Source organism: Phascolarctos cinereus, unplaced genomic scaffold, assembly GCF_003287225.1.
Source record: "Phascolarctos cinereus isolate Bilbo 61053 unplaced genomic scaffold, phaCin_HiC Scaffold_2;HRSCAF=192, whole genome shotgun sequence".
NCBI lineage: Eukaryota > Metazoa > Chordata > Mammalia > Diprotodontia > Phascolarctidae > Phascolarctos > Phascolarctos cinereus.
The window spans coordinates 134,264,643-134,391,427 of NW_027555625.1; the positions used below are offsets into that span (position 1 = coordinate 134,264,643).

Consider the following 126,785-nt stretch of genomic DNA (forward strand, 5'->3'; position numbering starts at 1 on the left):
ATAAAGAGATCTTTGGTAATTTTGTGAAGAGGAACTTCCATTGACTAATGAGGTCAAAAGCCAGTTTTCAAAGGGTTAAGGAGTGATGAGAAAAGAGAAATTGGGCAGCAATTCCTTTAAGGAATTTGAGAAAAGGAAGACGTGTATATTTGTAGGTAGAAATAAATACCTGACTAAAAGTTTTAGTCATTGAAATACAGACCAGAGTGGTAGAATTTGGTGACAAGTTGCTGTTAGGAGGAGGAGAACAGTGATGGATTGAAAATAATTCTGAGATAGTATGCCTGGGAGACAGGTAAGGAGATCATAAGAAACTCAGGAAGCCAGTTAGAAGGTTTTAGTGGGAAGAATTATACTAAATTTGTTTAGTTGACCACATGTTCAATTTGAGATATTAACTGTGTACTCTGAAATATTCTAAAAGAAATAACTGCAGGCAGACAAGGAAAGCCATGGATCTCCATTCTCATTAACATATTAGTAGATTAAGTCACTTAGAAATTAGTGTAAAGGGAAGAATAGAAGGTGACAAATTAAATTTTTACAAAAATTTATTGTCAAGTGAGAGAGGTGAAGCTAATTGTTTAATTTCCATTAATAGCCATGACTAGCCAGCAAACACTAATTTCTTAAAATCTGAAATAGGATGCTATGCATTAGTGATTATATATTACTCAAAAACATAGCTTTTTCATTTCTGCTCTTCCTACAGATTGACCGGCAGCAGTTTGAAGAAACAGTTCGTACTCTAAATAACCTTTATGCAGAAGCAGAAAAGCTTGGGGGCCAATCTTACCTTGAAGGCTGTTTAGCTTGTTTGACGGCATATACTATCTTTTTGTGCATGGAAACACATTATGAAAAGGTAAAGTTGTATGAGAATGTCTAAAGCATTTTACCTTTGCCTTCATTTTTAAAGTCTCTCTGGTGCCTCATCATAGTGAAACAGTAACCCTAGGTTGTTAAAGACTGTGTCAGTGGAGCACATGTTCTAGGAGGCTCTCTTAAGTTAAAAAGTTTTCAAGTATGTGCCCAGCAGTGGGATTTGTCATTTAGGGATTGGCCTTACTAGGTGTGCAGAGGTTGGTTACCAGGTGACAAATTCTTCTGACCGCTACAATTCATGAAGACCATCTGCCCAGCTATTAGATTGGCAGTCTACTGTCAGTGGAAGGAATAATCACACCAGATAATTATGGATCCTTGCGGTTTTTGAAAAAAATTTTTTTTGCTTTTAAACAACTTTCTAGGGGCACTTACAGCATAATAGTATCTGATTTTTGCTCCTAATGTTCAAAGCATTTATGAGAGTGAGTACTGTTTGCCTTTCAGAAACAGACCAAAATAGTTACTCCGAATGAAGGTACCACCATTTACACAGCCCTAGAGTTTAGCTCAGTAGTATTTGCTTACAACCTAGTTCAGCTTTCCTAAAATTCTTTTAGCTATTAAGGAGCCTACTTATCTCTAATTTTGAGTTAATCGAAGCTAATATATTACTGATTTCAAACAACTTTTAAAAAGAGATGTGGCTGTACAGCCATTATAATAGGTACCTATCTCATGGAGGCCCATAAAACAGTTACATACATTGTATTATTGGGGCACCTAGGTGGCGCAGTGGATAGAGTGCCAGATCTGGGGTCAGGAAGACTCCTCTTCCTGAATTCAAATTTGGCCTCATACACTTAATAGCTGTGTGACCCTGGGCAAGTCATTTAACCTTGTTTGCCTCAGTTTCCTCATCTATAAAAATTAGCTGGAGAAGATTTTCTATCTAAGAACTTGCAGTTTTATTTACTAGCAGAAAAGTCATTGCCTTTCATTCTTTTTTCTTTTTTTTATTTAATGCTAAGCATTGGGGTAAAGTGACTTGCCCAGGGTCACACAGCTAGTAAGTGTCAAGTGTTTGGTCCGAGGCTGGATTTGAATTCAGGGCCTGTGCTCTATCCACTGCGCCATCTAGCTGCCCTATGCTGGTAGATTTTAATCTGCTTTTATAAAAATTAAAATTTTCTGCTGCTTTGCAATTTATGTTACTAGATTTGAACCTCTTTAAGATTTATATTTTAAAAATAATCTTTTAGTTGAAATATTGATGCAGTGTTGAAGCACTTTAAAAAAAAAAGCATTATAGATTTTAATTTGAAACTTTAGAAGTAGTTCGCAATGTCAAACACAAAGGAAATTTTGATACCATAAATATTTTTCTACTTAGACTTATACTGGTAGTGCTTAGGATCTGTTCTTCTATGTTATTTGGCATACCAAGTAAATTTGATCCGTAAGTCAAACCAAGACACAGCTACATGTAGAAAAAAAGATGTGGGTAACTAAACAAAAAGAAACAGGACCAATCTACAATTTTATTATTGCATAATTTTTTTTCTTTTTAATACAAATTTATTTATTTTTAGTTTTCAACATTCCCTTCCACAAGTTTTTGAGTTCGAAATTTTCACCCTATCTCCCCCCTCTCTCCACCCCAAGATGTCATGCATTCTGAATATCCCTTCCCCTACTCTGTCCTCTCTTCTATCTCTCTCCCCTTCTCTTATCCCCTTCCCCTTCTATTTTCCTGTAGGGCAGGATAGACTTCTGTACACCATTTCCTATATTTATTTCCCAGTCCTCCCTCCCCACCCACCCTCATTGAAAAGGCAGGCAACTCAATATAAGTTGTACATGTGCAGTTATGCAAAACATGTCCATAATAGACATGTAGTGAAAAACTAACTCTATTTCCCTTAACCCTATCCTGCCCTCCCATTTATTCTATTCTTTCTTTTGACCCTGTCTCTCCTCAGAAGTATTTACTTCTGATTAACCCCTTTCCCAATCTGCCCTCCTCTCTATCATCCCCCTGCTCTCTTGTCCCCTTTCCCCCCTATTTTCCTGTAGGGTAAGACAGATTTCCATACCCAATTGAATGTGTATGTTATTCCCTCCTTAAGCCAAATCCTGTGAGAATAAGATTCACTCATTCCCTCTCACCTTCCCATTTCCCCTTCCACTGTAAGAGACTTTTCTGGTGGTTTTTTTGTGAGATAATTTACCCCATTCTACCTCTCCCTTTCTTCTTCTCCGAGTATAATCCTCTCTCATCCCTTAATTTTATTCTCCAGATATGACCCCTTAATCTTCAGCTCACCCTGTGCCCTCTTATCTATCTACATATACATACATATAATTTTTTTCCTCCAACTACCCTGATACTGACAAAGGTCTCATGAGTTATAAATATCATCTTTCCATGCAGGAATGTAAACAGTTCAATCTTAATAAGTCTCTTATGATTTCTCTTTCCTGTTTACCTCTTCATGTTCCACTTGAGTCCTGTATTTGAAAGTCAAATTTTCTATTCAGCTCTGGTCTTTTCATCAAGAATGCTTGAAAGTCCTCTATTTCACTGAATTACCATTTTTTCCCCTGAAGGATTATACTCAGTTTTGCTGGGTAGGTGATTCTTGGTTGTAATCCTATCTCCTTTGCCCTCCGGAATATTATATTCCATGCCCTGCGGTCCTTTAATGTAGAAGCTGCTAAATCTTGTGTTATCCTGATTGTGTTCCCACAGTACTTGAACTGTTTCCTTCTGGCAGCTTGTAATATTTTCTCCTTGACCTGGGAACTCTGGAATTTGGCTACAATATTCCTAGGAGTTTTCCTTTGGGGATCTCTTTCAGGAGGAGATCTGTGGATTCTTTCAATTTCTATTTTGCCCTCTGGTTCTACTATATCAGGGCAGTTTTCCTTGATAATTTCTTGAAAGATGATGTCTAGGCTCTTTTTTTGATCATGGCTTTCAGATAGTCCAATAATTTTTAAATTTTCTCTCCTGGATCTATTTTCCAGGTCAGTTGTTTTTCCAATGAGATATTTCACATTGTTTTCTAATTTTTCATTCTTTTGGATTTGTTCTACTGTGTCGTGATTTCTCATAAAGTCACTATCTTCCAATTGCTCTATTCTAATTTTTAAGGAAGTATTTTCTTCAGTAAGCTTTTGGACTTCCTTTTCCATCTGGCCAATTTTTTTTTAGGGCATTTTTCTCCTCATTGGCTTTTTGGACCTCTTTTGCCATTTGGGTTAGGCTATTTTTTAAGGTGTTATTTTCTTCAGTATTTTTTTGGGTCTCCTTTAGCATCACTCTCAGTTTTTCCTCTACTTCTCTAACTTGCTTCTCAAAATCGTTTTTGAGCTCTTCCATGGCCTGGGACCAATTCATATTTTTCTTGGAGGCTTTGGATGTAGGGGCTTTGACTTTGTTGTCTTCTTCTGGTTGTATATTTTGTCTTCTTTTTCACCAAAGTAAGATAATATAGTCTGACTCTTTTTGCTGCTTGCTCATGATCCGGCCAATTACTTGAGTTTTAAACTCTTTGTTAAGGTATGAATCTGCTTCCAATGTGGAGAATGTACTGTCCCAAGCTTCGGGGGTTTGTACAGCTGTTTTCAGAGATACTTGTAGGGACCTGTAAATTTTCAGTTCTTCCAAGGTGGTATGATAAGGGGAGGTGTTTACTCCTTTCCTGGCCTGGACTACAAGTACTCCTTTCTGTCCTGTAACTGTGATGAGGGGCTCCTCTCCACAACCACTACAAGCTCCACCAAGCCAGTGCTCCTCCTCACCCCAGCACCGCTGCCCAGAACTGTGGCCCAGATCCAAACACGGGCAAAGCAAGAGATTCCTGCCTCAGCACTGGCAAAAAGATCCCTGCAATCCCTCTCTGATCAGCCACTGGATTCCCCCTCAGTCTGTGGGCCAGAAGCTCGAGAAGCAGCTGCCCCCGTACAGGGCCATACTCTTGAGAAGTGGAGCTGAAACCCCGCCTTCCTTTCTCAGGCACCGACAGAAACAGACTTTTCCCACTGACCTAATTTGTCTTTGGCATTGGTGGATTGAGGAGTCTGGAAACCTCCACAGCTGCCCGAGATTCAGTCCTCTGAGGCCTGCTGCAGGTTTGCTGCAGCCTGCGCACCCACGCTTTGGCCTGTGCACCCACGCTGCACTGCGCTCCCAGCCCCGCACAATACACCTTTCTGATCAATCATCCAGGTTGTCTTGGGCTGGAAATTTGTTTCGCTCTGTCTTTTTGTGGGTTCTGCTGCTTCAGAATTTGTTTAGAGCCATTTTTTATGAGTATTTGGAGGGGTTTGGAGGAGAGCTCAAGCAAGTCACTGCTTTTACTCCGCCATCTTGGCTCCGCCTCTATTGCATAATTTTTTTAGGAGCCTTTATAATTATACATTTATTGAAGTAAAGAATCCACATAGAACTTTTCCTTTAGAATTATGTAGTTCATTGAAAATAACAGGGAAATAAATCATTTTAGTTTTGCATATTTTAAAAACTGAAAATCCTAGGCTACAAGGATAAATGCAGTAAAAGTTCTGAAAATGTAAATTTTAGTGCACTTATCAATCAATCCTATACATTTAACTGGAAATGTCTTTCTGCACAGTATTATTGTTTAAAAGTAAAGGAAAAATAAGAGCCTCACTGTTATTTCTCTGATGCCATTCCATTGTTTTTTTAGGAAATAGAAAAGCCTGTAGAAAGTTGTACTCTGGGCTGTCAACTCATAAAATATAAAGAAGTTATCTACTTCTATGGTGCATCCAAAAAAACTGACATAGAAAGGCAAGAACTTTTGTTACCTGTAAAAAAAAAAAAGCTGAATACCGGGAGGGAAAGGATTTGGGGAAGACAGTGTTCTTCATTTGGATAAACCTATGTTCTTTTCTCTTGAAGGTTAGTTGGTCTTACTCCAATTTAGTATTTTTAGGAAGAAGTTATCCTTTCATAAAGCTTGATGTAGTTAAGAATGCTTTATCTTTATGCACATTGTACAAATTGTGGTTAAGTTGAAGGTTTGAGGAAGGGGATAGTTTTTGTTGGATGCTGTGATTTGCCAAAAATAGAAATGGTGAATAAAATGACTGAAATTCCAGCAGATGAAGAGTTGTTGGGTTAAGAATGGTACCTAGAAAGTGCCCTTTCTAGGATGCTGAATGAATTTAGGATATAAAAGTTGTTCTGTTACTGAAGAGACCAAAAAGTTTGTTTTTTGTGTTTGTTTGTTTGTTTGGTTTTTTTTTTAACACCTTGTTTGGAATAGTGATGGCTTCTACAAAATACTTAACAAGATCTGAATTCTCACACACACAATTGTCTTCTTTCTGAGCTGGTGTCCAAGTGCACATTTTTGGTATTAAAGCTTAAATTAAAACCTTTCCCAACAAAAGTTGAATTTAATAGAACAAAATGGAGTGCTATTTCCCTGGAAGTAATCTCTACCCAAGAAAAGAGGAGGGAAGCTTTTCTGAAGGCATCCTTTCTTTGAAATCAGTCATGCAAACATTTTCTGAGAGAGTATCCTTGAGTTCTAATGGATTGGGGTGAGGGGATACTAAATCTCCAATTTCCATTTCTGGCGGCTGAACCGAGAAGGAAATTGGAGAGTTTGAGAGACTTGAGCTAGCCATCTTTATGGCTTACTTCCTTCCATTCATTATTTGAGTGTGATTGACAGGTTGTGATACAGAGATAGGAGGTAAGACTTTTTGCTTCTTAAAGATTAATTGAACTTAAACTTCCCTTGAAATTGAAAGTAGGAAAATGTTCAGTGTTACTGAAGGTAAATTTGTTGTTCTAAGAAATGAAATGAAAACTGCCTTTCTCTAAGGATAATGCCACAAATTTATTGGCTTACTACAGTAGATTTTTATAAGCTAGCTATTCTTTCAAGAATTTACCATTTAAATGCTTATCATCATCTTTAAAAAAACATACTAGTTAGTAAGTGTAGAATATTGAAATGTAAATCAGTTTATAATCACAAATCTGGATTGTCATCTTCAGTATACTAGTTTGTTTGGCCCAGTATGTTACTAACCTAAATTCAAAAAGTTAATTTCCAGCATTATTTTCACAAGTTTTTTTCTCCCTTTTTTCCAGAGATTTTAATCGCCAAACAGTAGTGTTAATTTGAAGAAATATGTAGAAATTGGAGCCTCATTTTAGAGCTTTATCAAAGTTATTTTGAAAATTAGGCCAGAAGAGGGATTACAAAAACTGTCTATAGTTGGAAGTAAACTCTATGACTTTTTCATTTCTAGTTGATAATTCAGATACTTGTGATTTCATTGGTTTGGGTACTTCCACCTATGCAGATTACATCTGCCCAAAGGCTTAATATTCATCCATTGTAAGTTACAAGGACTAACACATTGCATCACCTGGTGGCCAGCCATTTGGTGAATCTGTCAGTTCACCTAGGCTGGTCCTCAGACACAAAAGCCTTTGGTGGATCCATATTTAAAGATTTTCCATCTTGTTAGGAATTGCCAGAGTAATTATTTCACACCATCAGCATAGCCATTGAGAACCAGAATCACCCAATTCCCTTCATATTCTACTAGCTTTAAATTTCTTTCTATCCCAGAATCTCCTTATTGAATCAGAAGAATTAACAGTTAGTAGAATTTACCTTCCATCTAGATTTGCCTCCATTTTCCTTGAGTTGTATAAGCTTCAGTATTAATCTAGCAGCTCACTTGTCTAGTCACACTTAATGCTGTTGAAAGTGATCATAGTATCAGGAATTTACTTACTGGGAAACTCAAGGGAAATTAAAGGTCATGTGTATTACAAAGAAAATAACCTTGCTGGTTCTGAAATAACTGTTTTACCTTTGTCACAATCATTACCTAGAATAATTGTCCTATGTATGCTACCTAGTCAAAAGGGAAAAGAAAATAGCTAAAATTAGGTTAAAGGAGAGACTAAAGAATTGCCTTTAATAATGGAAGACATTGTATTAATAAAACTTCATTGAAAATCAGCGATATTCCTTAAGGAAAAATAGAAAAACTTTCACTGTGTGTAGTCAATTTCACTGTGTATTAAGCACCTCCTATATGTAATGCACAGTGCTAGGCAGTAGGAATCCAAAGGTGAAAAATGGCACATTTCTGCCCTCATGGAGTCTAGAATGTATGGGGAATTTATTGGACTTCCAACTCAAAATGAATCGGTATCAGGATGTAGCCAAAAAAACAAAGATCAGTGCTATTTTAATCTGTGTTAAAAGCATTATGTTAAGAACAAAGGAAACAATATATATCCCCACAGTACTATCACCTGATGATGCCACATCTTGAATATTGTGTTCACTTCTAGGCATGTCCTTCATAATCTGTCTTGACTCCGCTTACATCCATGCCAGAAAAGATTGACTGAGAAAGAGAGTGAAGAGACTTAAGGTCATGCCATAGAAAGAGATGGAGATTTTTAGCCTGAAGAATAAAAGACTTCAGGGGATACAGGATAGTTGTCATACAGCATTTGAACATGAAAGAGATTTTTTTTTTCCTGCTTGGCCCCAGGAGACAAAACAAGGAGCAATAGTTAGAAGTTGTAGAGAGTCAAGTTTTGATTCAATGTAAGGAAGAGCTTCTAACCATCAGGGCTGTCTAGGAGTGGAATTGGAGAGATTGGTTTCCCCCCACTGGACATTTTCAGGTGGTGATTGAATGACCAATATTTGTTAGTGTCGTATAAGGGATTATTAGTGAAGTATTGGCTGATCCAGACTGCCATTAGGGTTCCTTCCAACTATGAGATTCTGTAATTGTCAAATACTGCAAAAGGGTTCTGTCAGATACTGTGTGAGGACTGGGAATTGGATTTATTGATCACAAGTGACCTCAGGATGCTGTTCCAGTGAAGCAATGAGAAGGAAATCCAGATTACAAGAATTTTTATAGTGAGTGGGCCATGAGGAAGTAGAAGAAACAAGTACATATTATTCATTCTGGAAGTTCAGTTCCTTCAGTGCCTTCTTTTTATTGATAATCTCCAATAGCTTGTTTGTACTTAGATGTTTACATCTCATCTCCCCTGTTAGACTGCGATTTCTTCAACAGAAACTGTTTTTCTTTTCTTTGCATCTGCAGTGCTTTGCAAGAATGCCTAGCACATAGTAGGTGCTTAATAAATGTTTATTAACTGTGTGAAAGGCAAATATCAAAACTTTGGCAAGTCATAGAAACTTCAGTATTCCATGCTTTAAAACTAGGTTTATATAGCCGGCTGATACTTAAAAAGACTTCCACTAAAATCTAAAAGATTGGGTATTTCTTTCTGACAGGTTCTGAAGAAAATCACCAAATATATTCAGGAACAGAATGAGAAGATTTATGCTCCACAGGGCCTCCTTCTGACAGACCCAATTGAGAGAGGACTTCGTGTTGTATCTTTTTTGTTAAAGATAAGAAAACGAAAGTGACCATGTTGGCATAGGCTAGAGACAATTTAATATTGATTTTACTACCTGCCCTAGAAAATTTTTGTGTATGTTACTTGCATTTTTTCTACAAACTATTTTCTTTGGTGTCATGTGTTTTGCAAACTTTTTAGTATTCTGGATACCATCTTTCTTGGTGGTTCTGAGGGCATCTTGTAGTAATAATAGTTTTGATATGAGTAATGCTTTTCAGCTGCAGAGAACTGAACCAAAAGCCCTTTTGAAATGGATAAACTCAGTGTGTGGTGGAACTTGTCATCCAAATGAATTACAGTTCCATAGGTTCATCTGACTATTTGCCTAAATCGGTTACAGCTGCTAGATGTTTGATTTCATTACCCTTGACATATTGTGCACATTTTCAGAAGCTATAAGCTTTGAAAAGCAGTAGGTGAATTTGGTAAATAAAATTATAAGTAAATAAGGTAACTTGGTAATTAAATTAATGAATTAATAAATAAATGGAATTTTAGATTACATAATCCCAGTCCTGCCAATACAGGTTAGCAGCTATACTCAATTGATAGTTTTATAGTTTCTTGGGACATTGAAAGGTTAATGAACTTTCCAAGGTTACGTAGCCAGTATGTGTCAAAGGTAGGACTTGAATCCCTGCTACTACCTAGCATTTATATAGCACATTAAGGTTTGCAAATCACATTACAGATATTATCTCATTTCATCCTCAACTCTGGGAGGCAGATGACATTAATAGGTACATTTTACAGATGAGGAAACTTGAGGCAGACAAAGGTTAAGTGACTTACCCAGACTCACAGCTGGTGTCTGAGGTTACATTTGAATTCAGACCTTCTTGACTCAAAGTAAATCCAGCACTTTGTCCATTGTGCCATCTAGCTGCTTCTATCCATTATTCTCCCACTGCCTTTGGGAAAAAAAATTCCAACCCTTTTTTGTTAACCATTGCAGACATTTCACTATACTCTAGAGTTTAGAAAAAGACCCATAGTCTTGTATTTATTGCTGTTTTCTACATAACTATAAAACTATGATACTGAGGAAATACCACATAAAAATAAAATTATTGAGAAGAAATGAGCCAAAATCCCTTCTGATAAAATAACACATGTGAAACCACTGGAGTGGTAGTCTTTTATTTTTAATCATGATGTTTTGATACTTTATAGGAAATAAAATTTAGAGGAATAAGTCCAATTCTCAAAAGTAATCAGTAAGTGAATATTTTTTAAGTTAAGTAGAAATTATCTCAAAGAATATTTAATAAGTAAATTTTATGAAGACAAAAATATCATAGCAAAATATCATAGCAGAGTGTAGAGTTCTAGTGCATTTTTTTTTAAATCAACAATAGTGATGACACAGGTTAGCAAATTCAACTCATCTTTTATCATTTAGTCTCCAATGGTATGTTTTCTTAACAGCTACCCTATATAGATTGAAATTACCATTTATGAAGACAGAGGCATGAGCAGTGGAAGATAAACCATGGAGTCCAAGGTAAGTAACAACCTGGAGTTCCATTTTTAGGTATTTTCTGTACAGTCAGAATATGTAGGATTTTCCTTCACTACTCAAGAGGCATTTCCACTGCATGGAGACAAAACTTTTTTAAACCTTGTATGGGAGGTGGTGGATAGTTGATGCATATAGTTGAATGGTGTTTTCTTTAAATGATTAGTTATATTGGTATAATATGTAAAAGCTGGCTTAATCAACATTTAATTTGGTTAGATAGAAATCTAAATCTAATTTTGTCTATATTGTGTCAGATTATTTTTATATATTAGACTAGCCTCCTCACATGACTGCTCAGGCCCTGCCATCAATCAGTTCACATAGAAATGTGAGTACCAGCACTTCACTTCAATTCAGCAAACGTTTATTAAGGACTTACTATATGCAGGGCTTTTGGGATATAAAGAAAAAACAATCCTAAGGGCTTTGGGATATGTGTATGTTGGGGGGAACATACGCTTTGTTATTTATCTGCTGTTTATAAATAGATTTAGAGAAATCACTTGACCTGGTTGGGTAGCGATACATTGACCTAGAGAAGGGGGGCAGAGTGGATACAAGAACTGATTCTAATCAGGAAGACCTGGGTTCATATCCTGATTCTGCCACAGGCTGTGTTGGCTGTGACCCTGAGCAAGGCACCAAACCTCCCTGTGCCTGCGGCAGCTCTCAAATCACTGCAGTGAAAGGTCCTAACCTATCTTCGGAAAGAGTTCTCTTAAGTGAAGTCACAGGGCCAGTCCCTGACCTAATCTGCCGCTGACATATCACTGTTTGCCCTCCACGAATATCATTAAATAAATGGGTTAATGCTACAAAAAGATCCATAGACCCAGTTGTGTTGTGGTTTTCCTGGTGTTCTTTTTCTGAGTTCTCTGAAACACTGAGACTGCTCCAGCTGGCCACAGTGCAACAGTACTACCTTCGGAGCAGGAGATGCTGGTATTCCTTCACTTCTGCCAGTTTCTCAAAGTTATGTGAGATCTTTCAGGAGGCTAAAGTCTCATTTCTCCTGTAGATCTACTCTTGATGACTTCCTCAACTGGTTTCTGTCACAGACTATTCCCTGCACAGTGGCAGAATGTGGCAAAGATAGACAACTTCTCCCAGATGTGGGAGGAACCACATAGAAAGCAGAAACTTTCATGGAGTAAAAATGAGAACTTTTTCCTTCCTTTGCTTCAGGATCTTGTCAGCACTTTTGAGGAACAAAGCTGTTAGTGGCTTCTGTCCAGTTTATTTGAAACTCCTGACAAAGTTAGCCTCGCTATTCTTAAATGCTGTCTACTCTGGCACTGGGAAGTGTTACCTGAATTTTCCTTAAAACCCAAATAATGATGCCTGTGCCATATGTTTAGTTGTTATAAAAAGCCTCAGATAGCAGAGTACTTTGGAATATGTAGTGTTACTTGTCCATACAGTTTCTGATTTGCAGTTTCCTAACTGATTTCTAAAAATGAGCAATCAGAAACCTTGTGTGGCTTTTGTTACATGCCATTCGAATAAATTTGTTTTATCAATTGCAGCTGCGTTGACTTGGCACAATTCATTTGTCATGACTCATTTTGCAGCTATTATTGCTAAACAATGTTTTTCTGAGGTAGTGTGGGGTTTTGAGCAATTATACACAAGAGGCTAATCTATCAATGTTCAAACAACTGTGAAATTTTTGAAATGGGAAAGATTTACATTAGGAACTTCTGGATAGTTTCATGAATTGCAAATGTTTTTGTTCAGCACAATTGTGTTTTTAGAGCTGTGTGTTCATCAGGAGCAAAACCCAGAAAGGGCTGGGAGCTTGTCAAACAGCTGTATGAATGTGTGTGAGGGCATGTGAAAGTGCACTTAATGCTTCACCAATCCCCGCCACACACACACACACCACCCCAAGCTCCACACCTCAAATCTGCAAGTTGGCTGGAGATTAAAGTTAGTGTTTGGGGATTAAGTGTATATTTTAATGAAGGAATATACAAAAGGAAGATGACCTTCATGAAAAGAACTTTCAGTAAAAAGTAGCATTTTGTCACTTTTTTGTTAATCTTTTGTAAAGTACTGGAAAAGTAGAAAGCATTTTGCAAATGTGCCAATGCTCTCTCTATCCCTCACAGCCCTGTGAGGTACCTGATGTTATCTCTGTCAGGCTTCTCATGTGAAAAAGAAATGATTTGCTCAATGTCACAATAAAATAATGACTTTTTAAAATTTTGAGTTCACGATATTTGCTTTCTAGGTCATTGAGCTAGATGAAATATAAGCTCTTGCAAATCCAGAAAACCCACCAGGTAGAACTCTCTTAACAAAATAAAACCACTCTCTTATGTGTGCATGTCAGTTGATTCAGGAGAGATAAATAAAAGTACACTTTAGTATTTCTTTATAGCTTTCTAAGACCTCATGTTGGTTCCTTTTTTAGAGTCCATCTCAGAATGGGACTCTTCTGTCCACCGGCCAACTGCAGAGTGTCCCCTACCTCCTCTCCAAGCATCATTCCTTTGTATCTGCTGCCAGAGCCACGGTGCCATTCTACTCCAAGGACTAACTTTCTAAAATTCCGCTCCTGGGGTGACATCTAGTCACTTAGCATCCACTTTGTGTCTTTAAACTGTGTAGGACTCTGTAATCTTTGTAGTTATTTCTGAGAAAATATAATGAAGCATTTCGCTTTTTTAATTCAAAACAATTTAATAAAATGAGCTGTGTAAATCAGCCCAATCCAAAATCCATTTATCTGCCACCAGGACTGTTGGTTCTGCTCAGTATTTATGGTGTCCTCTCTACAGGTGGTTTTTTTTTTTATTTCAGCAAGTCATATCCAGGTTTGGTTTCATTTTCCCTGAATTGAATGTTTTTTTCTTCCGGGTATGGTTTTTGATGAGGGGTAAGCTATGCCTGTGGCCTGCTGACACATCTCCTAGACCTCAAGGAACTCAAAGGATTTCCAGAAGATGTTTCTACTATTAGTTTCTCATACTGAAGCTCATTGGAAAGATAATATATAATGCTATTTGTTTTCAATGTAGCACTTATTTACTAAGTGAACCAGTATTTCATGTGATTTCCAGTTACCTTGATTCTCCTTGGAGAATTTTATCATTACTGCATTGCCATGAACGTTGGGAGGATGTAGTATGTGTTGCTTGTTTTATTAAAACTATGTAAGCACAATAAAGTGGATGCTAAACCATCAGACCTATAGACATCCTTGCTCTGTCCCTTAATGTGTAATAAGCAAGTGTAATGAACATTTTCCTTATGGCTTTATTATAAATATAACTTATGGGGGAAATAATTTGGTAGGAATAATACTGTATGTGCTCATTTTTTTTAAACTATTTCCACTGGCAAAACTTATGAATCATAAATGTTTCTTGAATTCAGTATTCAGGATGCACATAAATCTTGTAATTAGTTCAGGTAAAATAATATGAATGTTTCCTGAGTAAAATTCCTAAAAATCTAATTTAATATTTGTTTCTCTTCTACCTACATTCTTCATGACAGTATTTTCCAAGACCTTGAAATTAAGTTAATCGTTATGGCTTGAGAGCATTGTTCTTTGGAAAGAGCTAAGGGATTTACTAGAAAAGAATTAAAGTTCTACTCCCAGTGATTGTAGGTGCTAATACTGGATCTAATCTTCCAGATTTAATTTCTGTTATGGATTTGTTAGTCATTCATCTAAACCCCAGAGGCTTGTTTAATATTTTAATTGTATAAAACCCTTTTTGTTTTTCTATGGCGTGTAATCGTATGTCTGTCTGCCTTTCACACCCATTGCAATAACTTTGCCCAAATATTAATGCGTTAGTAAAACTTTTCTTAAATAAATTGTCTCTGTTATGTTTGCTTGATAGTTTGGTAAATCTCATTTGATAATGTTGTATATCTTCCTGATTGTTAAGGTATTCTATGAGTCCTGAGTTTCCTATTTTCATTTTTTTAAAAAATAGTTCTAAATGTTTATTTAGCACTTTATACTTTTCAGAGTTCTTTCCCATAAGTCAGCGTATCAAAGCTTTCCGTCGTCCAAAAATGCTGGCAATAAAAGAGCATCTTAGTGATTTGGTTGCTTTCATTAGGGTGGACAAGGAGAGAGATCTTATAATATTTGATAGCCCCTTCTTTGATAGGTTGATAGGCAATATTATGTGTATTAATCCTCTCTTTCACTTAAGGAAGCTTATCATCCTAAGTTTCAAGTTTCCAATTCACCTGAAATACCAAGTTATTTAGACAGAAGAAATTGAAGTTACTAAGACATTAGGTAAATGCCCTTCAACATGAAGAGTTTAGAATTAGAATTTCCCTGGCTTTAAGCCCTAGTTGGAGCCATACTTTATGTCAGTGCTAACAGTGGTTTTTCAGTTATGTAAATATAGCTTCCAAAAAAGTCCTACTTTGTTACCTCATCTGGCATGAAAGCAAACCTAGATCCTTGAAGGTTATGCCAGTAGAGGTCATATCTAGCAGGTCCTAATTAATTAGAAAGGCTCTGAGTACAATACCAGAGATGAGCTCTGTTGTCCAAGGACCAGTGTAGCTGTAGTTAAGTTTTAAAGTGTCTCATCACCAGAAAGTTGGCTACCAGACAGCTTTTTTTTTTTTGGCCACGGATACTCTAGGATTGTCTGCTAATGGGTGGATAAGTTGCATTGGTTGGTGGCAAGCCCACGTTAATGAAATTGCCAGTCTTTGAAGTGTATCAGTATGGGGGGAAGTGCAATGGTGCTTGAAATAAACTTCAGGGGAGAAGAGTGTGATACCATTGTCTAGTACTGACCTGATGCTTAGGGATTAGGCCTCTCTCTAATAGTATATCTTTTGCTAGACGTAGGATCTTGATTCAGAGTTCTGAGACCCTAAATGTTTGTGCACACCCAAAAGAAATTTCTAATGCTGAGTAATATGTGAGGAGGAAATATTTCTGTGGTTTATATTCATTTTAATGAGCTTGATACCAGAGGCACTAGAGAGAACTATTCCTCAGCCTCTTTAGAGATGAAGTAACCTCAGGCTGTAGAGCAGAGGTTCCCAAACTTATTTACCCTACCACCCTCTTTTCAAAAAAAAATTACTCAGCACCCCTGCCCAAAATCTACTTTCTTTAACCCTTTAACTTTTTTTTAAATTTGTGTCATTTCTAAAATATAATTTTTTTAAATGATGCATCTTAAATTTAATTTTAAATTTGTGAGGTTTTTCCTTCATTGAAATTTTGATGACACAGTATTGTAAGTATAGTATCGTATTGTAAACAAGTCACTACATACACATATTCTGCCATTGCATGCTGGACTTCCTGACAATGCACGACTCGCCTGCCAACACCTGCTTCTTAAGACCTGTTGGTGAACTTGACCACTGAGCACTTATAACTTATGTTTTGTGTGTTTATTTGGAAAAGAATGTAATCACTACAATTTTAACTGTTACACAGCAGATGAAATATGTATGAATGGTTTTTCAAAATTTTTTTATCTTTCCTTATGCTTCCACCACCCTCTTATTTTTATTCAATATCCCCCCAGTTGCACCCAAGGCTACTACCACCCCCCTGGATCATTCCAGCAAACCCCTCCCCCCAAGGGGCAGTATCACCCACTTTGGGAACCTGTGCCTAGAGTAAGGAAAACAAGAGTACATTGGTTTTCATTTCTGGAAAGAAATTTGAAGTTATGTGAAGAGGAGCTTAAAGGGTCACTGCTAGGCATACCCCGAAATCAATAATAGGAGAGGCAGGTGTTCTATGAAACAACATGTATAGCAGGACTGATCACAAAGAATTTAAAATAAAGATACCTATCAACTGGAGAATGGCTTTGAAGTTCTGTGCTGTGTCCATGCTGGGGTTACAAAGAGAAAACCCATATAGTTCCTCACATTGTCATAGCAGGAGAAAACAGAAGGTTTCAACTGCCTGTGGGATGAATTGCAGTCTTCAATGTTTTTTCCTCCGATACAATGACATCCAACTCTAATGTTGAACCATTTGATGATGCCAGTGATCTTGATGGCAGCATTTTGCATTTCTATGGATTGATTTCCTGGATGGTGATGTCCAGGCCATTGGTCTGCAGAAGCAGTGCTATTCCCAAGGTACTTGGGTTTACAGTGCTGGATTGTCTCCAATAAGGTCTGAAAAGAGGTAATGGTTGAAGGGATGGGGGTAGTGGTTTCTTGGTACATACACATGAATATGATGAATATGTTGAAGTTTAGTGTCATACTGTCAAACTCTGTTGATGTATTGGTTAGTTTTACTGAACTCATTTTTTACCCTTTTTAACAAATTTTTGTTATAAAGGATGGCTGTCAGAGAGGAAGGTAGTGGGAAATGATGTAAAAGCAAAAGAGGAACAAAAATATATCTTTAAAATATGTAAAATACTGCTTGACCTAGAAATAAATAGTACACTGTTTTCTGGAACCCAGTCACCTAAGGTTTGAGGATTCAACTGATGTACTAAGTGAGACAAAAGGACAGGAGATGGATTGCATTCACAACTCCCTAAGTGGTAACTTTGGAAAATAATGAGCAACCCTCCAACTCACACTTTTCCCTTTTTATGACACTGTAAAATCCATTGACCTAACTAATTCATTGTGTTAATAAATCTTGGCTATGATTGAAAGTGAAAATATTTTTCAAGATGTTTATTTCTTTTTTGGATCTCAAATTGCCTTTTTGAATTTAGCTTTCTGATAGAACTCCATTTTTTTTTTAGAAAGTTTCCACTTTTCAAAATTCTCTAAGGAGCCAATAAAAGCATGACTGATATACTTTGTGCATAACTGAGGCCTGTGCTACTTCTTTCCTCTGTGTACAATTGAAATAAGGAGCAGTGTGAAAAAAGTACTGGTTACCCCTTAGAAATAGATCACATGAACAAAACAAGCTTTTAACCTAAACTCAAAAAAAAAAAGCCTAATCCATGAGAATTAATAGTGAATAAAATCGGGCAAGAAATTTTCATCCCTTAAACTTTTGCCCCATTTCCAGGCACACAGAAATTTTGTGCTCAAGTTATTAGGGAAAGAGCTCATATAGAGAAGCATGTTTTCTTTAGGGATTGTTAGATCCTTCATCCTTCATGCTTATTAGAGAAAGGATGAAATGACAACCAATTTCAATTATTCCTGACTTGGCCTTAGTTTGAGAAAATGAAGTAGATGTGAAAGGTTCCATTCTTCCCTTCTGAAGAACTCCAGTGGGTGGCTCAGATGGACATTGAAAGGACTGCTGATAACTACTTTATTACACATTTCGCTCCAGTGCCCAGAAAGTAGAAATTGCATGGGCTACTAAACATCTGACAGATACTTTATTTTCCATGAATTACTGGTAGAAGCCTTGAGTAGATAGCATGAATTTGGGAGTAACTTGTGAAATCAGTATGTTTTACCATTAAAAGTAGTAGGCTAAAGATTGATTAAGTTATAAAAATGTAAGTGCTGATTTAGTCTCCCCATGCTAATCTCATACATCTTTTTTACACAGAAAGTATGGACTACATCTGTGATTTTTTTTGGTATAGAGAACCCCTAGGTGAGGAACCTCCTTCTTTAATGCAAGTTGACACCTTCTCTGCAATTTATAATCTTAAGAGTTGTCTAGAGTACTGGGAAGTTAAGTGATGGCCCAGGGTCACATAGTCAATATGTGTCAGAGACAGAACTAGAACCCAAGCCTTCCTGACTTCCAAGCCACCCCTTAATCCACTATGCCGCACTATCTTTCTTATCTACCCCAAAAGGTGCAAGGTTTGAAACTGTAAAATTAAAATTCTGCCCAATGGATTTATTGATACAAATAAATCTCATAAACTAAAAGAACCTCCCGGCACCCCCCCCCCAAAAAGCAGATGTTTTTCAGGGGGAGGGAGTTTTACTTTTGACAGTACTGAGGAAAAATTACTACATTAGGAAGCAATGGGGCAATTTTGGATTTATTTGTGTAGTCAAGTCTCCATCCTATGAAAAGATAGACTGGACCAAGGAATTTCAGGAGCCATTACCAAACAGAACACAAGTTTATACTAGCAGGGCTTTCGTATTGATGGACTATGAATAGACTTAGCCTGCAAGTGGGAACTCATTTAACTTAGGCAGTCACTTTGTTACCCTGGTGGTAGGATCTTTAATGTTCAGGTTCATAAATCATTTTGTCTTTGAAGAATTTCTTTTCCTTTCTCCTTACAAAGCTTTTTAAAAAAAAAAAATCCAAATGCCTTAAAAATAAGAAATCTGAAGCCACAGGCCCCCAGAGCTAACTTCCTTGATCTTAATGTTTCTGTTCATGTACATGCTGCCTGACGTCGTATTTTCACAGACCAGTTTATTGCCAGGAAATGAATGTAATAATTTGTACTGAAAATGTTTTTGCAATTACACTTCTGGGGGCAACCAACTGCTGAACAACATGACTGTATAACCCCAGATCCTGTGGTATATGGGGGGCTTAGAAACATGGATGTTATTTGGCATTTTCTTTCCAATTAAAGGAATGATGTGTATAGCCTTTGCACATCTGTGTGTCTCATACAATGTGCAAGTGTTTCATTTACTCTAATGCCTGTGTTCTCAAATACTTAAAGGATTTGTGTTGGAAAAAGGTATGTGTCAAAGTAAGAAATGAGAAGTGATTAAATTACTCAGGTAGCAAAAGAAGGAAAAGGCTAGACTTGGTACATTTAAGAAATTACTATAAAAATTTCATTTTATATTCACATGTGAATGTAAATTAGAGGTAGGTCAATAACTAAGGCAAATTTCAATTTATCATGCATATTATTTACCTATAATGTACTGCATGCCCTCATTACTGTGTCTGGATATAATAGAACTCCTAGTTTGCATAATAGAAAATTGGCAACATTCTTCATGTTTCAGAGGGGGAAAAAATAGAATATTTTATCTAAATGCACTCAATTATTAACTTTCCCTTAGAATATGGTGAGATTACTCGAGTGTGTTAACAAACGAAATCTAACTTTCATAAATCTTGGCTAAGAAGCCAGTACTCCAAAAGGGGGGGGGGAGGGAAGAGGAGAAATTAAACCATTTGCCGTAGGACCATTAACAAACCTAGACTGCAAAGATTGTAGAGATGCAAATGAAAAAGACCTATGATCACTATCATATTTTCTGAGGGAAAGTTTCTATAAAAACAAGAGTGAAAAGCTTGCTAGTGTGGCATAGGCTCTGAGGTAACTATCCCAGCCCCCACTTGCACTGATAAATCTAATCCCCAGGGTCTGGCAGTCAAGGGCACTTTATCCTTTCAAGGCTCAAAGGGTAGCCCTGAGGGGATTTTTTTTTTAGTGCTGTATAGTTCATGACCCAGACTGTATCCTTCCCCCAGGGTTATCAGTAAAATAAATTATTCAGTCAGACTTAATTAGTTTTTAGAAAGGATTGTGTACTAAGGTGACTTAGTAAGAACCATTGGCACAAACCTTCCCCAAAAAAGTCTGTGACACACTCTCACAAGTATATTACAGAGTCCAGGGGAAAATGGGCCCAAGCTTAGAGCTCCTGTACTCAAGGTGTTCTCCTTTTGGTAAGGTGTAGCTTCTTTGCTGGGCTCTTTATGGAACATATAGTCTGCCCATGGGGACCCAGGGAAGACATTGCTGCAAGCCACTGTTGTTCTGGGAATGCCACTAGGACTCCAAATGAAAAGTCCAAGTCCTCCAACCTTCTGATGTTCACAAGGTCATCTTGGAGACCCAGGTAAAGCTAAGACTAAAATATTCTCCTCCCCTACAAGAAATACTTTCTCAAGGGTGGATCCTTCACCTCTCTATTGCCACATGTTCAAATTCCCTATTCCAGCTAGCTCAGTGGTTTTTTACAGTCTCCAGAGGGAATGACCAAGTTCCTCAATGAACCAGACTTTCTGTAGACTCTGGGGATGTGTCCAGGCCATGTTCATATCTAGTGAACCAATCCCAACATGTCCTCACCTAATAAATGTTTTGAAGTATAGCACCTTATCACTTACTTTAAGGTGGTGTGAGGTAATTTTCTATGCTGATCTTTCTATGCTGTAACTTTTTTGATGTCCCAAGTAATCCCAAATGTGACCCAAATGGTTTTACTTATTAGGGAAATATAGTGCTATCTTTGGGATTGTGCAGGGCATAACAATCTTGTATAAAAGCTTAAGATGTCCTTAAAACTGCAGAGATTTCAACATTCAAGGTGGGCACTTGCTCAGAACAATTGATTTAATGGGGAACTCCATCCAGTTAGGAGATCAATGAATCATTTGTGCAAATGACCAGATTCCAAGTTCTGTGTTTCTTCAGTGAAATCTTCTGTGCACAGAATTACCAAATTAGGCAATTGGAAATGATTGATTACCCAATACTCTAATTCCTACTGAATTGGGATTCCCACTTGTATCTCCCACTGTCATTACTTGATCATGGTGATGAGCCCAAAGAGAAAATACGTGTAGGCTTGTACAAGTTTATTATTAATCACAGGGAAATAACTTGTGGACTCAAACAGGTACCAGAAAAGGAGAGGAACAAATGACAATTCCTTGTTTAGAAGATGGGATGATCCTCAAATTTGCAGCCTCCAAAGCAGCCTCTAAGGGCAAAGTTGAAAATCAAGCCGCATTTTGGACAAAAGTAAATATGCTTAACAGCTAAGATAAATCCAAAGGCAGAATGACTGTGACACCTTATATTCTTGTCTCCTCAAGTATAGGTAGAAACCCAATTTCAACCCTTACTGAGCTCCAGGGTTCCTGTGCAAATTTTGCACACTGAAGCTGGTTAGCAGCTCACAAAAATGGCAGCTACACCTAGCAAGGCCATCACAGACCAACTGACTCAATGCTCTTGTTTCAAAAAATACCAACTTCAGGGGACAATTAACACAATTTCATGACCAAGATGTAAAAGCATTTTCAGCTGAAAAGCTGATCTAAAACGTAATCAGAAAAGCTAACAGTTTCCATCACTTTGGGATGCCCCTGAGGTGAAATCGTAACATCTGCCCTAAACTAACCTGAGGTTCACACAACAGTCAGATACCCATATGTGACAGAGAGTGTAATTAATCACTCCATCTTTCATATGCCTTCTGATCAGAAGAAAGGAGAATTACAGACTTCATTAATTAACTATGATCTTTAGTTTCACTGATGGAAAAGTTGTAGCTGTTCCAAAGAATTTGCAGGAGAGCTATTCAATTGTATAAAATTGAACCAAGTGCCGGGAAGTTTTCAAGATTTCATTCATGCTTGAAATGGAAAAACTATCCCATGTCAACTCAGGTCATCCACATCTCATTAGAGTTTTTTTTTTTAAATATTTGAGAAGATATATATTCCCTAGAAGTTCCCTGTAGGAAAGAAAATGTTCATGTTTGTAGATTATAGTATAGGTATCCATCCCATAGCACTGGCTCTAACTAGAATCTTTGGAGCAACAACATTTTGTAGAATGAAGTTTATTGTGTCTTATGAAGTTGAACTATTGGATGCCAGAGAAGGAAACCACTGATTAAGCCAAAATGTACCTGAATTCAGTTCAATGTATTTCTTCTAAGAGGAGAAAAAATTTATGATTTCCAGCAAAAAGGAAGAGGCATTGTACCTGTCTACCTCTATATTTTCCAATTCAGCAAACATTTATTAGGGCATATAGGGCACTAGGACAACAAAATAAGAATAAAACAATCTCTGCCCTCATCAAACTTATATGCAATTTATCCTGTGTATAGCTTAGTTTTACATTGTTGTTTGTATGCTGTCTTCTGCCATTAGAATATGAGCTTCTTGAGAGTAGGGACTATCTTTTGCCTTTTATTGTATCAAGCATTTAGCACATTCCCTTAATAAATGTTTATTGACTGACATGTATACTGATAATAAACAATAATCAGAGGAGGGAGGAAGTCTTAACAACTGGGGGATAGGAAAAGCTTCCACAGGAGGAAGCGCCTGAGCTGAACCTTGAAGAAAGAGAGACATCAAGGCGTGCCTACCAAGCACGGAAGATGGTTTTGACATATGCATGAAGGGGGAAACGGAATGTCAAGTTCAGACAATAGTTGGTAGTTCAGTTTGGCTGAAGCATAGGACATGGAGAAATAAATAATATGAAATGAGACTGGAAAGGTAGATTGGAGCCAGATTGAGGAGGGCCTTAAATGCCAGATTGAGTTTATTTTTTGGAAGCAATACTGAAGTTGGGGGATTTTGTTTGTTTTTGGTTTTGTTTTTAGCAAGAGAATGACATGGGCCAGACCTGTGACCAAGGAAGACTATTTTGATAGTCACATGAAGGTTAGATTAAGGATTCAGAAAGATCAGAAGTAAGGAAATCAGTTGGGAGCTTATTACAGCATTGCACATGAAAAGCGATGAGGCCCTGAACTAAGACTGGGAGCCATAAGACTTAGTGCAACTTTGCCATTTTGCAAATGAGGAAACTGAGAAATGTTAATTAAATTGCCTAAGTTATAGAAGCAATAAGTTGTAACTGCAGATAGGAATTGAACCCAGAGCTTCTGATTTCAGATCAGGGAGGGGAGTGCGGTTAGAAAGAATCAGATGGGGGCAGCTAAGTGGCACAGTTGATTGAGCACCAGCCCTGGATTCAGGAGGACCTGAGTTCAAATTCAGCCTCAGGCACATAACACTTACTAGCTGGGTGACTCTGGACAAGTCACTTAACCCCAATTGCCTAGCCAAAATAATAATAATAATAAAAAGAAAGAATCAGATGCAAGAAATGTTGTAGCAATAAAATTAACAAGACTTGGTAGTATATTAGATGGAGGGGGAGACAAAAAGACCTAGGATGGTTCTGAGGTTATGAGCTTGAATGATTGGGAAAATGGTGTACCCTCAACAGAAACAGGGAAGCTTCATGAAGGTGGTTGAGTTTGGGAGAGATCCATTCCATTTTAGAAATGTTAAGTATATGATGCAAAGTGAAATAGTAGAATCAGAACATTGTACATAGCAACAGCAATATTGTGTGATGATCATCTATGATTGACTTAGCTCTTCTCAGCATTACAATGATCTAAGACAATTCCAAAGACTCATGATGGAAAATGCTATCCACATGCAGAGAAAGAGCTGATGGAGTCTGAATGCAGATTGAAGCGTACTATTTTCACTTTATTTTTTTCATGGTTTTTCCCTTTTGCAAACTATAATTGTTTTGTAAACTATTTCTTCTTTCACAACATAACGAACAGAAAAATAGGTTTTACCTGACTGCACATATATAACATATATAAAATTGCTTACTGTCTTAGGAAGGGAGGGAGAAAATTTGGAACTCAAAATTTTATAAAAAATGAATGTTAAAAATTGTCTCTACATGTAATTGGAAAAATAAAATACCATAAAAAGAAATGTTAAGTTTAAAATGCCAGAGGGACATCCAGGTCTAAATGTCCTTCGGACAGTTGGAAAGGCAAGACTGGTGTTCAAGTGATATAATACAGCTAGATATATAGAGATGAAAGTTGATACATGGACATTGTAATTGAACTCATTGGAGCTGATGAAATCACTAAGGAAGAGTGACCCATGACAGAGTTTTGCTTAGGAAGTGGAAGAAGAATTATGAATGAGGGAAAGGCGACAAGGGAGGTGTGTTCATATAGGTAGGAGAGGAAAAAATGGAGATAGCAACGAGATGAGAGAACCTAGGAACTGTGCAGAGGTCAAAAAAGATGAAGAATGAGAAAAGTTGGTTGATTTTAGCAATTAAGACTTTCTTGGTAACCTTGGAAATAATAGTTTCACTACAGTGATGGGGTCTAAAAATAGATTGCAAGGAGTTGAGAAGTGAGGTATGGGGAGAGGGAAGGAAGTAGAGGTAATCAAAGTAGATTTCTCTTTCTAAAAGCTTGACGTGGAAAAGAAGTATAGATTTTGGATACTAGCTTGATGGGACAGTAGAGTTAAGTGGAGGTTTCTAAAGATGTAAGAGACCCAGGTATGTTTTTAGGCAGTGGGAAATGGGGAGAAATTAAAGATGAGAGGGAATTATTAATGGGCCAAAAGCCCGAAGGAGCTAGGCAGGAATAGAATCCTGGATACAAGCAGAAAGGTTGGCCTTATACTGGTAAAGTACCACCTCCTCCTCAGAGACTGAGATAGAGGGAGATTCATATAGGTGAAGATGAAGAGAGGCCTTCAGGTACAAAGTAGGAGAGATGAAAGCTTTTGGATCACCTCCATTTTCTCAGGAAAATACAAGATGACTATCTGCTGAAAGAGAGGGATAACAGAATGGAATTGGAGACCTTTGGAGAGAGGAGAAAGTTTAGAATTCACACCTTGCTGCAAGATGTGATAGAGTCCATGGGGAGAATGAGAGGCTTGCCATACAGCGGAGAGAAACTAATTGAGATCAGACAAAGAGAATCCACAATGGACCAGTTAGCAGGCTTGTGGGATTCACTCCAGAGTCACTCAGCAGCTCTAGAAAAGGACTAAAGAAGGAGGATGGTGGGTGTGACTCAGGATTAATGACTGGCGGGATGTGAATGACAAAAAGACAAGCAGAAAGGGATTCAGTGGTGAAGGGTAATGTTTAGATGAAGTGATCAACTATAGCTTCAAGACTGTGAGGTAAGCAAAGTGAGACTAGAGCAGAGATGATGGATTTAGGGAACAGGGAAAGATTAGAGTCACTGAGGGTCATGGTGATTATGAAAGGTAGATAGACAGATAATTTATTAAGCCCTTGCTATATGTCAGAAGAGGGCAGCTAGGTGGCACAGTGGATAGAGCCCCAGGCCTAGTCAGGAAAGCCTGAGTTCAAATCCAACCTTGGATACTAGCTATGTGACCCTGGGCAAGTCACGTAACCCTGTTTCCCTCAGTTTCCTCATCTGTAAAATGAGCTGGAGAAGGAAATGGCAAACCAATATCTTTGCCAAGAAAACCCCAGATGGGGTCATGAAGAGTCTGACATGACTGAAAGGACTGAACAACAAAAATATGCCAGACCCTGTTCCAAGGGGATACAAATACAAAGCAAGCCGGTGCCTACCCTCAAGGAGCATACATTTTAAGAGGGGAAGACAGCACAATGGAAGGGTGGAGGAGGAGGTTAACCAAGGAAGGAAAAATGCAGCAGGTGAGGAGAAGGGGGAGAATTCCAAAGAGAGTTCAGTTATGAGTGAGGTGAAGCATGGCTGGGATACTTCCTAAAGTGGTGATTCCAAGGAAGGAGTCAACAGTGAAGACTAAAAGGCTTCTTATGTGGCAATGGGACACGTGGGGAAGAGGTAGAGATTATATACATACATATACACACATATATACATGTGTCATATGTGTACATACATAGACATGTGTGTGTACATATATATATATATATATATTCAAGAGCTTCCCAGGGAAGATGCTCTCTAGGGCTTATCTCCAGGAGTTAAAGAGTATTTATTTCCCATAATGATGAAATCACAGATCTTTCCTGTATTATTATAATAGTTACTATTTATTATTATTACTATTATTATTATTAATGTATACTTCTCTATAAGGAACTTTGAAATTACAACTCGTTAAGTAGAATAGACAGGTATGACTGCATCTGATGAGTCTCCTCATCAAAAAACTGGTACTACAGAAAGGAAGTGACTTCCCCAGTGATACACAGAAAGTGACTGTCAGAGTTCAGAAGTAAAACCAACTTTTCTGGTTCTCAGTAATCATTGTTCTAGGTAGAAGATCCTGAACTCTATCTCTGTAGAATGTAGAATGCTTTTCTCAGGTTAATACTAGACAAAAAAAAATGCCACTTTTATGCTATGTGGTGGTAATGTAAAACAGCAGTTATAGAAAGGATTATATATGTTATAAGTTATAGATATTGTAAGAGTGCAGATATAACGATTGTAACAAAGCTTTAAGTAAATGTCCTGCAGTCTCTTAAGTGCTTTCCACAGAAGAAATAGGATTTAGTAGGACGGAGCTGTGATTTCCTCTTTATTTGAATAATGTAGTACTAAGTTGAAGCTATATCACCATCAATGAGATGAAAATCCATAAAAACATTGACATACTAAGAATCCATTCCTCTTTGACCACTAAAAATACTGAGCTCTAAAACAAAAATCAGAGGTTTGAAAAGTGTATATACCCCTGATGGGGATGTCCATGATCCAAACGAGAAAGTGGCCAAGTTCAAGAAGAGAGGATTAAGGGCTAAAGAGGAAACATTAAAGGGGAAACTAATTAAGGGATTGAGAATACCACAAACCAACCAGGTTTGACATTTATCCTGGAGATTGGGGTCTGCCCCAATGTGTGCCCCATAACCCTTAACCCCATGAACTCTCCAGGCATCTCTGCAGATCTGATGAAGGAAAAATGTTTAATGTTTGGCAGAGGAATGTTGAGATAGCTCACCTTTGAATAGTCTTCTTTTGGGGGGGGGGATGAAGTGAAATGTTATAAAGAAGACTTTTCTTTGTTTGTTTGTTTCCCTCCCTTGTTATGTAGTTCCCTTCACATAATTTTTTATTCACTCAGAAATACTAGGGAATTCACTTAGCTCACATCCTCACCAGCACCTACTGCTTTGACTCTTTTAGGATGTCATGTGAAACTTGGCTTTAACTCACAACAAATTAGGTCCAGTGTATGCTGGTGCCTTTCAGAAGAAGAAGCCGATGAGAAACAGCTGCTGACCACACCTTGCAAAGCAGTATAGGAGACTATATAGTACCTTCCACTCATGTGGCTTTATAAAATAACAGGTCTTTCATCCTGCCAGATATAAAACTAGTCGAAGTTAATTATGCAGGTAGATTTCCTTCTTGCAAAAGTTAACATTCATTTCCTTAGATATCCACAGAAATTTTGGCTCTTTCAACTTATGATGTCTATACTGCTAACTTATTCATTTATCTTCATTCATCAAGATTTTAACCTAAAACATTAAATGATATCTGGAAACTGCATTAAATCAGTGACTTGCCTTAGCTCCAGGGAGCTCTGGTTTACTTTTGACCTCTCCTCGGTACAGTAGCTTTCTTTTTTTTTCTTTGCTATGTTTGTGACTTCATATTTTATTTTCTCTGAAAATAATTTTGGCATGTTCACCTTGTTCTTACAATCTTTACTGCTGTGGTTATCTCTTTTAAAATCTTCTTTGGCTTTGAAAATTACATGTTGAATTTATTATATGCTTAAAAGGAAAAGCAAACTGCATATAATGGAAATTCTCAATTTCATGTACAATCTTCTTTTTCTACTCTACTTTGTATTTGGAAATGCTCCTTTTACTTGGTGTTTGTTAAGTTTGAAATAGATAAAATTTTTAAAAATCTGCTTCATTGCATTTATGAATCTCAAAATTTATTGTCTTGTGTACAGACCCTGTACAGTTTTTCATATGACAAGTTGTTGATGAATGTCATTTACATTTTTGACTATCTAATTGTTTTGTTTCTAAGAGTTTGTTACTAATGGTCTCTCATCAACCAAGATGTTCCTTTCTCTCCATTCCCCACCAGTTAACCTCAATGTGTCTTTTTTCCCACTTTTCTCAACTTCTCATCACCTTATCACCACCAATTACCCATTCTGGACCATCAGAACTTTGTCTCTACACATCCTAGGTGTAATAGTAATTTTAATGTGATAGTAGTTAATAATTTAATGTAGTTTTAATTTCTCGCTATTTCCTTAATCTTTTTTTCCTTGTATCTTATGGCATCTAATTGTGAGCTGATTTTCCCTTCAAATGATCTTTGTATGGTGACTTTTGGTTAGAGTTTTAAATCATCTTAGATTTGGACAGGACCTTAAGACAGCTCCAGCTGTCTGCCTTCTGACCTTATTATCCTTCTTATTATCCTTTTTTTGTAGGTGAGACAGCTGAGGCTAAGGTAGATTGTATGACTTGCCTGCATACAATCTAATAACCACTTGTTAGTGGTCTGAAGTATTAATTTAGCCACATCTTCTTAATACCTCCCTCTATTGAGGTTAAATAGAAAAAAATGAACACATGAAAGTCCATGGATAGCATGAAACTGAAAGCCTGTCTAAGCATTTCCCAAGCGCTGCTATCTGACCTGATCACACCCCTTTGCTATGGTGTCCAAAGGGCTGTGGTCATGATTCAATTGATTGATTGTTTCTGATGAAGGAGAAGTATGGAATAGTGGCAAGAGCTATGACCTTGACATCAAATAAATCCTCAGTTTTAGTCCTGATTATTCCACTGACTTTTTATATGTGACTTTCAATATTCCTTTGGGCCTTAATGTTTTCCTCTGTAAATTTAGATGATCAGACTAGATAAATTTTAGGTTCCTATCAGCTCTAACATTCTATGGTTTTCAATTCCACCTCCTTATTTGTTTTTTTAATAAATATGTTGTCATTTTATGAAGGTAGTTTTACTATTCCAAACTATAATAAAGAATCATTTCTATAAGAAATTGAATTCTGTTGATTATAGTACTATTTAACAAGGGGGGAAAGGACTGAAAGCAAAGAAGATGCCATCTCTTATGGAACAGCATCTAGATCTTATACATTTCCATTTCTTTTCTTATAGTTTCTGGAGAGATAGTGTTGTATGATGGATACAGTTCTGAACCTGGAGTCATGGAGACGAGGGCACAAATCCTGCCTCAGACATTCCCTGTATGAAACTGGGCACATCAGTTAGCTTTCCTGAGCCTCAGTTTCCTCATCTGTAAAATGGGGATAATAATAGTATCTACCTCACAGAGTAACTATGAGAATCAAATATATACCATATATGTGCCATCATCTTAATCTTCTAACTTACTTTCCAATTTCATTATATTCATTTTTTCTCTCAGAATCTTCCAAGAAACTTCTTCAGTCCTCCTATTTTAATTTTTACCACAGAAAAAAGATTTGGATAAAGGATTTTAGACCTTTGAAGAAACTTAGAACTCTAGAATTCCATGGTTTTATGATCAATTTTTCATTCAACAAGACTTTATTAAGTGCCTGGTTTATCTATCTATCCACCTCAGCAGCTAGGCAGTGCAGTAGATAAATTGATGAATATTGAGTTGGGAAGACCTAAATTCAAATCTCACCTCAGATACTTAAGACATAACTGTGTGAATCTGAGCAAGTCACTTAACCCTCTTTGCCTCAGTTTCCTCATCTGTAAAATGAGCTAGAGAAGGAAATGGCAAACCACTTCAGTATCTTTGTCAAGAAAACTCCAAATGGGGTCGCAAAGAGTCAGCTAGGACTGAAACCACTGGAAAACAGCATTATTCAACTAGCTATTATTATTCATATTCAGGTATTCAAATACTTGAATACCTATTTTGTGCAATGCGTTGTAAAACTAAGGTGAGTAAGACTCATTCTTGTTCTTAAGGAAATAATGAGTTAATAAGGAAGATGAGGCAAATAACTAATATAAGGCAGTATATGAAATTTACAAAGTGCTGTAGAAGTTCAGAAGAGAACTCGGCTAACCAGGAAAGATTTCATTTGTTCATTCAAGAAGCATAAATTGAGCATAGGTTTATGAATTTCATAATGTCAGTCACTATGTGGGGAAAAGAAAGGTGAATAACACACAGGCTCTGCTCTCATGGAGATTAAAATTTTGTAGGTGTCGTGGAGGAGGTAGCTTTTGAGAGAGCTCTTGAAAGATGGCTAGGATTTTAATGGGTGGAGAAGTAATAAACAGTATGATTGAAGAAATGGGTATGAATATGAGAAGGTGATTGGGGAAAACCAAACACAGAGGTACCTTTATTTCACTGGGCTGAAGAATATGCTTACAGAAATTATGGGAAATATACTGTATTAGAAAGGTAGGTTGGAACTCTACCAGGTGTTAAGAGGATTGCAGGAATTCACATCTGTAGTATTTTTACCAAGTACATTTTGATGAGCTAGGACCTTGGGTTGAGGAGTCTACATAATCTGACTGCAATTGCCTTTTCGGGGCTTTTTGCATCATATTCTACTTCACAAACCAAGGTCCTGCCACAAAAGACTATTAATTGTTTTTTACTCCTGTTCTGTTCTCTCCTACCTGTCTGTATTTGGGTTTGCTTAAAATGTATTCTCTCCTCAAACACTTGCTGAATGATTGATTTTATGGGAGATATCCAGTACAAAGATGTGGGGATGGGATCTAGAATTGTGCGTGTGAGAAAAAGCAAGGCCAGTTTGGCTGAACCCTAGTGTGTGGAAAGGAAAGTATAACAAGGCTAGAAAGCCTGGGTCCAGTTTGTGAAGCACTTTAAATGCCAGGGGAGTTTATACATTAAACTAGAGGCAACAGAGACTTGGACTTATTGAACAGGGGAGTGACATGGTCAGTCCCGCACTATAGGAAAATCATTTTGGTACTGGTATAAAGGATAAATTAGAGAGGGGGGAAATGAGCTAGGAGACTAATTATAAAGCTATTACTAGAGCCCAAGCAAGAGATGAAGAAGCCCCAAGCTAAAGTAATGCCCCTATAAATAGAGAGAAGGGGTCAGATGTGAGAGACGCTGGGGTGTTAGAAACTTCAAAATATGAAAACTGTGATTTATTGCTCTTTAGAACTGGACCTTTCCTACCCATCAGTCTATTTCCTTCCAAACAGTCTATGATTCAGTCATATTAATACTTGCTGCTTCTTGCATATAACAGTCAGTCTCCTACTTCTGTGGCTTTGTACTGACCGTTCCCCCAAGATTGAAAGGTTTTTCCTCCCAACTTTAAACTTTTAGAACACCTGGTTTCCTTTAACACTCACCTCAAGAGCTACTTTCCCCAGGAGGCTTTTACTAGTACCCCCCTTTCCCTCAATGCTAGTCCCAGCCCTTATAAGGTTGTCTTCCAGGTACTCTGTCACACACAAGTGAAGACATTATGCTCCCGATGTCATTGATTCTCTTCAAGAATGAAGGACAAATTAGGGGCAGCTAGGTGGTGCAGTAGATGGAGCACCAGCTCTGGAGTCAGGAGAATCTGAGTTCAAATCCAGCCTCAGACACATAACACTCATAGCTGTGTGACCCTGGGCAAGTCACTTAGCCCCAGTTGGCTCACCAAAAAAAGAAAAAAAAACTCAATCAAAAACTCAATCAAGAATAAAGGACAAACAATGACACTAATAATTTATATTGTAATGTAATGGTTTATACATGTTTTCTCCCCCATTAGAATCTAAATGCCTGGAGGTCAGGGACAGTTTTTCCATTTCTTTTGTAACACATACTGGCCAATAAATGGTCTAGCCCTTTGAGTGTGAGTATTAGGCTCTGCCTAATGCCAGCACACCTGAGGGCTTGGAGAGGCTGTATCTGGAAATGTATGATGGTATGTAAGGGAAAACTCTGCCTTCCCCTTCAGAACACAAACCAGTATTTTGTGACTAATATTGTGTGACAGTGAAAAGCCTTTTAACAGGCTGCTAAGCCAGAACTGACTGTGCGTACAAAAGGCATGAATAGATGAATTTTCTGTCGTTCTTCCTGGTGGCGTTCAACTGAGAAGGAAGAAATTTTGCAAACCTCTGATTGGGGCCGGGAATGACAGTGCAGAAAGAAATTATAAGAATTGGCAACTAGTTGGATATGGGATGATCCTAAGATTGTAGATATGACAGACAGGAAAGAGGGTGGTGCCCTCAACAGGAAGAAGGAAATGTAGAAGTTAATGTTTTGTTGATACTCACGCAATACTCAGGCTAGCTCTCTGCTATTCCTCACTGTCACTACATGACCAGTCCATCCCCCTTTCTTTTCTTCTTTTTCATAGGGTCCCGTTAGGCTCTAGTGTTCTTTGTTCTATGTGGCATTTATCATGCGTTGCCTAATATTGTAGATATTTTTTCATGTGCCATCTTCCTTGGTAATATGTAAGCTCCGTAAGGGCAATAGTGGCATCTCTTATTCTCCATAAGTGAAATTGTACAATGTCTTAGAATTAGTTGGTGCTTCATAAATATCTGTTGAATGAATGATATAGTTGATATTCAGAACTATTCGTAAGCTTATAAATTTAGAGTTAGAAAGTACCTTGGAAGCCATCTCATCTAACCCCTCATTTTACAGATAAGGAAACTCAGGTACATACTGATGACTTGTCAGGGTCACAGAGGCAGTAAATGAAATCTGGGATGGAAACCCATGTCCTGTGGCTGCAATAAAACTCTTTCCATTCTACCCCCAATATGTCCATCTTAGGCCACCAAATGACTGTACCAACAAAAATAAAATCTACCCATTTGCTAATGAATTTTGTCTGCTATTACTGCCTCTGTTGAGCCATTGGCAATCACATAAAATAAATTGTACATCCCACCTCATTTTCCGGTCATCTCTTTCACTCTACTTCTAACTGGGCAAGTTATTGCTGTCAATTACAGCTGGTGGCACAGTAGAGTGTCGGACCTGGAGTCAGGGAGACCCGAGTTCAAATTTGACCTGAGATATTTAACCTCTGGTTGCCTCAGTTTTCTCAATTGTGAAATGGGGATAATAGTAGCACCTGTGTTCCAGGGTTGTTGTGAGGATCAAAGGAGCCAAATACAGTAAAGTGCTTAGCATAGTGCCTGCTACATAGTGAGTCCTATATAAATGTTAATTATTATCACAGTCAACTTCTTCTCATCACCTACTTCTCCTTTGTCCTATCTCTCTTCCATTCTGCTCCAATCTTCAGTCCTAATTCAGAATATTATCTCAGTATTCTTGTTTTCCTTTGAGGCTTGGCTCAGATGCTACCTCCTCTGGGAAGCTTTCCCTTAATCCTTCCTCTCCTACCTTCCTCAGATAAGGATAACAGATGATAACAAATAGAGGAGGTTAAGTAAGTGGAAAGGCCCCATGGTCCTTCGAGTGCAACAGCCAAGCAGATCTTAATGCATCTTCAATGTTATTTCCACTGAGAAAACCATATCCATTTCCAATGCTGAACGTTTGACAGCACCAAGGACTTCAGTGGTGGGAATTTTCTTTTCTGGATCTATACAAGCTGTGGCTGCTGAGAAGGAGGGAGCTGCACCAGCTATAAAAGCAGCTTCTGGGTTGTACCTCTACAAGGGCTCTGAGGCCTGGGTCTGGAGGACTCTGTGAGGGCAAGGAAACAGAGTGACCAAGAAGGAAGCCTGACTTATGAGCCAAGACATCTGGATTCTATTCCCTGTGATTCTATTCCCTGTGGCTTTGTCTGAGGTACATCACCTTTCTGGCTATCTGGGTTTCCAACCCAAACTTCATCTACTGCCTCTGTGACCCTGACAAGTCATCAGTATGTGCCTCAGTTCCCTTATCTGTAAAATGAGAGGCTAGATGAGATGGCTTCCAAGGTCCTTGATAGCTCTAAATCTACGAGCATATGAATAATTCTGAATATCAACTATATTATTCATTCAACAGATATCCTGTAAAATAAATGGACTGGATATAATTCAATTCAACTCAATTCAACACATATTTATTCAGCATCTACTCTGTGCAAAGCACTAGTGCTAAGCCCTGGCGATGCAGGAACAAAAATGGAAACTAAGTCTTGTTCTCCAAGAGCAAGCCATCACAGAGGATAGCCACAGAGCCTCCCTTCCTGCTTCTAGCGGGCCACCTGCACTAGCTTGGGCATTTAGGAGATGATGAAACCCTGGCCGGTTTTGGCTGGCTATGTGCCTGTTCCATACATGATTTATGCTACACATTGAGTACCTTTCTACTTCCCCCTTTTGGGAAGATTTTAGACATGAGGCAAAACCTAAGCTTTAAATAAATTGTCTCCAGGGCACTGGGGTGGAAGCATAATGAGCCAAAGAATGTGAGAAAAGGGAGCCTAATCCCTCTCATTAGAGGCCAAGATCCCCCAGGACTGAACCTGGTTAAGATCATGTGCCCAGGTCCAGCACAGAGGGGCCCCTTAGTGGAGCTGGGAAGGGAAAATTGCACCAGCTTCTGAGGGCTTGGGGGGTGCGGTAGGGGGGCAGTGTTTGTAGAATCATAAGGTGTCTTTAAGATCTAACATTCCATAAATCTAGGAGGTAAAATTTTGCAATGGGGTGATTAGGGAAGGGTTTATGAAGTAAGTGACTGGAACTGGCAAATATGATGAAATTAAAGGAACCAGTACAATTCTGATCTCTCATAGAACTACTCCAGAAAATACCAAGGAAGAGCACAAAACCTTTTTTCCAGCCAAGGTCAGCTCAGAAAAATAAGCCAAAAGCCTGAGGGACCCAGAGGAGTTTAGCCTGGAAAGCCTAGGCAAAAGCATTCTGACTATTGACTGAGGCTAGGGCCTGCTCTAGTGTATCCAAGATAGAGAGCACAAATCAGAAGTGAGCCTGCAGTTACTGTGTAACTGTGTCGCTATGACCCTGAACCAGAGGCTAGGGCCAGCACTTGTCTACTTTATCCTCAACTAGGCCTGAGATTGTAGCTATGTTGCCCAGGCCCTGAACTGGGGTCAGAAGCCTTTAAAGCTAAGACCAGGAGGGCAGAAATCAGACAATAGCCTAGATCAGATCACTGAGGATATTGAAAATTTTCATCTCACTGACCTGAGCCACGTCTGAGGTCTTTGAAGGGCATAGAATTCAATATACAGGATAAGCAATAAAGAATTCTAGGTAATATCGACTCTATCGGGACGAAACAAGACCTCACCATTCCCTCCAGAAGTACGCTGAGCCTGGCCCTAATGCAGTCCCAATTTAGGACACAAGGCTAGGAAAAATGAGTAAACAAAAGAAATATTATGGATCTAGGGACTCTCAAGGCACAAACCTAGGAGCAGAAAATAACTACAGCATTGCAAGCAAAGAATCAAATAAAAAGCTAAGCTTGGCCGTAAGGTCATGAGGTTTCTTAAAAAATTATATTAAAAAATAATTGAGAGCTCTAAAAGAAATAATTGGAAAAGAAATGAGACTTCTAGTGAAAAGACTTGAGAGGGATATTGTAATACCGAAAGTACAAGACCTCACCAAAGTAAGACTCCCCCCAAATTAGAATTAAGTGAACAGAAATAGATGATGCTATGAGATAAAAACAAATCTCAAAACAAAGTCCAAAGATGGAAAAAAAAATCCAGAAAGGATAAGGTTTGTCGTTATTCAGTTGGTCAGTCGTCTGACTGTTCATGGCCCCATTTGGGGTTTTCTTGGCAAAGACACTGGAGCGGTTTGCCATTCCCTTCTCCAGCTCGTTTTGTAGATAAGGAATCTGAGGCAAATAGAATTAAGTGACTTGCCCAGGGTCACACAGCTAGTAAGCGTCTGAGGCCAGATCTGAACTCAGGAAGAGGAGTTTTTCTGACTCTGTACACTATGGCACCACGTAGCGGCCCACTGAAATAGTTACCAAAATGTCTATATTTTTAAGTTCATCCCTTCTCTCTCACCACTTATTTCTTTGGAAAAAGGGGGCAAGAGATAAAGAGAGGGAAAAGTATAAAAGGATATGATGGAGGGAAATACACAATTAACAATCATAACCACAAAGGAGGTGGCTTTGAAGAATGTATAGTATTGGGGGCAGCTAGGTGGTGCAGTGGATAGAGCAGTGGCCTTGGAGTCAGGAGGACCTGAATTCAAATCCAGCCTCAGACACTTGCTACTTAACTAGCTGTGTGACCCTAGGCAAGTCACTTAACCCCTTTGCCTAGCCAAAAAAAAAAATTTAAGAAAGAAAAGAATGTATAGTATTTTTTGTGTGTGTGTATGTGGTGAGGCAATAGGGGTTAAGTGACTTGCCCAAGGTCACACAGCAAGCAGGTGTTAAGTGTCTGAGGCCGGATTTGAACTCAGGTCCTCCTGACGCCAAGGCCAGAGCTCTGTCCACTGCACCACCTAGCCGCCCCCAAGAATGTATAGTATCTAAAAAGACAAAAATGAGGAAAAGGGAAGAAGGAGACATCTTAAACACAGGGAATGAAATGGGCAAAGTGACAGATGGAGGGAAATGAGAGATATTTAGATAACAATGGGTAATTTGGTTTGGCTAGAGTGCATGCCAGGGAGTAATGGGCGATGAAGCTAGACATATAGAATGCAGTCTGACTGTAGAGGACCTTAAATGCTAAACTAAGCAATTTGGGTGTATACAATGAGTAATGGGGAATCTTCGGAGGTTTTTGAGCAAGAGTGATGTCATCAGACCTATATATTATGTAGATTGGCCTAACAAGAGTGTGTAGAACAGAATGGAAGGAGACATAAATGGAGACAAGGACACTACTCTTGTAGCACAATTTCGATAGTTCTAAGATATGAGCAGGGACTGAACTAAGGTGGGAACAGAAGAAATCAAAAGGATGAATTGATTCAAAAGGCATTTGGAAGACTTGATAAATGATGGGATCTGTTGAGGAGTGAGGGAGAAAAAAAATCACTTTTAGAGGGTTTGATGGAAGGTGGAGAGATGAGACTGAGGAATGGGCATATGTGGGAATCTGTACAGAGGGGTGGTCAGGGGAGGGAGCATTTGCCTAGGCAGTCTACAGCTCAGAATCAAAGGGATTTGGAAGCCCCAGGGTAATAGATTGCCCCACCTTTCATAGCAGAAAAGGTAATGCTGATTTGTCAGTCTCTGAGAAAGAGGTGAAAAGAAGCGTGTGGTGTGGGGTGTGTGCACAGGGGTGCGGGGTGCTGGGGTGGACAGGACCAAGAGGAGGAGTAAAGTCCTTGGTCTTGTCTGATAATAATAGGTAACATTTATTTAGTGCCTACTTATGTGCCAGGCACTATGCTAAGCACCCTACCAGTATTATCTCATTCAATTCTTGCAACAACCCTGGGAGGGTTTTGACCGTGAAGAAGTTAAGAGGAACAACAGGTTTGGCAGAAAGTTGATGTTTTAAACATACTGTGTCTGATGTATGGCAAGTAGGCATTTGCAAATTTGAGTCTGGAGCTGGGAAGAGAAGTAGGGGATGGAGAATCAATCATCTACACAAATGGGGCCATTGAGGTCATGGGAGTGGGAAAGGTTACCTTAGGAGAGAATATCAAGAGAGAAGAAAAGCCAGGGAAGGTGACAGAAAAGAACTGATCAGCAAAGCAAGAGGAAAACCAAAATGGCGCCCTGTCATGAGAGCCAAAGAAAATATGAGTGTCAAGAAGAAGGGATCGTCAGTCGACAGAGAAGCTAAAGAGGATGAGGACTGAGGACAAGCCTTTGGATTTGTTGAGTAAGTCACTAGTGACTTAAAAGAACAATTTTTATAGAGTGGTTGGAATAGAAACCAGATTGTGAAGGATTAAAAAATTAGTAGAGAGATGAGGTATAGTGGAAATGGCACAGGATTTGGGCTCAAGTCCCAGCCTCTTCATTTGTTAGGCAGGTTACCAGTCATATACCCTCTTTGGGCCTGTTTCCTCGTCTATAAAGTGGATTGTTGTAACTAAAGCAATTCATAAACCTTAAAGTCCTACATAAAAATGATTGTTGGGGAAGTGGAGGGTAATGAGGGTCTGGCGCACGTGCAGACCCCATCAGTTTGTTCAGCTGTTGTAATCTCTCCTATAGAGATGGCCTCAGAGAAGAAAAGCCCACAAGTCACACTCTCATTAAAGGAATGTAAATTACTTTTACTGGGAATTTGGTGGCGAAAGGGGAGATGGGCTTGTAACTTGAAGAGTGTGCAGGTGGAAGGAAAGGTTGTTTAGGTTTGAGAGGACCTGAATATAGGATTATAGATATAGGCAGCTAGATGGTGCAGTGGATAGAGCACTGGACAGTCAGGAAGACCTGAGTTCAAATACTGTCTGAGACACTGACTTGCTGTGTGACTCTCAACAAGTCATTTAACTTCTTTCAGCCTCAGTTTCCTCATCTGTATAATGGGAATAATAATATTACGTGCCTCCCAGGGTTGTTGTGAGGATCAAATGAAATAATATTTGTGGAGCATTTTTCAGACCTCAAAGTGCTATATAAATGCTAGCTGCTATTATATTCCAATGCCCTAATTTCATATACAAAGAAACAGAGACCCAAGAAAATTATGTGACTTACCCAGAGTCACAGAGACAGGTAGCATTAGATACAGAATCTGAACCCATGCCCTCTGAGTCCAGAGTCAATGCTCTTTCCACTACACCTTGTGTTTGTGAGCAGAGGAGGGAAGGTGTCAATAGAGTAAGATTGAAAATGCAGGGAGATTGTAGTGAATCAGAGGGTCCTGGGTAACTAGATGAAAGATAAAAGCACAGCAATCACATGCTGACTTCCCTCCTATGATGGAACCGCATGCCCACCCCTGCTCCGAAGAGAGAATCCATGCCTATTCATGGCCACACATGAGAAAAAGTCAACCTTGGTAGATGATATGGATGGCATGTGGGACTTGGGGAAAAGTCAGAAGCCTACCTCAGGTGCTTACTTACTTCAAGAAGAGCAAGTTACTTTCCTCTAATAGGAAGGACCTTTTGTTAATAATAGAACAGGACTTTCAGAGGGCACAATGGAAGGGTAAGGAAAAGCAAGGTAGGGGCACTGGAGAGATGAGTCTGAGGAATGGGCATATGTGGGACCCTGTACAGAGGGGTAGTCAGGGGAGGGAACATTTGCCCAGGTGAAGTTTTCTGGGACCCAGAGTCAAAGGGATTTTGGAGCCACAGGGCAGTAGATTGCCCCACCTTTCACAATAGGAAAGGTAGTTTCATCAGAGACATGGGAATACTAATAATGATACTTGTATGCCCACTTCACAGTATTATTGTGAAAAGACTTCTTGGCAAACTTTAGAGAACTATAGAAATGGGAGTTGTTATGACCCCAACAAAATAGAAATGCAGAATACTACTGCAGAATAGTCACGATTTTTATGTCTCATGTATCTCTTAATGAAGTAAGCTGGGGGAAGGATCATCTTTTTTTTTTAAATTGGATCCTTGAAGTATTGAAACTCCACTAAAGTACAGCTCTGGAAGGTCCTACAGAAATATAAAGGACAAATGGACTGTATCATCTGAAGGCCAGCTTATCTAAGTGAGGGGAGGGAAGAAGAAGAGACTAAGCATTTATATAGTGCCAACAATATGCCAGGAACCCTGAGAGATAGGTGTTATCATTCCCACTTTATAGCTGAGGAAACTGAGACAAACAGGGGTTAAATGACTTGCCCAAGGTCACACAGCTAAGGAAGTCTCTGAGGCTGGATCTGAACTCAGCTCTTCCTTATTTTAGCCCAGCACTTTATCTACTACACTCCACTACTACCTTGCTAAGTAAGGAAAGGCTCATCACCAGAATAACCAGGTAGAATGTAAATGCTTTGAGGGCGGTAAATGCTTGTGTTTTTTTTTTTATCTCAGTATTCCCCTATGCCCAGGGCGCTACCATCAGGCATTACCTACTTCCCAGGGTCGTTGAGAGGATCAAGTGCTTAGCAAAATGCCTGGCACATAGTAGGCACTAAATGAATGTTAGTTATTATTCTCAGAGAAGACCAAGGATTGGACTCCTACCTTTGGTGTTGCCCACCTCAGTACCCCCTGCACCAGCACCCCACTCCCCTGTACACACTCCACCACCACACACCTCTTTCCACCTCTTTCTCAGAGACTGATAAATCAGTCCTATTGTGAAAGGTAGGGAATCTACTACCCTGTGGCTCCCAAATCCCTTTGATTCTGAGCTGTAGAGTGCCTAGGCAAGTGCTCCCTCCCCTGACCACCCCTCTGTAAAGGGTCCCTCATATACCCATTCTTCAGTCCCATCTCTCCAGTGTCCCAACCCTACTTTTTCTTACCTTTCTGGAAATCCTGTTCTATTATTAACAAAAAGTCCTTCCCGTCACATCTGCACAGCCCCTTTCCAAATATATATATATATATATATATATATATATATACATGTATATATATATACATGTATATATATGTACATATATATGTGTATATATGTATGTATATATGTATGTATATATATGTATATATGTATATATACGTATATGTGTGTGTACACATGTATGCATATACACAATACATGTGTGCCTATATCCATATATGTATACATGCATACAATTGTTTTTAACCATATTTGTAAAATGACGTCGTGGTTGCCACTTGGTGCCATGATGAGAATTACTAGACTAGTTGACTTGGTTTCTTTTAGAAATTTTTACTAAATAATTTAATCTTTGTGAATATTTATTGACATAGGCATTGGTACAATGAGTTGGCCATTGACCCCAAATTATTTTGATGTAAATACGTGTCATTATGTAATTGTAATGTTTCAGTGCAATATGTTTAGGACTTTATATGTATTAATTTTCCCTGTAGTTGTGATAAAAGTTAATGATAGTGAAGCAACCAAAAAAACCAAAAGATCCCCCCTCCCCTTCCTGTATGCTCCTTGAAGGCAATAATTGTTTCCTTTGTCTTTGAACCCATAGTTTGCCTGGAACATAGTAGGACTTAATGTGTGTTGCACTGCATTGCTAGGGCTTGCCATAGAGGTGGCAAATTAATTTTGGGCACATGGTCCCAGGTTATCATCTTCAGTGGAGGCCTTTTCCCCCAGCCCCACCCCCATGAGAAAAGAGACCTTGGTAGATTTTGTTTGCTGTTCAGTGTGTCAGACTCTTCGTGATCCCATGTGGGGTTTCTTTTGTCAAAGATACTGGAGCAAACTGAGCCAATGAGGGTTAAGTGACTTGCCCAGGGTCACACAATGTCTGAGACCACATTCGAACTCAGGAAGATGAGTCCTCCTGACTCCAAGCCCAGCGCTCTGTGCATTATGGCGCCACCTAGATGCACCTGGTAACTTTTACACACTGTCCAAGCCAGGGACAAATTGTTAAATGATGACTGCGAATAAAAACAAGGGAGGGGAGGCGTTTTGTAGACCTTAATTCAAATGCTATAGAAATGACAAGAAGCCGTCTTCCTGAGAGAAAATTATGTGCTATAAACCTGGAGCTCACTTCGGATTTCAAAGCATTCCTGTCCTAACAGGATATAGTCCCATAGAAAAAGCCCAGGCTCTCCGCTTCCCAGTCGCGGTGCAGGGGCGCCACCTCCAGGCCAGCCGAAGGGCTGCCTACCTAGGCCCCCCCCCCACAGCCCTCACCCCCTACCCCATCCTGTGCGCGCCGCTTATTGGCCAGGGAAGAGAGGAGTGAGGGGAGGGTGGGCTACGGAGAGGGCGGGGCTTAACGTCCATGGACCGTGCGCCGCGCTCGTAGCGGCTCCCCTCCTTCCCAGCCGAAGAACGCAGAGGGGGGCGGCCCGAGTGAAGTCTGTGTTCGAGCTGTGATTGGTCCACGCCCCGCTTCACGTTGGCGTTGTGACGTAAGCTGCCGGGAGGGAAGTTTTGGAGGGAAAGGCGGGAAACGGAGTTGTCGGGAGAAGAGCCGGTAATGTAAGAGCCGCTACGCCGCCCTTCCTCCCCACCTTCTCACCATCTCATCCGCTCCCCTCTACCCCATCATCGACTTCCCCGCCGCTTCTTTTTCTTCTCCCCTGGTCTCGGAATCGGGACCGAGGCCCTGAATGAAGCCCGGAGCCGGGGTCAGGGGGGTGTGGGGGATGGGGCGGGGGCGGGGCCGGAGGGCGGAGGGAGAAGCGATCGGGGATTCCCCTCCCCCCACCCCCACCCCCAAGCCATCCCGGGCTGACCCCTGGGGACAGGACCCTTGATCCAGGTGCTGTTGATCCAGGTGTTCCCCCGCCGGGCCCCTCACGGGAAAATAAGAGCAGCTGACGCTTCCTTAGCGCCTCCAAACTTTGCAAAGCGCTTTCGCCGTGGGATCTCCCTGGAGCTTCGCCGAGACCCCGAGAGGTAGGTAACGCGTGACCCCATTTTTCTGATGGGGACCCGGGCTCGGAGGGGCGAAGTGGAGGTGTCCGCGTGATCGCACAGCTCACGAGGGTCCGAGCCGGGCTTGGAGCCGGAGGCCCCACACTTAGGCCCAAAGACCCTAAAACCTGCCTCCCCGAATGCACTTCGCTGAGCGGTGTGCGTCAGGAGGGAGGCCGTCTGGTGTAGGGGCGCCGGAGCTGGGGTCCCCGGACTCTGTGACACCTTGAAGGTGGGCGGGGAAAGGTCGCCTCTTCATTTCAGTGGGGTTGGTTTGCGTTGTGACCACATGCATTTTACTTAATGCATTTAAAACCCTTCTTCTGAAAAGGGGCCGTAGCCTTCGCCAGACTGCCAAAGAGATCTGAGACACAAAAAAGGTTGGTTTAGGGGAAAGAGCACGGACCGTGCAGGCAGATGTTCCGAATGTGGATTAAGTGGGCCAGCTGTGCCTGTTCTGCAGGGAAGGACCAGGGTTCCACCCCGCATCCCCCCACCGCCACCACCCTGCGGAACCACCCAGTGTTCCTAAGGAAGTAGCTTAAGCGCTCTGAGCCGGAGTTTCCTCATTTATTAAAGGTTTAACAATATTGGAACTACTTACTTCGTATTTATTGGGAAGACCAAACGAAACCGTTTGACTTATAAAGACATATGAATGCAAGCTATCAAAATATTAAAAGCATGGCATATCGGGAAAAGTACTGGGTATTTGTAGAAGAATGCAAATTAAAGGCACTCTGAGGTTACACCTCACATCCATCAGACTAGCGAAGATGATTTTTTTTTAAGTAGAAAGCAAATAGACACATTAGTGTTCTGTTGTTGGAGCTGTGAATTGTGCTGGATGTTCTGGAAAGCAGTTTGGAACTTCACATTATAAAGTAAACTATGCATAAGTAGGCAGCTAGATGGAGCTGTGAATAGAGCACTGGGCTTGAAATCTGGAAGACCCGAGTTCGGTTTGGTCTCAGACACTTTACTATGTGACCCTGGAGATGTCAGTTTCTTCAGCTGTAAAATGAGGATAATAATAGCACCTACCTCTCAAGGTTGGTGAGGTTCAAATGAGATGATAATTGTAAAGTGCTTGGCACATAGGAAGCACTATATAAATGCTAGCTGTTATTGTTACTCTTTGGTCAAGCAATACCACTACTAGGTCTGTACCCCAAATTTCTTTATGGCTAAACAAATCATAGTATATGAATATTATTATACTATAATGAAATAGAAAGTTTCAGAGAAAACTGGGAAGACCTTTCTGGTCTGATCAAGAGTGAAGTGAGCAGAACTAGGAGAGCAATTTATACAATAACAAAAATATTGTAAAGAAAAATAATTTTGGGGGGGCAGGTAGGTAGTGCAGTAGATAGAGCACCGGCCCAGGAATTCAGGAGGACCTGAGTTCAAATGTGATCTCAGACCAGACACTTGACGCTAGCTGTGTGACCCTGGGCAAGTCACTTAACCCCAATTGCCTTGCCAAAGAAAAAAAGAAAAACAACTTTGAAAGACTTTAGAACTCTGATCAACTATACACCATGAGTTCAATGGACTGAAGATGAAAACACACCCCTACCTCGTGCCAGAAAGGTGATGGACTTAAAATGCAGAATGAAACATTTTTGGACATGGGCAATATTGAAATTTCTGTGCTGGACTAGATATATTTTTAAAAATTGTACAGTAGGGCAAGTAGAGTGGTAGAGAAAGATAATAAGTGATTTTTTAAAAATAATTGGGAGGGGAAGATCCCACAGGATTGGGATCAGAGAATATGTGTTGAATTCCTTTTGTTATTTAATATCTATGTGATCTTAGGAAAGTTTTACCTCCAAACCTCAGTTTGCTTATCTGTAAAGTGATGGGGTTCGGTGAAATTATCTCTGAGGTCTTTTTTAAATCTCCATACCCAATTATGCTAAGTCATTTCACCTTCTTGCTGTTCAATTTTCTCATCTGGGTAAGACCTCAAGGAGTAATAAGTGAGGATAGTGCTTTGTAAACTGCCTATGTAAATATGAGCCATCATTCTTATTATTATATGATGAAATGCATACTTTAATGTGTTCATTGGGTTTCAGATTTCAGAGAATGACGGAAGAGACAGATTTCACTGAGCAAGACTCTGATGGGGGTAGTGAGGAGGTGGTATTAACTCCTGCACAGCTTATTGGAAAACTGGAGCAGGTAAGCATCTCAAAGGGAACTCTGCATTAAACCTTAGTTTTATTACATATACATACTCTATTTGTGGAACCTACATATAACAGGAAGGCTAATCTCAAGAGTACAAGGACAGTCTAACCCAAGGAGTGTTCTAACATTTAACAAAATCTTTCAACTCCCCATTGCCCCACTAAAGGAATTCTTACTCCCTACCAAAGGCAATAGTGAGGAACACCTTTGGATGTATTTAATGAAACCTTTAAAGAGAAACAAAAACCCAGAGTGTTTTGTTATTTGTGATAAGTACAGAGTTAGGGCCGTAGAGGCCTTAAGAGTTCCCACGTCTTAACCTTTAATCATCCAGCTTGCAGGTCTGTGGGCTAAATTTGTTCAGCTCACTAGAGTTTTTTAGCAAAAACTTTTACCTGATTACCTAGCATATGTAAACTAAAAGGCTAGTAGGGTCTAACGATTCAGTTACTATTCATCTGACTGCTGTCAAGCATTAGCTACCAGGCTTGTATTGATTAGTAATTGTAAAGCTCTTATGAAGTCTATGCACATGGATTTCTGATTATATGGCCTACTGTTGGAAAAACTTGGTCATCTTTTAACATCTGTTGTCCTATTTTAACGTCCTTTGTGGCTCGCTAGAGAGAACTGGGGATAGGAAAACAGTGCCAAATTGTATTTTTTTTCTTTAAAAGAACATTGGCAGTTATATTCTTGGTTACTCTTGTTTCATGTTTTTCCCATAAGCTCTTTTCCCCACTGTTCATCTTCTGGAACTATTTCTGTGCCTCTTCCTCTTAACTTTTTAAAAATTTCATCCTACTGCCTTCTTCTTTATCACATGTCCCTTTCCTGAACACTCATTCTTTTCCTCTTCAGTGTCCTTTATCACTTCCTAATCTTTTTCTTGCTATGAACCTAATCATAACTAGCAGATCACCACTTCTGTAATTTTATCTTTTATGATACTGTTTGGTTCTCATACCTCTATCTTTAGCTCTAGCTTCTCTCCTAAGTTCTAGATCTGTACTTTTATCTGCCTAGTACACACAGGGATCTTAAAGTTAGCATGTCCAATTAGTCTTGGCTCCTTCCCCCAAAATGTACAGTTCCTGCTATCCTGAGTTCTATTAATGATACCATTATCTGAAATCTGTCTTTGATGCCTTTTCCTTTGACATCTACATCAAATTAGTCAGGGAGTCCTGTTAATTCTGCCTGAGAAATGTCTCTAGCATTTTGTCATTACCGTAATTCAGACCCTCATTCTTTCTTGTCTTAATATTTCAAAGCAACACAGTACAATGAAAAGAGCACTTGCACTGGAATCAGAGAGCTTGGGTTCAAATCCACCTTCAACATCTATTACATACCTGTGACCTTAGACAAGTCATTCAATCTTCCTGGGCCCTAGTTCTCTTAATGTGTATGAGATTGCCTCTGAGGTTCCTTCCGGCTCCTGAGCTATGATCCTATGAACCAGTATCCTCACTTCCAGTCCATTCTTCAACTGCTGCCACATTATCTTAATGTGGAGGTCTAATTATGTTATTCCCTTGATCAAAGGATTCCAGTAGCTCTCCATTGCCTTCCAACTAAAATTCATTCCCTTTAGCTTGGTATTCAAGCCTTTCAATAATCTGGCTCTCTTTCCAATCCTGTCTTACCATTATTTCCCTTCACAATCAGTCCTTACCATTCCCAACATGCATGACATGCATTCCATGCTTTACTAACTCTGTGACTTTATCTGTACTGTTCCCTAAGCCCAGAATAATAACATTCTTCTACACCATTTTGGAGAGCAATTTGAAACTATGTCCAAAGGGCAATAAAAATATGCATACCCTTTGACCCAGCAATAGCACTTCTAGGGCTGTATCCCAGAGAGATCATACGAATGGGAAAAGGACCCACATGTACAAAACTATTTATAGCAGCTCTTGACTGTGGTGGCAAAGAATTAGAAATTCAGGGGATGCCCATCAATTGGGGAATGGCTGAACAAGTTGTGGTATATGAATGTAGTGGAATACAATTGTGCTGTAAGAAATGATGAGTAAGCAGACTTCAGAAAAACCTGGAAAGACTTGGATGGACTGATGCTGAGTTAAGTGAACAGAACCAGGAGGAATTGTACACAGTAACAGCTATGTTGTGTGATGACTGACTTTGGTAGACTTAGATCTTCTCAGCAATGCAAAGATCTAAGACTTCTCCAAAAGTCTCATGCTGGAAAATGCTATCTATATCCAGAGAAAGAACTGTGGAGTTTAAATGTAGATCAAAGCATACTATTTGCTCTTTTTTTTCCCTTGTTTTGTTTTGTTTCTTCTTTCTTGTGGTTCTTCCTATTCATTTTAATTCTTCCTTACAACATCACTAATGTGAAAATGTCTTTAATAGGAATGTATATGTAGAGCCTATATCAGATTGTGTGCCATCTTAGGGAGGCAGGGAAGGAGGGGGAGAAATTTTAAAACTCAAAAACTATGGAAGTGATTGTTGAAAACTAAAAATAAATTAATATTAAAAAAAGAAAAACAGAAAACAATAACATTCTTCTATTTCCCTCATCCTATTTCTCTAGTTGAAAGCCTTCTATCCTTAAAGGCTTAGCTCAAATGCCATCTGTTTCATATAACTTTCTCTAATTCCTACTCCCCAAACCCCAAGCAGAAGTGATCCTTTCTTAGTATTTTTTATATTCCTCATATAATTGCATACTCCATTGGCTGAGACGTAAGTCTTATTTAGCTTTGTTTATCCCTCCATGTCTTATCATATACTGCCTTGATATTCAGATATCTGATTTTATCAATGTGACTGCCACCTCCATTAAATCAGATTGTAACTTTTACCCTCTTACAAGTTATATTAGCCAAAATATTAATTCATCATTGCCTGATAAAGTTTTCTGGTAATGAGCCTCATTCACCCACACATTGGGTACACATTGGGCCTATCATTAAAATTTATGAAGCTTGGTCCAAGGCCTTCCAGATCTTGGGCTTGGTGGCATAGTTTTCAAGAACCCAGGGTCATTTCTAGCCATGGTGAAGCAGAGAAGGGGTACCTTAGTTGAAGTCGCATGTAGTAGAGCCTTCAGTAGATGTTTGTTGAATTGAATTAAAAAAAACTCTTATAGAAACAAGTTTTAAAATTATTTGATAAAAATCACTTTTCTTTTTACTCTATCTTTGAGCGTATCTTCCTAGATTATAACCTATTTGTGGATAAATTTCATCTTTTTGCTTAATTTGATAAATTTGTAGTACTATTCTAGACCACCACAAGTACTTGATAAATTCTTGGAGAATGTTGATAAGCATTTACGTACTTAGTGTTTGTTAGTGGTATTGATTGGAAGACTAGGAATTTGGTTAAGAAAACGGGAAGAAATTAGGTCTAGTCTTCATATAATCCATAAGCTAAAATAAAATTTTAATCATTCTTTGTAATAGAAAAATCTGTCTAGATATTCATAGTCAACTATGGATGGTCAAGTATATAAATGTAGACCAACCATGCTAAATGACCCTTAGGACAGAATTAGGGCTTCTGTCTTAATGAATGAATGAGCATATTTAGGGGATGAAGTTTCCAGTGTGGTCCCTGTCACATTCTTAGGCTTTTAAAAAATTGTTTAACCTTTCATTCTGTTTTCTTACAAGTAAAACCTGCTAGTAATAGCCATTTCCTATTCACATTGTGAGGGTGTTGAGGAAGATGAATGAAAAAGTGTTTCTAAAATTCTTTGAGCTCTGTGGGTGAAAAGATATGTAAATGTACAAACTGTTATTTCAACTATGATAACAAGAGTAGTGCCACTTCATGATGGGATATTCCAGCTTATCAGGAAATGGGCCTAGTGCATAAATATCTAGAGGTAGAAGTTTTGTCACTGCTACTTGGTGAGAGGTATTATTTGGACACAGGTGGCATTACTACATAACTACATTAGTCAGAGTAAAAGGTAATGTATTTTTGAAATAAATTGTCGTTTTTGTGTATGCCAGATGTGAGATCTATGAATGCAGCTTTCAAACCAAAACCAGGAGAAAAAGGAAAATCCATCCAAGGATTCCTAAATATAGTTTTGTCTTTATAGTGTATCCAATACTTTCAACTGCTAGGAAAATAAGTTTTCTTGTGTAAGGACTCTATGATTTTCATGGTGTGGGGGCAGACACATAGCTTCAAAGTTGCCTCTACTCCTATGTGACTGTCACTCTCTCATGTCATGCTCTCATGAGTACTCATGTTATTGTGCTTTCTTCCTTAGGCCTGGCTAAACGAAAAATTTTCCCCTGAGCTACTGGAGAACAAGTGTGAAATTGTAGAATGTGTCATAGAGCAGCTGGATCATATGGTAAGAGCTTCCAGTTTCAGTTTGGTTAGTATAGGTAACCTTGGCCAGGTTTGCTTTCAGAATATCATTGGCAAAAGAGCAGGATGACATCAAAGATCTGATATTTAGCTGTTTCCAAACTAATGTTTACATCCTTCCAGTACTGCCCCTGTTTCCTCTGTCATCATCTTTAAGATTATTTGTTTGGGAATATCTGTGGCTAGCCATTGTTAATTATTAGAAGCGTGACTCATTTCTTTCTGATGATTCTTGGGTTTCAGAATTTGTACAAATAAATTCAATCCCAAAGCAAATACAAACTTGGGCATTCTGATTCTGTGCCTGAAAAAAGCTTCCTATATCCTAGAATGCAGAGGTGTTTTAAAATCATTACTGCTTTTCTTTGTAGACTACAAGTAGCCAAAAATATCTTTACACTTAGTAGCCAGGATGTTTTAATTAGAATTTGTTGTTCAATAGGAAAAGAATCTCAGACGAGCGAAGAAGGGTGATTTGAAGGTTAGCATCCACCATATGGAGGTAGAAAGAATCCGCTACGTCCTCAGCAGTTACTTGAGGTGTCGACTGATGAAGGTTAGACATTAAGATATCTTTATTAGGTCAATTTTGTATATAGCAAAAGTCCCTCAGAAGTGCATTGTAATCTGAAAGTCCTCAGGAGCAGAAAGTGCTGCTGATAGAAAAAAATCAGGTTTTCCAGGAAATAAGGAATCACACGTGAAGATTTTATGAACAAAGTAGAATAGGAGGTCATAGTTATTTGCACTAAAGGAAGGGGGAGTGATTTGATTTATTTGAGTAGAGGAGAAGCAGACTTGAAAAATTAAGTGGGATTTACCATGCAATGGAGATCAAGTAGATCATGAGACAGTTCTGACTAGAGAATTCGACATTTCAGATAGAAAAAAAAATGTCTCATAGCATAGTCAATCTTCTGAGCCCTGTGGTCATTTAGATTATATTGATGCCAATAAAAATAAGTAAAACACTTTAAGAAGATTCTGATGTTACCAGTTATCCCTCTCAGTGACCAAAGGGGGTTTCAGTTTGTGTAAGTATGTGTATCGCTTATTGAAGGTTAATGTTGGACATTTCATTTCTAATAGACATGATAAATTGAGGTGTACCTATCTTTGAAAAGAGATTTTTGATAGTGGAAGCTTGGTGAATAATAGCTTTTCTTCTCCATGACAGATAGAGAAGTTTTTCCCTCATGTCCTTGAAAAGGAAAAGACACGTTCTAAAGGAGAACCTTCCATTCTCTCCCCAGAAGAGTTTGCCTTTGCCAAAGAGTGAGTGACCAGTAAGTCATATGATCTCAGAATTGGAAGGAATTTTGGAAGTCATCTAGTCCAACCCTTACCCAGTGTGGGTCCTGACAAAAACGTTACAGACAGATGGTCTTCCAGATTCTACTTGAAGAGACACCTTTGTTGACAAGAAAATACATAGCAGTCTAGTAGACTCATTACTTTCACAAGTCAACCCATTCTATTTTTGGAAGTTTTTTTCTTCTGTTGAATTGAACTTTAACTTTTACCCATTTGGTTCTAGTAACTCACCCTGTAAACTGAGCAGAACAAGTTCAATTCCTCTTTCCCATGATAACCTTTCAAATTTTTGAATATAATCATCATGTTCCCAACTAAGTTATCTCTTCTCCAGGTTAAAAATCCTCATGCTTCAGCTCATCCCTCAGTGATATGAGTTGAGTCAAAAAATGAGAGTTCTCCTGTTATCCTACTACTCTTATCTATTTTTTTGCTGCTTCAGTAGATTCTGTGTCCTTATGGTACTCCCCCTACTGTATAGAATCTGAAGGTTGGAAAGGACCTCAGAGTCCACCTAGTTGGACCCATCCATACCTGGAAAATATCCCCTTCACAGTGTACTTGACAGGTGACCTCCACTGAAGGGCACTCACTACTTCCCAAGGTAGCCCATTCCATGTTTGGGTAGATATAGTAGTTGGGAAGTTTCTCCTTACATTAAGCCTGAATTGGTGTCTGAAAATTGTTAGCTTTTAATTTTGCCTGCTATAGCCAAGCAGATTAAGACTAATTTTCTTGCCATTTGACAGCTCTTTAAGTAATTGAAGGCAGTTCTCACGTCTACCCTGTTTTCTTCAGGCTAATAGTATTAACTTAAAAAACTAACAATATGAGGGGCAGCTAGACGGCACAGTGGATAGAGCTCTGGCCTTGGAGTCAGGAGAACCTGAGTTCAAATCTGACCTCAGACACTTGACACTAGCTGTGTGACCTTGGGCAGGTCACTTGACCCTGATTGTCTTACACACACACAAAAACCTGACAATAGAATTTAGCTTTGTAGAGGCAGTTGATGGTTCAGTGGATAGAAGAATAGGCCTACATTCAGAAAGACCTGAGTGCAGATCTGGCCTCAGACACTTAACTAGCTGTGTGACTCTGGGTAAGTCACTTAACTTCTGTCTGTCTCTGTTTCTTCATCTGTAAAATGGAGATAACAATAGCACTTACCTCTTATGGTGGTTGTGGAGATCAAATGAGATAACATTTGTAAAAGCACTTAGCACAGTGCTTAGTAGGCTTTCTATAAATGTTTATTCTCTTTGCCCTTCCCTATAGTCTAAAAACTTTTCCTAAAAACTTTGTCCTACTTGTCTGTCACTGTTACTATAGAAACAGGAGGCTGTACAGGGTGGAGTAACATTTTCTCTTTTTTATGTTTCATGAGTTGCTGTGGCACCTGAAACTTTTTCATTTGAGTAGAAATTGTCAAAGCTTGACTGTTCTGGCATAGCCTTTGAGAGCCTAGTGTCCCCTCCACCTTTTTTTTTTTTTTTTGAGACTGGCTCTCCCAGGCTCCATGGCTACTTATAGATTCACGTGGAAGGTTGACCTCAGTTTCCAACCTGGGAACCTGGGTTGGTTTGCCCCTCCTTAGGTAGACAGGAGGCCTCTTGCTCCCAGGGGCTTCACACATTGTTGCCAGACTTAGTGCAGACATCTAATTGGCAGCTCGGAACTCCTAGCACAGGTGATCCATCAGCCTCAGTCTCCTCAGGAGCATATACTACCACATCCAGTTCTCATACACATCATGAAGGATTTGTGGAGTATTTTGTGCTTTATCTCTCCTGAAATTTGGTGCTCATAGCTATGTACAATATTTCAGGTGTAATCTGAACAACAGAGATTAGGCTGAGCCTATCACCTCCCTTGTTCTGGAAACTATGATAATTCATATACCTGGTGAGATTTACTCCCAGCAATCTTGTGAAATAAGTGCTATTAAAGCAGCCTAAGATCAAGTCAGTCACTTTTTCAGTCATCCCATAATACATTTGAGCTTGAAGTCTATTAAAACCCAGACTCGGCAGGGAGGGATTTAAAAAATGAACTACTGGGGGCATATGGGTAGTGCAGTGGATAGAGCACCAGCCCTGGAGTCAGGAGGATCTGAGTTCCAATTTGGCCTCAGACATGTGACACTCACTAGCTGTATGACTCTGGGCAAGTCACTTACAACTAAATTGACTCACCAAAAATAAAACAAAAAAATGAACTGCCAGCTCTCCTCCATCTTATACTGTTGATATTTTGAGCCCCAGTGCTAGACTTTATGTTTATTGCATATTATTAGTTTGATTCTCTATTCTAACCTACCAAGATATTTTTGGACCTCACATCTGTCATCCATCATATTACATATCTCCCTCAGATTCATGTTACTTAAGACATTTAATAAACATGCCATCTATGTTCCATACAAATTGCTGGTCAGAATATTGAACAGAACCAGACTGAAGACATAGGTTCTCATTACCCCTTTGGTCATCTATACTCTTGAGGTGAAATCTGTTAACCTGTTCCAAGTTCACCTAACTGTTTTATAAGCTAGTTTAACTCTCTATGCATAAAGATATTGTGAGCATCTGTTAAATGCTTTGTTGAAATTCAGATACAGTGAGTATAGTATTTCTCTGATCTCCCAGTCCAGTGATGAAGCCAGAAAAGAAAATGAGTTTGTTTTAGGATGGCTTGTTTTTGAGTCAGTTAGCAAACACACACACACACACACACACACACACACACACACACACACACACACACACACACACAGTGATAGGCATGATGCTGAATCTGGGGGACACAAAGAAAGGCAAAAACACATTCCCTGCCTTCAAGGAGTGCGTGTTTTAGTGGGGGAGACAACATGCCAACAAGCTTATACGTTACGGATATATATAGTGTAAATACTGAGGAGTCCACACTGATTGGTAGTGATCACTATTCCCTAAGTCCTCATAACTCACTCCTCTACTGCTGGAATTTCACCAGATATGAATTCTAGCTCACAGTTCCATAGTTTGAAATAATCACTTTCCATTTTTTGCAATACCTCTTTTGTTTTCCACATATTCTCGGATGTCATTGACAAGACTTTAGCAATTATATATGCACAAGTTCTTTGGATATTCTAGGATATATTGCAGTTTATCTTGGCCAGCCAAATGACTTGAACTTGCTAAAGGTAGATGCTCTCATCGTCTTCCTCAGTCTTAAGATTCATTTTCTCATTGACCTTTTAAATTTTGTCTTTCCTGTTCTGAGGATCATTCTTCTTATTACTGAAAATGAACAAAATAGGTGTTTAGTTCTACCTTATGTCCAAAATCGTCATCTTACCAACTCTAAGAAATAATCCATTTCCTTTTACCTTCTTGTTCTCTATATAGCTAAAAACCCCTTCTTGTTCTTAACAATCATTGTTTGATTTGACTGGATTTTATCCCTCCCTAAAGCTATCTTTTTAGAATGGTGTCACACTATTATATTATGTTCTTCAATTACCAGGCCTTCCAACCCTTATGCTAGATATGTCAGAAGATAACCTGGCTAATCAGACCAAAGTTTTGTGGAACTCTGAAGCTCTGTTAAGTACCTAAGGAGTACATTGCTTATAAATTTGATAAACGGCAGTTCTTTCCTATTACCTACATCATAAGAGCCAAATTTGCATATTTCAGGTACATGGCCAACATGGAAACCTTTCTAAAAAATGTGGCCTTAAGGCACATGCCTCCTAACCTGCAGAAGGTGGATCTCCTAAGGTCAGGTAAGTGAAACCTCTCTTTTCAAGAATAAATAGTGAAAAATACTTGCTTCTCAGATCTTTTTTTTTTTAACTTCACAGCAAAAGCAAAAAAAAAAACCAAGGAAATTATTAGAAACTTTTGTCTAACTATATTTCCATAAAACTGAAAACTTAAATAGATGCAGTTAGAAAAATACATAAAATACCCAGATTAGTGGAACAAGAAATAGAGAATTTAAATAACCTAATTGCAGAAACTGAGTAAATCACAAATGAACTTCCAAATAAAAAAATCCTCTCCCTATTCCCTCCTGTTTCTCTGTTGAGTTTAATATATTTATGTACCAAAGCCTGTGTTTGTGTTCTACCTTCCTTTGACCAGTTCAGATGAAAGTGAGGTTCAAGTGATGCCTCCGCCTCCACCCCTCATTAAAGATCCATTTTTTCCCTCCTTTTTCTGATCAAGTCTTTCTTGCTTAAATTCCTCTTTTGCCTTTTGTAATGTTATATTCCAAGTCCTCTTCTCGTTTATGGTGGTAACTGCCAGATTGTATGTGAATCCTGACTGTGTCTTTGTACTTGAACTCTTGCTTTCTGGCTACTTGTAGTGTTTTGTTTTGTTTTGTTTTTCTTTAACCAGGTTTTACTTATGATATTCCTGGGAGTTTTCATTGTTGGGTTCCTTTCAAGAGGTATCCAATGGATTTGAAATATGATATCCATGTTCCTTTTTTCTCATGGTTTTTAGGGAGTATATCTCCTCAACCTATTTTCCAGGTTGTTTTAGTAGGCAGGGAAGGGGAAGGAGCCAGGCATTTATTAAGCACTGAGAGTGTGCTGTGCATTTTACAGATATCCTATTTGATGCTCACAGCAACCCTGGGAGGTAGGTGCTATTATTATCCCCCATTTTACAGCTGAGAAAACTGAAGCATGAAGATTAAGCAATTACCCATTGTCACACAGCTAGTGAATGTCTGAAGATTTAAACTCTGGTCTTCTTAATTCTAGGCAACATGCTCCTATACTGCTTTGCTGCTGCCCCCAACCCATAGCTGGAAGGCTATGCAGGTTCCCAGGGACAGAATTGTAGGCTTGTCCTTGGTTGACTCTCGGCCCGCATTATTTAGCTAATATGCCTGCCTAAGTCTATGGGCTGAGTCCATGATCTTGCCCCAAGGCTACAGTGTCAGAACTGTAAGCCCAGCCCAGGTACTTATTATCTTTCCAAAAAAAGCCTGGTAATCCTAATTTTCTCTCTCTTGCCTATCATCAAGATTTGAATAGGCAGAGAGGAATAGAATAGAACAGAGAGGGAATTCTAGGCAGAGGAATGATGCAGAGGCAAGAACACACATGGTACATGGGGCTTTTCTAGGCTCCATTTGCATTCCTTAGGATTGATTGGTAATTCTCGTGGTTAATTATGAGATAAGGTAACGCTCACTTCTATCTGCCTAGTCATGTTTTAAAAATAACAATTTTATACATTTTTGGCATAATTTTATAATTTTAAAGTCATTGGACTAATTCTCACTTGTACCAGCTCTTTTCCCAAATCTGGCAAAACTGAGTATTTTCATATTTTACCATCATTGCCAGTTTGGATGTGAAATGCTATCATGAGTGTTTTAATTTGGACTGCTATGATTATTAGTGATTTTGAGCATAATTCTGGGCTGTCTCTGACTCAGGCTCTTTAATAATGTGTGTGGGGGTGTACACACACAAACACACATACACACATATGTACATATATACATGTTTATATGCACACGTGTGTGTATACACCCTTGTACTGTTCTTAAGAACACCCAATGTTTCATGGATATTTTTGTTATCAAATTTCTACAAAGTTGCTTTTCATATATATTTTTTCCTGAATTCTTTATTCAGCCATCTTTTCTAGGGCAGATCTTCCTGTAGTCATTCTGAACCATTCTGAAGATTCTTTGGGAATGTCCATGTTTTGTTTTAGAGGTGTAGTTATTGTAGTCTTATTTCCTTCTGGATATTTCTCCTGTTTTTACCCTATATCATTTTCTTCATTGTATTTAGGACATTTTTGCTTATTCATTATTTTAATTTTTTTTCTCTTATTTTTCTTGGAAATTGTTTCCTGAGAGGGTTTCTTTTCCCTTCTAATTTTTTATTTGGCATTGCTTTTAGGGTAGTGCAGAGGGACTAGAGTCTCAACCATTTGCACATATCTTTTACAGAACCTAGTGCCATTAGTGCTCAGTAAATATTTTTTTGTTTTGGGGGGTTAATAGTAGTATTTTTTCCCCAATTATATGTCAGAACAATTTTGAGTGTTCATTTTTACAAGATTTTGAGTTCCTGATTTTTCTCCTTCCCTCTCCTCCCCCTCTTCCTAAAATGGTAGGCAATTTGATATAGGTTATATATATTCAATTATGTAAAACATTTCCATATTAGTCACAGTTGTGAAAGAAGAAACGGATCAAAAGGGGGAAAAAACATGCAAAAAATAAAGTGAGAAAAGTACACTTTGATCTTTCAGAGTCCATCCATTCTTTATCTGGATGTGGATAGCATTTTCCTATGTGAGTCCTTTGTACTTGTCTTGGATCATTGTATTGCTGAGAAGAGTTAAGTCATATATGGTTGTTCATCACACAGTGTTGCTGATACTGTGTACAATGTTTTCATGATTCTGCTCATTTCACTTTGCATCAGTTCATACAAGTCTTTCCAGGTCTTTCTGAAATCTGCCTGCTCATCATTTCTTATTGCACAATAGTATTTTGTTACATTCATATACCACAGCTTGTTCGGCCATTCCCTAGTTGATGGGTAGGTACCCTTTCAGTTTCCAATATTTTGCCACCGCAAAAAGAGCTGCTGTAAATATTTTTGCATATGTAGGTTCTTTTCCCTTTTTTGTTTTTTGGGGGTCTTTTTGGTTAGGCAGTGGGGTTAAGTGACTTGCCCAGGGTCATACAGCTAGTGTTATGTGTCTGAGGCCGGATTTGAACTCAGGTCTTCCTGGATCCAGGGCCGGTGCTCTATCTACTGCACCACCTAGTTGCCCCTCTTCCCCTTTTTATGATCTCTTTGGGATATAGACCTAGTAGTGATATTGCTTGGGCATAGTTCTAGATTGCCCTTCAGAATGGTTGGATTAGTTCACAACTCCACCAGTGCATTAGTGTCCCAATTTTCCCACATCCTCTCCAACATTTATCATTTTCTTTTTCTCCCATATTAGCCAATCTGATAGGTGTGAGGTGGTACCTCAGAGTTGTTTTAACTTGCGTTTCTCTAATCAGAAGTGATTTAGAGTACTTCTTCATATGACTGTAACCAGCTTTAATTTCTTCATCTGAAAATTGCCTGTTCATATCCTTTGACTTTTTATCAACTAGGGAGTAGCTTGTATTCTTATAAATTTGACTCAGTTCTCTAAATATTTGAGAAATGAGGCCTTTATCAGAGACACTTGCTATAAAAATTGTTTCCCAGCTTTCTGCTTTCCTTCTAATCTTGATTGCATTGGTTTTGTTTGTGCAAAAACTTTTTAATTTAACGTAATCAAAATTACTTGTTTTACATTTTGTAATGCTCTCTATCTCTTTTTTGGTCACAAATTCTTCCCTTTTCCATAGATCTGACAGGTAGACTATTCCTGGCTTTTCTAATTTGCTTACAGCGTCACCATTTTGACCTTATCTTGGTATACAGTCTGAGAAGTTGGTCTATACCTAGTGTGTGCCCTGTTGTTTTCCAGTTTTCCCAGCAGTTTTTGTCAAATACTTCTTATCCCAGAAACCATGGTTTTGGGTTTATTAAACACTAGGTTACTGTGGTTGTTTACTTCAGTAAATACTTGTTGAATGAGTGTGTGAGATGTATATGGAATATGGGAAGGATATTTTTTCATATTGTCTTCATAGGCTTTGTCTCCCCTTTTCATACCATTAATCATTCATTGTTTTTCCGGCAGTTCCCAAACCTGATTTAGATTCATATGTGTTTCTGAGAGTGAAGGAAAGGCAAGAAAACATTTTGGTAGAGCCAGAGACAGATGAACAAAGGTAGGTAACTTAGTTATGACAGTAACAAAAAGTCATTTTCTTAAGAAAAACAGCCATGTTCTAGTCTTCCTACAAATCTGTATTGTTTTTGTTTTTGTTTTTTTCAGTGAATATGTGATTGACTTGGAGGAAGGCTCTCAACACTTGATCAGATACAAAACCATTGCACCTTTAGTAGCTTCTGGAGCTGTACAACTGATTTAAAACTAAAAAGAACTGGTAACAAAGCTATGTGGTCAATGAAGAGATCACTGGCATATGTTAGAGAATCCTGATCTGTTTTTGCTAATGATAATTGTGACATTTATGCAGATATCTCAAACTTTTTTCAATAGGGCTAATGGACTCTATGGGACTGAAAAAAGGAAGGTAGAAATTCTAATATTATAAATCTCCTCCTGCTGTTTTATCCCTTTGTCAGCAGATGGGGCCATTGCTCTCTTGTGGACCATCAGGGACTGTTTACCAAATGTGTGTCAGGTGATAGTGTTTACACCTGTACAAAGGAACCGTTACTAGTAGGTAGGAAGAATAAGTGTATTATGAGGCTAGTAGGATTGTTTTGTTTTGTATTACTTACTGGACCAGCACAATATAACTAGATGTATGTAGGCATTGTGGCACTTATTTTAGAATATAAGACCCTTTTGGGAACAAGCCCATTCTTTTGCGAAGCTCTCTTTTGTAAACTACAATAATGCATCCACATTCAAAAATATTTCTAACATGCTCAACTAAGAACCTTAGCAAAACAAAAAATATTAGCAAAAAAAAAGAGTATTGTATGTTTCATTTTTGTAAAAAAAAAAAAAGTCCCTTGAGTCTTAAAAGGCATAATTATTTTGTTGCAAGACTAAAGCCCTCAGTCTTGAGCTACTTTGGCTGTGCTCTAATTTAGAGAGTCATGGGAATATCAATTCACTGACATCACATAGCCACTTTCCAAGCCGGTTCTGCTCTTGCCTTTATTCCCATGGGAAATAGCTCAAGATGAACCTAATGTTGGTCGGGAAGGAATAGAGAGTGCCGCATCACCAGCTTCACATAAATATATATGTCTGACAGTTTTAAAAGTATATTTATTAGCTAACCCTTGAAGTTTTTATAGAAGTGTATATTTTCCAAAGTGCTATGACACTTAATTTGGCCTTCACAGCCACCTTCTGAGGTAGCTAGGGTCGGCACCCCCATATTAGAGATGAGTTAACCAGAGAGGTTGACATGCCTATTACAGCTAGTCAGTAATAGACTTGTGTCTACAGTCCGTGTCTCTTGACTCTTAACTAGCCAAGTCAGGACTTTCAGATCTAAATGTCGTCAATTTCTATCATGCTCCTGACAGACTGCACGTAGCTATGGTTTCCCCTAAAGCGGATTGCCTCATTCCCTGGGGTAGTTCTGAAGATGATGATTTAGAAGCACAAATTAAAAGTAAAAAGGAAGTTGCATTTCAAAATGAAGTTGGATAGGAAATGATGTGGCATAGCTGAGTTGGTGCTTTGATGTGCAATGGAAGGGAGGAAGAGTTGGTGGATTTTTCAATCACTCTGTTATAACCAGTGGGGGTACGATAAAGTTCACTGCATCATTTTCTCAACAGTTGTTGAGCACAAATTTCTTCCTGGAAAGAGTGCATTTGATATGATTGAGAACCAGAAGCTTTGGCAACCTCATATACACATAGTCCCTCATAAGGGAAGGAGGGGTTTTCTTTTCTGCCCTTCTGACAGGGGTTTTCAGGGAAGGCATTTTAGTCATTTCCTAAGTGCTGGGTAACTTGTAATGAAACTCAGACTGCTTTTTACCTGCCATTTTCTTGGCTGCCAGCCATGACTTACTGTTGAACCTTTGTAAAGTACTGTGATATATGAAAATGTGTTGATGAAGTAATGAGTGATTTTTTAAAAAAGAAATATACCAAGGCTCACACATGCACATGAGTGTTTTCATTCGAAGTAGTCACCGTAAAAGGCTGTCTATTTTAATGTTGATGTTGTTTGGTCATTTCAGTCTTGTCCAACTCTTTGTGACCCCATTTGGGGTTTTCTTGGAAAAAATACTGGAGTGGTTTGCCATTTCCTCCAGCTCATTTTACAGATGAGGAAACTGAGGCAAACAGGGGTAAATGACTTGCCCAGAGTCACGCAACTAGTAAGTATCTGAAATCATATTTGAATTCAGGAAGACAAATCTTCCTGATTTCAAGCCCAGTACTACTAGCTGCCTCTTTTTTTTTTAAGGCAGTTGGGATTAAGTGACTTGCCCAGGGTCACACAGCTAGTAAGTGTCAAGTGTTTGTTCTGAGGTCACATTTGAAATCAGATCCTTCTGACTTCAGGGCCAGTGCTGTGTCCACTGCACCACCTAGCTGCATCTTACTGTTGCTGCCGTTAGACAAAACATTTTTGGAATTGTCTCCATTGACAGTTTATGAGCTACATTTAGCATCCCATTTATAGCCATTTCTCATAAGCTTTACAGCTAGAAGCAACCTTTGGGGTCTTCTAGTCAAGTTCATTTTACTAAGACCAAATAAATTAAATCACTTGCTCAGAGTAACACAGGTAGTTTGAAACTCAGGTTTTTCTGACTTAAAATACCATGTTCTTTCTGATATGCAGACTACTACCCCCTCATCATGTCATTTATCAGAAACCTGTATTTTACAACTAAGTCATCATTCAACTAGCATTTCCCTCTACAAAGTTACCAGCGATCTCTTAACTGCCACATCTAATGGCCTCGTTTCCATCTTGGTCTTCCTTGGCCTCTTGTCAGCATTTGACACTATCATTCACCTTCTAACTACTTCTGTGAGTTTTTGTGACACTGCCTTCTTCTGTTTCTCCTGTGGAGCTAACCACTCTTCAGTTTCCTTTGTTAGTTCATTAATGCCATGCCCACTATCCATGGGTGTTCACAAAGGTTCTGCCCTGGGTCCTCTTCCTTTCTCTTTATATCTGGTTCTTAATCTGTAGTCCATGGACCCTTCAAGGTAGACAAGATAGATTTCAAGACATTTATGAACTTGGGTGGGAAAATTATTTCTGTATTTTCACCAGCCTCTAACTGAAGTTTAGCATTTCCTTCATTTATTTAAAAACATTCTAAGAGGTGGTCCATGACACACAAAAGGATAAGAACCTCTGCTTTATAGAATCTTACTATTACCTCATCAGCTCCCGTTGGCTCAGTTATCATTTCTGTGCAGATAATTAGCAGCTTTATATAGCTATCCCTGGTCTCTATGCTAAGCCACAGTCACATATCTCTAAATACCGCTTGGATATCTTGAACTAAATATCTCATAATACTCTGGACCTCAGAAATGTCCAGAGTAGAGCTTACCTTTTCCTCCCTCCCTTCTGAACTTCCCTATTACTGTCAAAGGCACCACCTCCCATTCAGCCAGGCCTGTTGACCTCAGTGTCATCCTTGACTCCCCACTGACCCCACATATGCAATCCATTGCCAAATCTTGTAGTTTCTACTTTCATAGCATCTCATGTTCATCCCCCTTCTTTCCACTCACAAAGCCACCATGCTGATGCAGGCTTTCATCACCTCATGCCTAGACTATTGCCATGGTCTCAATTGGTCTTCCTCAAGTCTCCCCACACCAATCCATCTTCCGCTCAACTGTCAGAATATAGCTCTGGCCATTTAACTCTGCTTCCTGCACAGTGCCCACCTCCCCCCTTCCGTGTTGATTTCCAGTGGTTCGCTATTACCACTCAGGATCAAATGTGAAGTCCCTTGGCATTAAGAGTTCTTTATAATGTACTCCTTTCTACCTTTCCAGTCTTCTTACGTTTTATTCCATTACCCCTTCAATCCAGCTACACTTGTCTACTTGCAGTTCCTCAAATTTGACGCTCATCTCCCATCTCTGTGCTTTAACACTGATGGTCCCCAGAACTTGGAATGCTCTGCCCCCTCACTTCCACCTCTTAGTTTCACTGGCTTCCTTTAGGATGACTCAGATCCAAACCTCTCCCCCTTCATCCTCCAGATGCTAATGCCGTCTGTGTATCTAGTGATTTACATGCCACCTCCCCTACCGGAATGTATGCCCCTTGAAGACAGATGTGTTGTTTTTAACTTTGTATCCCTAGTGCCTGGCTCATAGTAAGTGTTAGTAAATGCTCGTTGAGTAACTTAATCACCCTAAGAAGATAAGCTGTTGCTGTCATTGAAGTTATTCAGTAGAGAACTGAAGCCAAGAGGAGTTTTTTAAAATGCCAGTGGTCACAGAATTCACAAAAGCTGAAAGGTCATCTAAGCTGACCCCTGACTTGAACTGGAATCCTCACTGCAACATACCCCATGTTAGTATCTAGTCTCCACTTGAAGACGTGTTCTTCAAGTGGCTATGTAGCCTCTACCTGAAGATGTCCAGTGATGAGGAGCTCACTGCCTTTGTGAAGCCTGCTGTTCTACTCTCAGGTAGTTAGGATGATTAGCAAAATTTTTCTTATTAAGTTGAAATCTGCCTCTGCAACCTCTATCCTTTGCTCCTACCTTTGTATGTTCTAATGCCCCTTAGAATATATCTAGGGGGCAGCTAGGTGGTGCAGTGGATAGAGCTCCAGTCTTGGAGTCAGGAGGACCTGAGTTCAAATCTGGACTCAGACACTTACTAGCTGTGTGACCCTGGGCAAGTCACTTAACACCAATTGCCTAAAAAAAAAAAAGCAATTTCCATTTGGGGGCAGCTAGATGGCGCAGTGGATAAAGCACTGGCCTTGGAGTCAGGAGCACCTGAGTTCAAATCCAGCATCAGACACATAACATGCACTAGCTGTGTGACTCTGGGCAAGTCACTTAACCCCATTGCCTAGCCAAAAAATAAATTAAAAAATAAAAAAGAACACATCTTGTCCATCTGTCTTACATATGACAAGCCTTACTATATTTGATAATAGCTGTCATGTAGGGATCATAATACCTTATGCTGCAACTTACCTTGCACCGTTAAAGAAAGAACTTAGTAAACCAATATTAGCTTCAACCATTTTGAGCCTATTTCTTTAGATGACCCCACCCACCCAGAGAGTCATGAGAGAGGTTTTTTTTTCCTTAGATCTGCATATATTCTGCAAAAGATAAGGGCTAAACTAACAGCAGAACTGACGTCAGTGAACAACTGATAAATCTGATGAAGCTTCCTTGCATTTACCACTTCATGCTATGCTTGCATAACTGCTTCTTCAAACAGGAATATGTTAACCACTAGGTTTCCTTAAATGACTTTGCTTCTCATTCAGGAAACCTGCAATTAGAGGCCACCTGGCTTTGCTGTTGATGGTAATCAAGAGAGCATTTATTAAGGAACTACTGTGTGCCAGGCACTGCGTTAGGCACTGGGTACATGAAGACAAGAAAAGTCCTTTTCCTCAAGCTTATGTCCTGGTGAGGGAAACAAGATGGGTGTTCCAAGGGCAGCTAGGTGGCACAGTGGATAGAGCACTGGCCCTGAGGTCAGGAGTACCTGAGTTCAAACCCGGCCTCAGACCAAAACACTTGACACTTACTAGCTGTGTGACCCTGGGCAAGTCACTTAAGCCCAATTGCCTAAAAAAAAAAAAAGATGGTGTTCCATTCTTTAAATTGGAAGGTGTGGACTTCTTAGCAATATATGCATTGGCAGCTAAGGACAAGCTAAACTCACTGAAAAGAAGGCAGTTTCATGGCTACGAGTTGTCCAGCAAAAATGTCCACATCCACCATGCCTTAGAGGAAGGGAAGAAAAGGATTTTCAGCAGTTATGGTTACCCCCTTTGCCATATCATATACTCAAAGCTTGAGCCTACTTTCTCCTGGATTCTGTATGTACTTGTGGAGAAGTGTGCTTCAAGGTTTGGAGTGGGGGAAGTAATGTCTTATCCTGTTCTTACAAGTAAATACCTGGATTTTTTAAATATATTTTGTAAACTTTTTATTCATTTTTAACTTAAACACAAAACAAGGGGGGAAAAGTTCCCATGTACACAGCACAACGTAAAGGATTCAATTAAAACCATAAATTTCCATTTCAAACTATTTACTTCTTTTTGAAAAACTATGGAATAAATACTACATATTGTTTTCAAAGCTACATAGCTTTTCTGTTCTTCCTTCTAAGTTTTCTTTTGTTCTTTGCTGTGCACTACTTTTCCTCCCTCCTACCCTGCCCTAGAGAAGGCTACAATTAAACATGAATATATGTACACATGTATACATATATTTGTGTGTGTATATATTACAATTAAATACAAATACATATGTGTGTATAAACATATACATGTATGTATATACATGCATATGTATGTGTGTGTATGAACATATATATACTTCTGTTTATCACTTCTTTCTCTGGATTTTCCTTCATAAGTCCAAGTCTTTGCATGTTTGGTTTTTTTGTTTTGTTTTGTTTTTTAGTGAGGCAATTGGGGTTGTGACTTGCCTAGGGTCATGCAGCTAGTGAGTATTATGTGTCTGAGGCTGGATTTGAACTTGGGTCCTCCTGACTCCAAGCCCGAAGCTCTATCCACTTCGCCACCTAGCTGCCCCTTCCATGCTTTTCTAATCAACCAGCTCATCATTTCTTATAGCAGAGTAGTATTCCATCACAATCATATACCACAATTTGTTTAGCCATTCCCCAATTGAAGGGCATTCATCATTTTAGCCAATCTGATAGGTGTATGATGATATCTCAAAGTTGATTTAATTTGCATTGCTCATATCAATAATGATTTTAGAGCATTTTTAATATGACTATATGGTTTTGATTTCTTCATTGAAAAACTACCTGTTCATATCCTTTGACCATTTTTCAGTTGGGGAATGGCATGTATTCTTATAAATTTGACAGTTCTTTATATATTTGAGAAATGAGATCTTTATCTGAAAGACTGTCTAATATTGGCTTCATTGGGTTTTATTTGTACATGAACTTTTTAATTTAGTATGATCAAAATTATTCATTTTTAAGATTTTACTTTATTTTTAGTTTTCAACATTCACTTCCACAGGATTTTGAGTTCCAGATTTTCTCCCCATATCTCCCCTCCCCCACCCCATGACAGCATGCATTCTGATTACCCCTTCCCCCAATCTGCCCTCCCTGCTATCACCCCACCTCTTCTCTTTTCCTCTTCCCCTTCTATTTCCTTGTAGGGTGAGCTAGATTTCTATACCCCATTGCTTGTGTATCTCATTTTCCAGTTGCATGTAAAAACAACTTTTAACATTCATTTTTAAAACTTGGAGTTCCAAATTCTCTCCCTTCTTCTCTCCCTACCCTGCCTCATTGAGAAGGCAAGCAATTCAATATAGGTTATACATGTGTAGTCATGCAAAACACTTCCATAATAGTCATGTTGTGAAAGACGAACTATATTTCCCTCTATCCTATCCCACCTCATATGTTCTATTCTCTTCTTTGACCCTGTCCCTCCTCAAAAGTGTTTACTATCACCCCCCCCCTTATCCCCTTCCCCTTACTTTCTTATAGGGTAAGATAGATTTTCAAAACCAATTGAGTGTGTATGTTATTCCCTCCTTAAGCCAAATTTGATGAGAGTAAGATTCACTTACTCCCTCTCACTTTCCCCTTCTTCCCCTCCACTGTAAAAGTTTTTTCTTGCCTATTTTATGTGAGATAATTTATTCCATTCTACATCTTTCTTTCTCCTTCTCCCAATACATTCCTCTCTCGTGCCTTATTTTTATTTTTTAGATATCATCCCTTCATCCAATTCATCCTGTCCCTCTGTCTATATATGTTATATATATTATGCCCTCCAACTACCCTAATAATGAGAAAGATCTCAAGTTACAAATATCTTTACATGTAGGAATGTAAACAGTTAAACTTTAATAAGTCCCTTATGATTTCTCTCTCCTGTTTGCCTTTTCATGCTTCTCTTGAGTCTTATTTGAAAGTCAGTTTTTCTATTTAGCTCTGGCTTCTCAAGTACACTTTAAATTCCTCTATGTCATTGAATATCAATTTTTCCCCCTCATTGATTACACTCAGTTTTGCTGGATAGGTGATTCTTGGTTTTAATCCTAGCTCCTTTGACCTCCAGATTATCATATTCCAAGCCCTCTGATCCCTTAATGTAGAAGCTGCTAGATCTTGTGTTATCTTGATTGTGTTTCCAGCTGCTTACGATATTTTCTCCTTGACCTGGGAACTCTGGAATTTGGCTATAATGTTCCTGGGAGTTTTCCTTTTAGGATCTCTTTCAGGAGGAGATTGGTGGATTCTTTCAATTTCTGTTTTATGCTCTGGTTCTAGAATATCAGGGCAGTTTTCTTTGATAATTTCTTGAAAGATGATGTTTAGGCTCTTTTTTTGATCATGGCTTTCAGATAGTCCAATAATTTTTAAATTACCTCTCCTGGATCTATTTTCCATGTCAGTTATTTTTTTTTTCTTTCTTTCTTTTTTAAATTGATTTTTTTATTAATTTATTTTTAGTTTTCAACAATCACTTCCATAAGCTTTTGAGTTTTAAATTTCTTTCCCTCCTTTCCCACCTTCCTCCCCAAGATGGCATACAATCTGATATAGACTCTATATATACATTCATATTAAATTTTCATATTAGTCGTATTATAAAGAAGAATTAGAACCAATAGGAGGAACCACAAGAAAGAAAAAACAAAACAAAACAAAATAGAAGGAAAAAAGGAGCAAATAGTATGCTTCAATCTGCATTCAAACTCCATAGTTCTTTCTCTGGATTTGGATGACATTTTCCATCATGAGATTTTTGGAGATGTCTTAGATCTTTGCATTGCTGAGAAGGGCTAAGTCTATCAAAGTTAGTCATTGCACAACATGGCTGTTACTATGTACAATATTCTCCTGGTTCTGCTCACTTCACTCAGCATCAGTCTATACAAGTCTTTCCAGGTTTTTCTGAAGTCTGCTTGCTCATTATTTCTTATAGCACAATAGTATTCCATTACATTCATATGCCACAACTTGCTCAGCCATTCCCCAATTGATGGGCATTACCTCAATTTCCAATTCTTGCCCACCACAGAAAGAGCTGCTATAAATATTTTTGTACATGTGGGTCCTTTTCCCATTTGTATGATCTCTTTGGGATACAGCCCTAGAAGTGCTATTGTTGGGTCAAAGGGTATGCACATTTTTATAGCCCTTTGGGCATAGTTCCAAATTGCTCTCCAGAATGGTTGGATCAGTTCACAACTCCACCAACAATGCATTAGTGTTCCAATTTTCCCACATCTTCTCCAACATTTATCATTTTCCTGTTTTGTCATGTTAGCCTGTCTGATAGGTGTGATGTGGTACCTGAGTCGTTTTGATTTGCATTTCTCTAATAGTGATTTAGAGCATTTTTTCATATGACTAGAGAGAGCTTTAATTTCTTCATCTGAAAACTTCCTGTTCATAACCTTCAGGTCAGTTATTTTTCCAATGAGATATTTCACATTGTCTTCTATTTTTTCAGTCTTTTGGTTTTGTTTTATAATTTCTTGATTTCTCATAAAGTCTTTAGCTTCCATTTGCTCTCTTCCAATTTTTAAGGAATTATTTTCTTCAGTGACCTTTTCCATTTGGTCAGTTCTGCTTTTTAAAGCATTCTTGTCCTCATTGGCTTTTTGGACCTTTTTGCCTTAGTCTAGTCTATTTTAAAAAAAATTTCATTAATTTATTATGATTTATCAACAATCACTTCTATAAGCTTTTGAGTTTTAAATTTTTCTCCCCCTCTCTTCCCCCTCCAAGATGGCGTACAATCTGATAGAGGCTATACATATATATTCCTATTAAACATATTTTCACTTTAGTCATGTGGTAAGGAAGAATTAATACCAATAGGAGGAACCCCAAGAAAGAGAAAACAAAACAAAACAGAAGGGAAAAAATAGCAAATAGTGTGCTTCAATCTCCATTCAAACTCTATAGTACTTTCTTTGGATGTGGATAGCATTTTCCATCATGAGACTTTTGGAGATCTAAATCTGAAGCAGCTCTTTTTGTGGTGGTAAAGAATTGGAAACTGAGGGGATGCCCATTAATTGGGGAATGGCTGAACAAGTTGTGGTATATGAATATAATGGAGTACTATTGTACTATAAGAAATGATGAGCGGGCAGACTTTAGAAAAACCTGAAAAGACTTGAATGGGCTGATGCTGAGTGAAGTGAGCAGAACCAGGAGAATGTTGTACATAGTAACAGCCACGTTGTGCAATGATTAACTTTGGGAGTCTATTTTTTAAGGTCTTATTTTCTTCAGTATTTTTTTGGGTCTGGTGCTGCTGAGCCTCCTTCCTTTACATTTTTTTATTAGTTTCTTTAAAATTCTTGACCTTTTGTTCTTCCAAATGAATTTTGTTATTATTTTTTCTAACTCAGTAAAATAATTTTTGGTAATTTAATTGGAATGGTATTGAATAAATAGATTAGGTAAAATTGTCATTTTTATTATATTGGCTTTGCCTACCCAAGAATAATTAATATTTCTCTAACTATTTAAATCTGATTTTATTTGTATAAAGAATGTTTTATAGTTACATTCATGTAGTTCCTGGGTCTGTTTTGGCAGGTGTGCTCTCAGGTATTTTATACTGTCTACAGATATTTTAAATGGGATATCTCTTGCTATCTCTTCTTGCAGGATTTTGTTGGTGATATATAAAAATGTCGATGATTTATGTGGGTTTATTTCACCTCCTACTACTTTGCTAAAATTATTGTTTCAACTTGTTAAAAATAGTTGAATCTTTAGGATTTTCCAAACATATCATCATATTGTCTGCAAAAAGAAATAGTTTATTACCTCATTCCCATCCTGATTCCTTTAATTTCTTTTTCTTCTCATTACTATTGTTAGCATTTCTAAAACAATATTGAATAATATTCGTGACACATACTGTAGTTTCTCTGTTTATCTTGTTAACAAAATACTCCGGGACCTAACAAAGGGGCCTTAAATGAAAACAGAGTTTAGTCCCAGATTACAAAAGTGTTTACTGTCTGAGAAGAAGCTTGAAGAGGAGAAAACACCTTCGAGGGAGAAAGAGTGCTCAGCTGCTCAAAGAGGAGTGGGAAAAGGGGGAGATAATATGGTATCTAGAGGCTTTCAGGTGGGAAGGGGGGAGGGAAAGTGTGGGGGAGGAGTGTTTGAGGGAGAAGACATCTGTAGACACAATAAACCAGTCAGCAGGATGTTTAGAAGATCCCCAGCAAGGTCTTGAGTCTGCAGCTTCTGCTCAAGGTTGCCCTCGTGATGGTCAAAGCTAGCGCTATGGTTTCCAGCAGCTGCAGTCAATTTGGCTAGCATTCACTTGCAAAGGATCACTGGTATGTCAAGCAGCTCTGAGCCTCAGAAATCCTTCTAATTGGCTAATTGATGTGTAACTCTTGTCTAGCCCTCCTGTGAAGAATGGAAATTCTAACCTGTAGTATAGTCATTACAGAGTCCATGTTAACAATTTCTTTTAATTAAATCTGCTTTAGCTTTAACTTTGTCTGAGATCATGATTGCTACCCCTGCTTTTTTTTTTACATCAGCGTAATAAATTCTACTCCAGCTCTTTATTTTAACTGTGTGTATCTCTCATTTTTAATTGTGTTTCTTGTAAACAACATATAGTCAGATTCTGATTTTTAATCCATTCTGCAATTCTCCTTTTATGGGTAAATTCATCCTGTTCACATTCAAAGTTGTAATTATAAGTTGCGTATTTCCCTCCATCCTATTTTTCTTCACTATTTATCCTTCTCACACTGTTGACCTTATCCCTCCTGAGGAACTGAATTTACTTCTAACCACTACCTTGCCCTCTTATTGCTTAATCTACCCATCCTTCTAAAAGTCCCTTCCTTATCCTCTCCCCCACCCTCCTAATTCTTAATCTATACAGTCTTCTAAAAGTCCCTTCCTTATCCTATCCCCTCATACTCTCATTTATAAATTTAGAAAACTTATATACCCTTCTAGATGCATATGTTGTTTCCTCTTTAACCCAGTTCCAATGAGAGTAAGTTCCAACACTACCAGCCCTCCACCCCCACTTTCTTCTTCTGTATATCAAACCTTTCTTTTATACCCCATTTATATGAGATAATTTCTCCTTTTTACCTCTCCCTACCCAGCTTTATTTTTTAAGAATTAACCCATCATACTCAGCTCAGCCTAAGCCTTTCTTTCAAACTACCCAAGTAATGATAACAGTCTTAAGAGTACTTATAATATTTTCACATATAAGAATTAGACAGTTTGACCTTATTGGGTCCCTTATAATTGGTCTTTAATGTTTACCTTATGTTTCTTCTGAATTTATATGTCGAATTTTCCATTGAGTTCTGGTCTTTTTGTTACAAATACCTGAAAGTCTTTCAGTTCAATGAATGTCCTTTTTTTAAAAAAAAAAAATTCAGGATTATACTCAACCTTGCTGGGTAAGTTATTTTTGGTCACAATCCTGGCTCTTTTCCTCTTCAAAATATTATGTTCCAGCACCTATGGTCTTATAATGTAGAAGCTGCTATATCTTGTGTTAGACCATATTTCACAACACAATCCAAATGGATACATGACCTTAATATTAAAGATCGTATTATAAAATATTTTGAAGAGAAGCAGATCACATATACCTCTCATAGCTATGAGAAGGAAATATATTCTTAACAGACAAGAGAAAGAAGAAATTACACAATAGAATATAAATAGCTTTGATTACAAGAAACTGAAAACCTTCTGTACAAACAAAACTCATGCCCCTGTAAGAAGAGAAACAGTTGAATTAGGGGGAAAAACTTTGTATAAAATTTCTCTGATAAGGATTTGGTATATTCAGGATATATAAACAGTTAACATTTATATAGAACTAAAAGCCATTCCTCAACAGATAAGTAGTCAAAGGATATGGGGCAGCTAGGTGGTACTATCAATAAAGTCCCAGGCCAGAAGTCAGGAAAACTCATCTTCCTGAGCTCAAATCTGGCCTCAGATACTTCTTACCTGGGTATAGTCAGTCTACTTGGTTGACTGTTGTCCTTCATTCCTGAAGAGGACCAAAATGACATCACTATGCTAGAGTCAAGTTTCAGTACGTCCAACTGTGGCTAATCGAATCAATACAAGCTCAGAATATTCTACCACAGGTCAGGCACAAATAGTCTGTGTGAACATATGGGGTGGATTCTCTGCATTTGTGCATCCTACATTTCCTTTGAGCTGTTTTAATTCTGCTTTGCGCACAGAGCACAGCACCTTCGCTGATATGGGCACGCCATGCTGGACAGTCCTGTGCCAGTGTCTCCCATGTCACACAATCAATTCCAAAGTTCGTAAGAGAGACCATCCTTGTATCACCTCTTCTAACCACCATGTGAACGCTTGCCCTGTGTGAGTTCTCCATAAAACAGTCTTTGGCAAGCATACATTTTGCATTTGAAAAACATGGCCAGCCCATTGGAGTTGTGCTCTCTGAAGCACAGTTTGAATGTTTGGTTCAAGAAAAGACCTCAGTGTCTGGTATCTTATCCTGCCAGGTGATCTTCAGAATCTTCCTAAGACAATTCAAATGGAAGCAATTCAGTTTCCTGGCATGGCGTTGGTATACTGTCCAGGTTTCACAGGAATATGACAATGAGATCAGCACAATGGCTCTGTAGACCTTCAGCCTGGTCAGTCTAATACCACTTCTCTCCCACAGTTTCTTTTAGAGCCTCCCAAATGCTGAGCTAGCTCTGGCAATGTCTGAATCAACCTTATTATCAATGTGTACGTTCCTGGAAGGTACATTGCCAAGGTAAGTAAACTTATCCACAGCATTCAGAACTTCTCCATTTATCGTAACCAATGGTTACATGTATGCATGGTGTGGTGCTGGCTGATGGAGCACCTGTGTTTTCTTGGTGTTGATTGTTAGGCCAAAATTAGCACAAGCAGCAGAGAATCCATCCATACTTTGTTGCATCTCAGCTTCAGAGGCTACATTGAGCCCACAATCATCTATAAACAGAAAATCATGCACCAACACTCCCTTCGCTTTGGTCATGGCTTGTAGTCTTTTCGAGTTGAAGAATTTACTGTTAGTGTGGTAGCTGACCTTGATGCCGTTTTCATCCTTATTGAAAGCATTTGACAACATGGCTGAAAACATCACGCTAAATGACATGGGAGCAAGCACACAGCCTTGGTTTTTTCTTTTTCTTTTTCTTTTTTGGCTAGGCAGTGGGGTTAAGTGACTTGCCCAGGGTCACACGGCTAGTAACTGTTATGTGTCTGAGGCCAGATTTGAACGCAGGTCCTCCTGAATCCAGGGCCCGTGCTCTATCTGCTGTGCGCTACCTAGCTGCCCTACACACAGCCTTGTTTCACTCTATTGGTGACTAGTCAATTTAGTAGCTCCATTTGAAACATCATGGGTTGGTACAGAGAAAATATACTGAGTTAGCTCAGGACAAAGAAAATTGTCCCAGCTTTTATAAAACGCCTAGCCCCCCAAACCTATAATAGCTTACCCAAAAAAGTGATCAAATATATTCTTACGGACAAAGCACCCCTGTGTAGTAACAGAATGAGCCCTATGTAGAGAGAGAGGCCCACATGTGGTGAAAAGCCTGTCACTATATTGCTTGATGGGAAGCAGAATAGACATCTCTAGCTTCTTCTCATCCCACCCTTCCTTAAGAGAGGTTTTCATTCTTGTTGGGGGCCATCCTCAGTCACCCTGATCCATATCTTGCCACTGGACCCAGATGACTCTGGAGGAGAAAGTGAAGCTGGTGACTTTGCACAGCCCTCCCTCACTTGCACGTCATGGCATCACCTCCCTGATGTCATGGTCCTCTTGGAGAATGAAAAACAACATTCCTGTCAGGAGAGGAAGCAGGAAGTTGGTGCTGGAGGCCACCACTCTGCTTTTCTCAGAAAGAGTGAGTGCCAGGTTAGAAGTCTATCTGTCTTCTCCCTTAAATAGTTTTAATCTAAAGGATGTGATCAGGTTTGAGCTAACTTTTGATTGTCATTTCTGGGGGGCAAGGAGACCCCAAGCTCTAACAATGAACACACACAGCAAATAGCAAAGAAGTCCATTTATCTCAGTTGTAGCAAAGCAGAAATCAGAGAAGGTATACATAGGAGCGTATATACTAGACAAACAGAGTGAAGGAAGGTGTTTTCCCATTGGGAGTAATAATAACTCAGCTCAAGCCAGAGAGAGGGCCCTGGATCTCACCCAAGGGGAAATCTGCCAAAGTCTGAAGTAGCAAGCTGAAAATTGGGACACGATGGAGACTGCCTACTCTTATGTTTTCCCAAGAGTCTCTTCCTTCAGCAATCTGAAATAGGGTTGGACTCTTCCATCTTTTATCTCAAAGCCCAAAGAGACTCACTTAGCAAGTCCTGAAGAGAAACTTCTATTTGAAGGGTCACCAAAGGGGGCACTGGCTGGGTACTGAAGCTCTTGCTTCTCACCAACTCCTCTGCCCCCTTTACAAAAGACAGGGCATTCATCTCCACCAATAAGGAGAGAGTTCCATACCAATGGCCTTTGGGACAGGGGTTACCCACAGGTTAGGTGACTTGCTCAGGGTCATACAGATAAGAAGTGTCTGAGGCCAAATGTAAACTCAGATCTTCCTGACTCCAAGCCCAGCTCTGTATCCACTGCACTACCTAAAAGAATTTATGTTAGGTAATATGAGTTACTGGAAAGATTCATTCTTTTGAAAGAAATTGGCTGCTAAAATTAACTAATTTGCTTTCTCTGTAATTCCATGATCACCAAATAATCTTTTGCTTGGTCAGTTATCTGGCTTTTCCAGATAAGCTCTTTGATGCTGGAAAAGCAGATGATCTGGCTAGAGAACTTGAGTATTTAGAAAATGAAAAGATAATACTATCCACCTTCTTGTCCTTTTTATTAATTAATAAATTGGCATTCCTGTTTACAAATCAATTTCTTGTGGGTTTGGTTATCGTGAATCAATGACAAGTCCTGATCTCCACTGGGTGAAATAATAAAATCAAGGTCTTAACCCTCTAAAGCGGCCCATTGTGCCAGAAAAGTCAAAAGACCCAGGTTCTAATTTCACTTGTGACGTTAACTCTCTCTGTGACTTTAGGCAAGTCACTTTGCCTGAATGGACCTCAATTTTCTCCTCAATAAAACAGAATTTTTAACAAAGTTTGGTTGAAAGTTCCCTTTCAGTTCTAACAGGCAGTGAAACCCTAAACTTTATGGGCCCATATCAAACAGTAACTTTGGAGTTCATATTAAACTGACACAGCACAATACCAAATGGTACTGACTTGTAGAAATAAACTAAAAGCAGAACTAGTTAAATTCAACAAAGGGCCTTACATTTTTTGTGGCACTTTTAAAAGTAACCATCTTCACAAGTCCATGTTTGGCCCTTGCTCTCTTGCTCAGTAGAGAGACTCCGGTAGTCTGAATACCAGAAGCAGCAGGAAAAGAAAATCCTAAGGGCAAGTTTATCTGGCAGTTAAACCCGGAAATTAGACCGCAGGGTCAAGGTTAGAGTCAGCCTAAAGTTATCAGAACTAGCAGAAGCATAAGGAGACACTTGGTTCACTTTTCTCCTTTAACTATTGGCTAATTACAGCAGTGGAGATTTTTGATTGGCTGAATCTAAAAGAGTCTGTACTGACTGGGTCATGACCAGTAAGCTTTGGGGACGAGACAGTTCCAGAGTATTTACACCTAGGTTTTTGACTATAACTCCGCTTTCTCCTTAGAGAGCACCGAACTTGCCGATCTTACCTGAGTCTGCGTTGCGCTAAGTGAGTCCTTGCTGGCCCGGTTTCCTCCTAAGGCTTGTGTATGAGCTTCAGATTTCTTTCTTTCCCTGTGAGATTCCAGTCTCAACCCACTCTCACCTCCTGTCTCGGTTCTCTTCTAATCCTTTCTCTGAGCTTCCTTCCTCAGTCTCCACCTCAAAGATGCGGAGATTTGGGTGCAATCGCCCAAAGGGACTGCGAGGGAGAGGCGCTTGTAAAGCTAAAGACATCTCCCCACGCCACCTCCCAGTTCCTCTAACTTCTACCCTTCTTCCCCCTTCAATCTCTTACAGGATTCCGCCCCTGGACCTTTTCCCTTCTAGAGATGCCTGGGATAGATCTCACATCGCGCTTCTCCCTGAGTCAAAACTCACTCCTTCACGGATTCCTGAGCTCCTACGGAGCGGAGCTACGGCCTCACCTGCCCCTCCGCCCCTGCTGGGTTCGGCAGCCCAAACGCCAGCACCCGAAGAAACAGGTGGTATTCGCTGACAGGAAGGGGCTGCCTCTGATCATCGTGCACAATTTTTCTTGTGATGTTACAAATCCTAAAGAAGAACTGCCGCCCCTGAGCAGAATGCTGCAACCGGTGCCAGCCTGCCCCAAGGAGGTGTCCAGCTATGCCCTTGGTTTCTCTCAGCCCTGGGATGACTACGATCGCTTCTGCAGGTGTCTGAAGACCCAGAAGGTGTGCCTGGAGCAGTGTGCCATCCAGGGGCGCTTCTTGCAAGGTACGGTTCAGGTGCACAACCTGGGATATGAGAAGATTGTGCAAATGCGCATCACTTTCGATGCCTGGACTTCGTACCTTGATGTGCCCTGTGTTTATGTGCCTTATCATTTCAGAGGTGAAGTAGACACCTTCACTTTCCAGGTGGCATTGCCCAGTGGTCTCCCAGGCCCTGCTGGCACCATCCAGTTCTGCTTCTCTTTTCAGTGTGCTCAGCAGATTTACTGGGACAATAACCAGGGTTATAACTACCACCTGAAGCCCTCAGACTTTCTTCTTGCACCCTGTTAGTAAGCATAGTTCTGAATCTCCCCTTTGAGCCTCCACAGATGGGCTGCCTATTTTCTTTGCCGACATCTAGAGGTTTTTCCTGTGACTAGCAGGGCTTTTACCTAGTCTGGGCATGAAGGCATGTTTTCTTTCCAATGGTTTCAAACTTTTCTGCTGCTAGAGTTACAGAAAGACTAATAAATACCTGAACTAAGTTACTAACTGGGCATAGAATTCAAGCGCTTTTCATCCTCCTCATACAAAACTGGAATCACCTTCCTGGCTTTTGTGTGAAGTTATGGGTGTTGTTTTAAGAAGTGAAGCTTCCTTTAGGAAGACACTGGCAGCACTGTTCTTTTGCAGAATTTTAGGGTTGATTTTAAACTGGGGGAGGGGGAACTTCAGTTAATGTTTTAATTACCTATATACTTTTATAGAGACAACTATGTGGCTTGGTGGATAGAGCACTAGGCCTGGAGTCAGGAAGACCTGAGTTCAGATGTGATCTCAACACTTACTAGCTGTGTGACCCTTGGTAAGTCACTTAACCTCCATTTGCCTTCATCCATGGAGAAGGAAATGGTAAACTACTCCAGTTTTTTCGCTGAGAAGAATGACTATTAAATAACCAATTGTTAGAGATCCAGGGTTTTTTTCCCCCTTCCTATTTAGTCATTCTCTACTAGGTCAAGCCAGCATCTGAAAGACTTTGCTGATAATAACATTGAATTAACTTCCTCCTCAGTCTTGTTCAGGGGAGTAGACCCTTTGTCTAGATTGCCCAAAGCTGGAGTGGTCTGGGAGTAAGAGGGACATAATCAGTTACTTCTCCCAGCCCCTCATTAGAACAGGCCCACCTAACATTATAATATCCATTCTCTCATTAATTGTTAACCAATCAGAGTTAATTGACCCATGTTTGGGAATACCCCCCCCATCTTCCAAGGGCAGATGGGAACTGCAAGAAGCCTCCAGGATCTGTCTTTGGTTCATGAGAGATGGCCAAATGACTAAGCCTTTTAATTATCCATTAGCACTAATTAATAAAATGATTAATTACCCAGAAACTATGTCTCTTGGACTTTGTATAAGTCATATTGCCAAGAAAAAACCCATGACAGTGTTGGTGTGCTATGGTCCACAGAGTCAGGAAGAGTTGGACAAAACTGAATAACGATAATCACATACTCTAGTAGAAAGTGCCTGTAGGAAAAAGGGTGCTTTTCTGGTCTTCATACTAATGACATGCTGAGTCCTTTTCTATTCCTTATGCTTTTACATTTGTGTTTTAATTTAAAATATTTTTCTAGCCCCTAAGCATTCTTCTACCTACAGAAGGATTTATTTTTTTTTAAATTTAACTGTTTGTGAGAGTAATTTAAATCTGCCTCTTACTTTCACATCTCAACTTTGTCTTTCTCTTGATTAAAAGATGTTATTCAAAATGGAAAATATATATTTAATAATTTATTCTATTAAAAAATAATTTATGTAGAGCTGCAATTCATGTAATATGTTGACATACTTGGCACCACTGTGACTCTAGTAAAATATCTTGGGCTATTTGAACTCTGGAAAAACTTTTCTAAGTTGAACTGATGATGAAAGAGCTTTAATAAAAGTTATTTTCTTATTCCTTGTTTGATTACTTTACTTGTCCTACAATTGCTTGCAGAAGTTAAATGCTTCATGAATGCAGTTATTTGCAATTGTTGGGAGTGAAAGTTATGGCGATGATGAGCAAGTTGCAATGGTTTTATTTCTCTGACTAAACTGCCCCCAGGAGGTTCACTTGTAGGGTGCAACAAGATCCATGCTCTGTCTGTATCCCTAGGAACAGTTATTCCTGCCCCTCATTCCCTCATCTCTGCCTATGTCTTTCAATTTTGACTCCACTGAAAGAAACTGGGGGAAATTTTGTGTCTAACTGCGTCTGAAGCAATGTAACCATAAGCTGGTAGCCGGGTTTGGACAGTAAATTTGCATGGCTCTCTATAGTTCTTCAAAGCACTGAGACTTCCTTATGGCTAAAGTCCTACTTTCCATAAATTACTTATATGTTGAGAAACCACAGTGTACACATAGTAAAAAGAAGACATAATCCTTGACCTCTTGGAGCTTTTTTTTTTCTATTGGTTTTATTATTTATTTTTTTTCAAAATGTTTTATTGATTTATTTTGAATTATCAACAATCGCTTCCATAAGCTTTTGAGTTTTAAATTTTTCTCCCCTTCCCTCCCCACCACACTCCCCAAGACGGCTTAATATAGGCTATACATATACATTCCTATTAAACATATTTTCACATCAGTGATGTTGTAAGTAAGAATTAGAACTAATATGAGGAACCACCAGAAAGTGGAAACAAAACAACAGAAGAAAAAAAATAGCAAATAGTATGCTTCGATCTGCATTTAAACTCCGTAGTTCTTTCTTTGGATGTGGATAGCATTTTCCATCCTGCGGCTTTTAGAGATGTCTTAGATCCTTGCATTGCTGAGAAGGGTTAAGTCTATCAAAGTCAGTCATCACTCAGTGTGACTGTTACTGTGTACAACATTCTCCTGGTTCTGCTCACTTCACTCAGCATCAAACCATACAAGTCTTTGCAGGTTTATCTGATGTCTGCTTGTTCATCATTTCTTATAGCACAATAGTATTCCATTACATTCATTTATCACATTCACAATTATGATTGCTATCTGTGTCTTTCTCTCTATCCTTTCCCCACACCCTGTGTATGCTTTTCTTTCTCCTTTCTCCTTTTCCCTCCTCACTAATGTTTTGCTTTTGACCACCGCCTCCCTCAGTCCCACCTCCCTTCTATTAGCCCCCTCCCTTTTCTTTCCTTTTTTCCCTCTGCCTATAGGGCATGTTAGATTTCTATACCTAATTATGTTATTCCCTTCTTAAGCCAAATCTGATGAGAGTAAAGGTTCAAACAATGCTCATCTCCCTCCCTTCTTTCCCTCTGTTGTAATAGGTTTTTGTGCCTTTTCCTACCCTTGTCTGACTCCTCCTTTCCTTTTCTCTCTGTACATTTTCTTATTTAGATCAGATTAATTCACTTACTTGGATCCATTTAACCTACTTGATAAGATTTTTTTGATCATTACATCAAAGTCAATTTATACCCACCTCCTTTATATATACCCCTTTAACATGGTGTAACGCAGAGAAAATGAGCATGATTTTTCAGGGGAGGAGACAGATATTCAATGAAATAGGGGACTTCCATGCCTTCCTGATAAAAAGACCAGAGCTCAACAGAAAATTTGATCTTCTAATACAAGACTCAAGAGAGACATAAAAAGGTAAATGGGACAGAAAGAAACAACATGTTATTAATAAGGGCAAACTGTTTACATCCCTACAAGATGACACTTGTAACTCTTGGTTTTATTTTTTAAATTAAATCTTTTTTCAATTAACAAGTATTTATTTTTTCTCCCACCTCCCTTCCAGTGAGGGAATATATTTATTTAAATAAATATAGTCAAGCAAAACAAATACCCACATTGGTTGTATCTAAAAATGTGCATCTTTAGTCTATCACCTCCTTGCCAGAAAGCGCATTCTCCATGATCAATAGGAGCTTAAATTCTGAGAGAAGACAAAGCCAACAGAACATATTTTGTTTTGCCTTAAAAAATATCCTGGGACGATAAATCATCTTTCAGAATATAAAATAAATAAAGGAACATAAATCACCAGCATTTTGTGCTTTGCCTACCAAAGTCAGCAGGAAGTGATAAAAAGAGGCCCAGTAGAGAAGAGAGGTGAGAAAAGTTCAGCAGGGTTAATGGCAGACATATGTAATACCCAGCAGGGAGTAAGGCTCAGCACAAAAGAATAATGTAATGGTACTGCCAGAAAATATGGGTATCTTTGCAGTCATAAATTGCCCCTCCATGAATGTTCTGTAGCAGTTTTATGCAACCCTCACATATACATTCCAGTAACTGGTGTCTCTTGGATACATAATACTTTCCCCATATGTCCTGACACACTCTTAAGGTTGGCTATTAGCTGAATATACCTGGTTCTTCCATGGTTACCTCTTCACTTCTGGATTGTGGAGGGATTATTAGTTTTGTGAGCAAGGGAATGATGACTCATTAGGAATAATTATTTAGGAAAGAGTGATTCTTTAGGAAGATTAATCTGGGAGCAGAATGAGAGGAGAGATTTGAGGCAAAGAGGCCGTGTACCAGGCTGTTGCAGAAATCTAGTGAATAGTTCAAATATGTTAACAGTCTGAGGTAGGGTGATGACTGTAACACTGGAAAAAAGGAAATTGTGAGAGGAAGTTGGGATGGTTTGGTGATGATAGTGACAGGAAAAGAGAAGTAAACAATGATTAAGATTTTGAGGTAAGTTTTTAAAGTGGTGGTCACAAAATAGAGAAGTCAGAAAGATCAAATTGTTTATATGTGATTGGGGGAAGATGATACTTTCAATGTAAGAAATGTTGAGTTTGAGGTGAAAATGTATCATCCAAGTAGATAACAATTCAATAGAGATCTATTTGACCATGTTACCTTTTTGTTCAAAAACCTTCAAGTGACTATCAGTACCTCTAAGACAGGTTCTTAGCATTTGTTTGTGTCACGGACCCCTTTTGGCAGTCAGATTAAACGTGTGACACTTCAGAATGTTTTTAAATGCATAAAATCCATAAGATTACATAAGAAACCAATTATGTTGAAACACAGTTGCCAAAATATATTTTATTTAAAGTTAATGAACACCAGGTTAAGAACCCTTGCCCTAAGATCAAATACAAACTCCTCAGCCCAGCAACTAAGGCCTTTCTAAATCTGGCTCCACCCTCCCTTTCCTGCCTCTACATTATTCCTTTTAATGAAGCCTTTGCCATAGCCAAGAACCATAACTATGGGGTGTGGCGATGAGCTTTTCCCAGCACTGAAATTTAAAGCATGTCAACATTCAGAATCCCTTGATTTCAAAGTTGTAAGAGACCTCAGCAGGCAGATCTGAACCCAAATCTGAAGAATCTTCTGTGCAACATACCCAACAAAGTCATTCATCCTTTGCTTGAAGACATCTGTTTTGGCCAGAAACCTGGAGGGTCTTTCCCTCCCAAACTGATTTTGGTTTTGTATTTTGCTTTACCTCATTTTTATTAAGCCTTACTCACTGAATGGGAATTGCCTCAAACTGAGACCTGTTAAAGACTTTACTTTAAGCTTGAAAAGACCAAAGTTCCCCCACAACATCCTGGGCCATCTCCAGTCATCCTGATCAACATTTTGCCACTGGATCTAGATGACTCTGGAGGAGAAAGTGTGGGTGGTGACTTTGCACAGCACTCCCTCACATAAATCCAATTCACTTGCAAGTCATGGCCTCTCCTTCCTGACCATTATGGTCCTCTTCTATAATGAAAGACAAATAAGAAACATCCAATGAAGACATCAAATGAATTTACTACCTCTCTTTTTTGTTTGTTAGTCAGTGAGCATTTGTTAAGCACCTACTGTATGCCTGGCACAGTGTTAAGGCCTGAGGATACAAAGAAAAGCAATAAACAAAACAAAACAGTCTCTGGCCTCAAGGAGATTACAATCTAATGAGGGAGACAAAAATGTACAAGCAAGTTATATACAAGATAAATAGGAAATAATCAACAGAGGGAAGGCACTAGAATTAAGGGGGATTGGGAAAGGCTTCCTGCGCAGAAGGTGGGATTTTAGCTGGGACTTGAAGGAAGCCCAGGAAGGTTGCAGTCAGAGATGAAGAGGGAGAGCATTCAGACATTCAGGGCATGAGGGAGCTGAGACATTCAGTGTTTTACTGTAGCGAAAGCCAGGAGACCAGGGTCTGGATTGAAGAGTAATGAGGGGATGGGGTAGGAGAATATAAGGGGTAAAAAGACTGGAAAGGTAGGGAGGGGGCTAGGTTACAAAGGGCTTTGAATGTCAAAGGATTTTCTAGTTCATCCTGGAGGTGATAACGAGCCAGTTTACCGAACAGGGGGTGACATAGCTACACCTATGCTTTAGGAAAATCATTTTGGTAGCTGAATGGAAGATGGACAGGAGTGGGGAGAGACTTGTGGCAGGTAAAGCAAGCAGTAGGCTAATGCAATAACAATCCAAGCCCGAGAAGATGAAGGCCTGAACCAGAGTGTAAAAGGACACTAGGAGGTGTTTTGAGACGTGCTGCAAAGATGAACCTTGGGCACAGATTGAACTGGGAGAGAGAAAGGCAGAAGAGGGTGCCTGTGTGGGTACTGGGAGGACGATCCTAAACACTAACACCGGGTCTGACCGCAAGGATAATGATTTCCGTTTGAGACAGACTGAGTTTAAGACGTGGGGACGTCCAGAGGCAGCGGAAGATGGGAGGCAGGTCAGCATCTCGGATCAGGTTAGGAGCGGGCTGGATAAACCGACCGAGAGTCGTCAGTATAGAAATGATCGATCCAAAAGCAGATGAGACTACCAAGTGAAACATTACAGAGAGAGGGGGCCTGGGCCCACTAAATGCAAAGCAGGCTGCGCACAGACTCAATAGGGATGGTTAGGAGACGGAAGGCACTGGGATGAGGAGAGCTGAGGGAAGGTTTCCTGAGAGGACCCGATATTGGTTGGGACTCCATTCTTTTCGGGAGAAAGCTGAGGAGTCAAGGTGACCCGGCCGGCCCGGCTGCTGGGCCTCTACGAGCTGTGCGGGGGGTGATCTGAAGGGAGTGTAGGCAGAAAGGGAGAGGGCCCAAAACTGATCGGAAGGGGGCTGCTGGGGACGCCGGGCCTCGGCTCCCAACCACCGCCGCCACGCCGGGCCTGGATTGAAGCAAGCGCGCGCCTCCCCATCGATCACCGCCCTTCAGCCAATTGTTGCCCCACTAGGGGGCGCCTCCGGCTCTAGCCTTGCGCTACTGGAAGACCGCTCGAAAGATGCACCCGCCCGCTGGCGGCGTTAGTGACGTCGGCACCGCCCTCCCTCCCTCCCTCCCTCTGCGCGGGCCACCGCGGGAAAGAAAGGGGGCGGGGGGCGGGGCGTCACGTCAAAGCGGCGTAGACAAAGGGCGGGCGGGCGCGTGCGCACACACTCGCCACCTCGTCTCTGGCTGGCGGTGGGGGAGGGACTGTGAACGGAGGGATCCTCAGGACCAGGACCTGGACCGGGTGCTGCACAGCCGGTGAGTATAACCTGGCCCGACCCTTGCCCTCCCAATATCGGTAACCGCCCAAGGAACAGAGAACAAGGTTGGGGAGAGGGAGGGTCAGGGGTCCGGCGTGGGTTAAGGGCTGGGGCTAGATTCTCGGGGGCCTCCCCTGCCGGCTGTGGAGCTCGGAGACACCATCGTGATCCCCCTGGGGTCCCCGGCGTGGAACATTCCGAGCTCCCCTTTCCTTCCTGGAGTGGAATCTTCCTCTCCCTAGCCGAGCTGCCAGTGCAGTCGGAGCCGGGGCTCCGGCATCCACGCTGGACAGGGAGGCGCCCGCAGCCGAGGCGTCCAATGGGGAAAGGCTTTCCCTTCCCCCCGCCCACCTCTCCTCTTCCCACCCTTCCTCCTCCTCCTAATGGACTCGCCTGCTGTTTCCTCCCCATCTCCCTCGGAAATCCTGCGCTGCATTGTTCCATTCTACGTGTCCTCGCCCTTCCTCCCAGCGTGCATTTTCTTTTTCCCTGTTCTGTGGTTGTACTAGGGGGGAGAGGTGAGGAAGGAAGGGAAAAGAGACAAAGTGTTCCTTTCCTTTGCTCTGGACCCTAAAGAACGGTTCACTGCTTTCCACTCTGGCACCGGGGAAGTTGAGAGGCCCAGTCCAAGACTTAGGGAATCCTCCCGCCTGAGGGTCTTAAGTGTGGCCTCAGATATTATGGCCTGCAGGGCTTCTGCTCTTGGAGATAGGCTTTTACAGTTTCGACTTTTGCTACGAGGGCATATACAGGCCGGGAACTTACTGTCAGATGCTTCACTGCATTTTTTTTTTGTGGTACATGTCTTGTAATTGACTGCGTGTCTTAGAGTTATTTCTTCTAGCTTGGCATAGTCATATTTCATCTGAAGAATTTGTTTTTCACTGATAGCTTAGACTAAACACACGTGTGCACACACATGTATGTATATACACACACATACATACCTATGTCTGTGTATATAGACACATATATCGGTATATTCTCTGCTGCATATCTTATAGTGACTGAATGTTCCTTTTCCTTATTTGGCACATCGTGTTGTTTTGCCCGAAGAATTTCTTTCACTGTTAAGTTTGCCAAAATTTGGAAGTCCTATGGGTAGCTACCCACCTGTGCTTAATCAGTTTCATGACCCATGTGAGGCTTGTTTTAATCTGCCTATATAAACTTGGTAACAAGTCTTATAATAATGCTAGTCCAGTCTTGTTTTCACCCTACCCATGACCTATTTCTAATTTTGCAATTCATGGTGAACTCTTTCTTGTGAAAAGTGTTATGGGGGAGGGGAGAGAGAGAGAGAGAGAAAACCTAATTCTATCCTTGTATGGTGTGTAACTTTATCTGTGTCTTAAACACAGTTTCCAGATATGATCCTTATGGAGAAACTCCAAAGGGGAGTAACCAAATCAGAGTGATAGAAGACACACTAAAAAGTTAAGGGCTTTTCATTCTGGAAAGACAGAGGCATAGAGAGATGATCATCGTCTCTAAAATTATGGAAAATGTGAAAAGCAGCTTCTAGTCTCTGGAAGCCGGCCTTCTTGAAGTCTTTCACCTTCCACGTACTGGCTCTGTGACTCTCGGTGTTATTGAATCTCTCCGTGTCCCAGACAATTCACTAAGACTATAAATTGGAGAGAAAGTGCCAACCTACACTGGTAGCAGCAGTTTCTCACCTAGAATCCTATACTGATGAAATCACAAATCTGGTAAAAAACAAAACAAAATAGAAACTTTAAAGATATATTTTGTTGTTGTTGAGTTATCTTTTTTTTTTCCAGTCGTATCTGAGTCTTTGTGACACCTTTTGTGGTTTTCTTGGCAAAGATACTGGAGTACTTTTCCATTTCCCTCTCCGACTCATTTTATAGATGAGGAAACTAAGGCAAACAAGGTTAAGTGACTTGCCCAGGGTCACACAGCTAGTAACTCTCTAAGGCCAAATTTGAACTCAAGTCTTCCTGACTCCATTCCTGGGGCTCTGTCCACTGTGCCACCTAGTTGCCCTAAGAGGTATATAGATGAAATTCACCATAAATCCCATAATACTAGAACTAGGGAGCATCTCTGGATGTTTTAAAGCACAATATCTAGAAAGAGAAATCTCTAGGATCAATGAAAAGTACAACCTTATATGCCTTAGCATAAAGATTTAGAACTCATGAAGACTTGTCTGGGGCAGCATAGTCACGTGAGTATCAATCAGCAGGTATTTATTAATTGTCAGCAGGTATTAAATCTATTGGGGAAACAGAAGTAGAATACAATATTTGTACAAAGGCGATGTCAGCAGGGGCCATAGGGAAGTACTGGCCAATTTGGGGATTAGGAAAGGGCTTATGTGGGAGGTGTGAGCTGATCTTGGAAAGGGTTAGGGATTCTGAGAAGCAGAAGTGAGGAGGGAGTACATTCAGTGGCATGAGGAACAGACAGCCTGTGCAAAACCACTGGAACAGGAGGTGAAATGGTGGAGTGTGAGGGACAGCTGGGAGGCCAATTTGACTGAAGCACACATGAAAGGGAAGGCTGTGTGATGAGTCTAGAAAAGTAGGCTGGAGCCATGTGATAAGCATGCTTTAAAATGCCAAATAGAGGAATTTGTATTTGATTGAAGGGGCAATAAGGAATCATTGGAGCTTTTTGAGCAGAGGATTGAGAGGCTTGTGCTTTAGGAACATCTCTGACAATTGTGTGGTGTATAGATTAGAGGAAGGAGAGACTTAGAACAGAAAGACCAATTAGGAAGCTATTGATAGAGCCCAATGAAGAGGTGATGAGGGCCTGTGATAAATGAGGGTGGTCTTATGATCGGAGAGGGGGGGATGGCTGCAAGAGGTGTCATGTAAGTCGAGTCATCAAGACTTGGCAGCTAATTGGATGTGTGATGTCAAGGGGAGTGAGGAGTCAAGGAGCACTCCCAGGTTGTAGTTTACAGACCTGGGTGACTATAAGGATGGTGCTACCTGTCAACAAGCATTTATTAAACATCATAGGCCAGACCACTGTGCTAATAACTGGGAAAAAAAGAAAGGGGGGGAAAAAAAACCAAACCAAACCAGTTCTTGCCCTCAAGGAGTATACTTTCTTATGAGGTGTGGGGGAGACAGGGCAGCAACATGTAAATAAATAGGTACATACAAGATAAATACAGAGTAGATAGATCTTACAGTAAGTAAAAATGTGGAGAAGGTACTAGAAGCTGGGGAAGAAAGTACAGGAAAGGCCCCATGCAGAAAATGGGATTTGAGCTGATTTCTGGAAGGCAGCCAAGGAAACTTAAGGTGGAGGTGAAGAGGGCAGAGCCTTCTGGGTATGAGAGATAGAGTGTCCTGTTTGAGAAACTGCTGTAAGTATGTATGCCAGTGTAGGAAGGGGCCAGGTAATGATAAACTTTAAATGCCAGAGGACTTTATATCTGATTCTGGAGGTAGTAATGGGGAGCCAGTAGAGCTCATTGGGGCTCTAGTAGTAGGGAGTAGTGGGTGACATGGTCAGACCTGTGCTTTAGAAAAATTACCTTGGCTTCTGCATTGATTGATTGGAATGGGGAAAGACTTAAAGCAGAAGACCTTACTATTATAGTAGTCCAGGCAAGAGGTGATAGGGCCCAAATCAGAGCTGTAGCTTTGTGAGTGGAGAGAATGAGATGTATGAGAGATGTTGTGAAAGTAGAAACAAGATTAGTAATGGATAGGATATATCTGGGCTGAGAGATAGTGAGGAGTTAAGGATTATACTGAAATTACAAGCCTAAATGACTAGGAGGATGACTGTGCTTTAAATAGCAATAGGAAAATTCAGAAGAAGGGAGAGTTTTGGGGAAAAGGTAATGAAAGCCGTTTTGGACATGTTGAGTTTGAGAGGTCCAAGAGGTTAATTGGTGATACTTCTTGTGATATAGTGGATAGAGCCCTGGACTGGGAATCAGGAAGACTCATCTTCCTATGTTCAAATCTGGCCTCAGACACTTACTAGCTGTGTGACCCTGGACTAGTCACTTAACCCTGTTGACCACAGTTTCCTTATCTGTAAAATGAGCTGGAGAAGAAAATGGAAAGCCACTCTATTAAAGAAAAGCCCAAATGGGGTGACAGAGTTGGACACAACTTGAGCTTCCAAACAACAGTAGCCACTTGTAGCTCAGGAGAGAGACTAGGGCTTGATCTGGCATCTGCAGTAGAGATCATTGAACCCCCTTGGAACCTGTTTGAGATCACCAAGTGAAATAATATAGAACAAAAAGAAAAGGGAACTCAGGGCAGAGCCTTGGGGAACAATCACAGTTAGTGGACAATTACATGGATCAAGAACCAGCGAAGGAGAATGAGAAGATCAAATCAGATTGGTGGGATAAGAACTAGGAGAGAATGTCCGGAAGGAGAAGGTAAATAATAGCATCGTACTTCAGAGAGGTCAAGAAGGATGAGGACTGAGAAAAGGCCATTTTGTTTGGCAGTTTAGAGATCATTACTAACTTTGGAGAGAACATTTTCAATTAAATGATAAGGTTGGAACCAGATTGCTTTGGGTTTAAAAGGGTGAAAGGAAGAGAAGTGAAGGCACGGATTGTATGTGGCTTTCTCAGGACTTTAGCTGGGAGAAGAGATGTAGGACAGTAGCTAGTGGAATGTCGAGGTCAAGCGAGGTGGGTTTTTTTTGTGAATGAGGAAGACGTAAGCATGTTTTGTAGACAGCTGGGGAAGGATCCAGGAGATGAGGAGAAAATGAAGTTAGAGAATGAAGATAATAGTGGGGGTAGTTTGCTAGAGAAGTCAGGAGGGGATAAGAATAAGGGTTCATGTAAATACCTTGGCTTTGGCAAGGAGAAAGTTACCTCCTCATCCGAGACTGGAGCAAAGGAGGAGATGGTGGGAGAAGACTGTCTGAATTATAAGAGATGAAACGGAGGGGAGAAGGGAAGGCTGTTTGAGAGATCTCAATATTTTTAGTAACGTTCTAGGTCCTCATCTGTTGAGGGGATTGGGAAAAGGGGTACCATAGGAAGTTTGAGATGAGGCTTGAATATTCTCTTTGGAGAGTAGGATAGGAAATCAATTAGAAATAGAATGTTTGACAGAAATAGGGAAATTCAGAAGGAGGCATGGTATGGGGGAAAGATAGAGTTCTATTTCAGACATGTTGAATTTGAGATACTTCCTCAGAGGACCTGCCTGGGACCCACTATGCAGGGACTGACTTAGCTCAGCGGTGCCTGTGGGAAGAGTCAGAGGACCTACGTTCAAATCTAGGTTCTATCACTTTGGAGTAAATGAGTCTCTCTTTTGACCTCTTTGTGTCTCAGCTTCTTTATCTATAGGATCCTGTAGAGTTTCTTCATCTGTATAATTATGAACTAGAACTAGATGACCTGACATGTTGAATTTGAAATGCCTATAGGAAATCCGGTTGGAAATGTCTTAAAGGCTTGGTGATTTGAGACTGAAACTCAGAAGAGAGACTAAAATTGGATGTATTTAATTCAGTAATTCAGTGAACAGTTATTAAGTGCCTACTGTTTGCCTTAAGTACCGGGGATACAAATAAAAAAGACAGTTCCTGCCCTCAAGGGGTTTACAGTTTGAGGGAAGACAACACACAAAAAGAAGCTGAAAAGTAGAGATGTGGGGGGACTCAGGGAGTGTGATGGTGTGATGTTCACTCAAGTCAAAGTCAAAGAGAGCAGTTGATGGCAGAAAATGGAGAGTTACCTGGGAAGTTCAGATGTGATCCCCTTCTATAAAGGAAGGCTTTGGAAGGAATTTATTGCTCCACCCTCCAGCCCTGCAGTTAGAGGAAGGAAGACAACTAACTAAGGGAATTGAAAAGGTGTTGAGTATCAAAAACAAAGTCAATGACAAGCTTTATGGGTGAGATATGATGTTCCAAGGAGTTGAAACACAACAGAGCTACTGATGGAAAATGGAGAGTTGTTGTATACAGATATCTGGGAATCATTTGTGTAGATTGATGCCAATTGAATCAATGGGAATTTATGCAACCACTAAAAGAGAGAATGTAGAGAGAGAAGAGGGTTCAGCACAGACTTTAGGAGTATACCAGCAAATTAAGGAGCAGGACATGTGTGATGTCCCCAGTAAAGGAAACTGAGGCACAGACAGGTAGGAGGAGAGAACCGAAGGAGAACCTGTGTATTGAAGAAAAATATATTAATACTAATATTGTACTCTTTATTATTAAATGGCAAAGTGACTTTTATGAGAGGCCTAGTTAAAGGGCTGGCCTAGGAGTCAGGAAGACCTATAGTGAAGTCCTGCCTCTGTCACATACTTGCTATGTAACTTTAACCTCAGTACTTCCAGGGTGTTAATTCTCCAGGACTACAAATTACATATACATTGTGATCTGTATCATACAGGCACTTTGCACAAGAGTTTTTCCTTTCATTCATTAAATCACAAGTGCTAACCAAAAGGGAGTTATTGATCATAGGATCATAGATTTAGAGCCAGAAAGGACCTTAGAAGCCATTGAGTGCAGTTCCCTCATTTTACTAAGGAGGAAACTGAAACAGATTAAGTGACTGTCTAGGATCACACAATTAAGGATGGTATTACTGACTCAAGTCCAATGCCCTATCTGTTATGCTACACACTGTCTCTCATAATGATTGTTTTAATGATCTAATATTCATTAACATATGCAAATCTTTGTCCAGTTTATCATTTCATTCTGATCCTTAATGTATATTTCTTATTGAATCCTTAGTGATTGTCCTGTATTGATCCTTAACATGATTCTCGTTGAAAATTAAATCATTAATGATTTAATAAAAATCATGATTAATTCTTCCACTGAACATCATACTGAGATGATGTAAGTGACCTATGCTTTTGAAATCCTTTCCAACAAAGTACCAGCTCAAATATGTCCTAACCTGGAAGGTAGCAATGAACTATATCATGTAAGCTGGCAGCTGGTGGTGCAGTGGATAGTGCACTGGGCCTGGCATCAGAAAGGCCTGACTTCGAATCCAGCTTCAGACACTTACTAGCTGTGTAACTCAGGACAAATCACTTAATCTCTCTCTGCCTCAGTTTCCTCAAATGTAAAAAGGACATAATAAAAGTACCTACTACCTCTCAGGGTTATTGTGAGGATCAAATGAGATAATATTAGTGATAAGTTTTTAGAACAGAGGAAGTATAAATTTCTGGGAACACAAAAAATGAGATCATTCCTGCCCTCAAGGGAGTTTACTTTCTACTAAGGAAATGCAACATGTCCATGGATGAGTAAATACAAGGTCATTTGAGACATCATCCTTGACTCCTCACTTTCATTCCTAAGTCATCTTTCTTTCCAAACCAAGAGGGTAGTAGTAACCTTCCCTATTGTTAGCTAGTGGTGGGACTTGTTTTCAACACAATTGAACAGCCCCTTCATCTATTATCGTCCAGCTCTACCTTTTCTTGCTTTGGGTATCCCATGGCTTTGCAGGCCCCAAAGCTCCCCTTTTGCTCTGGGTGTTGGCACCTCACAGTGGTAATAACCTAACTACTACATACAAGGGCATTCATACCAGTAGCAGTGCAGGCAAAATTTTCCCTCAAAATACTCACACCCTGCTCCCTGTAACACCTTGTGGCTGTAGCAGTTACCCCTTTGTGGACTCTGTACTCCCCCACCCTTTTAATTTTTAGTGAAGGATAAGCAGGATGGGTTGCAGTATGTATCACAAATCTTATTATGTATGTTTTTCCTCAGTCCCCCACCACCCTTTCAAACTTCCCTATTTTTGTCAAGGGTACTGTCATCTTTACAGTTACCCAGGTTCACAACCTCAGTGTCATCTTCAATGTGCATAGCACAGTGCCCAACATCCTACTGTGTGCCAGGCACTGTGTTAAGCAAATTAGTGATCCTTAATAAATGCCAGTTGGCTGATTCTGCTTCATTCCACATATCCAATCAGTTGCCAAGTCTTGTCCATTTTGTCATTATGACAGTGCTCACATCCATCCCCATCTCTTCACTAGCACATCTACCATCCTCATTGCTCTCATCTCTTGTTATATTGCTTTAGCAATATACTCTTGTGTTAGTTTTTTTGTTTGTTTGTTTGTTTTGTTTTTTGGCTAGGCAGTGGGGTTAAGTGACTTGCCCAGGATCACACAACTAGTAAGTGTTGTGTGTCTGAGGCCAGATTTTGAACTCAGGTCCTCCGAATCCAAGGCCTGTACTCTATCTACTGCTCCACCTAGCTGCCTCTGCAATATGCTCTTAATTGGTCTCCCTTACTAAAGAGACTCCTTTCTTCTTTTCATCTTTTAGTAATTCAGTCACTTTATAAAGCACTTACTCATGCTAACTGCTAAGAGCTGGAGATGCAAAAGTAAAACTAAATTAATCCTTGTCTTCAGAAAGCTTATATTTCTTTTTTAAAATTATTTTTTAAAATTAATAAACATCTATTTCTTCTCTCTTCTGTATCTCTTCCATCCTCCTGATTTTTTTTTAAAGAAAAGAAAAACGAAAATATTGTAACAAATATGCATAGTCAAGTAAAACTGATTTCTGCATCGGCCATGTCCCTAAATAGATGTCTCAGTCAGCACCATAAGTCTATCCCCTTTCTGTCAAGGTGTGGATAGCATACTTCGTTATAGATTTTTGAAAGTCAAGGTTAGCCATGGCATTGATCAGAGATCTTAAATCTTGAAAAATTGTTTGCCTTTACAGTTTTGTTATTGGATATGTTGTTCTCCAGTTGCATCAATTTGAACAACTCTTCCCAGGTTTATCAAACCCATCTTTTTCATCATTTTTTAGGGCATAGTAGTATTCTAGTACATTCATGTGCCATGATTTCTTTAGCCATCCCAGTTGATGGGTATGCCTTTTGTTTATAGTTCTTTGTCAACACAAAAAGAGCTGCTCTTAATATTTTTGTATGCATGGATCTTTTCTTTGATCTCTTTGGTGGGGTATAGGACTAGTTACTAGGTATAATACTAGGTATCATTGCTGGATCAAAGGATTTGCACAGTTTAGTGACTTTTTGATTTTGCTTTCGAGAATGGCTGGACCAAGTAACAACTCTACCAATAATGCATTAATGTCCCTGTTTTTCCCACAACTCTCCAACATCTGTAATTTTCCTTTTTTGTCAACTTTGCAAATCTGATAGGGGTGAGAGTAGAACCTCAGAGTTACCTTAATTTGCGTTTCTTTAATTATTAATGCTTTGTTGTTAATAGCCTGGCTTTCTTTCTTGGAAAACTGCCTATTCATAAAGAAGCTTATCTTCTAGTGGGAGAAACAGTATATGTACATATACGAATTCGTATTTGCACAATGTATAAAAGACTAAGGGTACATACTGTCTTTTGCTTCTCTTTATATACCCTAATAAATGTTTATTGACTGACAAAAAATTAATTTTGAGCCGGGAAATCAGAAAAGACTTCATGAAGAAGGTAGTCTTGAATTGCCCTGAAGGAAATGAGGGATTCCCAGAGTTGAGGATGTAGTGCATGGAAGACAGAAGGTGTAAAGGGGTATAAAGACAGTAGATGGAGTAGCACAGCTACCAAATTAATATTCTTAATACTATGATATTCTTAATACTTAAGTCTGTGTTGCTTCCCTATTCAAGAAGCTCTGTTGTCTTATGACTGTAAGGTCAGATACTTCATCTTTAGCTCATCCTTTTAAAACTTCTGGTTTTTGTGTAAATTTCATGATGCATATAATTATTACAGTAGTGCATATGTGTAATTTACAAATGAAACATACATCAGGAGGGTACATCCTTGAATTTTTTACTGATGGGGTATGCTGTCAAAAAAATTGGAGACCGCTAGACTAGACATTATTCATGCAGCATCTTCTGGGAAGGCAAATATTTTCCCATATAAATTACGTATTTGTTTCTCTCTGAGTAATGTGGGGTTGTCTGTTTCTGACAGGACTGATGATGTTCTTTTGAATACTTCCAACAGGAATGTAACTGACTGGTTTCTGTTCTTAAGTATAACTACTTTTCCCAGGCTTGTGCTCTTTCAGGAAGTAGTGCTTTACTTTAAATTTCTATTGGCTTCCAGTGACTAAAGCTGAAGAATATTTGATTTTGGTTGCCCTTGAACAATATTACATATTTAGTGCTTCAAGTAGAGTTCCATTATGGTGTTTGTTTGGTAACTTATTTTGTAGCAATGCAATATTTATTTTATGGGATATATTGATATAGTCTGCAACATAATGAATCTGTGGTACAACAAGATCTACTTAAAATGTTTTTCTTCTTTCGTGCTGCAGAAGGATGGGGAAAGAGAAAGGATTGTGTAATTTTTCTCAGGAGATAGTTGTGCATATAATTGCTTACAATTTAGATGCCTAGAAAGAAGGATACAGTCACTTTTACTTAGCTGACAGGGAAAAGCAACATTTTCTTTTGCCTGCTGAATTGTCATTGTGTTTTCCTAGTACTGACTGAGTTTGTAGTTGTGGCATACAGCCTTTCTGGCATTTTAGGATCCTCTTTCTGCAGGATTAAGATTTTTGCAAATTTGGGACCTGGAACAAGAAGAAAAGCATTATCTTTTTGGTAAGAATGTTGTAGAGGTTCATCTAGTAGATCTTGCTTGGATGATTTAACAGTTTTCTTTTAAAAAGCTCATTTTGTCACTTTGTAGACTTGTTTAAATAACCTATCAAATTTTCTATGAATAAATTTTGTTTTGACAAATAATTGCAACGTACTTACAGTTGAATCCTAATCCCCATAAAACAATGAAGTAAAACAGCATAAAAGTGATTGTACCCCATATTACATGGAGCCTTATGTGTTAGTGGTTTTATTAAAGAAAAAAAATGGTAGCAGCATTGTCCAATGTTTTAAATATGAATCATGTTTAAAAGTTATCTTTTTTATATGGTTATTGCATTTTAATTGTTTTGTTTATTCATGGCATTACTTCATATAGTTTTTCCCTTATTTCTTTGAATTCTTCATATACATCCCTTATAACACTGTAATAGTCCATTATGTTCGTATTTCCAGTTTTTTCAGCCTTTTCCATTTGTTGGGAAACATGGTTAATTTCCTTTTTTTCCCCCAATATAGTTTTGCTATGAATTTCATACAGGTAAGTCTTTTGTAAAATATTTTGCAAAATTCCAAATTGTTTTCTACCAGCTATAAATTAATATGCCTGTTTTCCCACTTCTCCACCAACATAGCATTTTCCCATTGTTTACTGTTTTCATCAATTGGATGAGTGTGAGATAATACTTAAGAATTTATTTAATTTGTATTTGTATGAGAGATTGCACTGATAGAGTGGATGGAGAGCTGATCTTGGATCCAGGAAGACCAGAGTTTCAGTTGCCCCTTTGACGAATACTAAGATTATGAGTTGCAAAAAAGATGTCTACTTGCATTGATAGAAGGATATTTTTTTTCTGAGAGTTCTCTATATACATGAAATCATAGGTCCATTTAAAATTCTATGATTATCTATTTTGAGTACCTTTTAGATTGTTGTTTATATTTTGTATCTTTTCTGCTAAATTGTTTATTCTTTGAAATGTGATAAAAATATGTGTTTGACTTTTTGACTGTACATATATTGGGGATTGGCTTTTCTGGTATAAATCCAATTTAGCTGTAATGAAAAAAAATTTGGATATATTGCTTTGCTAGAATTATAGTATGTCTGTATCAGTGTTCATTAGAAGTATTGATCTGATGTTTGCTTTATTTCTTCTTGGTTTGGTAGCAAGTTTATGTCAGAATTCGATAGAATACCTTTCCCCCTATTTTTGAAAACAGTTTAGACCACATAATTATTATTTGTCCTTTAAATATTTCATAGAAGCCATTTGTTTATACTTGGAAGTTGTTGCAGGTTTTTTAAATGGGATTTTATTTATGGCTTTCTCAATTTATTTTTCCAAGATTGAGCTATTTAAGTTATCTTTTTCCTCTTTTGTTAATTTTGTCATCTTATTTTTTTAATGATATTTTTTTTATAATTTCATTTTCATTTTTTAAAAATTTATTATTATTATTTTTTTGTGTGTGAGTCAGTTGGGGTTAAATGACTTGCCCAGAGTCACACAGCTAGTTAGTGTTACATGTCTGAGGCCAGATTTGAACTCAGGTCCTCCTGATTCCAAGGCTGGTATGCTATCCACTGTGCCACCTAGCTGCCCCCATCTTATTTTTTAATAAGAGGTAGTGTGGTATGAGCATAGTCATGACCACTGTATCATCTAGCTGGAACTGAATTTTTTTTTTCCATTTAGGCGTATCAAATACTTCAGTATATAAGGATCATAGATCTCTTAGAGCTGGAATGAACCACAGAAGCCATCTCTTCCAACCCCCTCAACTTTACAGATTAGGAATCCTAGGCTTGAGAGGGTGAATAACTTGCCCAGTGTCACACAGATAAGTAGCAGACATAGGATTCAAACTCAGGTGTACTGATTCCAAATCCATCAAAAATGACATTTAATTTGAACTGTCAAGAAGCAGCTTTTAAGTTGGACATTGGGGTGGCTTCAATTAATCTTTAGCTACATGAAATTTAACATTTCAGAAGTTCTATAGTAGAATTGTTCTGTGAAGGCAGAGGATAGGTGGAAATTGTTATGGAATTGAAGTTAGAGAAAATGAGTTCTGATCTAGCACTGCCCGTTGTCTGACCTTGGGTAGTCAGTCAGTCAACAAACACTTGTTAAATACCTACTGTGTGCTAGCCACTGTGCTTAACCCTCAGCAAGGCACTTAATCTCTCTTCCCCAGTATTCATATCTGTAAAATGAGAAGGTTTTAAAAAAATATTTAAAATATCTACAAGCAGAACCTCAAAGAAAAACACAATTTTGGCGCAAGAGATGAAGCAAAAGTTAAAAAATGTAAATGTTTTTATAAATAAAATAAGAGTGCCAGAAGAAAAAAATAGAAAAGAATTAAGAGCTATGGAAGAAAGAATTGGAAAGGGAATTAACAACTTTGCACAAGAGGTATAAAACTTCTCCTAAGCAACAAACTCCTGAAAATTAGAATGAACCAAAGAGAAGCCATTGTCTCCATAAGACAAAAAATATTAAGGGAAAAAAAGAAAGAGAAATTATTTCATAGCAAAAACAACTGACAGGAAGACAAATCTGGGAGAAAACATTTAAGAATCATGGGACTACCTGAAAGGGATGACCTCCCCCCCCCCAAAAAAAAAGGAAAGGACCTTAGATCTCTTAGAACCAGGGGACAAAGAAAAAGAAGGAATCCATGAGTCACCTCTTGACAGCAGTCTCAAAATGAAAACTCTGAGGAACATTATAGCTAAAATCTAGGTTGAAGAATTCAAATACTGAGGAGTTGCAGTATGGAGAACTTGGAATATGATATTCCAGAAGATGAAGAATATAGGCTTACAGCCAAGAACAATTTACTAGCAAATCTAAGTATAATCCTACAGGGGAATAAAATAAAATAGGGGACTTCCAAGCATTCTGATGAAAAGACCTGAGATGTGTAACAACTTTGAACTTCAAACATAGGAATTAAGAGAAAAAATACACAAAACAATAAGAGGTTAAACAAGGATAAACTGCTTACATCTGACATGGGGAGATAATATATATGTGCCCTCTGAATCTTATCATACACCTGGGGTCATAGAGGGTGTCTAATGAGACAGAAGGACTGTTATAAGGTAATGATCTTAAAAAGAATGAAAAGAGAGACAATGGGGAATACTCGGGAGGAAAAGGAAAGTTAGGGAAAATTATCTCATAAGTAGAAGCCTATTCAAACAAGGAGGTTGAGGAGTGGGGGGAATGTTTGACATTTGAACCTCATTCTCCTCTGAACTATTTGAAGGAAGGAAGGAAGAAAAAAGACAAGAGTTGGGTACAGAACTATGTTTCACTCAACAAGGAAATAGGAAAGAAAAGGGAAGGGGAATTACCGGAAGGATAGATTAAAGGAGGGATTAGTCCTAAAGAAAACAAAGTAAGGATTTACAAAAATATTTATAGCTCTTTTTCAGGTAGCAAAGAATTAGAATTTGAAGGGGTGCCCATCAGTTGGGGAATGGATGAACGAGATAGAATATAGAAGTGTGACAGCATAACTATTGTGCTACATAAGAAATGATGAACGGGATGATTTCAGAAAAACCTGGGGAAAATTCTATGAACTTAAGCAGAGTGATTGAAGAGAACTAGAACAATTTGTACCATGACAATATTGTAAAGATAAAGAACTTTGAAAGACTTAGTAACTCCAATAATAATGACAAGCTACAATTCTAGACAACTAATGATGAAAACATGCTGCCCACCTCTGGATGGAGAGGTGAGAGACTGTGCAGAATGAGACATATAAGACCTAAATGGCTGTGTATTCTTTTTTTCTTTTAGACATAGCCAATGCAGAAATTTGTTTTGCTTGATATACATGTTTTTAATGGGTTTTATTTTTCTTTTGTTCTCACATGGGAGTGGGGAAGGGGGAAGAGGAGGAGGAAATAAGTGTGAAGGATTTTTGCAATTTGATAAAAAAATATGATTTTAAGTTTAAACACCAATAGAGTGGTGTGCTGCTTTCCAGGAGCAAGGGGAAAGAATGGGGTTCTTGAGTTTGGGAAAACCAGGAAAGGCAGGTAAAATCATTTCTGCTTAAGGGCACCAGTAGTAGCCTTTGTCCATGAGTGAGTGACGCCATGAGGCCAGGTGACCAAAGTTTTGGCTTAATGGTATTATACCCATGTATTTAGAACAGGCGTGCTTTTGTTTAGTTAATGACTCTTATCATAGAACCAGGTATCTTAGATTTGGTACTTACTTGAAGAAAAATATCCCTTTCTCAGTGAAATGAGTAGTTGATTTAGGCAGGAATTATTTTTGGGAGAAGAGACTGCTGAAGTCAGAAGGAAGAAGAAAGTGTCCTGGTATCTACAAGTTTTCAAGACTTAACTGAGCTATCAGAATTTGCCTTGGATGATCATTCTGATACCAGTTTTGGTTTTTAGTGAGTGAATGTGTTTCCAGTAGAATAAGATATTTAAGTCAGGGATTTAATTAATTTATATGACTGATATTTTTCCTTCTTTCTGAAATGGTTGGATTATTAATCTTGACTAGTTCAGTTGTTTTGTATTCTAGAGTCTGGGACACATAAACCTGGGTTGAAGAATTAGAGGAAAGAGGATTCACTGTCTTCAGGAAAGTGAAAGCAAAGCATATTTAGAAAAATAAATATCTTGGCAAATTTGTTTTCTTTGGGTTGAGGAGGGGCCAGGGACAGTTAGGCCTGTCATAACTTCAAGGGCTCTGGACTTAATGAAATGAGACCAATAGGGAGTGACTCAAGACCTGGAATGGGGGCCATAGCCAATCTGGTCTTTTTCTGATTCCTAACTCGTGTGAACCTTCTTGTGTTTTTGACTCTTCTTCCCTGTCACTTCCCCATTTCCCACTTCTTCACGCATCTGTCCCCCACACCTGGTGTGGGTGCTGCTGTAAACACTTTTTTTAAAACTTGGCTGGAACTACGTAAGTGACTGTTGGAGGAACACAGTGAGTCAAACAGCTTTTTGACTTGCTGAATTTGGCTCACTGAAACATAGATCTGATTTTCTGAGGAGCTGATTGGATGCAGCTAGAAATCTAGATTGTATAGTTGGGCTTTTCTCAGTTGTGATATGCAGACACAGAAATGTGCTCAGATTTGCATTGTTTTAGGCTCTTCTTTACCCAGGAAGTCCTGTAAAGTTATCCCTAGCATAAAGAGTATGTTTATTCAAGATCAAAGCCTTGTTTAGCAAGGATATAGGAGGGCGGAAACAGAAGTTGTTATTTGTGTCACTTACGTAGGGCACTAATTCAGGCTTGGTGATTACATATTGCCCTTTGGACACAGTAATTTGTTTCTTATTTCAGCTTCGCAGACTATGAATTCTATTTGGATATTTCAAACTGTGAAATTAAAAGCCAGTGCTTTAGAGTTAGAAAATCACTTAAAACATCTGTGTTCTCGTCCACTCAGTCTGTCTTTTTTGCTATGCCAGATCCTCAGGCTTTGGTAAACAGAATTACTAAACCTGGCTCAGGACCACTGGAATATTTCTCTGGCCTCCCTAAAAAAAAGAAATTGATGTTTCTTGATTTGATAGACTGACTTTTGTTTTCATTTTCTCTTCCAGCTCTGACAGCATGTGAGCAGTTTTTTACCAAGAACATAAGTCATCGAAAGGGGGCCCTAGAAGGAAGATTATTCAGTGGAGATCAGTGGAGACCAATGCCAGAAGAGTCTGGAATTTCATTCTTTGGGGGCAGCATGAGAAGTTTTTTGCAGCTATCTGTGGCCCGCCAGCAAGGACTGTAGCTCTGTAGGAGGGTCCTGGAAGCAGAGAGCCCCAGGAACCTCTCTTGAAGAAGAATGGAGCCAGACATGAACTCACCCTTGTGAAGACTTTCTTTTCATCCTGTGAAGGGATTTTAAGTAAAAATTATTTAATTTCCCCATTTTTAACATGAACAGTCTTCTATATAAAGTACCAGTATAACCTGCTCAGGAATTAGTTGAATGTTTCTGGCACAAAGTTGATATTTTTTCTCGTGCCATTCTAGCAATGACATAACAGCTTGGTGTGTATTACCAAGACAGATTCATCTGTCAAGTGCATTTGGGTGAGAGAGGATCTCTGAAATCAGTGTAAGGACAGCAGAAGCAGAGATATCTCTGCTCACTCTCCTAGAACTGAGTCTGGACTCTTGAATGATTTTGTCCCTTCTTAATCATCTCCGAAATAGATCTTTCCTGGGTGATCTTGAGTCTACCATTTGTGAACCATTCCTAGTAGTTTTTTTCCTTCCACACACAGATGGTGAAAGGATGTGAACTTTGGAATGGAGTTGGTTAAACTTTGGGAACTTAGTTCCTTTCACAGACGATTACTCTCAAAGAGGACAGTTTAAAAGTTTCAGGGCCTTATAGGGTTTCTGTTTGGTTGAAGGGCGTTGGCCTTGTCTGCATCCACCACCATGTTCCTGCTGCTGCCCTTTAACAGCCTGATTGTCAACTTGCTTGGCATCTCCCTGACAGTCCTCTTCACTCTCCTTCTGGTTTTCATCATTGTCCCGGCCATTTTTGGTGTCTCCTTTGGTATCCGAAAACTCTACATGAAAACTTTATTGAAAATCTTCGCGGTGAGTTGTGCTATATTACAAATGGTTGACACATGATGAAGGGAGGAATACAGCTAACAGTTATTGACATCTGGCTCTTGCCTGACACATGGAGAAAGCTATAGGGGAAGGAGTGGTGTTCAGAGCAAAACAGTATTGCCACCTTTATACTAGCTGTGAAAACCTTCAGGAGTCTTTGATTGAACCTGAGGGTCTTGCTAATGTTTGATTTATCCTAAATAAAGGGGGCTCTATACATTATACCAGATCAAGTATATTCCACAGAAAATGGAGCTAAGAATTCTGTTTGCTTTTTAATTTAAAAGGCCAAGGGTCAGACATTTAACAATGTAGAATATTTATTTTCCCCGTATCTTTGCTTAGTAGAAGTAAGATCATAGAGCTGCCACTGACCTTTGTCTCCTTCTCAGATGAGAATAAGATCTTCTATCCCAACATGTATCTTAAAGACATTTGCTGAATTGTATTCTTCTAGAACACTTGACTTTTTCATGATGTGACTGGGTTTTCTTTGTGAGGGTCATAAATTATCTATATTTCAAAAGACTTGATTGTGGCAGTTATTCAGTATGCTCTGTTGTGGTCAGACTCTCTCTATTTTTGCTTTATCTCCAGAATTTAATAGCAAACTAATTAGGTATGAGGGATGAGAGTATGTAGTTGAGGATAGTGTTGAAGTTTGAATCTGAGTGACTGGGAAGATAGTGCCTTTAACAAAAACGGAAGTTTAGAGGAGGGGCAGGTTGAGGGGAAGATAATGCACTCCATTTGGAACACGCCGTGTTTGGGATGTCTGTGGGACATCCAGGAGAAGCCCGATCTAGCCAGCAAGGGAAATGGGTTTTGCAATCCTTTTGTAAGGTGATGCTAGTGCTACTTTCTGTTAACTAAGAAGCAAGGATGGGGGACTATGGGGGAGATACTTTTTGCAAGGGATGTGGTACTTTTTATTGCAATGTTATTTAATATGTCAAAGCACAGAGGAGGGAAGGAAAAGAAGGAAGAAAGGAAGGAAAGATTTCTTAAGCACCTGCTACATGCTAGGAACTATGCTAAGCACTTAACAAATATCAATCAGTAAACATTTAAGCTCTCTGCTAAATGCTTAACAAATATCAATCAGTAAACATTTAAGCTTTTTGCTAAATGCTTAACAAATATCAATCAGTAAACATTTATTAAGTGCCTAGAATGTGTCGGGCACTATGCTAAGCACTGGGGCTACAAAAAGAGGCAAAAAACAGTTCCTGTCCTCAAAGAGCTTACAGTCTAATTGGGGAAACATGAATGTGTGTGAGCAAATGTGCACTCGCACACACGTGTATAAAGCAAGCTATATACAGAATAAAAAGAGAATAGTTAACAGGGAGGGCACTAGGATTAAGAGGGATTGGGGGGAAGGTTGAAATTTGAAACCTAGGAGGTCAATAGTTTAGTAATAGAGAGCATTCCAGGCACAGGACAACTGGAGAAAATGCTGGGAGTCGAGATCTGAGTGTCTTATTCATGAAACAGCCAAGTGACCAGTTTCACTGGATTCAAGACTGTGTTGGGGAGTAAGGTATAAGAAAACTGAAAAGGTAGGAGAGGGTTAGGTTATGAAGGGCTTTGAATGCCAAATAACATTTTGTATTTGATGTTGGAGGTGATAGGGAGCCACTAGAGTTTATAATGTCAGACCTGTGCTTTAGAAAAATCACTTTAGTGGCTGGATGGAGGATAGATTAGAGTGGAGAGTAACCTGAGGCAAGCTATTGGTATTGCAATAGTCCAGGCATGAGGCCTGTACCAGAGTAGTGGCAGAGTCATAGGAGAAAAGGGGTATATATAAGAGATTGACTCCTAGGTTGGGAGCCTGAGGAACTGGCTTTGAGGAACTGTTGTTGTTGGTCCTTCTTCTCCAAGAGGACCATGGCATCATGAAGGTGATGCCATGACTTGCAAGTGAATTGGATTTAAGTGAGCGAGGGCTGTGCAAAGTCACCAGCCTCACTTTCTCCTCAGGAACTATCTGGGTCCAGTGGCAAGATGTAAATCAAGAAGACTGGAGATGGCCCCAGATGCAGTGGGAGACCTTGGCCTTTTTTTGTTTGTTTGTTTGTTTGTGCCTGTCCATCTTTCAATTTTTTTTTTTGGTATGCATTTATGTTTTTATTTTATTAATTTGTTTTGGTTTATCAACATTCGCTTCCAAGACCTCGGCCTTTTTAAGCTAAGGTCTGCCCCAGGTCTCAGTTTGACTGAGGCAACACCCAATCAGTGATTAAGGATGGGTAAGAAATGAGACAAAGATAGGTAAGAAATGAGACAAAGAATGGCCTCTTTTACCTAGTCCAAAAAAAAAATCAGTAATCTGGGAGGGGAAGACCCTCAGAGTTTCTGGCCAAAACAGAAACAATTGCTGTTTACATTTACTCTGAGTCAATCACAGTGATAAGGGAAGGTAGGATGAGGGGAGGGTTTAGGGGGGTAAGATAATGAGTTCTTTTTGGGGTGTGTTGAATTTAAGATGTCTACTGGGTAATCCAGTTTGAGGTGTCTGAAAGTCAGTTGGAGATGCTAGATTAGAGGTTAGAAGAGAGGTTGGGCAGGATAGGTAGATTTGAGAATCATCAGGGTAGAGAATGGTAATTAAACCCGTGGGAGCTGATGTTGATCCTTGCAACCACACTGAGAAGTAGGTACTGTTATCATCCCGATTTTACAGTCAAGGAAATTGAGGCAAACAGAAGTTAAGTGATTTGCCTAGGGTCACATAGCTAATGTCTAAGGCTGGATTTGACCTCTGATATTCAGATTCTAGTCTAAGCACTTCATCTACTGTATCACCTTTAGATGCCTGTTAAGGGAAGTTTCTAACCAGAGGTTTGGGAATTTGTCTGTGGCATTAATTTGTGACATATTTCTTTTCTTTTTGGTGAGGCAGTCAGGGTTAAGTGACTTGCCTAAGGTCACACAGCTAGTGAGTATCAGTTGTCTGAGGTCGGATTTGAACTCAGGTCCTCCTGACTCCAGGGCCGGTACTCTATCCACTGCGCCAGAAATCCCCTGATTCTGATATTTTTGTATTCAAAAAGTAATTCTCTTTCCTGTGATTCCTAGACCACTGTTAATTTGAGAATATCATTCAGAATACTACCTTACATTTTTGTCCTAGTACTTTACAGTTTTCAAAGTGATGTCATATGTTTTCTATCATTTGATCCTCCAAACAACTCTGAAATAGGGGAGGTATTATTACTCTATTTTTCCACATATGAGGACAGTGAAGATTAGAGAAAGTGAATTGCCTTGGTTCACACAGCATGTGAGTGGTGAAGAAAGGAGATCATGCCGAAGAGGTTGCAGATACCCATTTTGGAATAAATTTAGTGTAGAAGGCAGTTGTTGCCATGCAGTGATTCCATGGGCACAATAGAAAGAAGAGGTGTTTTATTTTGGAATTTGTATTGTCTTTTTCCTATCTTTCTTCTTTTGTGGAAAAACAAGCACTAGAATTAGTTGGAATAATTGACATTTTTATGAGACAGCAGTGAGAGAGGATCATTCTCGATTTTTATTAAGTACAAGAAATCAATGATTAATTCATGACACTACATAGGATCTTGTTATGAAAGACACTAATACTAAGAGGTACCAGCCTATGACCTTTTTTGTGACTGGCATGTTAAGCTTTTTTTAGTTCATGGACCACTTTGGGAGAGGTGTGTGTTAGGTAAAGAACTGGATCTGCAGTAGGATTGCTAGTGTTGTTTTATGCTAGGCGGGTCACTCTCTGATCTTTGATTTCCTCATCTGTGAATTAGGTATAATAATAGTTGGACTATTTGTCTTATAGGGTTGTGAGGAAAGCAGTTTAGAAACTTCAGAGTACTATGTATAAGTCATCATTGGAGGCCAAAGGACCCAGAGATTTTGTAGTTTTTGACAAGTGGTTGTATTCTTAGGAAACCTAGTTCAGTAAGCATTATTATAATGGGCTACATTTTTTAGATGTTCTTTATAATAAGATTAAAATCTGTAGTGGAGAATGGTGTGTGGTGGTTTTTTAGATAACATACTGTTGCACTGGCCTATTGACCTACAAAATTAGATTGGTGTAACAGATGCAGTTCCCTCATTTGTGAAAATAAGGTACTTAAAATGAATGATTTCTTATAGACTCTTACAGTCTGTGATTATAGGTGAGCTGAGATTTTCTAGAAAAATTACCAGATCACACTTTTAGAATCACTGACCCTCGGACACGGTAATTAGAAGTAGAGGTTGAAGGGGCAACTAGGTGGGATAGTGGATAGAGAATGGGCCCTGGAGTCTGGAGGATCTGAGTTCAAATCTGGCCTCAGACACTTACTAGCTGTGTGATCCTGGGCAAGTCACTTAGTCCTGATTGCCTCCAAAAAAAAGAAGCAGTGTAAATATCACCTACTATCTCACTATCTCATGACCTAGGATTTCAGAAACAAGAGTGAACCAGACATATTTGTCAGTCACTCAAAGGGTATTAGTATTTTTGCTGATTAAAAATTGATGAATCGAACATGTATTAAGCATTTGTTTTTTAATAATTACAAGGCCAGGTCCTATGCTAGGTGCCAGAGATACAGTGACAAAAAAGCATTGCCCCAAAGGAGCTTATATATGTTAGATATATATCAAAGCATGTAGATAATTTTGCGGGAGAGACACTAAGCTGAACTTTGAAGGAAACTAGGGATTCTAAGGTTTGTAGAATGAGGAAGATGTGCATTCCAGGTAATGGTGGACATTATTGTGAAGGCAGAGATAGAAGGTGGGATGGCATTTGTGATGATTATAGAAAGTAGGCTAATTTGGCTGGACTGAAGAGTGAATGAAGGCCAGCTAAATAATGTAAAACAAGGCCAGTCACAGCTTTCGGTATTCTAAAGCAATATAACCTCACGTTACAGAAAGTAGTTAGATTCAATTTTTTTTTAAATTTTATTAATTTATTTTGATTTATCAACAGTCACTTCCATATGCTTTTGAGTTTAAAATTTTTCTCCCCCTTCCACCTCCCCACCCTCCCCAAGATGGCGCACAATCTGATATAGGCTTTACATTTACACTCCTGTTAAACATATTTTCACATTAGTGAAGTTGTACGTAAAAATTAAAACCAATAGGAGGAACCATCAGAAAGATGAAACAAAACTCAACAGAAGGTAAAAATAACTGATAGCGATTCGACTTCCATAGTTCTTTCTTTGGATGTGGACAGCATTTTCCATCCCAAGGCCTCTGGAAATGTCTTAGATCCTTGTAATGCTGAGAAGGGTTCAGTTTAACAATATTAGTCATCGCATAACATGGCTGTTATTGTGTACAATGTCCTCTTGGTTCTGCTCACTTCACTCAGCATCAGACCATACAAATCTAGGAAGATTCAATTTAACAAACATTTATGAGATGCCTACTGTATCCAATGCACAATGGGGGAGGGGTGATAGGAACTAGAGGAAGATAAACTTATAAGACAAAGTGCTTGTCCTTTTATCTAACTTAGATTTCAAGGAGGAGCTCTAAAGGAGACAAAGATAAAACTTCATTATGTCCAAGCTTACATCCAGTGGGTGGGTACTTCCATGACCTGCACTCCTTAATCTGTTGCAAATAGGAACCATTTCTTAAGATACATTGTCCAAAGAGAATCTGGATTTGTTGAAAAGTTCTTTTAACTCATGTTTCATTTTTGATTGTTGTATGCCTGAGGGGATTTCAGGAAGAGATACCATTTATAAAGTATTTTGTAATACTGTTAAAAAGAAGAGAATACTGTGGCAAAAATTGCCTGCTTGTAGGCCTAGTAAAGTTTCTGTAGCATCTGAATTTCTAAGGGCTTGCATTTTGTCGATGGCCCTTGTGTTAAGTTTAGCGAGGTATATGTGTGTAGATTGGAGGCACTGTGTAGACAGAGCCAGCTTTTCAATCTGGAAGTCTTTGACTTCAAGTTTGACATACACATACTTGTCCTGATGCCTCAGGCAACTCTAAAGCTCCAAGTTGGCCAGTAGGTAATAATCTGCATTATCTGCATTGAGGAGAGTGATAGTTCCCTACACCAAAGAAAATGGCATGGTCATGAATGTTCTTAAAATGTGCTCGTCTCTTCCCTGTAGATGGAAGCAGAGACAGTATGAAGTGATGCTGAATAGACTAGAAAATGGTTTCTCAATTTGTGGGAGCAGAGAGGATGTTCATACTCAGAAAAAGAATCCTGGTTTATGATGACTTTTCTTGGATATGTGACTACCATGCCCTTCTGAAATAACAACTGAAAGAAAGTTTTGTTTAATATTAGAAGATTTGAGTCCTTAGAAAATTTGGGCCAAAGCTCCCAAATGATTCTTAACAGTTATTTAGTTACCAGAAGTTTACCTTTGGACATTAGGGGCCCAGAACCTCTTAGTTCAGAAAAGGAACTTTGCTAGGGTAAAGGGCAAGCTAATAATAACTATCATGTTATGCCTATTCAATGTTTGCAAATTTCTCTACATACATTTTCTCAATTGATTTTCATAGTAAACCTTTAAAGGTGTAAGGGCTATTACAAATAAGAAAACTTAAACTAAGAAGTGTTATTAACTTGTTTGAGGTCAGACCACTAGTAAATTCCCTTTTTTCCCCTACTGGTATATTTCTGAGGAAATATTGGAACCTTGGTCTTCCTACCTTCCATCTGATATCCTATACATTATGTCATATTGCCTCTATTTACTGAACGTTTTTTTAGGCATTTGGGGTTAAGTGACTTGCCCAGGGTCACACAGCTAGTAAGTGTCAAGTGTTTGGTCTGAGGCTGGATTTGAACTCAGGTCCTCTTGACTTCAGGGCCAGTGCTCTATCCACTGTGCCACTTAGCTGCCTCTACCTTTTTTTTTTTTAATGAGTCTTTCTCAGTCTGTAGCTGGATTATTCTAGTTTTGCCTTTAACGTTCTTTATATGTTCACATGTATTTATATGTGTATGTCCCTGTATGCTCACAGTACATTTAGATCACAGAAGAAACTTTTGCTATTCCCAGGATTAGGGAAAAGAAATCAGAGGAAATGGCTAAGTTGGTGCTGACTTCAGTTATGGGAATTTGTGTGTAGGTGCTTTTTCTGTTTTAAAATAAATTACTATACTGTAGTTCTTTTTTGTAAAATTGAAGCAAGCATTTTTCACTAGTATTTCCTGCGCATTTAGTCTGGTAGAAGTACCAAAGTTTTCTGCATAGACTTTTGTGGATCTGCCTAGCTTCATTTGTTCTCTGAAATCTCTTTAGAAGGGCAATTCCTTAACTGAAAAGTAAAATAAGGAATCAAACTGCAGTGGTGTATATCTTATATCTTGTACATATCATAAGAGTTTCCTCTGGTTTCAGGAAACCAGACTCTATCTTAGGGCAGTTATTTAAATTTTCTTTCTCCTGTAAGATTTCTTAAGCCAAAAGAAGTCACTGAAGACATGTCAGGTGCAGAAAGCAAAGTGAGTTAAAGTTTTTGTAACTGAAATTTTGTTGCTGTGTGTTTGCCTCTGTTAGGTGCCCAGTTTCTCTAGACTGTCTGACTCAAAGGCTTTAACCAGACAAGGGCAGATCATTGACCAGATCTTTTACACTATAACAATCCTCTTCTTTCCCCACCCCCCCCCACATTCCCCCGAGTTTTTTAGTCCGTAGTCTATTGTCCTTTTAGGATTTAAATTTCTTTCAGTCATTTAGGTGGTGATAAAAGAAAAGGAGAGCTGTTTGGATGGAAGCTATGGGCCTTCTTTTAGGATTTCTGAGATGACTTGATCACCATCTAGCTTCAGGGAACTTAGAAGTAAAACTTACACATACGTTTTAATAGGGGAGAATGAGTATCATTCTTTCCTCATTTGATACTTTCTTCCAGTGGGCCACTCTAAGAATGGAAAGAGGAGCCAAGGAGAAAAACCATCAACTTTACAAGCCGTACACCAATGGTAAGAACTACCTGAGGGCTTTTAAGGTGCTTGAATTTACCCTAATAGGTCCCCTTGAGCTTGCAGCTTTTAACTGCACACCTACTTCTCACCCCCATTGGGCATTGTGAGTGCTTTCATTATAATTTATCCTACTATGCTGCTTGACAGGAAGGATCTCTTTGTTTCAGGAATAATTGCAAAAGATCCCACTTCACTAGAAGAAGAGATCAAAGAGATACGTAAAAGTGGGAGCAATAAGGCCTTGGATACTCCAGAATTTGAACTTTCTGACATTTTCTACTTCTGCCGAAAAGGAATGGAGACCATTATGGATGATGAAGTAACAAAGAGGTTCTCAGCGGAAGAGCTGGAGTCCTGGAACCTGCTGAGCAGAACCAATTATAACTTCCAATATATCAGCCTTCGACTCACTGTCTTGTGGGGGTTGGGGGTGCTGATTCGCTATTGCTTCCTTCTGCCACTCAGGTGAGGGCAGGCACTGATAGAGGAAAAACACTTAAATTAGTCCTGCCCATTTTCAGTGCATAAACATGTCTTACACCTGAGCCTTTTTTTTTTAAGAAGGAGAGAGAGGTAGTATTTAGTCTATTAGTTAGTTTGTTTTCTAAGAATTCATCTGTTACTTAGAAGAGGTGATTGACTGTCCCTAGAATCTCTTAGAATCCCTGCATTCTATCATCTTCTCTGAGATGATTGAACATCATGTTCTTCATATCACCCTTCTCTGGTCATGGCTTTCTTTGCTTTTTACTTGTAGCTTATAGTCTCTTAATGTAGACATTTAAAGAAAAAAAATTGTCACTGGTGCAATGTTGTTATCCTGACTAGATCTTGAGCCCAGAGGATAATTAGAGACTATCCCTAGGCTCTGGCTTCTATTACTGAAAACAGATGAATTGTTTTCCTGCCTGGGTTTAAAGCCAGAAGGAAGGGTCAGACAGATGCCTAAGGGAAGGAGAACAGTTGATAAGTTTGCCCTTGGAGGTATTATCCCCTGAGATCTGAATCCACAATACATGGACTAGTGCCTAGATGTCCTCTGACCCTAACAAGTAGTTGAAATTCTTTATTCAGGCTTTGGGTGATCAGATCTTGGTGGTGGTTTTCATGAAATCCAGTAGTATTCTCATGTACCAAATTCATCTTTTTCAGGTCCCAGTGATTGGCTTGCTTCCCTCTAACCTGTTTTCCTCTTACAGGATAGCTCTTGCCTTCACGGGGGTCAGCCTTTTGGTGGTGGGCACAACCATGGTGGGATATTTGCCAAATGGAAGGTGAGCAGATTTTTGATGTCTGTTTATAAAGGGAATGGGGACCCTGGGTAAGGCAGTGCAGTTACTAACACTCAGGCTATTTCTATTGACAAATCCAAGTCTCTAGACACTTACTGGAAGGCTGATAAGTTAAAGATTAGTATCATTGAAAATAGTTTCCTTCTTAACTCATGAGCTCAGATCTTTATAGTGTTCTTAATTTCCCCTGTATGAAATGGACTCCATACACCCTCCATTTTAGAGGTATGAGGTGACAGAATGTAGTTGTATAAGAAAATGCAGAATGTGAAACTCAGATCGATGTTAAGTGATTGTCTGCTCTAGTGATAGATTATGAGGAGTTAAAGGAATTTAGTCTTTGAAGGAAAGTGGGGTTCCCTTTGGGAAAGTTCAGAGTTCTGGGAAGTCCCAGGGCTAGTAGACCTCTTTTTCTTCTGGCCAGGCTGGTGAGAGGGTTTGACTCTCTGGTTCTTGCCCTGCTTTGGAGAGTCTCCTCTGGCAAACATGTGGCTCTTTGGGGCAGGGATTGATTGGGGAGGAAGAGGATCTGGGAGACAGCATGGTTCACCGAGACTGCAAACTCTGGGGCTGTGAGTTTTAATACACATTAACTTGCTGTGTGACTTTAAGTCACGTCTTCTCTTTCTGTGCCTCAGTTTTCCCATGTGTAAAATGGAGATACTAATACAATAATACTAAGACCTTTCACAGGGTTTTTTAGGAATAACTAATAAAAAGTCATGTGTATATAATATGTGTTATATATATAGCATATGTGTGTGTATATATATATATATATATGTATATTTTTAAAACCCCTTTGCAGACATAAAGGCTAGTAAGTAGTAATAGTTGAATAGCTAGAGTCATTGACTTTTCCCAACTCCCTCTTACATATCATATGCCTTTGTCTTGGTTGCTGCAGGTTTAAGGAATTCATGAGTAAGCACGTACACTTGATGTGTTATCGGATCTGCGTCCGTGCCCTAACAGCCATCATTACTTACCATGACAGGTGAGACAGTTAAAGAATTTAGGGATGAAACTAGATTAGTGATCAGAAACACAGGTAACAGTCCTGACAGAAGGTAGCGCTTCTTAGTGACTAGCAAAAAGGACATTTTCCTGGCCTTTTAGCCAGAATCACTATAGCTCTTGTAAGGAGAGGGGGGATTAGCATTGAGCTCATCATTTCAATCTAGTTGAATAAGCTATTATCAAGTTCCCATTGTCTCTCTGCAGTAAATGTATGGGGCTGAAGATACAAAGATGAGCAAGACAGTTCAAGTCAGTCAATAAGTATGTGAAGCACTTGCTCTGTGCTAGATAGTAGGGATATATACAATGACCGAAACAATCCCTACTAGCATGGAATTTACATTCAAGTTAGAGACAACAAGGACATATATAAGTGTAGATGGTATAAATATAAAGAGAATAAATCCAAATAAATATAAATATAAAGTAAGTAATGGCATTTTGAGAAGATCACTAACGGTTGAAGGGATCAGGAGGGGCTTCATGTGGTACTTGGGCAGCATCTTGAAGGAAGAAAGTTCCTTGAGGCACAGGTGAAGGGAGTGTGCTCCAGCTATGAACTAACTGTAGTTTGAGGCCTCAAGTCAAATGTAAAAAGTGCACAGGAGTAGCACCAGGTGTCATGAGAGTGCTGTTTTGTATATTTATAATTTTGTATTTTTCAAACCAGGGAAAATCGACCCAGGAATGGTGGCATCTGTGTAGCCAATCATACCTCTCCCATTGATGTTATCATTCTGGCCAGTGATGGCTACTATGCCATGGTAAGAGGTCCTCTCTCCATTGCTTTATTTATGGCTTAATTACTTTAATACAGGCCAGAGCTGGGGAAATGCTAGACCCTAAGGTAGTTTTTGCAGAGTGTCTTTTCAAAAGCACATGCACACCTATATACCCACATGCCAGTTTGGATTACCTCCTTCCAAGATGCTTTCTTTGTCCCTAGGGCTTTATTGACCACTTTGCAACCTTGTTGGTGACATTCTGAGCAGAAACTGCCCCAGGTTGCTGAGGGTGTGGTTAGAGGTTTCACTTCATACCTCCAGGTAGATCATGGAAAGGGGTAAAGGGTAGGGAACGGGATATTTGAAAGGGATCTGGATTCAAGGGCAGATGGGATTATACTTTCCAGGGTGGGGGTGGGTTTCACTCAAGATAACACATCATTCTAGTTCTGTGGGTTACAGCTATGTTTGTAGCTATCCTTCACTGGTACCACTGATTAAAAGAAGACATTTAATGCTCATGGGTCAAGGACAAACCTGATGTGGAATAAAATGTAAAGAGGGTGAGTGGTTGGGACACTGACCTTATCTTTAGAACTAGAACTTTCTTAGTATTAAAGAGCCATATCCTGGGACTCCAGCATTTGTGTGAGGACAGCTTTACTAATAAATCTTCCTTGGTCTGAGATTAGGTGGGCCAGATTCATGGGGGACTGATGGGTGTGATTCAGAAAGCTATGGTGAAGGCCTGCCCTCATGTGTGGTTTGAACGCTCTGAAGTGAAAGATCGCCACCTGGTGGCTGAAAGGTAAGCATTGCTATAGCTATTAAGTTTCCTGGGAGAAGGGCCCTACTACAAACGTAATTTAGTAAACATTAAAGTACCTGCTATATACAAAATGCTGACTGTGTTGGTTAGTATTTGATACTGGTGAAGAATCAATGTGGGTGGGACTATCTCTCATTGGGAGGACAGTCATACTTTTCCACATGTTACTTGATACCATTATCAAAGACGTGATGGGACTAAGTAGATTGTAGATCTGATCCATCATATTGATTCTTTTTTGAAAAATACCATTTTCTTAATATCTTTTATTTTTACATTGTCTAAATTTCCTTCAGTGTCTCTCCATATTGATTCTTATACCATCAATTGATTAACCAACAAATATGAATTGTATATGCACTATGTATGAGGTGCTATGCTCACTAATTATCCTACTGTTGAGAGTTACCCTTGGTATGCAAAAAAAAAATGTTAGTGTAGCATTGAATAGCATATAAATTGAGTATTTAATTTGTATCTTTCTTGCCTTTGTCAGTATTGTTTGTCTTAGATTGAGCCCTCACAAATCAGAAACCATATGTTTATTAAATCATCTAACATTGTATCAGATGCATATAGGTCCTTTAATGCATGTATTTCAGTAATATGATGATAATGATAGAGACAGAGATGGTCTTTATTAAACTTCAGGTTTTCTTTTTTTCTTTATCCGAAGACTGACTGAGCATGTACAGGATAAGAGCAAGCTACCTATCCTCATTTTCCCAGAAGGTGAGTTAATGGGGCTAAAGGGATAGGGAATGGAAGGGAAGAAAGTGCAACCAGGTGAGAGTGATGAATAAAACAAATTATTTTTGTGTGGCCGTAGGAGAATTCATATATCATGATACCTTAGGATAAAAGGCGCTTTTCTTTGTTGACCTTGGTGGTAGTATATATGGTATCTCTTCTTGGCCTTTGTTGTCCTCTCCTATCCAAGGTGTTTAATGGGGCCTGAATCTCATAGAATTTTACTGGAAGAGATCTTAATCATTTAGCCCAACCCACTTTTTGATGCAGAATCCCTTTTCTAGTCTTCTTGACAAATGGTCATTCCAGTCTCTACAACATTTCTAGTTGAACTGTTTGGAAGTCCCTGTGAACTTTCTAAGCCTTTTGACCTTACAGTTGCTAGTGTTGACGTGTGCTGATTGGGAAAAAAATAACCTCCCTATGAAAAGCGTGTAGGAGGTAGGACAGTGTATTTATTTCTGTGTTGTCTTTCATCTGTCAGTTGAGAGGATGGTAAAAGTATGTAGTCTTTTCAGGAATTTTTCTCATTTGAAGAGCTCTTTAAAGTAGTTCTACTAATTGTGTATTCCTTCTGGACCCATGATCTCTAGGGTACAATTTATATGTGTGAGGTTAAGAAGAGAGGAAATAGCATTTTTCTCTTTTTTTCAGGAACTTGCATCAATAACACATCGGTGATGATGTTCAAGAAAGGCAGTTTTGAAATTGGAGCTACAGTTTATCCTGTTGCTATCAAGGTATAAAACCTGCCACCTGTGAGAGAGCAGTTCTTTACCTCAGAGCCTGGTACATAGTAGGAGAAGATGGAGTTAAGGAACAAAGGTCTAATGACTGGGTTGGCCATTTTCCAGTAGCGTGGCTTGTTGGGTTGGGCTGAACTCATCGTTCCTAGAGTATTAGAGAAGGAGAATGCTTAATTGTCCATAGTGCAGACAGAAGAAAGAAGTTCTTCAACTCTAAGCTGTATAATTTTTTCTTCTCCAGACCTGGAGAAAATGGTTAAATCATTTAGCATTAGTAAATTTTCATCTCACTTCCTATTGTGCACCTTCCCCAAACCTCTTCCAGAGAGCCATCCCTTATAATAACAAATTTAAAAGGGAGGAAGAGGAAAAAAGTTCAGCAAAAATAATCAATATGTTAAAAAAAAAAGTCTGTTTCTATACTCATAGAGAGATATCTTTTCATAGCTCTTCTCTGGGACCAAGCTTGGTCGTTATAGTTTCTCAGTATTCTGTTTTGATTTTTTTGTTGTTGTTGCTTCATTCCATTAACATTGTTGTAGCCGTTCATTATTGTATATTGTGGACATCTATTTTGTTTCCAGTTCTTTGATACCACTAAAAATGCTACTATAAATGTTTTGGTATATATGAGTTTTTTCTTGTCATTGACCTTTTTGGAGTATATGCCTAGTAATGGGATCTCTGCACTTTGCAAAGGATATGGACATTTTAGTCACCTTATTTGCATAATTCCAAATTGCTTTCCAGAATAGTTAAACCAGTTGATAATTGAACAACAGTGAATTAATGTGCCCATCTTTCCACCACTCCTCCAATATTACCTGTTACCATCTTTTGTCGTCTTTGCCAATTTGTTGGATATGTAAAGCAAAACCACAGGATTACTTTGATTTACATTTCTCTTAATAGTTATTTGGAACATTTGGTTATAATAGCTTGTAATTCTTTTGAGAACTATTATTTATATCCTTTACTTATCTATTGAAAAATGGCTTTTGGTCATATATATTTTTGTCAGTTATCCACATTGAATTTCAGACCCTTCTCAAGGATTTTGATACAAAGATTTATCCTAAGTCTTATAACACTTCTTTTCCTAATTGCGTTAATTTTGTTCATGCACATAGTTTTTTTTTTCCAGGTTATTATCTCTTTCTTCATAGATAGTTTAAATGTAATATAGTATGGTGTCCAACTAAAAATATGAAAAGATGGACCATCTGCAATGGTTGATGCAGCTACCATAATTGGGCCTGTAAAAGGAAGGTATAGATAGATTAGTGAAAACCCATCCTTACTACTAGAAAAACAAATCTAAATCCAGTCCCCAATGATAACGGTTTAGTACCATTGTCTTAATGGTCTAAGAACTTCACTTGAAGCTAGAAGGGTTCTCAAGAATCATCTAATCTAGCCTTAACTAAACCCCTAAACAGATGAACCTCTAACTGCCCAAAACTTACTTATGTGGAGATGAATGTGTATACTCATCCATCTCCACAGAGGGTGTGTGTGTGTGTGTGTGTGTGTGTGTGTGTGTGTGTGTGTGTGTGTGTTAGGGTTTAAGGAGTCATGCTAATGTCCCCAGAACAAGTAAGTTACAGTTCTATGCTGAAAGCCCTTTAATAAAGCTGTCCATATTTGTTGTAGTTAAGTCATTTTTTAGTCATGTCCAACTCTTTGTGACCCCATGTGGATTTTTTTTCGGGAGGGGGCAGAAATACTGGAGTGGTTTGCCATTTCCTTCTCCAGATAATTTTACAGATGAAGAAACTGAGTCAAACAGGATGAAATGACTTGCACAGGGTCACACAGCTGGTGAGTGTCTGCAGCCAGATTTGAACTCAGGAAGATGAGTCTTTCTGACTTCAGGTTCAGTGCTTTTTCTAGTACGTGTTCTAGCTGTCCACATTAATAGCACCTTATTTTGATGTAATCTAGTACGTAGCCATACCAAGGCCATATGCCTTTTGAGGGTTCACATTTAGCACTAAAATATTGGAGTCAGATTTTTTTGTGGTTTATTAAAAGCACTTCCCTGGTATTCTGGACACAATTCGACATTTTTAGTAGATTAGTAGCATCATCTTTGATTATCAGTGTTAACCAAGTAGCTGCTGGTTCTGGTCATGTTGATTTGCAAGCAGGGGTAGAGGAATCTAAGCCTGATACTACATTTCCACCTATGATTTAGTGTTATTCTCGCAACCCATTGGTGAGAAATTCTTGGCTATTTTGGATTTTTGTTCTTTCTCTCTGGTTGCCTGCCCTTCCTGATAGAGAAGGTGAGTTCTGAATATAAGACACTGTTTTAAACAAATATATTGTCTGCATAAAGAGACATTGTGGCATAGTAGGACAGTAACCTTGGAGTCAGGAAGCCCTCTCTGGCACATCCTGGCTGTGTGAACACTTAGCTTCTCAGTGCCCAAGGCAAGTCTAAGCCATCATTGACAGATTATTGATCTGCATCAGGGGAGATGGTTTCCACACCAGGAGCCTGTTTTCCAAACTGATGAAATCCTGAGTCAGGACCAAATAAATAATATGCATATTTATTGAGTTAGTATCATTACAATATGATAACACTTTAGTTTTAACCACATTAACTACTCTTTAAGATCTTTCTTTATCTGACTTTATTATCTTCTGTGGATAAAACAAAATGTACTCATTTCTAAAGCTAAGCAAACATCAGAAACTCATTTAACAAAGGTTGCTCTATTCATCCTGACAAGTGTCACTTGTGAACTAAACTTATTTTTTCAGTTGATGAGTGAACATGAATTACCTAAGTACAGCCATAATACCCACAAAAATCTAATGGTTCTTTTAAATATTTTTCCTTTATTGGAGCTGTTGAAAAATGGAAGGATTTAGGCTAGGCTAGCTCCATTGTTGGAAAGTTCAAGACTAATTCAGACATACCTATAGAAATACAAGCACTTTAGTTATTTGTGACTGCTAATGACGTGATGATAATGCAGACAAAAGAACAAATGAAATTGTATGTGTGTGTGAGAGAGAGAGAAAGAGATGTTTATATAAAATTTTCTGCTTACTCTTAATTTAGGGGTGAGATGCTTATATAAAGGATGATAATAAGATGCACATATAATTTTATAAATGAGTGTATAGATGAGTTAAGTCAGCAAGGATTTATTAAGCACCAGTTGTATGTCAGGTGCTATGTGAAGTGCTGGGGATTCAAAAAAGCAAAAAATGGTACCTGCACTCAAGAAGTTCAGTTTAATAGGAGAGACAACCTGCAGACAGCCATGTGCAAAAGAAATAGCATTAAAGGGATATTGGGAAAGTTTGCTGAAGGTGAGATATTAGAGGTGACCCAAAGGAAGTTGTTAGGAAGCCAGGAGGCAGAGAGATAAGACAAATGAGAATTGAGAAGGATTGTGACAATTTTTACAGAGAGGAAATTGAGAATAGTAGTGGGGAAAGGATCAGTTCAAGAAAAGTCCTGGTTGAGATAAAAACTGACTCAAAAGTGATCTTCCAAAGTCACATTGAGGCAGAATGAGCAAAAAACAGGCTAATAATGTTGCTGAGGGCACAGAACTACCCAATCCCAACTTCACAATTTACACTTTTAAGAGGCTCCAGAACCTCCATCATAACATATTTTTTATATTAAACATTTATTGATTTATTTATTGTTTTCAATATTCACTTCCACAAGATTTTGAGTTCCAAATTTTCTCCCCATCTCACCCCTCCCCCCACCCCAAGATGACATACATTCTGAATACCACCTCCCCTAATCTGCCCTCCCTTCTATCACCACCACCCCTTCTCTTATCCCCTTCCCCTTCTCTTTTCCTGTACGGCAGAATAGATTTCTATACCCCATTGCCTGTATATCTTATTTCCCAGTTACATGTGAAAACAATTTTTAACATTTGTTTTTAAAACTTTGAGTTCCAAATTTTCTCCCTTCCTCCCTCCCCACCCACTGTGATCGAGAAGGCAAGCAACTCGATACAGGTTATACATGTGTAGTCATGCAAAACATTTCCATAGTAGTCATGTTGTGAAAAATGACCTATATTTCCTTTTATCCTATCCCACACCCCCATTTATTCTATTCTCTCTTTTAGCCTGGTCCTTCCACAGAAGTGTTTGCTTCTGATTACCCCCTCCCCCAATCTGCCCTCCCCTCTATCATCCTCCTGCTGTCTTGTCTCCTTTCCCCCCTATTTTCCTGTAGGGTAAGATAGATTTCCATACCCAATTGAGTGTGTATGTTATTCCCTCCTTAAGCCAAATCCAATGAGAATAAGATTCACTCATTCCCTCTCACCTTCCCCTGTTTCCCCTCCACGGTAAAAGCTTTTTCTCATCTGTTTTATATGAGATAATTTATTCCATTCTACCTTTCCCTTTCTCCTTCTCCCGGTATAATCCTCTCTCACCACTTAATTTTATTTTTTAGATATCATCCCTTCATATTCAACTCACCCTGTGCCCTCTATCTATATATATCCATATATACATGTAATTCTTTTCCCCCTCCAATTCCCCTAAAACTGACAAAAGTCTCACATCAAAGCATATTAAAAAGGCAAATGGACACTACTGATACCTAACAGCTGATGGGGATCTTCATATCACCTGGTTTTCATTTGACTTTCAGTATGACCCTCAATTTGGAGATGCTTTCTGGAACAGCAGCAAATATGGGATGGTGACTTATCTTCTGAGAATGATGACCAGCTGGGCAATTGTCTGCAGTGTTTGGTATCTTCCCCCCATGACCAGAGAGGTGAGTACCTAGATAGAGAGTTTGTTTTTTATTTGCTGACCATGAACAGGTTTTGATTGGTAGTAATTACTTTTTTTTTTCACAGGCCAATGAAGACGCTGTCCACTTTGCCAATAGGGTAAAGTCAGCTATCGCCAGACAGGGAGGACTGGTCGACCTGTTGTGGTGAGTGAAGCAACCAGACGTCCTTTGTCCCTTTTATGGGAGCCTGGGCTCCTAAAATGAGATCACTAAACCTAGCTATGGAGAAATGGAGGTGTAGCTGAATGGAGTAAGTTGAGTAGTTTGACTCTTGTGCATTCCTAAGGCTGATGCAATTCCAGGCAAAAAACTTACCATCCTATGTGTAGGAGAATTGTTTTGGCCTTCACATAGCAGTCTATGGAGAGACTCTCTGGTCCAGCTCTGTTAGCCTTCTTGCTGTTACTCATCCAGGAGGTTCCCTCTTGTCTCTGGGCTTTTTCATCAACTGTCTCCTGTGCCTAGAACACTCTTCTTCCTCACCTTCACCCCTTAGAAGTCCTGACTTCCTTTAAGAAGCAGGTCAGGTGTTGCCTTCTTGTGGGAGGCCTTTCTCAGTCCTCTCAGCTGCATATTCTCTCCCTCTAAAAGGATGGAGATGGGGGGGGGACCTTCCGCCTACTCTGTGTGTGTATGTTGATATATATTGATTTTTGTATGTTATCTCATCCTTTGGAATGTAAGTTCTTTGAGGGCAAGGACTGTTTTTGGTTGTTTGTATGAGCACTTAGTACAGTGTGTTGCACTCGATAAGTATTTTATCAGTGCTTATTGATTTGCTCATAATCACCCATCTGGTCAATGACCATCAGGATTCAAACTCAGGTTTCCTGCTTCCAAGTCCAATGTGCTTCCCAGAGGAGTTTGGACTTGGAATAGGAAATCATTATAGGTTCTTGAGCAGGATAATAAATTTGTTCCTGTTTCCAAGTATTTCAAGGTCTGAAAGTCACTTAACATCAACACATGAGCCCAGCTCCTTCTCTCTAAAATGAGGTTGGCATGACTTGTGTTTTTTTCATAAGATTTGGGATGAATATGAGAGAATGGGAGTATAAAAGAATTCTTAATTCCTTCAAAGCATTATTATAGGTGCTTTGAGGATAAAAAGTACAGTGCTGCTACTGTAAACCTGAAACAAGAATAAGTACCCACATTGAAAGGAGTGGAAGAGCTAATCCTCACCTACTTTCTGTGGTCATCCTTAATGAGAGTCACTTTTGGTCCTGACTGGCCTTTTTTCCTCGATTATGAGCTGCTTGTTGCATATACCTCCTAAGCAAGAGTGACTATCTCAGTTGGACTCCTTCCTTACTCTTCTGTCCACTCCCCTTTCTTCTCAGGGATGGAGGCCTAAAGAGGGAGAAAGTGAAGGATACTTTCAAGGAGGAGCAACAGAAACTGTATAGCAAGATGATTGTTGGGAACCATGAGGACCGGAGCCGTTCCTGAGCCCTTGCCTCAGACTTGTTGGAGCCACTACTCCCCACTCTATGATCTATGAGCCAGCCGGAGTCCCTGCTGCCGCCACTGCTGCATCCTCCTAGGCTCCGGAGCTCGTCAGAGCTGCTCCTGAATTCTTGGACTCGAGCTTCTTCAGAGCCACACCTGGATCCTTCAGGCCATGGTGTCGCTTGCCCCTTGGTTGCCTGGAGTGAATGCCACTAGGTTTTGTTGCCCAGGAAGAAATGCCTTCTTATTTCTGTTACAATTAAATCCATTGGAGGAATAACATTAAAGTGAACTCTATACCTGTGCACCTTGTATGGAGCTGTGTGTTTAGAAGAAATTGGCCACGTTCTTTTGTTAGGTAGAAGTCTGTTACCAATAGCCATGTGCCAGGGTCACTTTTGTGGGTTCTGTCCTGCTCTTCAAAGAAGGATGACTGAAGCACAATATTGTTTCAGCATAAAAACAGTCCCTAGTCCTCATATCTCTGCAGGAATTTATAGTAAAGGTAATGGTCTTCAGGTTGTTCTCCACCACCCCTCTCCCCCCCACTCCCCAATGAAGTTTTTAATTCCTGTGACAAATGCACAGGACTTCACCAAATGAGACTGAAGAGGCAGCATAGACCTATCATCATTCTGTGGTAGGAGCCAAGGGTCATTTTAAGTTCAAAGGCTAGTTCTGATCCTCAACTCTGCTGCAGCTGTCAATCTGTGCCTCAGTTTCCCCATATGTAACTTGGGGGTGATGATACCTACCTCACAGGGGTGTTGTGAGGATTAAAGTGCTAATGTGAGACGTATGAGAGTTGCTCAGTGTTCTAAGTCAAGGTTCCTTGATTGTGGCAAGATGTGGCTGAGCTCAGAGCTACTGCCCAGGGCTTTGAATTTGTTTTTGTGAGTAAATAAAGTTGTCTTGGCTGGTGAATGAATTGATGGATTTTCCCTCTTCCTTGTCCTTTTTGGCTCTGAGTTATAGCCTTGAATGTATTATAAACATGCTTCTCCCTCTTCCTTTTAAAAACCCCAACAAAACACAATTCTTTTATTTGTGGGATAACCTTGGGGCCTAAAGGGATCTTGATTGTCTCATAAGAGGGTGAAGAAGCAGTATTGCCAAGAAAAAGTCAAATTGGAGCTGTCTTTGTTCACGTAAATAAGTACACGACTGTGTAAATTTTCCAACTTTGTCTCAGAACATTGGGAATGGGTGGAAGCCACTCGTATTTGAGAAATGGCAGTTAAGTTCCGTGAGTGGACAGTGTAGGGGATTTAGGTAGATGCATGGGTTCACTAAAGTTTGTGAACTTGGTGTTTTTGAAACGTGTTGGTAACCATATTTCAATCTAACTGGTTTCCTTTGTGGTTTTCTGTATTTTATGTCTTTGAAAACATTATTCTGAGAAAGCATCTGTAGTCTTCATCAGACTGCCAGAGAGGTCCATGACCTGACCCGTAGGGTAGAGAGAGAAGATTCTTGGTGGCAAGAACCAATCAAAAAGTTGGTTTGGACCTGATGGAATTCAAGAGAAGGTTTGGGGGTAAAGGAATGTTTTTAGAACATGGTGGATTCAGCAAGATAGGATTAAGAAATCTGGTAGGATCTAAAAGGTCATAATGAGCATTGTGTTTGTTAAACTTCCTCTTCAAGCAAGAAGAGCTAGTTTCTGATTTTCTTAGCTTACTCGTTTGCCGTGAGATGAGATCCAAAGTGAAACTATTCCTGTTGCTACTGAGTTGGTCCTAGAGCTGGCTAGGGTCATCCCTTCCTCAAATTCATAGCACTTTCAAGTCAAGAATTGGCCCTGTGGCCTCCTCTCCACCTGAATGGTACAGTGTCATCCACAGCCATCCAGAGGCCATGCGAAGTATGTAATTTCTGGATTAGGCTTTTTGGAGATGGTAGGAATATGGCTTCTTAAATAGATGCTGTCACGTCAGTCTTCATTTTATATCCAGAGGGTCTCTGCTTCTTTGCCCCTATGGCCTGGGCCTCTCAATCTTCTGAATAGTCTTTCAGATATTCTCAGGGAAAACCTACTTTACTACCAATCTACTAATAATTCCCTTTGCCCCATTTCTGCTAATAAACCTATGCTGGTTGTGATGGCAACTTCTTTTGGACCCTATTTTAGGAAATGTTCTAATGGGAAAGGATTCATTCTCTGTCTATAAATGTGACTTTCAAATTTTTTTAGTTCCTTGGAAATCCTATTTAAAACTGATACCCTAATATTTTTCAAATTGGTCTTAAAGGCTTTTGAGATCTTTTCTTCTTTTAAGAGCAAAAAAAGTAAATTTTTGAAGCACCTTTGTATGTATTTTTTGGTTTGTTTTATTATATACTGGTTTTAGATGCAGGGTTTTTTTTGGGGGGGTTATTCCTTTTCGAATAAAGAACAAGATTAAGCCTGTGGCTTTTGAAACACAAGGAAGCTGTTAACAGTCTGGATCATCACTCATAATTTGTACTGGAGACAAATCAGTGATTTCAAATCCCATCTTGTTCTTGGACATTGAACGATGATTCTTGGTATGTGAGAGCAAGGTGATGTGTGGCCTTGCTTTGCAACATAAGGATATAAAGTGATTTTCTCATGGCTTGGAGGAAAGTTCCCAAAAGAAAGCAGAAAAGGTAGGACATTTTCCTCGGAAAAAAGTACAGGTAGGGGCAGAGCCGAGTGGGTGGGAAAAAGCCAAAATAATTTCTATGTGGTATTGTAATGCACTTGAATAAACTCATCTGCCCAGTTCCCTGTTGTTGGCTCCTGAAGGTCCTAGGATAATCCAGTTTGTTTCCTTGGGTTCCAGGTGCTTACAGGTGAAAAGTGATATAGTCCTTGCCCTCAAGGAATTTGCAGTCTACTAAAGTGCATACGATATACCCACAAATAAATAGCACAGTGCAGATTGTGATGTGAGGGTGAAGGAGGAATCCAGACAAAATCTGGGAGTAGGTAGGGATCATTTTTATAAAACTGGGTAGTTAGGGTGGAGGAGAGTAGAAAAGATTATATGAAGGAGGTGATAACATTTACTGCGGCACGTAATGCCACAGAATGCTGGCAAAAAGTTTGAACAAAAGAAAATGCATCATCCCTGTGACCCCTGTGTCTCTACTCAAACTCAGAAATGTGGATTAATTCACAACACTGGTTCTTAGCTCTTGAGCCTAGATACCAGCCATGTGTCTTCCCACTAGGGGATTTCTTATCCCCATGTGAAAGAGGATATGTTAATTGTTTGGTTCAAGTGTTTAAAGAACATCCATGAATTCTAAGATTGGTAAGGGGTACTACTGTCCTTCTTGGACTGATTCCTATAGTGGATCCTGAAAAGTTGTTTTTAAATTTTATTTCATTAGCTAACAGCTGGTAAAAGCACTTAAGATTCAGTAGAGAACTATGCCATCCTCATCAACCAACACTGAATTCATTGCTCCTGCCCCATAGCTTCATCCAGGTGACATGCCCTATTTCTGCCTTCAGATGATTAAAAGGAAAAAAAATTGATAGGATGATTAGTGAAAGACCAGCCTACAAAACTTTAGATACTGAGCCAGGTGAAGGTTGAAGGACCTATCCCCTTCAAGTCCTTGGTACAGAATCCCTGCCAACATTGGGCACTAACCTTAGTATCTTTGGAGTCTGCCCTGCCCATAAATCCTGCATCCTGTTCTGAGAATTGACCACAAAACCAAGGCCCATTAGAACTTGAAGAATGCTGCTCTCTGCTGTCTCCTGAAGGATCTTGCTCAGGCAGCATCTGTCTGCTTTCACCTTTGGGTGGTTAGACTTGTTTCTCCATTCAGTGTCATCCCAAATGGCTTCCGATGTCAATGCGAGAAGGGCAGTTGGACATACACTGACTCTTGGACAGGTTAAGAGCTGACCATCCAACCATCCATCTTCTGTTGCACTAACACCACCCTCCCACCCCACCCCCCACGAGTCAATATGTCTCTCTCCGATGGGAAAGTTAATAAATTTTGCTCTAGATTAAAAGTATCGATCATTTCATTTGTAAACGATAAATAAAAAGGGAGAACTTTTCATTGCACCAGGGGTGGCGTCTGGTGAATTTTGCTGGTGAAATTGCGCTGGCTAGGGGGGTGGGCTTCTCATATGCATTCTGGGTGGCTGGCTGCATTGATTTCCTATTAGTCTCCCTGCACCACCCAGTAACACATCATTTCAGTACCTGCTATTAATGGCCTTTTGATAAATAATCACTTGTAAGTCAATAAATTTTTATTAAACAGTGTGGCTCTTTGATTTATTAAAATCCGACCATGTTTGTCTGGGAGAAAAGGGATGCCGAATTGAAGTAGGGCTTTCCATACATCTTCCTGACGCCGAGCAGTCACGGCACACTCTGGAGAAAAACAATTGCATTTTAACAGAAACAAAACAGCCAAGTTTGGAACTTGGGTCCAGGGAAACTTTATCTCCGTCAGCCAGAGTCACACTCTGTGGGGAACTGCTATGGGCCTGAGGGTGGTACAGTCAGAACTTTGTTTCTGAAGGTGGTGAAGGATTTGGGCTGGGCATTCTTTTGCAGTTGCCCTCTGGGATCCCATGGATCCCTCTTTGCCCAGATGAATCCCCATCAGGTCTGATTCAGGTTGAAAGGTGGAGCCCGAAGCAGGTGTTCTTTGCAAACTAATGTTTGGGACTGAGGAGAAAAGTTGGCCTATGGGGCCTGTTTGCTCTCTTGTTGGCTTCACGTCTGTACAAAGATCACCTCAGTACGGCAAGCTCCAAAAGACTGTCCCAATTCTTTGCTGGGATTTGGTTCTATTGAATGTTGTTTGGACTAAGGAGACGAGTGGCAGGGACTTAGAGGTCTTTTGTTTGTCATTTGGGGATTTGATTTGTATTGGAGGGGAGGAGGGGGAGACCCATTATTTTATGGGTATACGAAACGCTAGTGAGGAAGCGTCCTCTTCCAATACTGATCAATGCCTGTTCTGCAAAGTTCAGTTTTAGAGAGTTGCTTGAGACACTGATAGATGACTTGACTGTAGTCTCAGAGGCAGTATCTGAACCAAGGTCTTCCTGACTCTGAGGCCAGCTCTCTACTCTTCTACACTGCAAGTCTCTATTCTGACCAATTCATTCCTGAAGAGCATCTAGCTCATTTCCTAGATCCTAAAGGAAAGTTGCTGGGGTGTCAGCTAAATCTGATGGCAGACAACTGCTTCAAAACTCCAAAGATCCAAAATGTTGTTAAGCGTTTCCACTCTCTCCACTGATGTCCCTCTTTGTTGGAGAGTTGCTGTAGCCAAGAAGTTAATCTCCTTGCAGCCAGCTTGGTGACGACTAAATAACTTCAATTTATAATTTGAAGGTATGCTACCTTGTTACTAATATTGCATGTCTATGCATTTCATACTGTCTGCTTCTCAGTGTCTGACAGTAGTAAGCATGAGAGGAGCTGGTGAAGGCTTTGTCTGCCAGGAGAAATTTGGACTGATTTTGACTTTGAACATAGCTCCCTGGTTGCTGTATGACTTCGTAGATCTGAATCTCTATCACTTAGCAAAACTGGCTAGAAACAAGTTATCTGAAAAGTGAAAAATTTCCACCCAGGTCCCAGTCGTACTATTGCAGAAGTGCACGTGGTACTTTGTGAGAAAGCATCATATCTGTTGCCACTCCATGCTCCGTGTTCAAGGTGAGTGTTGTAATTGAGCTGATGTGTGAAGGGTCCTTGTGCTCAGTGAAAACCAGTCGATTGTCTTTCAGGGAAGTGGATTCAGATGAATGCAACAAAAGTCACAGTGGACTTATGTCTGAATCCTGACTTTGCCACTTACTGCCTGGGTGACCTCAGTCAACATCCTTCATCTCTCTGGGTCTCAATTTCCTCATCTGTAAAATAAAAGTGTAGAATTACCTCTCAGGTCCCCTCTCAGCTCACAGATTATATGGTGCTTGGAGAGGTGGCCAGGTAGGTAGGGCCATTGCTGTCTCCATTCTGTGAAGCAAATGGACAAACACCTCCTATCAAGGTTTCAGGTTGTGAAAGTGCTGCTCTGATTGCAGACGCCACACAAGGATCTATCTTTACAGAAACATTTGGGGTGTCGTCCTAGCCCGTCACCTGCCAGCTGGTCACATTCTTACCACCTGTTGTGCAGCAATGCAATGAAAAGCTGACTGATGGGGTGATTTGTTATAATCCTATGATTCCTCATAAAGAGACAGGCAGGCTCTTGCTTTGGGTTCTAAAGGCTTGTCCAAGTTCTTTTGTCCTGAGATTTGGTTGGTATTTTTTTTTAAACTAAGAATGCCTGTAGCTGGGGCACCAAAGTATTTGCTGTGCCAAGCTTCCCCTGTAGGCTAGAGGAGGAGGGGTGAACCTTTCTGGATGGGGAGTGGTATTTTTAGAAATGGAGTGATGCAGACACTTTTTTCCTCCCTATGAATGACCTGATGCAGTTTAAATGCATCTAGATTACATGAGATTTTGGCTCTTCAAGGGTTGGAACAATAGTAGAAGCTTGACTGGTCTCTTGGCATTTCAGATTCTTCTAAGCTATAAGAAAATATATTTAAGCAACCCCTTCACCCTACTTTTTGCTTTGATTTTTTTTTGTCTTGAATATATGGGCTCCCTCAAAGTAAGGAATAAGATAAGAGACTCTTGAAACTGGAGCCAAGAAGTTGCTCCCAAGACATGCACCAATGCAGAGAAAGCCTGGGGAGATGCCAAGCCTCTTCCTTGAGGTCCCCAGGCTTCTGTTAGCAGCAATGGGGTTAGG

The 126,785-nt window shown here is 39.4% G+C and overlaps 4 protein-coding genes across 12 annotated transcripts in view; all 4 read left to right on the forward strand.

Moving 5' to 3' along the window:
• Nucleotides 1–14,639, forward strand: part of GOLGA7 (golgin A7) — a 21,381-nt gene extending 6,742 nt beyond the window's left edge. For 3 of the 6 annotated variants that reach the window (XM_020969604.2, XM_020969606.2, XM_020969605.2), the window contains exons 3-6: nucleotides 713–865; nucleotides 9,156–9,257; nucleotides 10,728–10,790; nucleotides 13,225–14,639. In XM_020969604.2, the coding sequence (XP_020825263.1) occupies nucleotides 713–865; nucleotides 9,156–9,257; nucleotides 10,728–10,775 (303 nt within the window). In that variant the 3' untranslated portion in view covers nucleotides 10,776–10,790; nucleotides 13,225–14,639. Of the gene's footprint in view, nucleotides 1–712; nucleotides 866–9,155; nucleotides 9,258–10,727; nucleotides 10,791–11,062; nucleotides 11,137–13,041; nucleotides 13,094–13,224 lie in introns of all 6 variants that reach the window. The other 3 variants (XR_002321194.2, XR_002321192.2, XR_013484597.1) reach the window with 3 other exon arrangements.
• A 27,357-nt stretch (nucleotides 14,640–41,996) lies between these two features.
• On the forward strand, nucleotides 41,997–60,224 carry GINS4 (GINS complex subunit 4). Of its 3 annotated transcripts, none has more exons than XM_020969642.2 (9): nucleotides 41,997–42,155; nucleotides 42,454–42,575; nucleotides 44,681–44,786; nucleotides 49,063–49,149; nucleotides 49,609–49,722; nucleotides 50,344–50,441; nucleotides 54,164–54,252; nucleotides 58,199–58,289; nucleotides 58,397–60,224. In XM_020969642.2, exons 3-9 carry the CDS (start codon nucleotides 44,691–44,693, stop codon nucleotides 58,491–58,493), a joined length of 672 nt encoding a protein of 223 aa, XP_020825301.1. In that variant the 5' UTR covers nucleotides 41,997–42,155; nucleotides 42,454–42,575; nucleotides 44,681–44,690; the 3' UTR covers nucleotides 58,494–60,224. The 3 variants fall into 3 exon arrangements, with proteins under 3 accessions (XP_020825301.1, XP_020825302.1, XP_078005724.1); XM_020969643.2 differs by having other exon boundaries at nucleotides 41,997–42,150; XM_078149598.1 differs by lacking the exon at nucleotides 41,997–42,155 and having other exon boundaries at nucleotides 42,384–42,575.
• Nucleotides 60,225–74,667: 14,443 nt separating this feature from the next.
• LOC110196430 (protein phosphatase 1 regulatory subunit 3C-like) lies at nucleotides 74,668–77,708 on the forward strand. Its single transcript, XM_020969662.2, has 2 exons — nucleotides 74,668–75,078; nucleotides 75,369–77,708. Exon 2 carries the CDS (start codon nucleotides 75,401–75,403, stop codon nucleotides 76,094–76,096), a length of 696 nt encoding a protein of 231 aa, XP_020825321.1. The 5' UTR covers nucleotides 74,668–75,078; nucleotides 75,369–75,400; the 3' UTR covers nucleotides 76,097–77,708.
• Nucleotides 77,709–83,134: 5,426 nt separating this feature from the next.
• On the forward strand, nucleotides 83,135–120,951 carry GPAT4 (glycerol-3-phosphate acyltransferase 4). 2 transcript variants are annotated; one of them, XM_020969591.2, is made up of 13 exons: nucleotides 83,135–83,244; nucleotides 99,428–100,433; nucleotides 108,336–108,405; nucleotides 108,576–108,873; nucleotides 109,608–109,682; nucleotides 110,608–110,697; nucleotides 111,391–111,484; nucleotides 112,138–112,253; nucleotides 112,951–113,006; nucleotides 113,679–113,764; nucleotides 118,422–118,550; nucleotides 118,636–118,715; nucleotides 119,915–120,951. In XM_020969591.2, exons 2-13 carry the CDS (start codon nucleotides 100,269–100,271, stop codon nucleotides 120,021–120,023), a joined length of 1,368 nt encoding a protein of 455 aa, XP_020825250.1. In that variant the 5' UTR covers nucleotides 83,135–83,244; nucleotides 99,428–100,268; the 3' UTR covers nucleotides 120,024–120,951. The 2 variants fall into 2 exon arrangements, with proteins under 2 accessions (XP_020825250.1, XP_078005725.1); XM_078149599.1 differs by lacking the exons at nucleotides 83,135–83,244; nucleotides 99,428–100,433; nucleotides 108,336–108,405; nucleotides 108,576–108,873 and adding an exon at nucleotides 110,125–110,272 and having other exon boundaries at nucleotides 109,615–109,682.
• Nucleotides 120,952–126,785: the final 5,834 nt, after the last annotated feature.

Coding starts and splice junctions, on each gene's coding strand:
- GINS4 (XM_020969642.2), top strand. CDS start 44,691: ATGACGGAAGAGACAGATTTCACTGAGCAAGACTCTGATGGGGGTAGT. Junction 44,787..49,062: donor TTATTGGAAAACTGGAGCAG/GTAAGCATCTCA, acceptor TTTCTTCCTTAG/GCCTGGCTAAACGAAAAATT. Junction 49,723..50,343: donor TGAGGTGTCGACTGATGAAG/GTTAGACATTAA, acceptor TCTCCATGACAG/ATAGAGAAGTTTTTCCCTCA.
- LOC110196430 (XM_020969662.2), top strand. CDS start 75,401: ATGCCTGGGATAGATCTCACATCGCGCTTCTCCCTGAGTCAAAACTCA.
- GPAT4 (XM_020969591.2), top strand. CDS start 100,269: ATGTTCCTGCTGCTGCCCTTTAACAGCCTGATTGTCAACTTGCTTGGC. Junction 113,765..118,421: donor TTTATCCTGTTGCTATCAAG/GTATAAAACCTG, acceptor TTTGACTTTCAG/TATGACCCTCAATTTGGAGA. Junction 118,716..119,914: donor GGACTGGTCGACCTGTTGTG/GTGAGTGAAGCA, acceptor CTTTCTTCTCAG/GGATGGAGGCCTAAAGAGGG.